Source organism: Vitis vinifera, chromosome 16 (assembly GCF_030704535.1).
Source record: "Vitis vinifera cultivar Pinot Noir 40024 chromosome 16, ASM3070453v1".
Lineage (NCBI taxonomy): Eukaryota > Viridiplantae > Streptophyta > Magnoliopsida > Vitales > Vitaceae > Vitis > Vitis vinifera.
The window spans coordinates 19,305,046-19,439,162 of record NC_081820.1 but is presented as its reverse complement, the minus strand read 5'-3'; the positions used below and the strand labels follow the sequence as shown (position 1 = coordinate 19,439,162).

The 134,117-nt window shown below is 32.0% G+C and overlaps 12 protein-coding genes across 19 annotated transcripts; 2 read left to right on the top strand and 10 right to left on the bottom strand.

The window, feature by feature from the left end:
- The first annotated feature begins 9,980 nt into the window (after positions 1-9,980).
- Positions 9,981-13,492, top strand: LOC100266889 (alpha-L-fucosidase 1-like). Its single transcript, XM_010664050.3, has 3 exons — positions 9,981-10,650; positions 10,786-11,025; positions 12,445-13,492. The coding sequence occupies exons 1-3, from the start codon at positions 10,103-10,105 to the stop codon at positions 13,142-13,144; spliced, it is 1,488 nt and encodes a 495-aa protein (XP_010662352.1). The 5' UTR covers positions 9,981-10,102; the 3' UTR covers positions 13,145-13,492.
- Positions 13,493-20,310: 6,818 nt separating this feature from the next.
- LOC100244570 (alpha-L-fucosidase 1) lies at positions 20,311-22,923 on the top strand. The gene is made up of 3 exons (XM_002270594.5): positions 20,311-21,057; positions 21,155-21,394; positions 21,684-22,923. The coding sequence occupies exons 1-3, from the start codon at positions 20,516-20,518 to the stop codon at positions 22,381-22,383; spliced, it is 1,482 nt and encodes a 493-aa protein (XP_002270630.2). The 5' UTR covers positions 20,311-20,515; the 3' UTR covers positions 22,384-22,923.
- Positions 22,924-33,413: 10,490 nt separating this feature from the next.
- LOC109124181 (uncharacterized) lies at positions 33,414-33,725 on the bottom strand. The gene has a single exon (XM_019225964.1). The coding sequence runs from the start codon at positions 33,723-33,725 to the stop codon at positions 33,414-33,416; it is 312 nt and encodes a 103-aa protein (XP_019081509.1).
- Positions 33,726-47,777: 14,052 nt separating this feature from the next.
- LOC100265146 (cytochrome P450 704C1) lies at positions 47,778-50,062 on the bottom strand. 4 transcript variants are annotated; one of them, XM_059733788.1, is made up of 7 exons: positions 49,978-50,043; positions 49,682-49,896; positions 49,375-49,587; positions 48,996-49,289; positions 48,596-48,934; positions 48,262-48,465; positions 47,778-48,122 (listed from the first exon to the last, which is right to left on the bottom strand). In XM_059733788.1, exons 1-7 carry the CDS (start codon positions 50,012-50,014, stop codon positions 47,916-47,918), a joined length of 1,509 nt encoding a protein of 502 aa, XP_059589771.1. In that variant the 5' UTR covers positions 50,015-50,043; the 3' UTR covers positions 47,778-47,915. The 4 variants fall into 4 exon arrangements, with proteins under 4 accessions (XP_059589771.1, XP_059589772.1, XP_019081437.1 ...); XM_059733789.1 differs by having other exon boundaries at positions 48,596-48,916; XM_019225892.2 differs by having other exon boundaries at positions 48,596-48,916; positions 49,682-50,062.
- Positions 50,063-62,488: 12,426 nt separating this feature from the next.
- LOC100247993 (cytochrome P450 704C1) lies at positions 62,489-69,187 on the bottom strand. Of its 5 annotated transcripts, XM_010664053.3 has the most exons (9): positions 69,073-69,187; positions 68,896-68,965; positions 68,638-68,687; positions 65,259-65,494; positions 64,960-65,175; positions 64,289-64,573; positions 63,882-64,217; positions 62,977-63,177; positions 62,489-62,859 (listed from the first exon to the last, which is right to left on the bottom strand). In XM_010664053.3, the coding sequence occupies exons 2-9, from the start codon at positions 68,928-68,930 to the stop codon at positions 62,677-62,679; spliced, it is 1,542 nt and encodes a 513-aa protein (XP_010662355.1). In that variant the 5' UTR covers positions 68,931-68,965; positions 69,073-69,187; the 3' UTR covers positions 62,489-62,676. The 5 variants fall into 5 exon arrangements, with proteins under 5 accessions (XP_010662355.1, XP_010662357.1, XP_010662354.1 ...); XM_010664055.3 differs by lacking the exon at positions 69,073-69,187 and having other exon boundaries at positions 68,638-68,691; positions 68,896-69,002; XM_010664052.3 differs by lacking the exon at positions 69,073-69,187 and having other exon boundaries at positions 68,896-68,999.
- LOC104882101 (pentatricopeptide repeat-containing protein At5g66520-like) lies at positions 69,099-71,461 on the bottom strand. Its single transcript, XM_010664051.3, has 2 exons — positions 71,360-71,461; positions 69,099-70,730 (listed from the first exon to the last, which is right to left on the bottom strand). The coding sequence occupies exon 2, from the start codon at positions 70,710-70,712 to the stop codon at positions 69,099-69,101; it is 1,614 nt and encodes a 537-aa protein (XP_010662353.1). The 5' UTR covers positions 70,713-70,730; positions 71,360-71,461.
- On the bottom strand, positions 71,146-75,672 carry LOC100253134 (mitochondrial metalloendopeptidase OMA1). The gene is made up of 3 exons (XM_002269916.5): positions 74,355-75,672; positions 74,072-74,220; positions 71,146-71,665 (listed from the first exon to the last, which is right to left on the bottom strand). Exons 1-3 carry the CDS (start codon positions 75,258-75,260, stop codon positions 71,416-71,418), a joined length of 1,305 nt encoding a protein of 434 aa, XP_002269952.1. The 5' UTR covers positions 75,261-75,672; the 3' UTR covers positions 71,146-71,415.
- Positions 75,673-78,473: 2,801 nt separating this feature from the next.
- Positions 78,474-86,196, bottom strand: LOC100258263 (DEAD-box ATP-dependent RNA helicase 7). Its single transcript, XM_002269837.5, has 14 exons — positions 85,566-86,196; positions 84,393-84,527; positions 84,160-84,300; positions 83,920-84,031; positions 82,516-82,586; positions 82,187-82,341; positions 81,978-82,089; positions 81,404-81,505; positions 80,863-80,923; positions 80,611-80,779; positions 80,435-80,531; positions 80,244-80,338; positions 79,250-79,383; positions 78,474-79,047 (listed from the first exon to the last, which is right to left on the bottom strand). Exons 1-14 carry the CDS (start codon positions 86,064-86,066, stop codon positions 78,797-78,799), a joined length of 2,136 nt encoding a protein of 711 aa, XP_002269873.2. The 5' UTR covers positions 86,067-86,196; the 3' UTR covers positions 78,474-78,796.
- Positions 86,197-92,279: 6,083 nt separating this feature from the next.
- Positions 92,280-93,684, bottom strand: LOC100258419 (embryo-specific protein ATS3B). The gene is made up of 3 exons (XM_002269763.5): positions 93,347-93,684; positions 93,142-93,249; positions 92,280-92,763 (listed from the first exon to the last, which is right to left on the bottom strand). Exons 1-3 carry the CDS (start codon positions 93,482-93,484, stop codon positions 92,434-92,436), a joined length of 576 nt encoding a protein of 191 aa, XP_002269799.1. The 5' UTR covers positions 93,485-93,684; the 3' UTR covers positions 92,280-92,433.
- Positions 93,685-97,040: 3,356 nt separating this feature from the next.
- LOC100854618 (embryo-specific protein ATS3B) lies at positions 97,041-98,021 on the bottom strand. Its single transcript, XM_003634010.4, has 3 exons — positions 97,865-98,021; positions 97,663-97,773; positions 97,041-97,531 (listed from the first exon to the last, which is right to left on the bottom strand). Exons 1-3 carry the CDS (start codon positions 97,976-97,978, stop codon positions 97,259-97,261), a joined length of 498 nt encoding a protein of 165 aa, XP_003634058.1. The 5' UTR covers positions 97,979-98,021; the 3' UTR covers positions 97,041-97,258.
- Positions 98,022-110,400: 12,379 nt separating this feature from the next.
- On the bottom strand, positions 110,401-112,330 carry LOC100263561 (xyloglucan galactosyltransferase XLT2). The gene has a single exon (XM_002270273.5). It carries the CDS (start codon positions 112,143-112,145, stop codon positions 110,676-110,678), a length of 1,470 nt encoding a protein of 489 aa, XP_002270309.1. The 5' UTR covers positions 112,146-112,330; the 3' UTR covers positions 110,401-110,675.
- An 8,078-nt stretch (positions 112,331-120,408) lies between these two features.
- Positions 120,409-121,328, bottom strand: LOC100263402 (CDGSH iron-sulfur domain-containing protein NEET). The gene is made up of 2 exons (XM_002269588.4): positions 120,852-121,328; positions 120,409-120,596 (listed from the first exon to the last, which is right to left on the bottom strand). The coding sequence occupies exons 1-2, from the start codon at positions 121,103-121,105 to the stop codon at positions 120,497-120,499; spliced, it is 354 nt and encodes a 117-aa protein (XP_002269624.1). The 5' UTR covers positions 121,106-121,328; the 3' UTR covers positions 120,409-120,496.
- Positions 121,329-134,117: the final 12,789 nt, after the last annotated feature.

Genomic DNA, 134,117 nt, shown 5'->3' with positions numbered 1-134,117 from the left:
ACTTGATTGCACATAATATCTAATCAACCGCATTTATCTCCTACACAAAGAAGGAGAGAGAGAGAGAGAGAGAGAGAGAGCAAAACAACATGGTGTAAAGTAAACAAAAGATGGAGGAAAGTGTCATAGAAACTTAGGGACAAGAAAGAGAAAGAGAGAGAGAGAGAGAGAGAGAGAGAGAGAGAGAGAGAGAGAGAGAGAGAGAGAGAGAGAGAGAGAGAGAGAGAAGAGGGAGAGCAAAACAACATGGTGTAAAGTAAAGAAAATATGGAGGAAAGTGTCATAGAAACTTAGGGGCATGACAAGGCACGAGCAGTAGAAGATGATTTGCAATATGGCTATGGCGTTACCAAATACTTTTCAGTAGGAAAGAGAGTCTAGTGAGATAGTTGAGTAACACAAGACCCCAGTATAAATTATAGAAGAGCAGAGGAGGTTGAATTATTCCAAAACTATACAAAGCAGATGGCTTCACATTTAAAGCCATTGTATATTAGGTGCATGGGGAGGAGGTGAATAATTAATCGGATTATAACAGAGAATGGGAAGAGAGTCTAGTGAGATAGTTGAGTAACACAAGACCCTAGTATAAATTATAGAAGAGCAGAGGAGGTTGAATTATTCCAAAACTATACAAAGTAGATGGCTTCACATTTAAAGTCATTGTATATTAGGTGCATGGGGAGGAGGTGAATAATTAATCGGGTTATAACAGAGAATGGGAAGAGAGTCTAGTGAGATAGTTGAGTAACACAAGACCCTAGTATAAATTATAGAAGAGCAGAGGAGGTTGAATTATTCCAAAACTATACAAAGCAGATGGCTTCACATTTAAAGCCATTGTATATTAGGTGCATGGGGAGGAGGTGAATAATTAATCGAGTTATAACAGAGAATAGGAAGAGAGTCTAGTGAGATAGTTGAGTAACACAAGACCCCAGTATAAATTATAGAAGAGCAGAGGAGGTTGAATTATTCCAAAACTATACAAAGCAGATGGCTTCACATTTAAAGCCATTGTATATTAGGTGCATGGGGAGGAGGTGAATAATTAATTGGGTTATAACAGAGAATGGGGAGAGAGTCTAGTGAGATAGTTGAGTAACACAAGACCCCAATATAAATTATAGAAGAGCAGAGGAGGTTGAATTATTCCAAAACTATACAAAGCAGATGGCTTCACATTTAAAGCCATTGTATATTAGGTGCATAGGGAGGAGGTGAATAATTAATCGGGTTATAACAGAGAATGGGGAGATTGTGAATATCATACCTATGGCTACATTAAAGAAATTGTGGAAGATAGAAACCAATACATACCCTTAGGCCTAGTGATCAATAGTTTCAAAGATGATAAAACTAAAACAAAAAGGATGATTTTATGCATATAATGGTATGGAATAAGACGACCATGACTACTTTTTTTGTGGTTGATGCCTAACCAAATCTTTAATCAAGGAGGAATATATATATATATATATATATAAAGGAGAGATCGTGGTTTAAAAACTGAACCAGACGGTTGAACTGCCGACCGATGAACTTTCCGGTTCGATCCATCTCAATGAACCATTTTGTGATCAAATCGGCATTAAACCGTTCAAATCGACGGTTGAACCGTTGAACCAAACAAACCGTTTGGTTTTTTTACTTTTAAAACTGAAACTAATTATAAAGCCATCTTTGGTTCAAGCCACTAGGCCCAATCCAATGACAAGAAAGCTTATAACACTTTAATTTGGGTCATGCCTCCAAGCCTAATATGCTGGCATGTTTGGCTTAAATATAACACTTTTATTTGGGTCATGCCTCTAGGCCCAATTTGCTGGCTTGTTTGGCTTAAAGGCATGTTGCAAGGTATTTATACAATACATGGAGCACATAAAATTCATGTGCTTCCAATGTGGGATTGGGAATGAGATTGTTAAGAAGTAAAACATTGCCTCTTGAACCATTGAGCATTGCACCATAATGTTGTTAAAATATATATATATATATATATAATAAGAATCTAAGATTAATGTTTTTATTTCAAATTTTTATCATATAAAATCTTTAAAAAATGTAAATATTTAAATTCATGTTTATTTTTATAATAATAATTATAAAAAATAATATAAATTAATTAATAGAATAATTTTAAAACAATAAAATACAAAGACAAAAAGATAAAATTAAATATTATAAATTTTTTCATCCTAAATATATCTTCATTCTTAAATATTACATATTTCTATTTAATAAAATTTAAAATATTAAACTTTATCATTTAATTTAATATATCAAATATAAAAATCAAACATTATTAAAATTTGTAATTTTATGTATTTTTAATTTTTATAATTATTTTTCTAATTTTATATAATATATAAATTATATATTTAATTATTTATTACATTACCAGTTCGACCGCTAATCCGACTAATGAACCGTGAACAGGTAATTTTTCCAGTTCAATGACCGGTCCAGTTCTGAAAACATAGGGAGAGATGATGCATGACTATAAAGGTCTTTAATGTAGATGCACAAGGAACTGTTAAAGTCGAATTGGGACATATCAAAGTCGAGGCCATGAAAAATGTTCAAAGCTAACATCAATTAGTGAATCCAACAAGAGTACTCTAGCATACTTATACAACACATATCATGTCTATAAAAGTCTTTAAAATAAACATTACTTGTTTATTACACCAACAACACAACACAGTTCACCCATTTATCAATAAATTAAGTTGAATTAATATGAATTCATAGTGATAAACTATCAAGATGATTCTAACTTATTAAACTCATTATATAATTGACACAATTATAATATAAATATGATTATATTTAACTATAACTCGTTAAAATTCATGTCATTTTCAAGTTGTGTTGTTGTGCCGTGTTAAAATTGTCAATCCTAGTTAAAAGTGGGTTTATTGGACCATGTTAGAATGTTTATTGATTACAAATATTCTCTCTCTCTCTCTCTCTCTCTATATATATATAAAAAAATTGTTCACATGCCCTTGGGACTAATTTTACTTGGTTGCAATATTTTGGTATGCGAATTGGATATAATTTTGTTTTTAAAAATCATAAAAAGTAATAAAATTCTTGTACTAAAAGTAACAATTTTAAAACAATTTAAAAAAATTAAAGTATACTTCAAATTTTAAATTTTCTAAAAGTGATTAATAAAGACATATGATAAATCTATATTTTTATAAACAACATTGTACTTTTATATAAGAGTTTTAATTTTGAAAACAAAAAACAGAAAATATATCCAAAGGTACTTATATTCATGGAAACAAAAATAATTACTTGTCCCCACAACATTGGCTAAGAATTGTTAAGGGACAATTGTGTTTTCAACCCATATATAGTTCATAATTAAGATAAGGTCCTCCAACTATCTATAATTGATGATAAGAATATGAGATAGTAATTAACAAAAGTACCCATTTGACTCATTTTTATCTTTATTCTATTACTTGTCATTATTCTTTCTTATTTAACCATTTTTGGATTTTTCATTATTTTTTTAAACTCTTTTATAAATAATTAAAAAATTAACATTATTTTTTATTTTTAAATTATAAATAAATAAAAATTATATTAATGATTCAAATACTATTTTGGAAAATACTTTCTAAAAAATATTAATTTAAATAAATAAAAATTATCTTTTACATTTTAAAAGTAAATAATTTAATAATTAAAATACCATTTAAAATAAATATATTCACTATTTTAGTTTTTTTTATACTAAAAAGTGTTTTAAAGTTTTTTTGTTACTATTATAAAATAAAAAGTTTAATTTTTTTTAAATCTTCTTCCTTTCTTATTTTAATAATAAGTTATATGAAATGTTACAAATTTGTTTATTAAGGATTTTTTTTAATGATTTGAATTAATTGAAAATTTATTAAAATAAGAAAAATAAAAAGAAATAAAGAAGATGGATGGAGAATTTTTATTTTAAGTACTCAATTAAAATGTTTTCATATGACCTAATTTTCGAAGTGGATTATATCAATACATAGTGGTGACTGAATTTTTCTTATATAAAATGGTTGAAAGGTATATTTACTTATTTTAGATGAAAACAAGTAACTAAAAATTATATAGATTATATTTGAGTTTGATTTTAAAATATTTTCTAGTTTTTATTTTTTAAAATAATTTTTATTTTCTATATTGCTCTTTTTGAAAATACATTTAATTAAAAAATGAAAACTATTTTTAAAAATGAAAATTGAAAACCTTGTTTAGTACTATTTTTCTTATATGAAAAAAAAATTATTTATTCATTTATTGTGCCACTGTACAATTGCATAAATGTACTAAGAATACAAAGGCATACAAGGCTACCATTTGCGAAAAATTATAATAAATTATGAATCATTCCTTTATTTTTCTTATCACTCACGAATTGTGCATATATGTCATGCACTTTATTTAATTCTCACATGGAAATTCCAATACTTTATCCAATAATTATATTTGGGGAAAAAATTTTGATACTAAGTCATCCACCATTTTCTCAACTAAACCATTGGAAATATGGTTAAACACTTCTACGTAAACATGGACACATAACTTAGGAGGAATATGAAATTTGGGACATTATACAAGGGTATTACACTAACTGTACAAGGGAAATGTACTAATTGTACAAAAGTGTACAAAATTACCCTTTGTGAATTATTTTAATCAATTCCAAACCACTTTTTTATTTTCCTTGTCACTCAAGGATTGTACGCCTATGTCATGCATTTTATTTAACTCTCACGTAAAAATTTTAATATTTTCCCCAATAATGATATTTGGGGAAAAAAAATTGATCATAAGTCACCCACCATTTTCTTAACCAAACCATTGAAAATATGATTAATACACCTACATGAACATATAACTTATGAGAAATATGAAATTTGTGTCATTGTACAGGGGTATTACACTAACTGTACAAGGGAAATGTGCTAAGTGTACAAGGGTGTACAAAACTCCTAATAGGTTTTGTACAATTTTTAAACAACTTAAATTTGACATTAAGACGATTATTGATAATTTTTTTTTTTTTTACCAAACTATGTCATTAAGACATTCCCTACAAAAATTAACACATAGGAAATAAAATTAAAATTAATCATGTTTGAATTGTTCATTATAAGTAAACTAAATGAAATATATATTTTTACTATTTTGTCTTTATAAACATAATTTCATTGTTATCAATAGAGATTAAAAAAATCATATTTAAATGGAATTAAAAATAAACAAAAATTATTTTTATAACATTTTTATTTTTTTAAATCATTAATTTAAATTATGAAATTAGTTTTAAAATTAAAAATATTTGTTGTAATTATAGTTTTGAAAATTTCATGATTTTTATCTTATTACTTTGAAAAAATTGCTTTAATAAGAAAATATTTATTTTAATGATTTTAAATATTTAAATCTTTATTAAAAAAATATTTAGGATTAGTGTGGAAAGCAATTAGATAACTTTGGAATGGAGAAATTTTGAATATTTTGAAGACTTTAATTCGGCCAATTACCCTATTTACACTTTCAAAATTATTGGAAGGTTGGTAAATTAGTATTAAAAATATTGTCTTCTTGATTAATATTATATATATATATATGCATGTGAGTATTTACATTATTTTCGAAATAATAAACACCATGTGTCTAATTTGCAAGTTAGAAAAAAAAATTAATAATATTTTATGAGGTATTTAAAAAGTATTTATTATATGTTCTATAAACTTGAAAAAATATAATATTTGATGATACCTAATTTACAAGTTAGAACAAACAAATAATACTAATATTTTATGAGGTGTTTAAAAATTATTTAATATATATGAGAAATAATATAAGTTTGAAATAAAGAATCATATTTAAAATTATAATCATATTTATCAAATTTTTTACTAAGATCATCTTGAATTCTTTTAATATATTTATACTCATTTATTTAAAAAATGAAAAACTAATTATTATTATTTTTTTGTAAACATGTTCTATTACCTTTCAAGTAAAAAATTAGATAAGTTTGAAAGTCAATAAAAAAAATTAAATATCACTTTCAATAATTTTTAGATAAAATTTTATATAATATATTTTATTTGAAATTTAATTTCTAAAATTTAACTAAAAAATTGTATTGACAATTTTCTTGTTGTGAGTCAAAATACTTTGCATTAGTCATCTAGATAAGAAAATTTATTAATATAATATTAGAACTTCATATCTTAGTTATTTTTTTCAATAAATTTATCTTTTTAAAAATTTTAAAATAAAAACATTAAAAATTAAAAAGCTAAAAGGATATATATATATATATATATATATAATAAAGTGAAGTAATAGTCAATTTTTAAATTTTTTAAAATATGGTTAATGTAGAAAATATAAAAAATAATTAAAAATAAGAGAAAAATATAAATGAAAGGGTAATATAAATTTAAAATAAAAAATGCAAATTAAACTAAAAGATAAATACAAAAAGATAAAAAAATATTTGGATAAAAAATTCCAAAATTTTTATCATTGCTTATAATAAGAGCAAAAAGATTCAATTTCTTTAAAAATGAAAAACAAAAAAAAACATAATTGCTTTTTATTTGACATAAAATAGAAATATAGATCGAAAAAAAAAAATAAGTTAAAAATGAGTAATACTTAATAGGGAATAGAAAAGAAAAAAAAATTTAAAAAAAATTGAAATTCACACTCACTTGTGCCTATATAGGGGTTAAGGGTATTTTATGGATTAATGAAAGACAAATATTATTCATCTTAATTTTCATACTTTGTTTGGGTCTTAAGCTTAAATATGTATGATATATGGACCAAATGTTAATTTTTAGGCCCAATTGGGCCCAAACACAATTCTCCTAATTGTTAATGGCTAGAAATTAATGTCGTAATATTAATTTTAGTAGATTTTGAAACGAACTAAAATAATTAAAATGGAATTAGGGAGAATTGTGTTTTGGGCCCAGCTGGGCCCAAAAATTAACATTTGATCCTCCAACCACTCATATTTAAGCTCAAGACCCAAACAAAGTATGAAAATTAAGATGAAGGATATTGTCTTTCATTAATTCCTAAAATACCCTTATCCCTTATATGCCTACAAGTGAGTGTGAATTTTAATTTTTTTTGTGTTTTTTTTCCTTTTCTATTCCCTATTAAATATTACTCATTTCTAACTTTTTTTTCCTTTTTATTCCAATATATATTTCTATTTTATGTCAAATAAAAAACAATAATATTTTTTTATTTTTCATTTTTAAAGATATTGAATCTTTTTGCTCTTATTAAAAGCAATGATAAAAATTTTGGGATTTTTCATCCAAATATTTTTTATCTTTATTTATTTATCTTTTACTTTAGTTTTCATTTTTTATTTTAAATTTATATTACCCTTTCATCTATATTTTTCTCTTATTTTTTATATTTTCTACATCAACCATATTTTAAAAAATTTTAAAATTAACTATCACTTCACTTTATTATATATATATATATATATCTTTTTAGCTTTTTAATTTTTAATGTTTTTATTTTAAAATTTTTAAAAAGATAAATTTGTTGAAAAAAATTAACTAAGATATGAAGTTCTAATATTATATTAATATTTTTTCTTATCTAGATAGACTAATACAAAGTATTTTGACCCACAACAAGAAAATTATCAATACAATTTTTTAGTTAAACTTTAAAAATTAAGTTTCAAATAAAATATATTATATAAAATTTTATCTAAAAATTATTGAAAGTGGTATTTAATTTTTTTATTTATTGACTTTGAAACTTATCTAGTTTTTTACTTGAAAAGTAATAGAACATGTTTACAAAAAAAAAATAGTTTTTCATTTTTTAAATAAATGAGTATAAATATATTAAAGATAATCTTAGTAAAAAATTTTTATAATTTTAAATATAGATTCATGTGGATAAAATTTCACAAAAAAAAAATAGTGGAAAGAAAGAACATTGTTAAAACTACAAAAACAAAATATGCAATTACAAAAATTTGATGATGAAATTTAAAAATAAAATTCGAAACAATTCTTGAGTGAGAGAATTTGAGTGGGGAAAAAATGTTTGAGTGGAAAAAAATGGGAAAGTTTTTCGAAATCACTTTAAATCCTTAACAAAAAGTAGTCTTGTACACCCTTGTACAATTAGTAAATTTGTATTGTACAGTTAGTGTAATACCCTTGTACAATAACTCAAATTTCATACATCATTTTATGAATATCTAACAATAGGTCGGTTAACCATGTTTGCATCGGTTTGGTTTTAAAAAGGAAAAAAAATTGTTGTATAATTTTGTTTTACAATCATCATAAATGAGGTACCTATTAAAATGACCATATACAAGTTAGATAAAATACATGAGATGAATGTATGCTTAACCAATGTGTATAAGGAATGTCATTTATCCTTGGTTAAGGAAAATAAACAAACAAGTTTTTTAGAATCACTTAAAATCCTTCACAAATAATAGTCTTGTACACCCTTGTACAGTTGGTATATTTGTCATGTACACTTAGTGTAAATACCTTGTACAATGACTAAAAAAAACGTTATTTTATTTTATTTTCAATGCAAAATGTAATTAAAAATAAGACAAAGAAATTACTTAAAAACTATTATTTAAGCCAAATTTATTTATTTATTTCCTTTTATTTTTGGAAATAAAGAAAAAAGAATAAAAAATTTATTTAACCATAAGAAATATGAATATAAGATCAGTTGGAAAATTCTAAATTTATTTATTTATTTCATTTTATTTTTGGAATTAAAGAAATAAAAAATAAAAAATTTATTTAATTATAAAAAATATTAATATAAGATATATTAAAAAATAGAAATAACCCCAAATTTATTTACTTATTTCATTTTATTTATTAAATTAGAAATTAATTTATTTTAATAGATTAAAATGTGCACAATTGATTTATTACTTTGTTAATTATGGATATATTAAAATTTTCGATAAAAAATAAATAAAGAAAATAAAATTAATAAGAGTAATAAATATATATAATTTAGTTATTTAATTATTTTTCATGTAAAAGATAGTCTCACAAAAAACACATAATTGATCAATTTCTTTGTTTAATCGTAAACATACTATATTTTTTTTATTATTAAAATAACTAATGAAAAAAAAATAAAAATGGATAATCAATGAATGAAATTTAATTCTTTTTATTATTTTCATATAAAAAATAGTACTAAACAAGGTTTTCAATTTTTATTTTTTAAAATAGTTTTCATTTTTTAAATAAATGTTTTTTCAAAAAGAAAATATAAAAAATATAAATCATATTACTATTTTTTAGAAAGTATTTTTTAAAATAGCTTTCGAACATAATTTTTCTTTATTTATAATTTAAAATAGAAAATAATGTTGATTTTCAATTATTTATAAAATAATGAAAAATCCAAATTGTTAAAATAGAATTATTATGGTTGCATGAATAATGGTGCAATAAAGACAAAAAAAAAAGGTTTATGTGAAAGGTCATTGGGTATTTTAGTCCATCACTATTTTATGTCCTTAAAAGGTAATGTATAAAAATTTGAAGGATATATTGGTCTTTTAACATCTCATATCCTTTCCATCAATTATGGAAGTTATATAGACCAAATGTTAATTTTTGGGCCCAGCTGGGCCCAGAACACAATTCTCCCATGGAATTATGTGTGGTGTATTAATTATGAACATGGGATGAACAAAACTTGTCCAATTTGTGTGTTTAGAGAAATTTTCGGAAAAGGAGTAGATGTTTAAAAATAAAAAATATAACTATTAATAATCGAATATTTTATTCATTGAATTTTACAAATAAAAGTACCATGAATCTTTTATGGCAATTGAATATAATTTTGGAAACTAAATGGGAAATAAATTTCAATAAACCAAAAAAATCCCAACTAAAAAGATTGCTCATATCCTCTCTTTCCTTTCTTTCTCTCTCAAACTCTCCTTTGACCTCACTTCACCCTTAAAATCTCCACCACTTTTTCTTGGCTTCCAATCACATTTTTTTTTTCTTTTCATCTCCTCTCAGAAATCAAAATCATGGCTAAGTCACTGTATTTTTTATGCATAATTGCACTGGTACAACTCTTAGAATTCATCCCTTCTTGCATGACCCAATTTGCGACTACCCCACCTTTGCCGGTTCTTCCAATTCCCACAGCATCTCAGTTGAAATGGCAACAGAGAGAAATCATAATGTTCTTCCACTTCGGCATGAACACGTTCACAGATTCAGAGTGGGGGACTGGGCAAGAGAACCCCAATCTATTCAACCCCACTGGGCTTGATGCTAGACAGTGGGTCAGCACAGCAGCTGAGGCTGGATTTTCGCTGGTGATTCTCACTGCAAAGCATCATGATGGCTTCTGCTTGTGGCCTTCTAAGTACACTGATCATTCAGTCGTGAGTAGTCCATGGAAAAACGGCCATGGAGATGTGGTTAGAGATCTTACCAATGCAGCCAAGGCTCAAGGCAACATCGATGTTGGCCTGTATCTCTCGCCATGGGACCGACATGATCAAAGATATGGGAAAAACCAGGAGTACAATGAGTATTACTTAGCTCAACTGCAAGAGCTTCTTAAGCAGTAAGCCATTAATGTTTCTTCATAATTTTCAAAATAAGTGTTATTCTTAAAAATAGGATAGAATATGAACTACCTTAAAAAAGTAGGGAATCGAAAAAAAAAAATTCTATTGAGATTTGATCTATATTATGGCAGATATGGGGTCATACAAGAGATTTGGTTCGATGGAGCAAAGGGTGAGGATGCAGCAAATATGTCATACTACTTTGAAGAATGGTTTGAAATGGTGAAGGAGTTGCAGAGTTCCATTAATATATTTTCCGATGCTGGCCCTGATGTCCGCTGGGTTGGGAATGAGAATGGATTTTCAGGGAACACTTCATGGTCTACCATCAATCGGACATTGCTCTCAATCGGGAATGGAGATAATGTTGGGTAAGTGTCTTTCCATCCAAGCAAACCTAATATTATTTTTTTTCTATATATATATTTAAAATGGTGATAGAATACCTTGAAGACCCTGTAAAGGAAAGAAATCTGAATACAGGTAGGTTAAGAAAATGTTATATATCTACATCATGAAAACTATGTAAAGGGTCTAAATGGACAGGCATCCTCTTATTAAGGATCTAGCCTTTGCCTTCAATGTTTAGGAAGAGAAGGAATACAAGTCAAGGAAACTAAACAAAAATATTGTCGATATTATATTATTAAGAGTGTATTTGTAGGTAAAGTGTTTTTATTAAAAGTGTCTTTTTATTAAAAAAATATTTTTATGAGAACATGGAAAAATGATTTTAATAGTGTTTTTGATAATATGTCACATAAATATACAAATGTGATTAATATTAATAAAAATATTAATGATAATGGTAATAGTAATTATATTGATGTTTAATAGTTTTATTTAAAAATATTTGTATAAGGATAATTTGATATTTTTACAATTTATGATAATAATTGTAGTAGTAATAATATTGATATTTTATAATTTTTTTTAACTAAATAAAGTCTTTTTCCATCTTCCAAAAAGTTTGAATTTTTCTACTTTTCCAATCATGGATAAACCCCACAAGTGTAGCACCTATATATTTTTCTAAAAACCTTTAAATGTTGCTTTTAATATAGAGGATATGATTATGATTTTCCTATTACCCCAAATTTTGACCCATAAGCAAATTATTACATGAATGAGTATTAGTTTGATAGACAAGGGGATTAAAATCAGCTTGATAGACCAGTTTTTAAAACCTGCTTAGAATAGTGTTTTTACTTTTACCTTTATAAAAGTAAAAGTAAAAGCAAATCCCTATTATAATGTGATTGGATTTTATATTTAAGAGATGTATTTTCTTTAATGATTTTTTAAAAAAAATAATTATGATATTGTAAGATTTTTTCAATAAAATAAAATCTGTTTTTGTGCATTGTTATTGATTCTATAATATCCTTATTATTGGAGTGAATGGTGAAGAGTCATATATAAAGGGTTTTCACAACATACTATTCAACCCTCTTTTTTTAGGGTGTAAGTCCAATAGAGAAGCAAAACCGGTGTCTGGGCTTGTAAGCTATATGTGCGTCACTACAACCCTGAACCCATCAATATGGAGTGAATAGTGGGTCATGATAGTTTCACCAATGAATCTCTTCACATCTTCAAAAAGTAAATAAATTGTATTATTTGTTATGTATTCAAGTAACGTAGATGGTTTGGGATGAAAAACTACAAACATAAATAACATTTAAAATAATTTTTTTAAAATAAAATATTATGATATCTTCTAACTTTTTAATTTCTGTACTGTACGCTAAGACCTAAATGCATATGACTATGTGATGATAATGATACAGCTACCTCAACACTGGAGATCCTCAAGGGACGGATTGGGTGCCACCAGAATGTGATGTTTCAATCCGGCCGGGATGGTTCTGGCATGCATCCGAACAACCAAAGGAGCTTAGCCAACTCCTTGAAATATACTATAACTCGGTTGGCAGAAACTGTGTGCTGCTATTCAATGTGCCACCCAATTCAACTGGACTTATATCCGAAATTGATGTTCAAAGATTGATGGAATTCAAGAAGGCCATCGATACAACATTTTCAACCAATTTAGCTGAGAAAAGCTCGGTAGATGCTAGTAGCCAAAGAGGAGGTCAGAATGGTGGCTTTGGCCCTGAAAATGTGCTAGACGACGACAATTTATGGACATACTGGGCTCCAGACGAGGGAGCAGCAGGCCAGCATTGGATTGAAATCAAGGCGGCGAGTGGAGGGCTGAGGTTTAATGTGATAAGGATTCAAGAACCGATCGGGCTAGGTCAGAGGATCATAGGGCATGAGGTTTATGCAGATGGGAAGCTGATTGTGGAAGGGACGACAGTGGGACACAAGAGGCTTCACAGGCTTGGAGATGTGGTTGAGGCTACTGTTGTGAAGGTCCAGATCTTGGAGTCTAAGGGAGTGCCTTTGGTATCCTCCTTTGGCCTGCATTTTGATCCTTTTGGGCAGCCAAATGGGACTTCAGTTTACAAAGAGTTGTCTTATTGACGGTTTTTGCTTTTTGCCTTACTGCATACAATTGTTCATTGCTCATGGTATATTGTTTGAGCTCTCAGATTGTTTTATATATACAAAGAGAATAAGCAGTGGTACTGGTATAAGGCATAAAGGTTGTTGGGGTTCCTGCTCTGGCAGATGTGAGAATTCTGAAGCTAACATTTATGCATAGGAAATAGACTCTTGAAAGCAGGCCATATCCCACTGAAAAATATACAAGGGGGCCATCCTATAAAATGGCTCATCTCATGCTAAATTTTGGGAGGACTTGGTGCTAGTTTGGTTTTACTTTAAGCAACTCACACTTAACTTTCTTCGTCACCACGATTTTGCTATTGTTGCCACTATTGTTATTTCCAGATTTCACTTCCAACACAAACGAGTGATTTCTTCTTTAGTTTCTCTTCTTATCTAGGGCTTGTCAGGGAAAATTTCTTAATCACTCTTTCCTCCTTCAAATTTGTGAGTGTGTTTCTATAGATATTTTTTTGCTTTATGGTTTTGTTGGTTTCTTTGATTGTTGGGGTATTTATGGTTTGTTTGGATGCATGTTGGATTTTTATGGTATGTTTGATTGTTGGAAAGTGAAATAAAGAGGCGCTGAAGTCATAAGGAATGCTTTCACACCCATACGCATGAGAAAATATTTGAAAAAAAAAAATAGAAATAAAAATCATAAGTTTGCACTATTGGGCTAGCCCACATATGGGTTCCAACCCATGAGAATGGTTTTTTAAAAAGGCCCACATTTTGGGCTGCTCTTGTTGCTAATTTTTTGGCAGCACCTACAGCTATGTTTGGAGGTAGAGAAGACTAGATTTGAGAGCAGATCATGAAGGAGAAAAGAGGAGGAAAAAGAGGAAAATAGGGGTTGACTCTTGGAGTAACATTTTAGGGCTCAAGAGTGCTGAAGGTGAAGTTCATTGTGGGTAATTTCCCTCAGTTTTGCTTATGAAGGTTACTCCTTCAACCATTGTGGTAATCTTTGTGGTATACTCTCTTTCTCTTCTTTGTATTTCTGAGAAGAAGATTTTCCATCTCCATGCTAGTGAGAACTTTGTATGCCTATTTTTAGTTAAAATGGAAGAAGGATTCTCTATGGTTTTTTATCTCCTCTTGGAGAAATTTTTTTCATATTACATATGGGGTCACATAACAATGTGAAATAGACAATTTTATGAAATTAATGGCCAAAATATTTGCATCTCTTTTTGTGTCACCTTGACTTATAAGTGATATATCGTTGAAAAATCATGATATTTTAAACCTTGATCATGAATTATTATGTTATTGCATTAGGTTGTTTAGTTTAAGTTGATATTTTGTTCCATTTATCCTTACTTAGGACTTTTCTAATGTAACACATCTATTTTTCTGATGTATCAAATCAAAATATAACTCTTTAAAAAATATTTCAAGAAGAACAATAATTTGAACACTTGATGAATTTAATTTCATCTATATATAATTTCAACCATATATCTTGACCTCTAAGTACTTTCAACATCTTGATTTTCATTAAATTAGTACGTAATCCAACAAAGGATTCAAAAAACTTAAGTTGTGAGTAAGGATGAAAATATCAATAATTACAGATATATCAGTACTTACATTTTACTGATATATCGGAGATATATCGATGGATATTCTGACACAAAATATCGATGAATCTAAAATTAATCAGAAATTATAAAAATTGAAGAAAAAACTCTTAAAAATAAAAGTATAAGTATAATAGAATTGTAATTGATATATATAATATAATTTATTATATTTGATAATAATATTGTATATGTTAATAAAAAAAATATGAATTTCATAAGTATACATTTATTATTAAATTATATCAAATATCATTCGATAATAATATTGTAATATTTGATTATAATATGTCCAATTTAAAAATATATTTAATATTAAAATTATAATTCATTTAATTCAATTGTATTAAATGATATAAAATAAATGATAATATATGTATAATTTTTAATACTTAATTAATATATTAATGATATTAAAAACTCTATGAAGAAAGTTATCAAGATAATTTTTATATTTTTTATATTCAAATAGATGAAATTTTTTCATTTAATTATAAAATAATTATAATTAATTTGTTCTTTAAAACATTTTTTAAAAATTATGTTTATATGTTGAATTTGAGTATATATATATATATATATTTGGTGCAGTTGATATATTAAGGGACAATCTTGCCCCGATGGCTGGCACAACACATTGCAAATCTTTTGGTGGGGATTCGAGCCCTATATAATCCCTGGTTGTTAGGAACCAAATTAATAGTTAGAGGGAAAAAAAATAGTACAAGTTGGGTGATACATTATGAAGCCACCTAATTTTTTTGACCCATAAGGGTGTTAAATATTTCCTAATATATCAAATTTGAATTTGGAAGGTAGTTTTGCAATACGATTGCATGATGTAATAGTATTGAAAATGCAGTGAGGAGTGCAAATCAATGAGTTGTGGACAACCCCATATCTAACACTACAAAATAAAGTGGAAAACGTCAGAGTAACAGCTCTTTGATTAATCGAACATGTGACAACCCTCTATGTAAAATATTAAAACTCAATAGAGTGGAAGTTACAAATGCATTTTTATAGTTTTCTACGTGACCTTTCATCACATGGGCGGCCACCTCATAAATGAATCTTATTTTTCTTCTCCTGAATCAATGCTCAAATACATCATAATCAATGTCAGAGTTGTGAGATACTTTTTACGTATTTTTATAGATGTTAATAAAAATGTGAAATTATCCTAATTATCTTGAATATATGTAAAAATATGAAAAAAAAATTATATTTGACATTTATATATGTGTATAAATAAATTAGATTTAATATACTGTTTTGAATATGTGTGAAAATATGAGAAAAAAAATTATATTTCATTTTTGTATATGTGTATAAGTAATTTCTTTTTTTTTTTTTTAACTTTGGAAAACAAACAAAGAAAATAAAAAAAAATGTATATAAATTCATGATTTATAAATTTGCATTATTTAATTAAAGTTCAAAAATAAAATATTTTGAAATTTCAAAACAAAATATAATAATAATAATAATAATAATAATAATAATAATAATCAAAATTTAAATTAACAAAATAAAAACTATAAGTATTAAATAGATTTTTAAGAAAGATTTTATTTATTACTTTTTAAATTTTTTCTTAAAATCTTAATATATTAATTATCATAAGTAATTAAGAATAAATTTTAAAATAATAAATAGTTGTAATACTCAAATGTCACCATTCATCATCCAATTGTATTAATTTTTAAGCTCAAATATGCATTTTATATGGACGTTAGGCCAAAACCATTTGCTCGAAAAAGATATGTCCCTTTTTAAAAACCATATTAAGGGTATGTCAAGTATTTTTGGGTAACAAATTGTTCATATATCCTCCAGACTAATTTTAAAACTTATTCTATCCTTCTATTCCAATTGGACAAAGTATATACCATTTACCGATATTTTAACCTAACCATTTATTGTAATTACCCCAATTAAATATTAAATTTTAAGAAAACTATTTTTATATTGTTGAAAGAAAAATCATTCACCTTCTGACGAGCAATTGGTTATTGGGTTGTGTTGTGTTTGGCCTACAGTGCATGGCTATGTCCAAAATCGGGCTATCTTTTACAAAAAAGAAAAGAGGGGAAAAGTGGGCATTGAACCATCAATTCTTATGTAACCGTCTGATTCACTGATTTAACCATTAGTTCAGACGATTCATAACGGGTTCAATAGTTAAACAGTCCAAAAGGACGAATCGAACTAGAAAGGCCACCAGTTGATGGTTTGACAAGTCGAATCGTGCAATTTTCAAAACAATGTAAATACTTGAAATGATAAAAGATATTTATATAAAAAAATAAGTTATTTTTCAAATATGAGAAGGGTCAAATTTACAAATATAAGATTATTTCATCTCTTTTAACTAATTAATTCAATATATTATAACATTTTTTATTTTGAAATTTATGATAAATGATATCAAATATAAATTCTAACAAATATTACACATCCATAACTAGGGGTCTCCAACGGGCGGGCCGGGCCGGCGGTCTTTTTGAAATAAGCTAAAATGGCTTTCAAAAAAGCCAAAGGGAAAGAAGGGAGAGGGGGGGATTCGAACCCTCCCCTCATGTTTAAACTTCAAGGTTCTAACCAACTAAACGACATTCTTTTTATGTTTATTAATTGAGTTAGTTATATATATATAAAAATAAAATATATTATTTTTGTAGTTTTTTTTTAAAAGGGGCGGGCCTACGGGCGGGGCCGGCCCTCCGGGCCTAAATTTAGGCCCGCGGCCCAGCCCGCCCATAAACGGGCTCGGGCCGGGCCAGGCCTAAAGCAGGCCGTGGGCCGTGGGCTTTATGGAGACCCTTATCCATAACAATAAGAGAAATTGAACTAGCATTTAATTAATACATGCGCACACTATATTTCCTAATTGTAGTCTAATTTAATGGTCAAATACCATATATGCATATAATTTCATCTTTTTAACATATACTTTATTTGATATTCAATATTTATATTGAATTGGATGCGCATTGGATAATTGAAAATTGGAAAATGTTAATTGGGTCACTAATTTTACATGGTAATATTGATGAGAAGTCAAAATCTTTTGCATTTAATTTATTTAAATTCTTATCATATCATATCAACACTTGTCATTTAGGCATGCCTAGAGTATGTCATTGAAACAAATGATACATGTAGAGAACTCTTTTAAAATGTCATTAAATTAAAGTAAGGATGGTGCTACATCCCTCTCATCACCTTCACCATCTCTTTACGTATAAATTGATGATTGGGGATATTAGTAATACAAAGTGGTCGGTCCCTCCATTCACAATTGATAAAAATATTAATTGTCTCACACTTTAATAAATCATTTTTATCATGTATGGTAGATAATTGAATACCAAAACCAACTTTTGTACTTAATAAAAACATATCACCTTTGTATCTTGCATCCCATTATCACTTATCATATAAGAAAGATGATAAAAATTATTATGATGATAAAGTGGGTAGTGCATATAGTCCTAACTAAAGTTAAAATTCATTTGTGTGTAATATTTTTTATTAAAATGCTTTTAGCCTATAGTATTTTTATTAGTAGTGCTCTCATTAATGAATTTTCTAAAATTCATTTGGGTGTAATATTTTATTGAAATGTTTTTAACTTGTAGTATTTTTATAGTAGTGCTTTCATTAATGATTTTTTTTTAAGAAAATTCATTCACTAATTGAAAGTTACTTTTGGAAGTGATTCTGAAAAAGTGTTTTTAATTTAGAAAATGTTTTTTTAAATAAAAAAATTAGATGTTAAGCAAAATTTAGGAAATATTTTTAAAACATATGATAAAATCACTTATAGTGGTAGAAAATTACTTATAATGTTTTCTAAAAAAACATGTGATAGGTTATTCTTCTAAAAACACTTCTAAAGAAAACACTTCTATTAAAAATACTTTGAATAAAAGCACTATCAAACTCACTTTAAATATTTAAGAATATTTTTAGTAATATTTTATATAATAAATAAATAAATAAATATGATATTTAGAAGGATCATTTATCAAATGATTCTCCAAAAATCATTTCTAGTGATTTTTTTTTAGATTTTTGAAAGTCATTTTCAAAAATTTTTAAATCTAATAATTATTTTTTTTAAAATCATATATTAGAAAACATTTCTAATATCTCTCAAAATCCTTTTAAAAAAGCTCTTAAGTGGTATTTGTTTTTTGGTTAAATAGAAAAAATCAAAATATTTAATTTTTTTTATTCAACTAAAAATAACATATTAATATTGATCAATATAATTAAACTGAATTTATTAAAAACAAGTTCACTATAATTATATTAATTAATATTACCATATTACTTTTAGCTGAAAAAAAATCAAATATTTTAACTTTTTTTATTCAACCAAAAAACAAACACTACCAATCTCCCTTTTTTTTTTTAATAATTTTTATGATAGATTTTGTAAATAACAAGTTATTAGAAAGTGACTCTAAGCTTAATAAATTGGAATATGGCTAGAGTGATCAGCACATAAGTTAGCAACGGTCGATATAAAATATTAATCTTTAGAATATTACAACTCAAAAGTTCTATGGGCTTTTGTAATATTCTCTATCTTTTTCTGTGTGTATATCTTTCATGACGTGGACCACCACCTCACAAATGAATCTCATTTCTATTCTCCGGAATCAATATTCGGATACATCACAATCCACTTAAGTTAGCAACCAAATAATTAAGCCAAAAGGCAATGCATATAGTAAGGTAATTAAAGCATATACATAGATAGGAAGCGTGACGGTGGATGAGCTTTCATGCAAATGATTAGGCATAGCCAACTCCATTTCATTTTGTGAAAGCACCCCTCGAGCTAATGCAATAATGGAGACGTTAGAAGGCACGACCGGCCCCTCATCAGCATCCGATCAAAAGTGGGGTTGGCTCAGTTATAGCAATGAAAAATCCAATCAATCCTGCTTACAAAGATGATGATAAAAAAGCTAAGTCACATTCTTTTAAAAGAAACGTTAAAAGTAAGAATAAAGTTTAGGAGATTATCATAAATAATTGTATACCATGCTAACAAAAAGTGCACATATTCCAAGTATTGTATAGCCATCGACAAGATGCACATTTACCAATTCCATGCTCTATTTTAACAAAATTTGTATGTTGTGCTTACCATGTGAAGAGATCTTGAGAAGACACGAAGATACCCAAATAATTTATTGTCCTAAGAGACTCCACCATGAGGGGAACATGGTGTTTTTATTTGTTGGTTTGACTTTCTCGATTGGTGATACTCATGGGAAGTAAACGTATGTGGCAAGAAAAAATATGGATACCGATAAATAAGACTAAACCCAGTAAAATTATTGTGTAAAAGAGAGTACATGCTACAAAAGGCCTTCTTGTGACTTTTGTCTTGTGCTTGAGAGTGATTGGCACCCCTTACGACCACTGACCCCAATGGCTGTGCACGGGTCTCTCGTGCCCAATGAATATTATTTTGTAGTCTTTTAGAAACAGAACCTCAGAGCCATCCAATTTTTTACTCTCGGATAAATAAAGTAGATCAACCCGTGAATGATTGAAACAAGCAATCAACGAGTCCATAGCTAGAACCAAACAAACTCCAACCAGAGAAGATTGCTCATATCATCTATCTTTGCTGTTCTTCTTTCTTTATTGGCTTGGCTTCTTACAGAGAATCTTCCAGCCACTTTTTATACTTCTGGGCTCTCCCTCTCTTCTTCACTACTCCTAGCCATTAATTATGGATAAGTTTTGGTATTTTTGGTGTATGATTATACTGTTAGAGTCTTTCAAATTGGTTGATTCTAACAGAGAATTAGTCATAACCCCACCATTGCCTATTCTACCTCTTCCCAAGTCATCCCAGTTGAAATGGCAGGAGAGGGAACTCATAATGTTCCTCCACTTCGGTGTCAACACTTTCACTGATTCTGAGTGGGGCACTGGCCATGAAAGCCCTGCTATTTTCAACCCAACTGGGCTCAATGCTAGTCAGTGGGTCGAAGTTGCAGTAGAGGCAGGAATTTCCCTCATGATTCTCACTGCAAAGCACCATGATGGCTTCTGCTTGTGGCCTTCTAAGTACACTGATCACTCAGTTGTAAGCAGTCCCTGGAGGAACGGCCATGGGGATGTGGTCAGAGATCTTGTCACTGCAGCTGAGGCTCGTGGCGTTGATGTCGGCCTGTATCTGTCCCCGTGGGATCGACATGACCGACGATATGGAAAGGAGAAGCAGTACAATGAATACTACTTGGCACAATTACAAGAGCTTCTCCATGAGTAAGTTACTGATACTCAATCGGTTTGCTTTCTAAGAAAAGTACTCAAAATTATTGTACATTTGTAATCTTTTTGGATTGGTTGGTTTTTTTTTTAGATATGGGAATGTGAGAGAGATTTGGTTCGATGGAGCAAAGGGCGCAAATGCGCCAAATATGTCGTATGACTTTGGAGACTGGTTTGCCATGGTGAGGGAATTGCAGACTTCAATTAACATATTTTCCGACGCCGGCCCTGACGTCCGGTGGGTTGGAAACGAGAAGGGATTCGCCGGGAGCACATGCTGGTCAACCATCAACCGGACATCACTGTCCATTGGAAATGCAAGCATTGTTGAGTGAGTCCCTTAGAAACAAAGCAAATCCCTCACTCTTCCCATTAATTTTTTATGTGATTTCGTGTAGAACTCTTTAATTATTTGATATATGCTTACTTAATCAAGTCTGTTCAATATAAAATAGACTGGAATGGACTAATCTGAAAGGGAATATTTTCCCATTTCCCAAACAGCAATAGTTAATTGCATAAGCTCATTTTATATTCAGAATGTGAAACACATGAACCATTACTTAATTCTAATGTGCCACCTGAAGACCCTAACTAAGAACTTGTTAATTTTGATGCAGTTATATCAACACCGGGGATCCGAAAGGGACGGACTGGCTGCCGCCGGAATGCGATGTTTCGATCCGGCCGGGATGGTTCTGGCATAAATCCCAAAAGCCGAAGAAACTAAGCAAACTACTTGAGATATACTACAATTCAGTTGGGCGAAACTGTGTGCTACTATTCAATGTGCCACCCAATACAACCGGACTTATATCGGAAACCGATGTGCAGCGATTGAGAGAATTTAGAAACGCAGTTGATACAATATTTTCGACGAATTTGGTGGAGAACGGCGCCATAAAAGCTAGCAGCCGGAGGGGAGGGAAGGATAGTGATTTTGGCCCCGAGAATGTGCTAGACAGTGACCATTTATGGACTTTCTGGGCTCCAAGGGAGGAAGATGACGAGCATTGGCTTGAAATCAAGGCAGCAAATGAGGGGCTGAGGTTTAACGTGGTGAGGATTCAAGAAGCGATCGGGTTGGGGCAGAGGATCAAACGGCATGAGATTTACGCCGACGGTAAACTGGTCGGAAAAGGGACGACGGTGGGGCACAAGAGGCTTCACAGGCTGGGAGGGGTGGTTCATGCCAGGAGTCTGAAAGTAAGGATACTGGAGTCAAGGGGAGTGCCTTTGGTGTCCTCTTTTGGCCTGCATTTTGATCCCTTTTGGCATCCACCACATGGCCACTCACTTTCTAATGGAAGTAGATTTTGAAAAATAAAAACATTAATTTTATAAAACATTTTTTAGAATATGGAACTTTTAAAACTATTTTTAAATTTACAATCGCCTTAAAAAAAAATCCCATTAAAAATTGCTTTTTGAAAAGACGACTCCATTTGAATATTGAAGTTATCTTTTTTAAAAAATAATTTTTATATTCAAAATTGAACGTAAATTTAAAAATAATTTTAAAAGTATCATATTTTAATAAATATTTTTAAAATTATTGTATTTTTTTTTCTCATAAATCCCTCAGCCGACATGTTTCGCTTCAAACCATAATGCGATTGGTGTAGACCCATGCCATAGTGTCTCTTGTTTGATGTACTAGAAAAGAATAAAGCAGTAGTAAAGGTCGATCAAATTCTCAATAAGGGAGCCATCAACCATATGGGATGTTGTGACGTTTCTGGTTCCTTTTTGTGAGGTGGGGTTGAGCTTTCAAACCAACCACCCTCCCAACTACTTTCACTGAGACTGTAGAATGAGGAATAAAGCTTTTCGCCTTGACAAAAGGAAAGTTAGAAATCAGTCCTTTTCTTCCCAACAATGGAGTACAACTTCACATGTGCCCGACATATGGTTCACGATGCGCCGTTCCTTTTTTATTTGAATTACTCATTAAAGATAAAATATAAATTAAAATTTTATTTCTATGAAAATCAGAATCTACTCTTTGATATGGTATTAAGATTAATTACCTTAGACAAGGCTAGTTGGGATAGAAATAAATCATGGGAAAACCCTATACCCTTTAAATGGGCCAACAGAGGCTTAAGATTTTGGCCCTGGTAAGACGTGTCTCAATTGAGAGATAGGTGTCATCATTAGATAGTAACCTACTACCTTGAAATGTGTAACGGTGCGTGCACTCCATTAGGGCTTTTTTAACTTTTGCGGCAATTTTAAAAAATTATAATTAAAAAATGGTAGTTTTGAAAATATTGATAGATTTACGACAGTTTTGACCACGTGGAATGAAGAGACATCTTCCACAATTTTCAAAATCATGAAAGAATTGAATTTAAGCTAAAGGTGTCTCTTGAAAAGACACCTTTTACAATTTCAGAAAATTTGATTTATATTAAAGGTGTCTCTTGAAAAAACATTTTCCACATGGCAAAAAATCCAATATTCATTAAAGGTGTCTCTTGAAAAGACACTTTCCTCAAAAATTTGAATGTCTTTTAAATTTGATTTTAAAGCTAAAGATATCTCTTGAAGAGACACCTTCTAGAATTCCAAAAAATTAGATTTATACTAAATGTGTCTCTTGGAAAGACACTTTACACAATTCCACAAAATCCAATATGTATTTTATTTGTGGAAATGATTTTAAAGCTAAAGATGTCTCTCTTTAATGTATGAAAATTGTGGAAAGTGTCTTTTCAAGAGACACTTTCAATATAAACCAATTTTTTTAAAATAATAGAAGGTGTCTCTTCAAGAGACACCTTCAATATAATTCCATTTTTTGGGAATTGTGAAATGTGTCTCTTGATACCTTCCACAATTTTAAAAATATTGGGTTTATACTGAAAGTGCTTGTTCAAAAGACACTTTCCACAATTTCCATTCAAACAGTGGAAATTTTTGAATTTATGCTGAAGGTGTCTCTTGAAGAGACACCTTCCATAATTACAAAAAAATGGAATTATATTCGGACACCTTTCATAATTTTTAAAAAATTGGGTTTATACTGAAAGTGTCTCATTGAATTTAAATTTCAATTTCAATTTCAATTATTGTAGGTACTAATCTAATCAGGTTATTATTTTTTTATTTTGTTGAAACCCCCGTTTGATTCCCAAGTTTGTGCAATCCCTGTTTGATTCCCAAGAAAATCCATCCCCCATTTGCTTTTCGGGAAAATCCATGGAAAACCCCCTAAAAAAACAAATTTTCAATTTCAATTATTGTAGGTACTAATCTAATCAGGTTATTATTTTTTTATTTTGTTGCAACCCTCGTTTGATTCCCAAGTCTGTGCAATCCCCGTTTGATTCCCAAGAAAATCCATCCCCCATTTGCTTTCCGGGAAAGTCCATGCAAAACCCCCTAAAAAAACAAACAAAAAAATGTTTTTTTTTTCTCCGTGCTTTCTGGATCTGTCCAGGGGTCTCTTTGCTTTTGTGCCATTGGATTTAAATTTCACAAACCCTAAATCCACGATTTTTGAGCCACGCTGAAAAACACAACCTTTCCCCTCAAATCATGATCACCTTTCTTCTCAAATCATGATCAGATTACCAAATAGCTTATGTTTTTTAATAAAAAAAAATTGGACAAATACCCTGTGCGTGGGCTGGACTGGTAGGAAATATTGGGAAAAAATTTTTTTTTCAACTTTCCCACACTTTCTTGGCAACCAAACAGAATCACAACAAGCCAAACCACAAAAAAATTAAAACTTTCTCCATTATTTTTAGTCTACTCAGTTTCATTGTAAAACAAAACAAAAACTTTATTTTTTTTACAACTTTCCCACACTTTCTCGGTGACCAAACACAACCACACCACCAAATATAACCACAAAACTTACAGAAAACACCGGGGGCAATGGTTTCTCAGATCTGCACTTCACTTCCTTCCTATTGGTGTTGAAGCAAGGATCTCCACCTCATGATCAGCGTGCGGGATAGTGGGTTTTCGGGCAGAGAGTTTTGATGCAAAGAAGAAAAACGGGAAGGGAAGAGAAGAAAAACGGGAAGGGAAATGGAAAGGGGGGAATGGGTTTTCATATCTATCCTACGTGTTCAAAAGTGCCGTAGAATTGGAATTATTTTCCAAACTATGGTATTTTAAATATTATTTTTTTTAATTGCAGTATATTTATCAAGAATCCCACTCCATTATTCCGAGTGGTCACCGAAGATCTTTTGGATTTCTGTGGGTTTTAAAAACAGTTCGCATATGAGAGGATTAGGGTACAAAAATATGTTCTAATGTGTTGAGAAAATGTCGCCTTCTGATCCGATCCCAAGCTCCAGGAATTGCAGTGTGCCACCTAGCCTGTCCAAGGTTGGCATGTACTAATAATAATCAGCATGAGAATAATGATAATGATAAATATGATTTTTTTTTTTTTGGTCCGATTTGATATGATATTTTGTATGGCATTGGATGCAAATGATTTGGGTGTCTAAGTCCATTGACCTCGCCTCTCCCGGTCTAATATGAATTTTTGGTCCGATATGATATGATAGTTTTTATGGCATTGAATGCAAATGGTTTTGGGTGTTTAAGTGCATAGACCTCGCCTGGTACAATATGATATTTTGGTCCAATATGATATGATATGATATGATAGGATAGGATATTTTTTATGGCAATGGATGCAAATGTTTTGGGTGTTTAAGTGCATTGCCCTTGCCTAGTCCAATATGATTTTTGGTCCGATATGATAAGAAATTTTGTTTCTTTTATATATATATAATAAAAGAGAGTTTTCTTCTTAAAGTTCATCCTTTAACCTTTGTTTGATTCTCAAAAAGTTCGAGGAAAATATAAGAGAAATGAAATAAAAATAAAAAATAGGAGAAAATAAAAATAAAAATAAAAATTAATAGATTATTTTTATATGTTATTTTAAAAAATTTTTACTTATTTATCTCTTCTATATATATATATAGATTAAATAGTTTAAAAATAAACAAATTTTTTAATAACTTTAATTATATTTAATTTCTTTTTTACATTTTTCATAGTAAAACCAATGAGAAAATAATTTACCCTTTTTTTTCTTTTTCTAATACTTTTCAAGAACCCAACATGGCCTTAAAATTTTTTGGTTTTCTTCATAAAAATAAATATTAAGGCTTTTACACTATGAAATTTTTTAGTGGTTTTCATATTTATAATTTTATTCACGACTTTAGACAAAAAATTTATCAGTGAAACAATCAAATTATAATTCTTGGGTATCTTCAAAAGTAATCCAAATTTTTACAATGATATCAAAGCCTTATTTAGATTGTTTTTTAGCATGAATAATATATATCTATTTTCCCTTTTCAATTTATGTAAGTGGAAAATCTACACCCCTTTTTCCTTTATTCTCTTTTTGATATATTTCTAGGAAAATTACCGTTGGTGAAATTAATATATATTTTTTCTAAAGTCATGGTTCGAGAGAACTTTAAAAAAAAAATTCTAATTATGTTTCTGAAAAAAAAAATTACATTTAGCGAAATTAATATATATTTTCTCGAAATTATGGTTCTAGAGAACTATTTTATTACTATTGTTGGCTGCTTTTCATGCAAAGATAATAACAAATGTGGTGTTTTATTTGATATACCAGTGGCACGAATAAATGTGACTTGAAGGAGGTTCTTTACAGCCATAATGGGTTGGCCCAAACTACCCATATGTTATGGCCAATTTTTTTCTCCCTAAATGGTCTGAGGTTATACAAACAACAATGGGAGTTGAGCCATATATTTGTGGAAGGCATTTCTTGTGGATGACCATTTATTTGAGTTGAGCCTTATAATTTTTTGGGTCCTATGTAAGAGGTTTTTTTATTTAGCTTTTTCCTTAAGATTTTTTATTGGAAAATTAATTTCATTTTTAATTAGACAATAGCTAAGAGTTAATATCTAAACCTTTTTTTTTTTTGTGACTTGGTCAAATTATGTTTAACGATTTGTTAAAAACATAATTAGGTAAAGATAGAAAAATGTCTAAATTATTGAAAAAAAATCCAATCAAAAGTTTAATTGGTGCATTGGGCATAGATACCATAAAATTCAAATTATACGGACCTTCACCTTGAATTCAAAGGAATTTGTATTATAAAGATTCAAATCCAAGGTAAAGTTGGGTATATTAGTGAATTCATACCATAAAATCTATTATTATTGTTATTATATATATATATATATATATATATATATCCAAGGATCAAGATCCAACACCCTATGGGTTGTTGTGCTTTGTCCAAAGGATTCAAAGAGAGACCGAATGGTTTGAAGGACCCTAACAAAGGGCCCAACTTGAGAAACTTTGAAGTTGAAGACCTAATATAGAGTGGAACTCCTAAGAAAGACTTAAGGTCGAAGATCGAGGCAGAAGTGAAATGTAGTGGAACAAAGCATCTAGTATTATAAGTAAATTAACCCTATATCAAATATAGTATATATATTTATATGGTTATATATCTACAAAGAAATTAGATTAAAATATAAATAAATCAAATTAAAATATATAAAATAATAATAATCAAATCTAAGTACAAGAAAGTAATATGATTGTTAAGGTACAAAAGAACTACAAACCATTCTATTCATATGATCATCTTTGATTGGGTACATAAAAATGACTAATGTTATATTAATAATTTATAACAATATGAAATATTTATCTATATGTTGTAAAAAATAAAGTAGAAAGAGAAGAAATCGGGGAATGAGAAAACAGAATACTAAGAAGAAAACTAAATGAATATTTCATTAGAGGTCTCCTCATTTTATAGGAAATTATAAAAAGATTTATATCAATATGAATGATCATCTACAAGTTTTTGTATTTTATAACATTTCCTTTTAGATGATCATAAGAATATTGTCTTATTAAAATCTTACCAAGAAAAACCAATGAGAGAAACTCTAGTAAAGGAAAGAGTACAATATTATTCAAATAATAAGACCATTATGATTGCCTAATTAAAAACTTTGTTAATAAAATCAAATAGGACAAAACCTAGATAAAGAAAAAAAAAAGTGCAATATATCTAGGTTAATATTTCCCCCCCTATGTAGACATGATTATGTTTTCTTCAATTAGGAGATCTCTCAATCTTCACATTTTGATGTTGTATCTTTTTTTTATATATATATAATCGAAGGTAACATTTTTATGAATATATCTGTTAGATTATCACATGAATAAATTTATTGAACATCAATTTCACCTTTCTCTTAGAGCTTGTAAGTATAGAAGATTTGTCAAGTTCTCTATTAGATTGTGTCATTGCCCCCATTGTGATCACAAATTAGGTTCATGGGCAATACAACCAAGAGAACTACCCTAAGTCCCATAAGAACTTTTAAGTCAAACGACTTCCTTTAGCTTCAAAAGCTACAACATATTCAACTTTCATAATTGAGTCAACAATATAAGATTGTTTTACATATCTCCAACTAATAGTCACACCACCTAAAGTAAACACAAAGCCCGAAGTAGATCATAGGAGTTCTTATCAGACTAAAATCTAAATTTGTACACCTAATGGGTACCAACCCATTGTATTAGTATACAAGCATATAATCTCCCTTATCGTACCATACTTTAGTATATGTTTAACTATTATTCAATGCTCTCTCTTGTATTAGACTAATATCTACTCGTCATTCTTATAGGAAAGCAAATATCTAGTCTAGTATATAGCATCATATGATGGACATTCATTCTCCATTATCACCAAAACGCATACAGGATATATGTATATATATCTATCAATTCATTTAAAACATGCCTTAATTTTATGGAACATACCCGAATCCATTTTATGCGTTTGATGAAGATGTATGGATCTTCTAAGGTTGTGGAGGGCACCACCTTTATTTTAATTCTCTCTGACGATGGGAAGTGGGAGAGAACAGGTTCAGGTTTTGTTTTCAAAAATTGTGATCATCCAGAATAGATAGTTTCTTTTGGTTTTATACCCTCCTGCCTTAGGGACCATACCCTTTGACTATTGGGTCTCACGAGTCTTAGGCCCATCATCTAAGGCCCGTGATGGCATTGGGCTCTACACATAAGGTGACCCATACTGTAGAAAACCAATACAAAACAGATACGGAAGAGGCGAATAGCATAATCATGAATTATGTTACATATATGTGCGTCCATATTTTAACAATCTCCCACTTGGACCACATATTTTAACAATGATTCATGATAGTACTTTATTGAGCTCATCTTGCTATTCTATCTTAATATCCTTAAACAATTTGATCTACTAGTTATGCTAACATAGGATCAAAGCGGCCTTCGTTAATCATAATTATAACTAGACCCATCAATGATCACAACATTAACAAAATTAGCAACATGGATCAAGTATGGATGTGTAGCATGGAAATTACATAGAATGTGACCTTTAATATGTCTATTTCCAATTGGTCCTACTTTATGACTAAAAATAGTCAAATTCCACTTTCAACACTTGATGCTAAACTGCTTTTGAAAGTCATCATTTCAATTCAGAGAATTCAAATACAATAGTCTTTAAAATCAAGGTCTGTACAGATAACATAACATAATATCACATCAAGAAAACAAACACAAAATCTAAATACAAACTCCCACTATACTGGCACATCATCAATGTGTACAACACCCATATGTGTGACATGCTCATGATATACTTTGGGTGGCAAACCCTTAGTGAGCGAATCTGCAATTATGGAGTTTGTGCTTATGTGTTCAATCAATACTTGAAGACTCTGAACTCTTTCTTTCACAACCAAGAACTTGATGTCAATGTGTTTGGACTTTGACGAACTTCGGTTGTTCTTAGAATACAATTCTACAGCTTAATTATCACAATTGATTCTTAATGGTTTCTCAATCCCATCAACAATTCGCAACTGAGTGATAAAATTCCGCAACCATATCCCATGGTTTGATGTCTCTTAGCAAGCTATGAATTATGCCTCCATGGTGGAAGAAGCAATAAGTGTTTGTTTAACACTTTTCCATGAAACTGCTTCTCCAGCCAACATGAAGATGTAGCCTGAAGTGGATCTCTTGCTATCAAGACATCCAGCGAAATCGGAGTCCGAATATTCCACGACCTCTAAATGACTGGATCTAAGATATGTGAGCATATAATCTTTAGTTCTTTGTAAATACCGCATAACCCATTTTGCCTTTTTCCAATGATCCATACCTGGGTTACTCAAATATCCGCCTAACATTCCAACACTGTACGCAATATCCAGACGTGTGCATACATAAGACTTCCTACTACCGAGGCATATGGAAACCTCTCCATATCCTTATTCTCAAGTTCATTTTTCAGACATTGGTGCAAACTAAATTTATCACCTTTTGCCACAAGCGTGTTTCTTCATGCACAATTGCTCATGCCAAATCTACTCAACACCTTATCGATGTAGGCCTTTTGTAATAACCCAAGTATACCTCTTGAATGATCCCTATAGATCTGTATACCCAGTACAAAAGATGCATTACCAAGATCCTTCATGTCAAATTTACTAGATAGAAATCGCTTGGTTTCATGTAAAAGTCCCACATCACTACTTGAAAGTAGAATATCATCAACATATAACACCAAGATAATGAATTTGCTCCCACTGAACTTGAGGTATATACATTGATCAACGGTGTTTTCCTTAAAACCAAATGAAGTAATCACCTGATCAAACTTCTGGTACCATTGTCAGGATGCTTACTTTAAACCATATATAAACATTTTTAATCTGCATACAAGTTGCTTTGAATCATTAGACTCAAAGTTCTCCGATTGCACCATGTATATTATCTCATCAATGTTGCCATTAAGAAACGCAATTTTAACATCCATTTGATGCAGCTCTAAATCATAATGAGCTACAAGTGTCATGATGATTCTAAAGGAGTCATTTGATGAAACCGGTGAAAAAGTCTCCTTATAATCAATGTCTCCTTATAATCAATGTCTTCCTTTTGAGTGAAACCTTTTGAGACTAGGTGTGCCTTATACCTAACAATGTTGACTTTTGAATCTCACTTGGTCTTAAAAATCCATTTACAACCAATCGGTTTTACACCTTCAGGCACCTCTACTAGGTCTCAAACACTGTTTTCTTTCATTGATTTTATCTCATCCTTCATGGCTTCTATCCACTTTTCAGAGTCAGAACTTTGTTTGACTTAACTAACTGAAATTGGATCATCTTCCAAACCCATGTCAAACTCATGTTCTTGGAGATATACAACATAATCATCTGAAATTGTACTTCTCCTTTCTCTAGTGGATCTCCTTAGTGGCACTTGTACTTGAGGTTCTTGAGGTTGTTGAGTTACCTCTTGATAAACTTGAATCGGTTCCATAACTTGAGCAGGAGGAATCTCAGGTGTGAATCTCTGTTATCAATTGTACATTCTGAATAATGTCATCAAACATAATATGACCATGTCTAGTCGTAATAATATGAATATTAGCATATTCCTCTTCAAAGACCACCTTTCTTAATGTCTCTCTCCCACTTAACTCAACATCCTCATTGAACTTAGCATTGCCCGTTTCAAATAAGGATCTAGTTGAGAGATCATAAAATTTGAAACCTCTCGACCTTTCAGAATATCCTACAAAGTAGCAGCTCACTATTCTGGAGTCCAATTTCTTTTCATTTGGCTTGTAAGGCCTAGCTTTAGCTGGACAACCCCAGACATGCAAGTGCTTAATACTAGGTTTCTTACTAGTCCATAACTCATATAGGGTTTTGGCTACTGCTTTGCTTGGGACTCTATTCAAAATATAAACTACAGTTTTGACAGCTTCGCCCCAAAGTGATTTTGGTAAGGTGGAATGATTGATCATACTTCTTACCATATCCTTAAGAGTATGGTTTCGCCTCTCTGCTATACCATTTTGGCTTGGAGTCCCTGGCATGGTGTATTAAAGAATGATACCACACTCCATCAAATATTTAGCGAATGGCCCTAGACGTTGTTCACCGGATCCGTCATATCTACCAATATTCACCTCCATGGTCAGATCTGACAACCTTTATTTTCTTGCTTAGTTGGTTCTCAACTTCAGCTTTGAAATTTTTTAACACATCCAATGACTGAGACTTCTCATGAATCAAATAAAGATAGTCATAGCGCAAGTAATCATCAATGAAAGTGATAAAATATTGTTGTCCATTCCAAGAAAGGATAGGAAATGGACCACAAATGTCCATATGTATCAATTCCAAGACGTCACTGCACCTATTGGCATCATTTTTCCTCATATTTGTTTGTTTACCCTTAATGCACTCTATACAGACTTGAAAGTTAAAGAAATCAAGTGGATCAAGAATTCCTTCTGACACAAGTCTTTGAATTCGTTGATTTGAAATATGACCCAAACGTCTATGCCATAACATTGATGAATTCTTATTTGTTAATTTTTGCTTAATGCCATAATTACTTGAATGCAAGGTTTTGTTTCCATTAGTGGCTTTTATGTTCAATTTGTATAATTTGTCTGTTAGACTACCTATACCAATAACATTTGAATTTAGAAAAAGACTAACCATTCCATTCCTAAATGAACAATAATATCCATATTTGTCCAGACATGAAACAAAAATTATATTCTGTCTAAACGGCGATACTACAAAAGTCTCATCCAAATCCAAAGTACATCCAGAGTTTAACTGTAATCTAAAAAGACCCTGCATAGTGACTCTTATGTGAGTAGTTGCACCCGTATCTATCCACCAAGTGTCAGTAGACACTACAGCTAAATTAATTTCCGAACAAACAAAGTTGAGAAGTATACCTTTCTTTTCATGCCAAGCAGCGTATTTGTTATATGTCTTCTTCATATGACCAGCCTTCTTGCAAAAGAAACAAGTGATCTCCTTATCTTGTTTCTTCTGCACCTTTTGCTTTAATGTCATAGGAACTACAGTTTGTTTTCCTTTATTGTCCATTTTTCTTTTCTTGTTGGTACCAAATCCTTGAGATGTGGAAGCCAAGTGAGCACTTTCTATCTTCTCTTGTTTCAACCTCTCTTCCTCTTGTACACACTAAGCAATAAGCTCATTCAAAGTCCATTTTTCCTTTTGTGTGTTGTAACTAATTTTGAATGGACTGAATTGTGTAAGCAGAGAGATCAAGACCAAGACCAAGACCACAAGTATGTCTTTCGACAACTCTAACTTTAGTGTCTTTAGTCTAGTCACAAGATTAGACATTTCCATAATGTACTCCTTTATATTCTCTTTCCATTTGTACCGCATGGAGACAAGCTTACTAAGAATAGTGTTTGTCTCAACCTTTTCGTTTGCAGCGAATCAGTTTGCTATCTGGTCCAAGAATGCCTTGGCTCGGGTTTCCTCATGTATTGCACCCCTTATATCTTCTGGAATTGAGTGTTTCATTATCATTAGACTCATGCGATTGGATCGCTCCCATTTTTCCATAGTAGACCTTTGTTCAGCAATGTTGGCACTAGTAAGATCTGGAGGGCAATCCTCTCTTAATGCATGGTCTAAATCCATGTACCCAAGCACGATTATAACATGCTCTTTCCATTTCTTAAAGTTTGTGTCGTGAAGCATAGGAATGTTATTGACATTTGCAGATATAGAAGATGTTGAATTCATAATAATAAAGCTCACAATTAGTCATATAATCACCACACATACATGAATAAATAAAAATTTAACATATATATGCATGTGGACATATAATAAGATACCTAGCACAAACATCAATATTCAATCTTTGGACAAAAATATCAACTTGTAATTGGCATCCTTATACAAAATTAATTTATAAATATTAATAATAAAATTGAAAACAATATGTCTGTCTTTGGACTAACATATCGAATGCAAGATAAACTTTATATGTCACATATTTATGATTACTTTATTTATTATTATATTAAAATAATCTTTTTTTGGGCCAATTATTTTAAATAATAATAATAACATGTTTAGATATTATAAAATAAACAAATTATATAATATAAGTTGCTTTGGCAATCGATATATATAATTTATTTATTTTAAAATATTAAACACAAATATAGCAAAAAATAATAAAAATTATTTATTTACACATAAACTCATGTATATATACAAGCCTTGATAACAATTGATGGGAGAAAAATGGGTAAATGTTAAAGCGAAGTGGAGTGGAGTGACAGCATTTGTCATTCAAGTTTGTATTTTTTACGGGTAAATGATAAGTTGGGGGGGTGCGGGGGCGTTGCCCCCCACAGTACGATTCAGGGGTATATTTAGCCCAAAATTATTTTTATTTTTTTTTTATATCTTTTGGGCTATTGGACCACGCACCTAAAGGCTCACCCACAATTTTATTTAGTAATGTTCCTGAAAGAATATATATATATATATATATATATATATATATATATATATATATATATATATATATATATATATATATGTTTTAAGATTGCCTTTTGTGGGCACAATTAATGGAATAAAAATTGTTTATCCCTCGTGCTGCACTTCCAAAGCATTATGAGGGCGTCCTCAATTTGCAGGAATGAAGCTCCAAACAGTGCCGACATCGGAGCCTAAAAGCCAAGAACTTCAACAGCGGCGCCATCATCGACATGATGGCACCGTCATCGGAACGACGTCGTAACGGCATCGTTGGGAATTAGTGTCTGATAAGCCAAGAACAGAGGAGAACAGAGGAGTTGGTTACTGATGTCACGAGATGAAGCCCACTTGTTGTTAGCTTTATTGTTATTGAGTTGTTATTTTTTTACCAGTTGTTATTACAGCCTATCTCCATCTAATTTGAACACTATATATATATATATTAAATCTTTCTCTCTTGTTACTTTAACAAAGAGAGCAGAGTTTTCAGCTTCAGCTTTTCTATCTTGGTATCAGAGCTCTCATTCAAGGTTTGAATTTTTTCTTCTCTTTCTCACTTTCTCTCTGTTTCTCTCGATCCAAACATGGCCTCTACTCCGACACAGTCTTCTTCTTCCTCTGGTTCGATTGGATCTAGACAAAGCTCAACAATGGCGTCCATTCCTTCCTATCAGATGCTTAATCACACTTTGCCTGTGAAACTTGATCGGACGAATTACATCCTATGGAGATCTCAGATTGATAATGTCGTTTTTGCTAATGGCTTTGAGGATTTCATTGACGGAACCTCTATCTGTCCGGAGAAAGATCTGAGTCCAGGAGTGATGAATCCAACTTTTGTTGCTTGGAGGAGACAAGATCGAACAATCCTCAGTTGGATCTACTCGTCGCTCACACCAGGTATCATGGCACATATCATAGGTCATAATACTTCTCACTCTGCTTGGAATGCCTTGGAAAGTATTTTTTCATCTTCTTCAAGAGCTAGGATAATGCAACTCAGACTCGAATTACAATCCACAAAGAAATGATCAATGTCGATGATAGACTACATAATGAAAATCAAAGGAGCTACTGATAATCTAGCTGCTATTGGAGAACCTGTCTCAGAACAAGATCAGGTTATGAATATTCTTGGAGGTCTTGGATCCGATTATAATGTTGTTGTTACTACTATCAACATTAGAGATGATAAGATCTCTCTTGAAGCTATACATAGTATGTTATTAGCCTTTGAGCATCGTCTTGAGCAAAAAAGCTCGATTGAACAAATGTCTGCCAATTATGCCTCTTCCTCTAATAACAGAGGTGGTGGAAGGAAGTTTAATGGAGGTCGTGGACAAGGCTACTCTCCAAATAACAATAATTACACCTATAGAGGTCGTGGACGTGGAGTTAGAAATGGACAAGGTGGAAGGCAAAATTCCAATCCAAATGAGAAACCTCAATGTCAGTTATGTGGTAAGTTTGGCCACACTGCTCAGATCTGTTATCACAGGTTTGATATCTCTTTTCAAGGTGGTCAGACTACTATTTCTCATTCTTTGAATAATGGGAATCAAAACAATATACCTGTTATGGTTGCTTCTGCTTTTAATAATCCTGCAGATGAGAGTTGGTATTTGGATTCTAGAGCAAGTCACCATCTGACTCAGAATTTGGGGAATCTTACCAGTACTTCACCATACACGGGAACAGATAGAGTCACTATTGGTAATGGTAAGCATCTCTCCATCTCCAATATTGGCTCTAAACAACTTCATTCTCATACACATTCTTTTTTACTCAAGAAGGTGTCTCATGTTCCCTTTATCTCAGCTAATTTGATTAGTGTGGCTAAGTTCTGCTTAGATAATAATGCCTTGATTGAGTTTCATTCTAATGCTTTCTTTGTGAAGGATCTACACACGAAGATGGTTCTTGCTCAAGGCAAGCTTGAAAATGGGCTTTACAAGTTTCCTGTGTTCAGCAATCTGAAACCTTATAGTAGAATTAATAATGCTTCTACTTTTCATTCCCAATTTTCTAGTACTGTTGAAAATAAAGCAAAGTTATGGCACAATAGACTAGGTCATGTTGGTTTTGACATTGTTTCAAAAGTCATGAATACTTGTAATGTTGCTTCTGGGAAATATAAATCTATTGTTTGTTCTGATTGTCAGTTAGCTAAAAGTCATAGACTACCCACTCAGCTCTCAAATTTTCGTGCATCTAAACCTTTAGAACTTGTTTATACTGATATTTGGGGACCTGCCTCAATTAAATCTACATCTGGAGTGAAATATTTCATTCTTTTTGTAGATGATTATTCCAGGTATACTTGGTTTTATTCATTACAAACAAAGGATCAGGTCCTTCCCATCTTTAAGCGATTCAAGCTTCAAATGGAGAATCAGTTTGACACCAAAATTAAGTGCTTACAGTCTGATAATGGTGGAGAATTTCGATCTTCTATGTCTTTTCTTCAAGCAGTTGGTATTGCCCATCGATTTTCCTGTCCATACAACTCAGCTCAAAATGGTAGAGTTGAGCGGAAGCACAGACACGTAGTTGAAACTGGGTTGGCTTTGTTATCTCATGCTTCCTTGCCAATGAAGTACTGGCACTACGCTTTTCAGACAGCAACTTTTCTTATCAATCGAATGCCAAGCAAAGTTCTCGAGTATGACTCTCCTTACTTCACTCTTTTTAGAAGGCATCCTGATTATAAATCTCTTCGTGTATTTGGCTGCCTTTGTTATCCTTTCATTCGGCCATACAACACTCATAAATTGCAGTACAGATCTGTCCAATGTCTTTTTCTTGGCTATAGTTTGAATCACAAGGGGTTTTTATGTCTTGATTATGCAACTGGAAGAGTCTATATTACTCCCCACGTGGTCTTTGATGAATCAACTTTCCCACTTGCTCAGTCCAAGTCTTCCAGTTCGTCTAATGACACTTCAGCAGAAGGCTCTACCCCTGCCCTTATAACTCCTCCTTCTTTTCCATGTCTTCTCCCAGATTCAAAAATCAATCATGCTTCCATAGATTCTCATTCTCTATCCACAAGTGAAAGTCCTATTCCTACAACCTCTTCTTCACTTCTGGACACATCTAGTTCTTCTCCTGCTATAGATTTGTCACCTAAATCTGTTCCAGAACCTCAAGTCACTGCTCTTGCTCCACGAATGACAACAAGGTCCATGCATGGTATAACCAAGAAAAAGACCATTCTTGATCTCTCTGCCATAAAGGTTTCAGAACCATCTACTCTCAAACAAGCCTTCAAATATCCAAATTGGACTAAAGCTATGGAAATGGAGATTGCTGCTCTTCATAGAAACCATACTTGGGATCTTGTTGAACAACCACCCAATGTCAATGTGATTGGTTGTAAGTGGCTGTATAAACTAAAACATAAGCCAGATGGGAATATAGAGAGGTATAAAGCTAGGCTTGTGGCAAAAGGATATAATCAGACTCATGGTCTGGACTATTTTGAGACTTTTAGTCCAGTAGTTAAGGCTGCCACTATTCGCATCATACATACAGTTGCTCTTAGTTTTAAGTGGGAAATTCGACAGCTTGATGTTCACAATGCCTTCCTCAATGGTGAGCTAGAAGAACAAGTCTATATGTCTCAACCTCCTGGATACTTTGACACTCAATTCCCGAATAGAGTGTGTAGATTGAATAAGGCTTTATATGGCTTAAAACAAGCTCCACGTGCTTGGTTTCAAAGACTCAACTCTGCTCTTCTTCAGTGGGGATTCAGCATGTCTCGGACTGATAGTTCTATGTTTCTGCACTTTGGAAAGGCCACTACTTTGATAGTTCTTGTCTATGTTGATGATATACTCGTAACGGGCAGCTCCTCCACACAGATTTCGTCTCTCATAACTAAACTTGATTCAGTTTTTGCCTTATGAGATTTGGGTCAACTCTCATTCTTTCTCGGTATAGAGGTTTCTTACAATGAAGGCTCTATGACTTTGAGCCAAACCAAATACATTTCAGATCTGCTTCATAGAACTGAAATGTTTGATACCAAATCGACAAAAACACCTGGTGTTGTTGGGAAGAACTTGTCTAAATTTGATGGAGATCCTATGGCAGATGTTACTCATTATCGAAGTGTAGTAGGGGCACTTTAGTATGTTACCTTGACAAGACCTGATATAGCCTTTGCTGTCAATAAGGCATGCCAATTTATGTAACAACCAACCACAGCTCACTGGCTCTCAGTCAAACGAATACTTCGGTATCTAAAAGGAACAATGCAAAATGGGCTCTTGTTAAGTCCTTCAAGTAACTTGACAATAGAGGGATTCACAGATGCAGATTGGGGTGCTCACCTTGATGATAGGCGCAGCTCAAGTGGATATCTAGTTTATTTAGGAGGTAACTTAGTCTCTTGGTCCTCTACCAAACAAAAAGTAGTGTCTCGCAGTAGTGCAGAGTCTGAGTATCGTGGCCTTGTTTTCGCTACTACTGAGATTGCTTGGATGCAAGCCTTACTACAAGAGCTATGTGTGCCAAGACCTGCTATACCTCTACTTTGGTATGATAATATCAGTGCTTACCATATGGCAAAGAACCCTGTGTTTCATGCTAGAACTAAACACATAGAAATAGACCTTCATTTTATACGAGATCAAGTCATGAGAGGAAAGATACAGCTGCACTTTGTTCCCACTGAAGAGCAGCCAGCAGATTTATTGACTAAGCATCTCACAAGTTCAAGGTTCTTGTCCCTCAAATCTCAGCTTTGTATAGCTCCAAGACCCTTTCACTTAAGGGGGGATGATAAGCCAAGAACAAAGGAGAACAGAGGAGTTGGTTACTGATGTCACAAGATGAAGCCCACTTGTTGTTAACTTTATTGTTATTGAGTTGTTATTTTTTTACCAGCTGTTATTACAGCCTGTCTCCATCTATTTTGAACACTACATATATATTAAATCTCTCTCTCTTGTTACTTTAACAAAGAGAGCAGAGTTTTCAGCTTCAGCTTTTCTATCTGTGTCACCCACAACGCCAAAACGGCGATGGAACGGTGGGAGAACGACACCCAGACGGCGTCGTAGTGCTTTTCCATCTCCTGAATGGAGTTCCCAACCGGAGAATGACACCAAACGGCGTCTGATCACCTGAAACGGCACTGCGAACGACGCCTGAACGGCGTTGCAAATGGTTTCTTCAATGGCGCTTGAACGGCGCTGCAAATGGTGCCTCCTATGGTTCCAGAACTACACTGGAATGGTGGTTGAGGTGCACCTTAAATGGCCCCTGAACGGCGCCAGGTATGGCACCTGAAGCGCATTTGAAACGGTGCCCCTCACCGGCGTCGAATGGCCCTTGAACGGCGTCTGAAACGCCTATAAGGAGGCCTACAACAGCGCCTTCAATACCCATTTTTTATTTTTTATTTTATTGGCCTAGATTCTCTGTTGTTTCCCCTAGATTTTTCGTTTTTGTTTTTAAATATTGTTTTTGGTGAAAATGGAACCAGAACCTCACTCTAATACCAATTGATGGTTGTTCATTCTCCATTATCACCAAAACGCATACAATATATATCTATCAATTCATTCAAAACATGCCTTAATTTTATGGAACATACCCGAATCCATTTTATGCGTTTGATGAAGATGTATGGATCTTCTAAGGCTGTGGAGGGCACCACCTTTCTTTTGATTCTCTCTGACGATGGGAAGCGAGAGAGAACAAGTTCAGGTTTTGTTTTCAAAAGTTGTGATCATCTAGAAGATATACTTTTCTTTTGGTTTTATACCCTCTTGCCTTAGGGACCATACCCTTTGACTATTGGGTCTCACGAGTCTTAGGCCCATCATCTAAGGCCCGTGATGGCATTAGGCTTTACACATAAGGTGGCCCATACTATAGAAAACCGATACAAAACAAATACGGAAGAGGTAAATAGCATAATCATGAATTATGTTACATATATGTGCGTCCATATTTTAACATCATATACATGGTACATGACATTAATTTTTTAAAACGATTGTCAAAACCAATTCTTTGATGTTTTGTAAAATAAAAGTTTGTTTGAAAACTTAAAATATTTTTAACCTATTTTCTATATTATGAAATATTTTTAAAAATAACCTTTATTTTATTTTCAATCATTTTCTATATTTGTATAATTTTTTTAAAAGAGTTGTCAAACAATAAATAAAAACAATTTAAAACAATTAAAATATATTTTTAGAAAATACTTTGAGCTTGTTTAGCAATTTTCTTTTATACTTCTTTTTAAAAACTATTTTTAAGTTATAGAACAAAAATATAGATTTTAGAATTTTATAAAAATAAGTGTATTTGGCAAGTTTTTTAAAATCGGTTTTTAAAAATTAAAAACAAAATACTTGTTTGGATAAGTTGTTTTTAAAAATAACTTTTCTATTTTGATTTTGTAAAGACATTATAAATTTAATTTATATAATTGTGGACCCGTGTTTTTCACGTGCGTTCTCACTTGATGGAAAGACTCGCTTTTTATTTATTTTGTGAAAATTTGATTTTTAGAAAAAGACTTAGAGTCGCCACTTATTTTTGTTTTATTTTTTAAGGGAAAAACAAAATAAGAAATAAAAACTCTATGTGTGACTCCTGAAGGAAAAACATGTCTGTGAAAAATCGAGTCTGGGTTCGAGGGTCAGGTTACTTATTGGGAAGGTACGGTGGTGAGTCATAGCATTCTTCTAAGCCCGTATACATACAGTCTCTACAAAACGAATTAAAAAAATTATAACAATTAATTAATTAATCATAAATACCAAGATTACAGGAACGAAATAATATATACAAAGATGATGACAAAATAAAATTACAAGAATATACAAAATAAATGACAATAGAATTATGCAAATTGATTTATTGAACTAATTAAAAAATATATTTGAAAAAAAATAGTTTTCCGAAAATTTTAAAGGATTTTATTAAAAACAATTTTGAATGAGTGATTTCAATTTACTTATTTACAAAATATTTTCTTCAAGTGATTTGATTCAATTTCATTTGTATTTATTTTTCAAAAAAAAATTATTTACACTTAGGGGGTGTTTGGTACAGCGGAATAGGGAATGGAAATGAATATTTTGTTTTCATTCCTATTTTTTAGTGGATAGAAATGAATTTGATTATTCCATTTCTAGTATTTGGATGAACTTAGGAATGCAAGATTGGAATGATTATTTGTTTCCATTCCAATGTTTGATAATAATAGGAATGGAAATGAAAAAGAAATAAATTTACAATAATATCCTTCCATATAATTTAAAATAATTTTTTTTTAATAAATTTTGAAAGTTTTTTTGTTATTAAATAATAAGACTAAATAAATAAATAAAAAATTAACCATAAAAAATCATATAACTCTAATGTACAAATATTCAATTATCATTTTTATTAAAAAAAATTGAATAATTTATCATGCTTAAGTAGTTATAAAATTATATTTTACTAATATATATATATATATATATATATATATATATATTATAATATTTAAATTCTCAAAGTTAGCAAATGTTTTTCCTATTTCCAAAAAAGGAAATAAAAGAATTCAAATTTCATTCAAAACCCTAAAAATTAGAAATTGAAATTTTTTTTTCTAAATGTCATGGAAGGTTTGATTGATTCAGTTTGGGGGAATCACTTGTTGCATAAAAGTGGATGATGAATGGGTCTTTAGCTTTGCAAAGAAGATAAGCATCGGGCTTGAAGAATGAGATAAGAGGGTAAAATAGTAAATTTATGTTATTTTATATTATCAAATGGGTTTAATAAATCAAAATATCACTTACTTTTGATGAAATCAAATCTGACCTAGAAGTTGGATTTGATTTCTGACTGAATAATTTTTTATTCCATTTCTGTCTTCTTAACATTTATCCAAACATAAGCATAAGGGAGAAAATGAATGAGATATATATTCCCACTTCCTATTCCCATGTACCAAACACTCCCTTATTGTATCAAAAGAATTTATTACAAAATTTCAATTTGGCAAAAAAAAAAAATTACTTTTACTTGTTTTTACACAAAATAAATGAATTTTTACAATTTTATTTACGAAAGTATTTCAATTTGTTTTCATTTAAGAAAAGTGACTTATACAAATTATTAAAAAAAATAACTTTATTTGCAAAAGAATTTTTAATTAAAAATTATTTTTTTTTGGACAACTTTATTTACTAAACAATTTTTGGACAATTTTTATTAAAAAAATAAATTTTTGGACAATTATTATTAAATACAATTTTTCAAATTCTATTAAAAACAATTTTTTTGGATTTTTCTGAATTTTTATTAATAAAACAACTTTCTTTTATTAAGAAGAATATTTTAAAATTATTATTTTATTAAAATATATTAATTGAATTATTCCTCTTATGTAAATCAAATTTCTGATTTGTTCGATATTCAATTATATATACACTCAATAAATATATACAAATAAATAAAATAAACAGAAATAAATAAAATAAATGCAGGTGTGCAGAATGTCTCTGGAAGTGACAGTGTGTGGATAGGAAAAAAGATAAATAGAGTAAGAAAATAAATAAAATAAATAAATAAAATGGGGTCGTGAGGGTGGTAATCGTGAGTGGCAGTGTGTGGGTAGGAAGAAGAGAGAAGAAAAAATATGGAAGAGAAAATGGGGATCGGTTGTGTGTGAGTGTTGGGAGTGGAGTATATGGGAAGGGAAAGCCAACAGAGAAGAAGCAAAAAAAAAAAAAAAAATGGAGAAAAATGGGGCATGGGTATGGGTATGGCTTGGATGTGGGGGTATAGGTAGAGGTATGGGATAGGTGGGGAGAAGAAATAAATAAATAAAAATAAAAGAAAGAGGGGATAATTGTGTTTTGGACCCAACTAGGTCCAAAAATTAAGTTTTGGTCCATATAAGTTGCATAATTGATGAGGAGCATATAAAATATGAAGAGATTAATATACCCTTCAAAATTATTTTTTACCACAATGTTTGACAAACTTTTTTATCTTAAATCTTTTTTTAATAATTATTCTGAAAATTTATTATTTTTAGAAAACTAATTTTTTTTTTTAAATATATCATTTTCAAAAAAAAAAAAATTGACATATTTTTAGTTATTTTTTATATACACAATTTCAAAAATATATACTTTCTAAGATGTTTGATTTTTAAATAATAATAATAATAATAATTTATTTTTATTTTTTTGGAAAATTGTGTATTTTTTTTTTCCAAATCACTAAATTATATTAAATTTTATTGAGGTTTATAAAATGAATAAAATTTAAATTAATGCTTTCTATTTTTTTTTTGGGAGAATTATCTTTTGGGGGTAGATGGGCCCTCAAATTAATAAAAGGTCAATATAAGTCTTCAAATTGAGTTGAAGGATATGAAATAGTAACGGACAAATATACCCTTTAAGAACACATATAAAATATTTTATAAAATTAAGTTAAATAATTTTTTTTCAATAATTTTTTTTTCAAAAATACTAAATTAAATAAAAGTAGTTTTCAAAAATATTAAATTAAATATTTTTTTTTCAAAAATATTAAATTAAATATTTTTTTTTTCAAAAATATTAAATTAAATTAAAGTATTTAAAAAAATATTAAATGAAAGTTTTTTTAAATATTAAATTAAATAAATTTATTTTTAAAAAATATTAAATTAAATAAAAGTATTTTAAAAAATATTAAATTACATAAAAGTATTTTTTAAAAATATTAAATTAAATCAAAAATATTAAATTAAATAAAAGTATTTTTCAAAAATATTAATTTTTTTCTCAAAATCAACAAAGGGCATTTTTGGAAATACTGAAGGATGATATCCTTCAACTCAATTTCCATACTTTTATTGGGTCTTGGGCTCAATTTGAAGAGTTACATAGTCCTTTTGTTAATTTAGGGGTCCATCTACCCCCAAAACATAATTCTCCCTTTTTTTTTTCATGGTCAATAAAGAAGGGGGTAGGTGGGATAGGTGGAGGAGAGAGAAAATAAAAATAAAAATAAAACAATTTACAAAATAATAAAAACCAAGAATTAAAGGTTGAGTAGGTCAAAAATATCACGTGTAATTGGGATTTAAAATTTAAGAATAAAATTGGGCTCAAAATTAATATAAAAATAAAATTTAGACAAATTTTGAGGTTTACAAAAACATTCATTAAATTTAATTCAAGTCTTATTAAAAGTGAAGTTAATTTTGTAATTACAAAAAAATCAAAAAGATAAATATTTTTTAGTAAAACATGAATATTAATGTTAGAATAAAATCATAAACTATATTTTTATATAAAAATTATTATTTAAATATATGTTAAAAAATATATTAAAAGTATAATTCATTTTTTTGGTTATAATTCATTTTTTTTTTTGTTGAAAATGGATAATAATAATAATAATAATAATTTAAAATTAGTCATTGTTAATAATATTTTATTTAAAATGAATAACTAATAAAATATAACTTTTTTAATATATATATGAACCAAAATTTTCATTACAAGTATACATTTAATATTCAATTACGAATGCAAGATTTTGAAATGTTTTAATTTAATATGTAATTAATTGGCTCAATGTTTTGAATTTCAAATTATTCTTAAAAATTTTTAAATTCATTAAAAAATTTAAATTATTAATTATGTCTCAATTAATTTAGAATATATTTACCTAGAGGGAAAATTAATATATATATAATTGTGTATATAAGACAAACAGTAAAATTATAACTTACAATATATTAGTTTTCATCTATTATTTTTATTAATTAAATCTTGGGTTCTAACTTATTTAAAAAAAAAATTAACCCATTAATAAATTTAATATAAAGTATTACTTGAAATTCATTTTTCTATTGAGAAAAGTTATAAAAATATAATTATATGCAAAAAAAAAAAAAATATATATATATATATATATATAGAGTTATTATGAACCAATTTTTATTCATAAATTTTTTTGTATTAATGGGGCTTACTATTTGAGCTTCAAATTATTTTTAAAAATTATTAGACTCATTAATGAATCCAATCCATTAAGTTTTGTTTAATTTGGATATTTTTTATTTATTAAAAAAATAGGAAAAATATAATTCTATGTAGAAAAGAAACAATAGAGTGGTTTTAAACCAACTTTTATTCATAAATTTATTATATTAATTAGTTCACTATTTGAGTTTCAAGTTATTTTTAAAATTTATTAGACTCATTAATAAATTCAAAAGTATTAAGTCTTGTTTAAATTTGAGCTTATTTGTCTAGTGAAAAAAAATGGAGATATATATTTTTATGGATAAGAGAAAGAATATAGTCATTTTAAACCAATTTTTGTCCATAAATTTTTTGTATTAATTGGATCACTATTTAAATTTCAAGTTATAATTAAAAATACTAGACTCTCATCCAATGTATTAAGTCTTGTTCAATTTGAAATTTATTTGTTTAGAGAAAAAATTGGAAAAATATAATTCTATGTATAAGCCAAAAATAGAGTTATTTTATACCAATTTTTGTCTATAAATTTTTTGTATTAATTGATTCACTATTTAAGTTTCAAATTATTTTTAAAAAATTATTATGCTCATTAGTGAATCTGACATATTAAGTTTTACTTTATTTAAAGTTTATATACTTAATAAAAATGGAAAATAAAAAATAAAAAATAAAAAAATATGATTATATGTAAAGAAGACATTTAAAATGAATTTTGGTCTATGACTTTCCAATGTTATTGAGTTTGATGACTTTTTAAGCTCGATGACTTTTTATCACTAATTAAATCAATTTATTTTTAGTTTTAAAATATTTTTAAAAATTAATAATTTTTATGTATAAAGTATAATTTGATTTGAAATATATTTGAATAATAAAAAGTTGTATTGAGTTAAATGAAATTCATAAAAATAATTGTAATTTAAATAAATATCATATTTGAAGATTTTTTATGTCAATATTGGATAATGTAGAAAGGAGAAGAATGATATCATATTCAATATTATTTGCTATTTATTTTTTTATTTTTAATTCCTCTATGTTTTCCTTTTGTTTTTAAAATATGATAAAAATAACTTCTACTTGTTCTCAAAAAATTATTCTCTATTTCACTTTGTTTTCAAAAACTTAAATTAAGAACAAGGTCCTATTTGGTAACTGTTTTTTAAAATAGTTATGAAAAGTAATTTTTAAGAATCATTTTTGTAAACTGTTTTATGATATTTTGTATAATAAAAGTTTGTTTGAGAACTTAAAATATTTTTAAATATGTTTTAAAAATAATTTTTATATCAACCGCTTTATTTTTAATCATTATATATGTTTGTATAATTATTTTTTAAAACAACTCTAAAAAACTAAATGATGTTCTCTGAAAATACCATATTTTCTATTCTTGATAACAAAAAACAATTTATGATTGTCAAACTTATTTTCTAATTTTATTTGCTCTAAAAAATAGAAAATTATTCTCGAAAACAGTTATCAATCAGACTTTAATAGTCAACTAGTTTTATGAAATTTTTAAAACTATTTTACATTTTTAAAAACAAAAATGTTTTTTAATCACATGACTAATCTGGGTCTTTGTTTTCATAATAAGTTCTCAAAAAACTATTTTTTGTCAAAAAGAGTACCAAACATGTTTTCAAATCTCGAAAACAATTTTTTGTTATGATTTTAAAAATAATTCCCAAACAGGCACAGGCTACCATAGTGGACTTTTGGCAGTACCCAACCTTGCTGTATTGCTGTAAAGTAGCGAAACTAATTCAACTCAAACTATGTTGATATTTCTATAGAATAAACTGATCACAATGTTACTATCACAGTGCTATCCAGCCTTACCCAGCATGGAAGTAGTCCCTTTCCTGATTACATTTTCCAATTAAACAAACAGAGCCAGACCATTAAACTTACTAGTGAAAAGTTTTAAGTTGTTTTCCCTCTTCTACCTTTTTATAGCATATCTGAAAGTACTTTACCAAATTTAGATGGTGGGCTACAGTTCAATGATAACCTTTGAGTAGACTTTTGATATTAGTTGAAACTTCAAGAACCCTATTTGATCATTACTCATAATCTGCCAAGAAATTGCTTAATCATTGAAGAGGAATTTGAATACAAACAAGAAATTGAACTTCACCTTATTCTTGCAACCACATTCTGACTGGCCTAAATTACTCTCTGCCCAAATGATCATTTCTTATTCTTTATTTTCATTTTCCCTCCTGGGATGTCATTTTTTGGACATAGAGCAGCCAGCCTTGTTCATCACATCTTATGCCAATTATCAAAGTACTGTATATTCTATTAAACCATCATCTCACCCTGTCAACATCAAATGCATGAGATATAATCAATTCAAATGATTTTAAATTTAATTAAATCAAACATATATCTATTTCTTCAACTTCCATAGAGATTTTTACGCAACTAGAAGCTTTCCATGCCCCAATCTGTGGGAGGCATGAACATCGAGGCCCCCATCAATATGCAGATTAATCATGGTCTTGTAATTGACAGCCTTGTTTTCATCACTCAGCTTGAATATAAAGCTGCTTAAAAGGATAGCTGCAAAGATCTTCATCTGCCTATAAGCAAAGTCCTTTCCTAGACAAACTCTTGGACCAGCCTGTGCCAGCAAGAACAAACGAGTTTTATCTAGTTTTCATGTTTAGGCTTAAAAATGTGCTTAATTCTCTAGAATTCTTGCTGGTTTTTGTGGGAATTTTGCTGAATGTGAGTGATCATGAAGATGATAATCTGCTTACCTGAAAGGCTGTGAACTTAAATGGGCTTTCAGGGCAAAAAATGCCATTCTCATCTAACCATCTTTCCGGTCGAAAATCCTCTGCATCAGTGCCCCACAAGAATGCCATCCTGCCCATGGCATAAGGTTGGTATGCCACAATATCCCCTTTCCTCACACTGAATGCATCTGGCCAGGTATCATCAGAGAGGCAGAGCTTTCCATCCTGTGACACCGCCATACAATATTACCAAAACAATATCAACAAGCCGAAAAGGGCTATATCAAATAGTCCATGCCTGCAATATTTCAACTAAGAACATGTTTTCATTCATATATATATAGGTGTGCATTACCACTGGAACCGGGGGATAGAGTCTTAGAGTCTCGGTTAGGGCTGCATGGAGATACTGCATCTTGTCAAGGGATTCTTCAGTTATGCTGGCTGCAAGCTCATCCAAGGTGGAAGCATCTCTGGCTTTTGTTGCTTCCTTCACTTCCTGGGCAATCTTTTCCTGTATGGGAGGATGCTTGCAGAGCATGTAAAGGAACCAGGAAAGAGTAAGAGCTGTGGTGTCTTTGCCAGCAATTATGAAACTGAGGATTATGTCTTTTAGGTACTTGGGATCTGTCTTCCTCAATTCCAGAAACCTCGATAAAACATCTCCTTTTTTCATCTGCCATTCATCATTAATCTGTGTACATCATCTTATTATTCTCAAGTAAGAGTAGGTGATCAAGCAGTTAATTACTCACAGGTACTGATACTTCTTGCAACTTGTGAATTTCTTCAATCTTGCTTTGAATCACTTTATTCACATATTGGTCAACAACTTTGATGCTATTCCTCAGTTTTGCCTCCGAGCCAACATTCAAGAACCGCTTGGCCTTCCAAAAGAGATCCACGTAGCGATAAAAGGTCAATTCATTTGCTTCATCAAAAGAGTTTGAAAACTGGGTACCTTCTTGATTTGTTCCACATATGCTGTCCAGTTCCACACCCAGAACAACCTTGAAGACCGAGTCCATCATCGACTTCATGAATAGGCCCTGTTGGATGTCCATGATCACAAGATGATCAGTTTATTACAGAATAAAATGAAATGGCCATATGATTGAATCATTAGAATCTTGCCTGGATCTCCATGGATTGATTTGAGGCTGCAGCTTCAGATATGACCCCAGCAAGCTTTGCTGCATTACTTCCAAAGATTCCACAGCTGAAGTCCTTCAGCATTTTGGTGAACTCATAGCTTGACAGCTTCCTCTGCTGCCTCCACAAATCTCCATCCACAGTGAAGATCCCATCTCCTAAAAGATCTTCCAAAACTGTATGATGGTACCACCCCTGCAACAAGTTTTTCATCAATCTTGGAGCCACTATCATGCGATTTTCCAACGAAATTTTCAAGTGAAAATTCAAGGGGTTTGTATGGTATTACCCTGCCATAGTTTGGAAAGTTTGTTTTGAGGATGTATTCAACATTTATGGGATCTGCAGTGTAAACCTCGCTCCTGAGAAAGCTGAGTAATCTGTAAGTTCTATGTTTGCCAGCAAGGTCTGTCATGTAGTGGTGCAGACTCGGGTAGTTAGCAAGCTGATGAAGGACAGTGCCTGCAATCGGATGATACCTCCTTTTCTTCTCTGCCAATCTTCCTGCAAAGATTTTAATTATGCTAATTGATAGAATTACCGCTAAAGCAATACCAGCAAGATTGATGGGATGAAAGAAAAAACCCATGAAATTCATTGTGGATGAAGAAGAAGGATGCATTTGGTAAATGGACTTGTGATGAAATGGGGAAGGACTGAGAGTACTATATAGAGGAAACGTTCAATCGTGGAATTTTGAATAAAATAAATGTTGGGATTGAGCCTTATGGGCCCACCATGGTTGGCACTTAGCACTTCGGAAGGGAAGGCCAGAGGCCCAGGACCGTGGCCCCTCAATCACACCAATTGTTTATTTGAATAAAATAAATGTTGGGATTGAGCCTTATGGGCCCACCATGGTTGGCACTTAGCACTTCGGAAGGGAAGGCCAGAGGCCCAGGACCGTGGCCCCTCAATCACACCAATTGTTTATTTATCCCTTTAAAAGAGGCGTCCCTAAGAATTGAACCTAAGACCAAACCCTTAAGATCCACCCAAATGTCAATCTTAGTACCATCTGAGCTAGTAGGTGTGATCTTAAGTTCAATTTATGGGAATGTCTCCTTTAAAATAGACAAATAAACAAATGGTGTGATTGAGGGGTCACGGTCCTAGGCCTCTAGCCTTCCTCCGGAAGTGCTAAGCGCCAACCATGGTGGGCCCATAAGGCTCAATCCCAACAAAAATCTCAGATGATACCAAGATTGATATTTAAGTAAACCTTAAGGGTTTGGTCCTAAGTTCAATTCTTGGGGACGTCTCCTTTAAAAGGGACAAATAAACAAATGGTGTAATTGAGGGGTCACGGTCCTAAGCCTCTGGTCTTCCCTCCGGAAGTGCTAAGCGCTAACCATGGTGGGCCCATAAAGCTCAATCCCAACAATGCAATCATTTTAATATGATGATTCAAACAAATATTTTCAATTTTCTGTAAAATTAGGGAGGAATCCAATTAAAAGTTATTTTTTGAAAAAACAAATTTAATTGAATTTTAAAGTTGTCTCGATATTTAAAGTAAAATTATCTCTTCAAAAACAATAATACATCTGAAATAGTTTTAAAATTATCATATTTTAAAAAATAGTATATATATCTTTTTCATCATGCCCTCAAAATCTCAGCATGTGTTTGGACCAATTTCTCAACTCTTCTTCCATGGCACTCCAACCTATCATTTTTCATGTGAAAAGATCGACTTGTATATAAATTACAGTAGATATTTTTTCTTATTATGATCAAGATATTGACAGATTGATACCAATTCTTGATTCACACTTTCTCTTCCGTTCCCTGTATTTCTAATCTTCCTCTCCTTGATGTGGTCACCAACTCTTCCGATGTGCATCCATGCTCATATAGCCTCATCCTGATTCATCACCTCTACGTGCGACCAAGTATAGTATAGAAACCAAGAAAGACCTAAAATTATTTAATTAAAGGCATTACTCATTCAAACCAATATAGGATATTGAACTTTCGTCTTGGTAGTGACTTTCAATTGGATAACGCTTCCCATATTAGAAACAAAACCTTGTTCTTTTACATTTGGCTAAAAGTAGGAGGTTTTGATGACGAATATGGGAGCACCTGCTTGGCCTTTTGCCATAAGAAGTCCTGCTTCAGATAAGCCTTTGGTTGGAAATGAAGTTGCCGTTCAACTTGCAGATAAGTAAAGGTTATTTGCCACAACCAGCATCGCAAATCACATTCACATCTCATTGTAATTCATTACGTGCTGCAATAAAATAAGCTTACGGACAGGAATTGGTCTCTCATATATACTTGAGAGGATATGGGGTACTTTTGGCTTCAAGTTTTGTTTTCACATGCAACATGATGTGGCTAGCTAATACTTTGAATTTGGAAACATTCTTTTCTATGTACCTAATCTTCCATTGAATCAATGGTCTTCTCTTTTCACTTAAGCGCCCATTCGTCTATATTTTGTTAAACTTCGTTTTATAAATTATTTTTAAAATATTTATCACAAAAAAATAAAAATAAATTAATAAGATTGGTGATATGATCATTTTATTTTGATGAATTGTTAACGATATTGATGATGAATTACTTCTCAAAACAATAGTCAGAATAGTAATCAATCAAGCGAAGATAATTAAAAATATTTGGAGCATTTGTGCCGCATTTTGACCTTGTTAGAATCATTTGGCTACAAAAATTGCTACTAATCAACACTCTCAATAAATCTTTTATCTGCAACTTGATTTAGATATTTCAATCTCATTAAATCTTCATCTCAATCAATTTTTGTTGAAGGAAATTTTTATGGGGTTGGTTAAGACTCCAAATATCTTTTTAACACATGTATTTGCAATGGTTTAAAAATCAAATTGCAACGAATGGTCCAATTGATTCAACCACCTATCAGTGTCTTTTTGTTCTACTCCCTACAATTCAAACTGATGGTTAAACCAATTATTAGTGTCAATTATGCAATTTTAGATGAAACGTTTGATCTGAGCAATATGAATGAACCACATGTTTTGATCTCATCTTTCCTTCTTTAAAAACAAGAGAAAGAGAGGTTACATTTTCCCTTTTTGAAAATTTTGAGTGAGAATACTACAAAAACAGAGATAGGTAAGACAAGAAAGACAAAATTCTTTTTTTTTTTTTTTAATAATTTGAAAAAAGAAAGCTAAAAATGGAGGAGGTGAGAAGAGAAATATCAAAGAACATAGAAGCAAAGAAGAGTTAGGGGTTATCTTTTCCCTTTTTGAAAATTTTGAGTGAGAATACTTCAAAAATATAGATAGGTAAGATAAGAAATATAGAATTTTTTTTTTTAATAGTTTTAAAAAAGAAAGCTAAAAACGGAGGAGGTGAGATGAGAAATATCAAAAAACATGGAAGCAAAGAAGAGACAAGGGTTATCTTTTCTCCTTTTGAAAATTTTGAGTGAGAATGCTACAAAAATAAAGATAGGTAAGATAAGAAAGACGGAATTCTTTTTTAAAAAGTAATTCGAAGAAAAAAACTAAAAATGAAGAAGGTGGGATGAGAAATATTAAAGAACATGGAAGCAAGAGAAAAGACAAAGAGGGAAAAATGGCAGCATGGAAAAGAAGGTAGGGAATTGAAATAGGTAAAAATGAATGTAGAATGCGGAAAAGATGGAAGCAAAAAGGAAACAAAGACAAGATTCTTGATCAACTATTGTTCCATCAAATCCTACTATAAGCTACTCTAGTAAGTTGTTGGAACGGTTGTTAATCTATTTCGACTAACTTTAAGCTCACATGGACGCTTGTGTCAATTAGCTTCGAGTTCACATGGACACTTGTTTTGACAATCTATACAATCGATTTTAACATATGGATGGTAAACTTATTGTTGTCAAGCATTAGGTGTCAGCTTAGCTTCCTCTCAACTTCAAAATACTCTCCCACCAAACGATTTGAGCTCTAATAGCATAAGATTTCTTGTTTCTACATTTTGATGTCTTTTCTATTGGCACAACTCAGCACCTTGGCATGAATTGTGGGACTCAAAGGAGTGATAAGGTTGGAAGTGACAAGGTTGAAAACTCCCACAATTCATGCTACAATAGTGGAAAGACGTCGAAAGATGAAGGAGTATCAATGGCAACAACTTCAACTCAAAATGGTAGTCTGACTAGTTAAGGAAATCTCAACAAATTGACTTAGCAAATCCTGGATTCAAAACAGAGCTTATCTTGGAGAGTTTTGTTATTTTTTGTTATCCCAAGAGTTTTTTTATTTTTGTTATCCCAGTTTTTTTTGTGTTTAAATAGAGGACGTGGTCCTCTATATGCTGTATTCTGGAAATAAAATAAAGGTGTTACATCTCCAACCTGTTCACATATAAACTTACTCTTTTCTTTTTCTTCTGTTTTTCAAATTCTCTTTTTGGTATCAAAGCCACTGTGACAACAGCACAACCCAACATCTTGCCTTCAAATAACCATGACTTTCCTCTCACTCAATGTTGGAAATTTTATTACTCTCAAACTCAGCCCCACAAATTATCCATTGTGGCGTGAACAAGCCTTGGCCCTTGTAGAAAGCCAAGAATTGCTCGGTCACCTTACTAATGAAGATCCTGCTCCACCTCAATACACCATACCAAACTCCAATAATACCCCAACTGCAGAAACGTATGCACCAAGAATAACTGAAGCATACATCGCATGGCGAAAAGCTGATCGTCTTCTTCAAGGGTGGATAATTGGAACACTCTCTAAAGAAATACCTGGCCTCGCCGTGGGCTTAGATACAACAAATGTCGTATGGGAAGCCTTGAAAAATGCCTACGCTGAAGATTCACAAGAACGAGAATTCACACTCAAGCAACAAGTAACATATCTTCGGAAAGAATATGACAAAACAATTGGAGAACATATTCGAACCTTCAAAAGCCTATGCGATAGTCTTGCGGCAATTGGGAAACCAATCCCAGACAAAGAAAAGGTATTTTGTCTTCTCACTAGTCTTGGTCTTCAATATGAAACTTTTACTACTACCATGCTCAAACCACCAAGGCCATCATACTCTGAGCTTGTCTCACAACTTCAAAGCCTTGATCAAAGACGAAATTGGTTCTCAAACCATGCAAATGCCACCCATGCACTCACCCATCAAATGGCCTTCTACGGACAGCAACAACAAAGATATTCACAATCCTCCACGGGATATCAAGGCAACAAACAAACATTCACTTCAACAGGAAGAGGATTCCAGGCACAACAATCAAAGAACCAAAACCGTGGCTACTCCCCTAGCCCAACGTCCAATAGTCAACAAAGACGACTCCCCTCCCCCCCGCCCGGAGAGCGACGTATGACACCTGCTGAAAAAGACCTCTATCGTGAAGAAAAATGTCAATACTGTGGCATGGTAAGACATATTGCAAAAATATGTTGGTGGGTACCCAAAAGACCAACACAACAAGATGACATACCACAAGCACTAGCAACACTTACCTTGGATAACACAATTGTTGAAACGGAATGGACCTCAGACACAGGAGCCTCAAATCACATGACAGGTAAGCAAGGTATGTTAACTAATATTCGAAATTATTCTGGTTCAGATTCAGTTCTTATTGATGATGGATCTTCTCTACCAATTCTTGGTATTGGAGATTCTAGCATTAAGCAAAAGAATAAAGTCTTATCGCTTCATGATGTCTTGTTAGTCCCTCATTTGAAAAAAAATCTTCGCTTCGTAAGTCAACTAACAACTCAGTTTCCTGTTAATTGTGAATTCACTAATATTGGTTTTTGTGTAAATGAATGACAAATAGGACAACCAATGATCATAGGGAGACACAAGGGTGATCTCTATGTGCTTCCCAACTTGTCGGAGCTCTATTTTTCTCATCATTTCAAATCCGGTTCCGAATACATTTGGCATCAACGTTTAGGACATCCCCAGTTTTCTGCTTTACAATTTTTAAAAAATAAAGGGTTGATTGATGTTATTGGCAATGTCAAATCCGAACATATTTGTGACAATTGCCAATTAAGGAAGCTTAGTAGATTACCTTTTTCTTGTTCTAAAAATCTAAGTTCTAACATTTTTGAAAAAATCCATTGTGACTTGTGGGGACTTGCTCCTATTTTATCTATTGGAAAATTCAGATATTATGCATGTTTAGTTGATGATTTTTCTAAGTATACTTGGATAATTCCCTTACAACATAAATCTGATTTTGTAAATGCTTACTTAGCTTTTGAACAAAATGTCAACAGACAATTTAACAAAAAGATCAAGGTCTTTCACTCGGATGGAGGGGGAAAATTCATAAACTTCAAGTTATCATCTCACTTCCTCTCCACCGAAATTATACATCAGGTATCATGTCCATACACTCCAGAGTAAACAGGTATGGTTGAAAGGCGACATAGGATAATATGAGAACTTGGAATGACCATGTTATTTCATAGTGGAGCTCCTTTGTTTCTATGGGTAGAAGCTTTTTCCACTGTTGTCTATCTAATAAATCGCTTACCTTCATCTGCTCTTAACTCTGACACTCCATACTTTGCGCTTCATGGCACTCATCCCAATTACACTTCACTTCGTGTCTTTGGTTCCAAATGCTTTCCTTATACATGGGATACAAGGCAACACAAGTTCGATCCAAAAACCGTTCTTTGCGTATTTGTGGGATATAGTGATAAACATAAAGGATACAAGTGCTTTCATCCCTCAAGTAGAAAATTTTTTATATATCGCCATCTAGTTTTTAATGAACTTTTTTTTCCTTATAAAAACACTCAGAACCAAAGCATTGCACCACCTACATCTCATGTCAAAAGCATTTTTGACTCATGGTTGCCTCATACTAACTCCACTCACAATGTTGAAATTGAATCCCAAACATTAACCCCACCATGTACAAGTCCTCTACCTCCGATACCATTACTCACTTCAGTTTCTAACACTGTCACAAGTTCTTCTTCAAACATGCATGGAAGTCAGCAGCTCGGGACTCAACCTGTGATCAATGTGTTACCTTCCTTGCAGGTTGAATTGTCTGAACAATCATTTAACACTCCACATAATGACATCGAACCAACTCAACTCGGCTTGCAATCCCAAAATCATCAAAAGCAACCACCACAAACACAACCCTCACATTCTATGACCACTCGATCTTAAAGAAGAATCATTAAACCCAATCCAAAATATGCCTTGACTTCCACCATACACTCAACCAGTATCCCTCGTGAACCTCACAACATATGAGCTGCTCTAGCTCATCCAGAATGGAAAGCAGCAATGGATGAAGAACTCAAAGCCTTGCATAAAAATAAAACTTGGGTGCTTATTCCACGCACCTCATACATTCATGTTATTGGTTTAAAATGGGTATTCAAACCAAAACTCAAACCTGATGGTTCATTAGATCGCCTTAAAGCTCGTGTTGTGGTCAAAGGGTATCATCAAGTGGATGGTTTGGACTACACCGAAACCTTCTCTCCAGTCATCAAACCTGGAACTATTCGAATGGTCATCACTATAGCTCTTGTTAAAAAATGGCTCATATGTCAACTTGACGTAAAAAAAAATGCATTCCTTCATGGTTTAATTTCAAAAGACATACACATGGAACAATCTCCAGGAATGGTTGATCTCAAACATCCAACACATGTGTGCAAGCTTCAAAAAGCCCTCTATGGCCTTAAACAAGCACCTCGTGCTTAGTTTGATCGATTTAGTGTTTTTCTTCTTAAATATGGATTTTTTTGTAGCCTAGCCGACCCATCTTCGTTTATTTTTCACTCTAACCTCGGCACACTAATTCTCCTACTTTATGTAGATGATATACTCCTCACAGGTTCTTCCACAGCTCTAGTTTCAACCTTCATTCAACTCTTGAGCTCTGAATTTGCGATGAAGGACTTGGGCCAAATTCATTACTTCCTTGGCATCGAGATCTCTCAAACATCTGATGGTCTTCACTTGTCCCAATCTCACTATGCTCTTACCATCCTTGAGAGAGCCAGCATAGTCGATTGCAAGCCTATGAGCACACCTCTTAAAGCCAAAACCAGAACATCATCAAATGATGTCTTGCTAGAAGATCCGAGTTATTTTAGAGGACTTGTTGGTGTTTTACAATACTTAACCCTCACCAAACCAGATCTTTCATACAGTGTGAATTCTACATCACAATTCATGCATGTTCCCACTGTCGTGCATTTAAAAATGGTTCGGAGGATCTTAAGATATGTCAAAGGCACAATTGACATCAGTTTACATTTTACTTCTAATACAACACTTGATCTTTGTGCTTTCTCTAATGCAGATTAGGCGGGGTGTCCAATGACACAGCGATCCATGACTGGATACTGTACGTTTCTTAAAGGAAATCTCATCTCCTGGTGTGCAAAAAAACAACATACAATTTCTCGGTCGAGTATCGAAGCAGAATATCAAACCATGGAAAATACAGTAGCTGAACTCACATGGATGTCATTTATTCTTAAAGATCTTCACATTTCATTGGCCTCTACACCAACTCTTTACTATGATAACACAAGTGCTCTTCACATGATAATAAATCTAGTGTTTCATGCTCGTAGCAAACACATTGAGTTGGATTACCATTTTGTGCACGAACGAGTTGCACTTGGACTTCTCGTCACTTAACATATCTCCACTAAAAAGCAAGTAGCAGACCTCTTCACCAAACCAATGTCAAAGGTTGCACTCAGTAACTTTCGAACCAAACAATGTCTCCAATCCCGACACAATTTGAGGGAGGGTATTGGCACAACTCAGCACCTTGGCGTGAATCATGGGACTCAAAGGAGTGATAAGGTTGGAAGTGATAAAGTTGAAAACTCCCACAATTCATGCTACAATAGTGGAGAGACATTGAAAGATGAAGGAGTATCAATGGCAACAACTTCAACTCGAAATGGTAGTCTGACTAGTTAAGGAAATCTCAACAAATTGACTAAGCAAATCCCGGATTCAAAACAGAGCTTATCTTGGAGAATTTTGTTATTTTTTGTTATCTCAAGAGTTTTGTTATTTTTGTTATCCCTGTTTTTTTTTTTTTTTGTTTTTTGTTTAAATAGAGGATGTGGTCCTCTATATGCTGTATTCTAGAAATAAAATAAAGGTGTTACATCTCCAACCGTGTTCACGTATAAACTTATTCTTTTCTTCTTCTTCTGTTTTTCAAATTCTCTTTTTTTTTCTAACTCATTTGTATCTTGGTTTACGATACTATGTCTTGTGATGTATTTTTTGAGATGGTTGTATGTTGTGGACATTATTTTCAATATTTCTATGACATTACTCTTTCTAGTAAATCTTGGATTACTTTATTTTATTGCACTTTATCATTTTTGTGACTAAAAAGGGATAATGATTGCTTGAACTTTTGCTATGATCCGTTATTTTGGATTTTTCTGTGATTGGTTATTGGTTGTTGATTATTGATCTACTTTCCCAATTTGATACTAAGATTTTTTGCTTGTAACATTCATTATTTCATTATTTATACATGATTATATTTTTCCCACGTACACTACTTTTTACTATTATTGTTGTTTGAATGTGTGCAAGTCACATGTTTTCAAGACTTTCCAAGATTTGCAATTTGTTGATTAAAGAACATTGATTTAGAATGCTTGGTTTAAACATCAAAGATGGTATGATATGTAAACTCCATTTAAGAGTATTTGATGGATCATTTTATCACAAAAATTGTCAAATGAGAAGATTGTTATTTGTTAGTAAGTTAGCATAGCCAATTTAAGTAGGCAATTTTGTTGCAAACATTAGTGGCCTTTGAAGACAAGATATTGTAAACCCCAAAATTTGTTCCAATTTTTATTTTTACATTAATTTTTAGCTCAATTTTATTCTTAAAATTAAATTCTGATTACATATGATTTTTTTGGCTCACTTACCATTTAATTATTACTTTTTATTATTTTGTATATTATTTTATTTTATTTTATTTTATTTTTATTATTATTATTATTATTATTATTATTATTATATTTTCTTTTCTTTTTTTCTTTCTTTTCTCTCTCATCTCTCTTCCTACTTTCCCAACCATCCCATCCACTCTTTCTCTTTCATGCCCATACCCCCCACGTGACACCCATACCCCCCTTCTCTTCTTTCTTCCCAATTCTCTCACCTCTCATGTTTGTTTTTTCTTTTCATTGTTTGTTCTCATTTTTCTAGGTGGCCGGTCCCCATCTCCACTTTTCATTTTTTTTTTTTTTCTTCTCCTGCTTTCCCAACTCCCACACACGGCAGTGATCGACCCCTATTTTTTTTCCCTCCCCATTCCACTTGCTCTTCTTCTTCCAGACACTACACTACCACACGCCCCTCTCATTTCCTTCCTTCCTTCCATTCCTTTTTCTCCTTTTTTCATTTTTTTATTTTTTTATTTTTTTTTTATTTTCCAAAAAAAACCCATCAATCTCTCCTGCCGCCGATAGGACCACCGGTCAATCGCCGCCAACGAGCCACTACCGGTCAGCAACTCCCTCCTTCCCTCTCTCACTCTTCCATTTCCTCAACTTTCTCTCACTTTCTCATCCTTCCTTCCAAAATTTGAAATTGTGTAAGTTTTTTTTCCTTTGATTTTAATAGTGATTGTTATTGAAATTGGGCTTGTGTTTGTTTGTGGGTCTCACGTTTGGGCTTTGAAATTTGGGTATGGGCTTACCCATTTATGTTTATTTATGGGTCATATGTTTGGGCTTTGAGATTTGGGTATGCATATTGGATATCTAGTTGGGCTTAATTTTTTTTTTTTTTTATTACATGTGGGCTCTATATATTAAATTTGATTTGGTTTTAGTTGTGGATTTATGTTGGTGTATTAAATTAGGTTTGAAGTATGAAATATTAAATTTAGGCCCAATTAAATTTATTTTAATTTATCATATTCTAAACTTTGGTGAATTAATATTAAATTTGGACTATTTTTGTTTTTACATAAGCCCATTCTGCAATCTTGTTGGTTGAGTACGAATTAATGACACGTGAAGTATGAAATTTCATGGAAGAAAGTGAGATTTTGAAAAATTGTAGGAAGACATTAAACTTGTTGTAAACTTGTTTGAATACACATTTTATTTTTCACTTTTTTATTTGGTTTTATTTTTATTAGTTTCTGTAAATATTTATTTATATATACTTACTTATTGTGTACAGAATTAGATATCAAACAAATCAGAAATTTGTTTAAATAAAAGGAATAATTCAATAAATATGTTTTAATAAAATAATAATTTTAAAATATTCTTCTTAATAAAAGAAAGTTTTTTATTAAAAATAATTCAAAAAAAATGCTTTTAGAAAAATCCAAAAAGAATGTTTTTAATAGAATTTGAAAATTTTTTTTAATAATAATTGTCCAAAAATTTCTTTGTTTAATAAAAATTGTCCAAAAATTATTTTATAAATAAACTTGTTCCAAAAATTAATTTTTAATAAAATTGTCCAAAAAATATATTTTTTTTAATGAATTCTTTTTCCTTAATTAAAATGGGATTAAAAGTTTTTTTAGAAATAGAGGATTTAAATTTTTTTCTTTTTAATTAAAAATTCTTTGCAAATAAAGTGATGTATTTTTCAATAATTTGTATAAATCACTTTTCTTAAATGAAAACAAATTGACATACTTTTGTAAATAAAATTGTAAAAATTCATTCTTTTTTGTAAAAACAAGTAAAAATAATTTTTGTGCTCAAATTAAAATTTTGTAATAAATTCTTTTGATACAATAAATATAAATAACTTTTCTGAAAATTAAATACAAATAAAATTGAATCAAATCACTTGAAGAAAATACTTTGTAAATAAATAAATTGAAATCACTCATTCAAAATTGTTTTTAATAAAATTCTTCGAAATTTATTGAAAACTAATTTTTTTTTAATATTTTTTTATTTAGTTCAATAAATCATTTTGCATAATTCTCTTATTATTTATTTTGTGTATTCTTGTGATTAGATTTCATCATTATTTTTATGTATATTGATTTTCATCATGATTTGTATATACTCATTTACATGATTATTTTTCTTAGTATCCATAATTAATTAATTAATTGTCACAATTTCCTTAATTCATTTAGTAGAGATCGTATGTATATAAGCTTAGAGGGATGATAGGACTTACCACCGTACCTTCCCAATAGGCAACCTGACCCCTGGATTCACATTCTGTTTTTGCAAACATGTCTTTTCCAAATAAATAGTCACACAAGATTTTCTTTCTTATTTTGTTTTCCCTTTAAAAAAAATTAAAATAAATAGTGACTCCAAGGTGGTGTTTGTTTTTTAGTTGAATAGAAAAAGTCAAAATATTTGACTTTTTCTATTAAGCTAAAAGTATCTTATTGGTATTAACCAACATAATTAAAGTAAATTTCTTATTAATAAGTTTAGTTTAATTATGTTCGTTGATGTCAATGGGTTACTTTTAACTGAATAGAAAAAACCAAATATTTTGATTTTTTTTATTCAGCCATAAAACAAACACCACCCAAGTCTTTTTCTAAAAATCAACTTTTCACAAATAAACAAAAAGCGAGTCTCGTCATTCAAGTGAGGACGCACGTGAAAAACGCGGGTCCACAGATATCATCATAAATCCTAACCTCGGACTAATCAGCTAAGTGTGATTGAGCATGTATGGGTGGATAATAACATTAAAGGGTGTATATCGATTGTCATTTTTGATTGTGTAAAAATAATGTGTAGAGGAGTGCCCTAGAACAATAATATCATTATTCTTCAATACATTCTCATCACTTTCAAAAGCCTTATTTTTTATTAAGGTTTGTTCATGGTAATTGATTGCACCTTCAAATTATTGAGGAGTTCAATGAGGAGTACAAGATGTATCACAAACAGGAACACAAGTGTAGATATTGGTTAGTATAAAACTCTTGAGAGAAGGTAATGTCTGTTCCAGGTAATATTATGTACTTACTCTTTCATATTTGATGGACTTATTCTAGGATTGGTGTAGATAGTTTTTCAAGTACATCACATGTCCATTGTGTGGTTGCATTTTATTTTGATATTTGACTATCACATATTAATTAAAGAAATTCATAATTGAGATAATAAAATAAAATTTGAGTTTCAAAATGAAGATGTTCACACTTCTCAATTTCCAGATGTTCGACCCACCCTTAACTTTTCAACCACTTCAACTATGATTTTTCAAAGTAGACATTCTCCCAAGAAAATGACACTCCATGGTATATGACTATACCATGGAAGAAGATTTGCATTTTTGTGATTTACAGTCTAGGAAATGCATATAGATGGAGACCTTGATCCATGTGAAGGGTGAACATGGTTCGATACCTGGCCTCCTTCCTCTCATCCACAAGTTTGAATTTAAAAAAGTAGACAAGAACAGCAGCCAAGATCTTCAGTTGCCTATAAGCAAATTCCTTTCCCAAGCAAATCCGAGGACCAGCCTGACATTGAAAAATAATGAGAAAATACTTCTTCCTTGTCACGATATATGTGTATATATATAAGATCGATGAATCAAGAAGTGTGTGGTATATGTAGTTGGAAAAATGGCTGCATACCTGAAAAGCAGTGAATTTAAAAGGACTTTCAGGTTGGAAAACACCATTCTCAAGCCATCTTTCAGGTCGAAACTCCCCCGCATCCTCACCCCAAATGCATCTCATTCTCCCCATGGCATAAGCCATGTAGCACATACCATCTCCTTTCTTTACTTTGAAGCCATCAGGAAGAATATCATCTTCTTCTGAATGCTTTCCATCCTGTATTTAGAGTACAATAGATTAGAAAATTCTAGTTTTAAGTTGCAATTTTGTCTCCTTTAACTTCTAAATAATTAAAAAAAAGTACTGGAATTTAACCAATTCATTAAGGTCCTAGCTGCTTCAAAGAATCTGAACCTGGGTAGTGACCAACTAGGAAAATAAATATTTGCATTTCACTGATCACATCACCAAAATTAATTATATTGTGGAGGTTTGAATGGTAACTTAAGTGCAACTACTCACCCATTTGCAACAATTTTCTTATATACACTCTAAAACTCAGTACCATAGTAGAAAAGAAAACCAGGTTTTGAAAGGATATAACAAAACAAATAGGCCCTGTTTGGATAAAGGAGCACCATTCCAACTCTTCTCCCACTTCGTTTTAGTGGTAAGAACAACTTCTTGTTACAATATGTGTCTGACCCCACAAAACCAGAGACCTATAGGTACATAGCATAGAAATTGAGCTGCAATTGAGAAGTATTTCAAATCTGATCCCTAATCTCAAATATGAAAAAAGAAAAAGTGCAGGTGGAAGGAGGAATCCCACCACATAGAATTCCCACATAAACATAGGAAAATATATGATGATTATATGGCACTGCCAAGGTTGTGAAGCCCTTTGCACCTCCATATTGTAACCAACGAGGATAAATGGAAAACGGGCATGGGCTTGGATCAAAGTGTGCACACATTACCATAGGAACTGCTGGGTAGAGTCTGAGAGTCTCAGTTAACGCTGCATGAAGATACTGCATCTTGTCGAGGGATTTTTCTGTTATCTTCTTGGCAAACTCATCAGCAGGTATGTTAATCTGAGCTTTAGTTGCTTCTCTCACCTCCAGCACAACCTTTTCTTGAACCAGAGGATGCTTGCAGAGCAAGTAAAAGAACCAAGTAAGCGTGTCAGCAGATGTGTCCTTACCAGCAATGACGAAACTGAGAATTATATCTCTCAAATATCGATCATTCATTTTCTTTGGATCCTTCTTACTCTCCAGCAGAAACCTTGATAATATATCCTCTTTTCCTCTCTGGTTGCCAAAAAACTTCATTAGTCCATAACACACACAAGGAATACCTTTTTAAGGTAAAATTTACTTACATCAAGCTCTTTATTCTTCATCTGCTCCCTCTTGCATCTAATTAATTCAAAAATAAAACTGTCAATGACTTTGATGTTATGCTTAAGAGCAGCTTCCAAGCCTAAATTAAGGAACCTCTTAATCCTCCATAATAGATCAACATATCTCCAATACACAATGACATTAGAATCATCAAAGGCTTTGATGAATTGATTTCCGAAAACATCTGAGCCAGATAGAGAATTCAGGTCAACCCCAAATCCCACCTTAAAAATCGAGTCCAAAGTTGATTTCATCAACATATCCTAAAAAAAAAAAAAAAGAAATGAGAGAAACACAAGCTCCTCAGTTATTCAATACTGAATGCAAAAGTTGTGCCTGCAATCAAGGAAGAGGAAGAATGAGACTATTGAATGTTAACAAGATTTATAATAGCATATTTACAAACCTTTTTTCTCTAGAAGAAAAGGAGTGTACCAAACTTTGAAACTTAGTCATGTAGTTAACTGAACATGTAAGAATTTAAACCCTAAGATCAAACTTTTTACCTACTCCATAGAATCAGGTGGTACCTAAAAACCTGAAGCGAAAATTAGTAATCGAAGTCATTTAATTTAGAAGTCCTTAGAAGTTGTTTTAGAATCGAGGATAATGGCCCATTAAATTCTACAGCTTCTAGCCTACTACAAACCTGCAAATCCATCATTTGCTTAGCTGCAGCCACCATAGAAACCTTCAAAACCAATTTTGCAGCATTATCTTGAAAAACAGAAGTACTGAAATCTCGCAAAACTTTCGTTGAGAATTCATAACTTGCAAGCTTCCGCTGGTGGCGCCATTTTTCTCCATCCACTGCAAAAATTCCATCCCCAAACAGATCTTTCATTATGTCACAATGATACTCCCCCTGCGGAAACATCACAACCAAATTTCAGTTTTAGTGAATCCAAATACTGATGAAACCTAATCAGCCAAACGAAATTTTATTACCTTGCCATAATTGATGAAGTTTGTTTTGAGTATATATTCAACATTAACTGGATCAGCAGTGTAAATTTCACTATGTGATGGCAGGATCATACGGTAAGTAATGTACTTCTGGGCAAGAGATGCTTGATAATCAAAGAGTTTACTGAAGTGTATAAGTTGACTGAACACCGGACCAGCTACTGGAGGCCGTTGATCCTTTGACATTACCTCTCTTATGTAAACAAATAGAAATTTAGCTACAAATATCATCAAAAAGAAACTCAGTATTCCCAATAGTGCTAACATAAAAGAGCATGCAACATAGAAACCCAGAAGAATCAAGATCATGACAGAAGCAAAGAGGAGAGCACCCATTCTGGACAATGTTGGAAGAAGAATACCAAAGAAAACTATAAATGAGAATTTTTTTTATGATTAATGAATTCAGAACGTTAATATGCTTGGTAATAACTTGTTGAATTTTATTTGAGAGAAAAGGAAAGTCTCATAATTTAAGCTTTCATTGGGATCATTCGTAATTGAGATCTCAATCCTTGGGATTGTCTAATTATGAAATTTAATACTGATCATAGATGTGAACCCTTCACTAATTCTACCTAAAAATATACTGTGTTGATGATGATTGACAGATTCATCAATAATATTTTTCACAGCTCCTTGTCTTATTTATTTGGACCATGAATATATTGCCTCTAGTATCCTTGTAGTGAAACTAATGGAAATGATTCGTCATATATTAGAAGAGCTCATGCATGAAATATTAAACCCATCTCCAATCAGGATGGTACACATCTAGGGGGAATACACAGACAGGATAACATGTCTTGCCTCATGCTTTTTCATATACTTCCACTTTAATGAATAAAGCATATTGAGGACAAGATAAGATCCACAATGGCAAAGGGTACCACAGCATTAAAATATACTGGATGCACCGACCTTTAGTAGCATGAGATGCTTTGTTTCTTGACATACATGGGCAGACAGATTCACAGAGAACAAATGAAGCATCATGAAGAAAACTTCCACTACCAATGAACTCATGAACTATAGTTCAGGATCCAGCAATGACATATTTTGCTACAGATTACCTGACAGCAACAAGTTTCCAGTAAATAAACGAAAAGTCAAATGGAACATGGTTCTGTGAACAACGATAATAGAACTCCCATGACAATGAGCTCCAGCCATGACACATGCAGTCATGGAACCCTGTGGTTTAAAGTGAAGTCTAAGTTTCAAATATTTAAGTTACAACTAGTACAGCAGGCCTGTTTCTTCTGTTACAGGTGTTGCAACTTGACCTTAGTCTCATTGAGATGAAGAGTCACCATAACCAAGGTTTATGTTGTTGAAGTATATATCTTCCCCTAAGGCAAACCATGATGTGGTAATGGATGGGTTCACAGAAAATATATTATGAGAGGTATTGTAACGACCCGCACCCAACCATGTAGATATTGTCCGCTTTGGGCCCAAGGGGGCCCTCACGGCTTTAAAACGCGTCTACTTGGTTAAGAGGAGCCTCTACATATATAGCGCCAGGAACATTCTCCCCTATCCGATGTGGGACATCACAAACACCCCCCCATGCAGACACAACGTCCTCGTTGTGTCCCATGGGATTGCGGGGCCAAACAGACAAAGCCAAACAAACCCCCACACCGGGGTCGGGGATCGGCTCTGATACCATTTGTAACGACCCGCTCCCAACCATGTAGATATTGTCCGCTTTGGGCCCAAAGGGGGCCCTCACGGTTTTAAAACGCGTCTACTTGGTTAAGAGGAGCCTCTACATATATAGCGCCAGGAACATTCTCCCCTATCCGATGTGGGACATCACAAACACCCCCCCATGCAGACACAACGTCCTCGTTGTGTCCCATGGGATTGCGGGGCCAAACAGACAAAGCCAAACAAACCCCCACACCGGGGTCGGGGATCGGCTCTGATACCATTTGTAACGACCCGCTCCCAACCATGTAGATATTGTCCGCTTTGGGCCCAAAGGGGGCCCTCACGGTTTTAAAACGCGTCTACTTGGTTAAGAGGAGCCTCTACATATATAGCGCCAGGAACATTCTCCCCTATCCGATGTGGGACATCACAAACACCCCTCCATGCAGACACAACGTCCTCGTTGTGTCCCATGGGATTGCGGGGCCAAACAGACAAACACCCCTTATGGAGCCAAACAAACCCCCACACCGGGGTCAGGGATCGGCTCTGATACCATTTGTAACGACCCGCACCCAACCATGTAGATATTGTCCGCTTTGGACCCAAGAGGGCCCTCACGGCTTTAAAACGCGTCTACTTAATTAAGAGGAGTCTCTACATATATTTTGTGATGTCCCACATCGGATAGGGGAGAATGTTCCTGGCGCTATATATGTAGAGGCTCCTCTTAACCAAGTAGACGCGTTTTAAAACCGTGAGGGCCCCCTTGGGCCCAAAGCGGACAATATCTACATGGTTGGGTGCGGGTCGTTACAAATGGTATCAGAGCCGATCCCCGACCCCGGTGTGGGGGTTTGTTTGGCTTTGTCTGTTTGGCCCCGCAATCCCATGGGACACAACGAGGACGTTGTGTCTGCATGGGGGGGTGTTTGTGATGTCCCACATCGGATAGGGGAGAATGTTCCTGGCGCTATATATGTAGAGGCTCCTCTTAACCAAGTAGACGCGTTTTAAAGCCGTGAGGGCCCCCTTGGGCCCAAAGCGGACAATATCTACATGGTTGGGTGCGGGTCGTTACAAATGGTATCAGAGCCGATCCCCGACCCCGGTGTGGGGGTTTGTTTGGCTTTGTCTGTTTGGCCCCGCAATCCCATGGGACACAACGAGGACGTTGTGTCTGCATGGGGGGGTGTTTGTGATGTCCCACATCGGATAGGGGAGAATGTTCCTGGCGCTATATATGTAGAGGCTCCTCTTAACCAAGTAGACGCGTTTTAAAACCGTGAGGGCCCCCTTGGGCCCAAAGCGGACAATATCTACATGGTTGGGTGCGGGTCGTTACAGGTATCCTCAACTTTTATCCTGTCTAATTTTGTATTTTTGACAGTGGAAACATAAGTTGCAGTGTCCTGGTTCGTTTGCTACATGGTAAGCTAACCAAGGTCTCATGGAAAATACATAAAAACATTGGTTACAGAAGTGCTTTGATAAGAAGAAAATAGTATAGTGTACCATGCTTCTGTTCAACACTAAAGTTCTAAATCTGTTAAACATCCAGATCCCAAAAACAAGAACTTGTCTGAGAAAAGGAATTTTGCTTAAAGGAAGAAAAAGATTATTTCAGCTGTGCTCTTGAGTGGGGCTTCATTTTCAGGCCAAGTGATGAATAGAAAGTTGTCGATTACAAGACTATGCTTACTCGTCTTATTGAATGCGCCTCCCTCTCCAACTCTCATGTTTTCCTGTGCACTGACTTGGAACAAGAAATTCAATAATAAGATTTTGAATAATCCAACACAATGATAATTTTGGCATAAAAAGAAAGATGGAATCAAACTTCTTGCACATTTTTGGGTCCTTTTTGTAATGCAAGGCAGAAAAAGAATGAAAGTTGAAGGTCTTATCAGGAAGCAACAGAATTATTTGTAATAGTTTGAAGCAATACTGACTGATTTACCTCAATATATGAGTATCTTTGATCTTCACATGCATCTCAGGTCCTTGAAGGTAATGGAGGGTACACAGATCTGCCATACATAAATTTTCATTATTCTGAAACTTTCTGACAAAGTATATATATGTATAAACATGAGAAATAATTTGCCCAAAAGCCAAAGCGAGAACTTAATATCACCTTCACATCTCTATCCCCACTGGTTTCTAAATAACACCATGCATCCCGCCTTCCATCTTCATCACATTATTTAACCCATTCAGGACCCATTCAACTTCCCCCATTACAACTTCAGGTGATCCTGTCACTGAGAACTCATAAACAACTCCACAAATTTCAATCATGCTACAGCCTGGAACTGCCTTTTTTATCCCTCTTTCTTTCATTAAGGCTCTAACTCTCTTCAAGTCATCAAATTTTCTAGCCTTTGCATATAGATCACACAATATCACATAGAAAGCATGGTTTGAAGGATCCAAATCAATTAAATATTGGGCCACTTTTTTTCCTAATTCCACATTCCCATGCATTTGACAGCCTCCAAGTAATGCACCCCAAACAAACACATCTGGTTGCATTGGCATGCATCTGATAAGCCCCTCTGCCTCTTCAAAGAGTCCAGCTCGGCTAAGTAGATCAACCATGCAGGCATAGTGATGGACCTGTGGCTCAATCAAGTAAACACACCTCATCAAGTCAAAACACAGACGACCTTTCTCTACTAAGCCAGAATGAGCACAAGCCAACAACAGCCCAACAAAAGTCACATGGTTGGGCCTCACCCCTAGTGTTTCCATCTCTTCTAAAAGATCAAAAGCCTCTTTACCAAGCCCATGAAGAGCAAAAGCTGAAATCATGGCAGTCCATGCCAAAATATCCTTCTTAGGCATCTTTCTGAAGACTTCAATTGCACTTTCAACACATCCACATTTACCATACATGTCTACCAATGCTGTTCCGATTACCATATCACACTCTAGGCCACTTCTCTTCAAGTAACTATGCACCCATTTCCCATGATCAATGGCACCCAGAGAAGCACAAGCTGAAAGCACACTAGCAATAGTAATCTTGTCTGGTCGAACAGTATCATTGCTCATTACCTGCATCTCAAAGAAATATTCTACAGCCTCCTTTGGCCGCCCACCCTGAACCAACCCAGTTATAGTTGAATTCCAAGTAATAACATTTCTCTCCTCCATCTTCCTGAACAGACCCAGTGCTGAGTCAATTTCACCACTTCTTAAATACCCAGTAATCAATGCGTTCCAAGAAACAACATCCCTGTTTGACATTTCATCAAACAAGATCCGTGCAGTACTCAAAAACCCACACGCTGAGTAAAAACTAATCAGAGAATTCTGAACAAAAAGATCACCATGGAATCCAAACTTGATTATTTGGCCATGAACACTAAGACCCAAGCCACCACCATCCCTCTTCGTGCATTCCTTCACAAGGAATGGAAAAGTCAGGTAATTGGGGGCAATGCCAGAACAGAGCATTTGCTTATACAGAATTATTGGCTGCCACAAACCAATTTCATCCACGCCATTGTCTTTACAGGCATAGGCTCTGATCATAATATTGTACACAGAAAGACTCGGGTTTTGTATGAGTCGAAAAACATCAGTAGCATAGCTGAGGGAGCCCCAATCTGAAATTGCACAAACGAAGAGGAGACGAGTAATGAGGAAATGGTTGTGGGCTTTGGGTAGGTGGGGTGATGTTATGATCTGGGAATGAATTTGTTTGAGCTTTCTCATGCTCTTACATTCCTCAATCAAGCCGGGGAGTCTGTCCTTCAGATGTTCCAGCATTCTTCCCTCAACTGGTACCTGCAAATAAGGGCGGGGACTTCAATAACTAATTTTTCAAAATTTAATGAAGTTACACTTGTCACTGCATACACTCTTCTTCTTTAAACTAATAAGATAATTAAATAAATAAATAAATATATGTAATAATTAAAAATAAAATATTATAAATGAAAATTATTTCCAAAAACTAATTGTAAAAACTATTTTCAAAAGATGTTTTTTGAAAACTACTTTCAAAAACGTTCAAAACAAGCCAAAAATGAAATTATTTCAAATCTGTCTAAGAACTGTTTGTTAAAAACAGTAGTGGGCTCAAAACTGTTTTTAGAAACAGTTTTCACAGACTTAAAAACAAGTGTAAGAAGCACCAACCATTTACGAATCTTTATACAACAAGGCAAGGCAAGGCAAAAGAATTGGCACAATCAAAACATAACCGTAAACTGAAACGTTTTGCTTTTTTTTTTTTTATTTGAGGATGAAGAACCAAAATTCTCAAGCAGAAAGGAGATTACAGATGGAAACAGAAGAAGAAGCACAACTGAAAGGCATCCCAAGAAATGCAAATTTTATTATTACAGAGGTGATGGGAAAAAAATTGCAGGAGATGATTTGAACAATTATTGAAAATTTTCGAACTCCACGACCTGCGATCACCATCTTGTGTACAGAGAGTAGTTTACATGATGGTGTCTCTGACGTCCTAAAGAAAACCTTCGATTCCTCGGCCTGCTCTTGCTTCCCGGTATAAAGTGAGGGCTTCCTCCATGACTTTGGCTTGAGCCAGCAATTGAGCTCTCTTCTTACCAGATGGATGGGTAGAAAGATAATCTTTTAGTGTCGAATCCCCTGCCACCTTCCCCAACTTCTCATACACTCTGGGTGCTATTCGAGGGTCGTATCCTGCTGAGGCCATCAACAGCAAGCCAATGTAATCTGCCTCCATTTCCATCCTAGTACAGACAAGTGAGAAAAAACTATCAGCTGAGCTCTTAATAAGTTCTCATTCACCATCTTGTTCCACTAAATGGGTGTAAGCCCATTTTGTTTCAGAAGCCGATGGGATTTGGATAGAAGCAGTGGGAGTGAAGAGTAACATCAAATACAATAATAAAACAAAGCTTACTTGTTCAGCATTCACGAAAACACAACAAACAACTAAATTGTAATGATAAGTAGAGCTCAGATGCGAAATAAAGTAAAAAAAGACCCACCCCCTTGCTCAGACCCCCTCCCCAACCCCAACTTGAAACAAATGGATGAAATGGAAAAATGAGGGGCAAAGCCTGTCAAAATTATAGTAGTTATAAATATGGCAACAACACATGACATGTTGGCCAAGAATGGTTCCCTGAACACTGAAGGTAAACTGGTATGAAAGTGGTTTGGTCGTTCTATCAATGATGTGAGGGAAACAGAGCGATTCAAGCATTCTATATGTTATTTGGGGTTTAGCAAAATTTTCCCAGAGTTCTAGTGGATAAATTTAATATCAATTATTCACTGAAATTCAGCCAAATCTTCCTAGTCACTAAGATAAAGACTTTTATCAGAAACAAAGAAAAAAAAACGGGATTCTCCCATAAATTTATGAATCCACAATCATATTTGGCAATGTCAACTATGCTGGAACTCTGGAAAAGACAACTCAAAATCATTTTCTCCACCTTAAAAGCAAGTTTTATTTTGGCATGAGAACACACTGAGAAACAACATAGAAAAGATAATAAGGGTACATGTTATAAAAGGTGAATTTTTTATCACATTAACATAGAAACTTCATCCTCAACAAGAATATAGCAATCCTTCTCAGCCAACTTTACAGAAAAGTTAAAATTTTCATTTGGTGCTCCAAGGAAGAATGATAACTGAGTCAGTTAACCATCTTCAAACTTAATTTGTCCATAATGTAGGACTGATACTGCTGACTTATGCCATAGCCAAAGGATTCTCATGAGATGCAACAATAAACACCATGGCGCCAGTTCCCTCTTGCAATCATCCTCCAAGATTATTTCAAGAGGAAGCATCATCGACCATTGCAGGGAGTGATCCACATGATTCTATCAGGTTATGAGGAGTTGGATTGAAAAGAAATGTTATCTTGCTCACAGATTGAAGGGACAACAAGCAAGATCACCCTCACAATACATAGGTAAATCCATCAAAAAGAATAGATAAATCTATCACAATCTGCTTATCAGATGGAATATTACAAGACTCGCAATGTCAAACATTTGCCTACTATAATTGGTCAAACTTTTAACATTCAATGAATAAAATTGAGATATTGGGACTTGTTCCTACAGCAAGGCACAGAATCAACCTCTAACCCTGGTATGACAGATAACAACTTAACCTTACCAAAAAATTACCACCAAACCTGACCCAGGGGCCATCTGAAGGCTGCCATATAATCCTATTTTTCCCTGATGATAATTCAGATTTAAGATTTCTCCATAAGAAGACTTTCACACATTTTATATTATACTATGAGATATTCATAAACTACTTTAGGTAAATCAATGGAATCTCAAAAACTAAAAAAGGAGAACAGTGATTTATGTACAACCGACTTAAACTTCAGCAAAGGTTGGTAACAAGGAATTGGCACCTGTAAGGCTCATCGATCATAGAGGAAATAATGAGGATGAGAGACATTTTTATCATTGTACAAATGGGTGGAAAATAGCATCAACAAGAAGCACAACAGGACTTCTTGGAACTGTTTCAGCGGTCAGAAAAATCTTTCAGTTTTTCTTTTCTTTTTTTTTCTATTTTTCTTTTTTTGATGGATAAAGCAAGAGAGTATTATAAAAAAGGAAATGCCAACAGAGTGCCCTGAAGTGCACAAGAATTGTTTTTAGGTAAATAAGTAAAAAAATTAGAAGTGCTTGAACAAGGTGCACCAAAGTACACAAGGAGTATACAAAATGCACCAAAAGGCAAGCAAAGGCACCAAAAGGCAAGGAAAAGGAAAAGAGCAACAACAAACCACTTTCAGAAAGAAAACCAATGCTCTAACAACCTAGAAAAGAATAATGCCCCCAATCAATCTTCTTGTAGGCATACCAAAGCCTAGGTAATACATTACAGGAGATGAAAATTTTCAAACAAGACATTTTTATGGTGGCATCATTTATTATATATACCTGAAAACTCTTTGTTCAAAAAAGTCTTAAGCAAATTGAGGTCTTCATAGCAAGATTCTAATTGTTTAAATATCTTACATCACAAATCAATTTAGATAGAATAATTCATATTGTTGAAGTTATTGATCAATCAATGTTCTCAGAAATAAATTTGAACAAGAAGAAGAACTCAAATATGAAGCAAAAGAATGAAGAGGCAAAACATACCTCCTTGAAAAAGGAAGCCTTAGAAGGAGAGTGGACATTGCATGGACAACATCAGGCATAATGAACTGATAAAGTATCAATTGCAGAATGGCAAACCACAGGTTTTTTGTTATCCCTTCTGCTGCATGCCGAGCCACAGCATGCCCAATCTGATCACCAAGGAAAACAAAAGATAAAAAAACTCAATCCCCATTTGAATTCTTTAAATCACACATGAAAATCGGCCACATTCCTTTTCCACATCCAACAGAATGACAGTACCTAAATACTAAAGAACATATACCTCATGCCCAATGATGGTTGCAATCTCGGCATCCGTCCTAAAATGCTCTAACAATCCCGTAAAAACCACAATTTTCCCACCGGGCAAACAGAAGGCGTTCACAACAGGCTCATTCACCACCAGAACCTCCCAGTTCAATCCTTCCAAATGCTGGGTCGTTGGCCGTGACCCACGTTCTTGAGCCTCCTTCCTACTCTGATGAACCCACTTATCATCAAGAATCTCATCATCTTTATGCCACTTCCCCGGAGGGGTGTCCATCAATGCTGCCAATGTTTCACGCGTCCTCGCTTCATCAACCATAAAATCCCCTTCCGCCGCATACCCTGGATCGCTCCACACTCGTTCATGACTCAACCCTCTCTGCAACGCCTTGATTATATCGTTTGATATCAACCTCACACGCACACTATCTGGGTGAATCGCCGGCAGTATCTTGCCCTTAAAGGTGCCTTTGAGCTGCTCAAACTGCGCCTCCCCTATTCTTCTTTCCATGCTTCTCGACAAAAGCACGAAATGGGTCCTGTTTGTGTACGGAATCGCCTCCAAATTCCCAAAATACACAGTGATCAGAACCCCAGACCCCACCACTACAACAATGAACACAGTCCTTGGATTCTGAAACCACCTTCGCGGTCCTCGCGGCCTGAAATGCTGAACGCGGTACCGATCGACATAGTAGTACCGCCTTGCGCCACCAAGAAATGGATTGGGGTAGCACCGCTTTAGTCCAATTTGGCAAGAAATCAAAGAGAACGGAGAAAACCCAGAAACCCTAGAATTATTTGAGCTGTAAATCGAAGAAGGATTGTGGGTGATTCTGGAGGTGGGTTCCTGAATTGGGGTTCTGGGTATTGCGCTCCGAAGCGCATTGAATGCAGACTTGGCTCTTCTATAGAAAGACATGGTTGTTGAAAACCCAATTCAAGAATGATTCTGAATGAATTTGAGCAAGACGAATATGATCATCTTCAATGAAAAAAGAGAGAATTAGAAGAAGAAACAAATGGAGGAGACGTAGGAGGAGGATGCATTAAGCAGAAGAAAAGTGGGTATTTGTTATTTAGACAGAAAGTAGAGGTTTCTGGAAGAGGACTAGACACCTTTGGAAGCACTATGTACCTGCCAACTATACAACCGCTTCATCCCCTTCCATGTTTTTTTCTCGTTTATAAATCCATTTTTTATTGTAGTATTGCTGTCAGCCGGGAAACTCACAGTAAATTCTCCTTCAAATGGGGGATGATTGCAAAATCATAGATTGTTTCCACAGAAAGACACTGCGGGTGAAATCATAATCCCTCTACCAATAGCAACCTCTAGAATTGCGCCTTTTTAAATTTTAAGTCATCCCTCTTTTCCTCAAATGGCCATTAATAACTAAATATGCTTTTTTCGATAATATACAAAAACGTTTCAGATGTATTTTTAATCCTCGTTATTTTTACTTTAATCTTAATCTTAATCTTATTTTTCTGGATCTTTTTACCTTGGTCTTGTTTATTTTGACTAATCCCACCATGTACATTCAATCATGAGTGTGGGTCCCATCCCTCTAGGCGCCAAGCTTCTCTTCCGTCCAAATCTTACACAGATCAAATGTCATGACATTCATATTCATTGTACAAGTAACAAATGATATGAAACGTTATATCATGAGCATAAATATTTATTTATAAGACTAATTATTAGCATTTAAAATAATAAAAATGCACTTGAAAACATTACAGCTCTATTAAAATAAAAATCCATCAAACATCAAATTCAGACAAAAGCTCCTTAAAAAAGTTATAGTTCATTTCTTCCAAAAACTAACTTAATCTATGAAGAAGTATGTCGAAAAAAACCATTCGAACACATTTTATTGTAAAAACGTTTATTATTCACTTAAAATAAGTTAAGAGAGAAAACATTGTTGGTCATGTATCAACAATGAGGATTAGGAGTTTGGTAAATACCGATCCTAACTTAACAACTTCTCATATTTCATCTCATTTGAAATCGTCACTCAAATCAACCATTTGTTTTCTCAAACACCCATTTAGCACCTATTGTATTTCAACTAATTTGGAATGCTTACACAAGCCAACCCTCTTTTTTCTCAAATGCCTTGGGTCAAAAAATATTGGGTTTTCACTTTTAATTAAAATTATATTCGAAAAATATTTTTGTTATTATTAACTAAGGTACAGCTTCTTTTTAATTTATTTGAAGATGTTTTTTTTCTTTAAATCTATTTAACTCTTAATGAGAAAATATAAATAATTTTGGAATATTTATAAATTTATTAAATATTTGGAAATTAATTTTAACTAACACTTTTTTTTATTATTTTCTCATCATGTTATTAATTAAAAATTGAAAAAAAAAAGTGAAAATGAAAATTACAAATTAAAAATAAAATAAAATAGGAGTCTTATTACTATAGTGAATAAGTCTGTTTAACTATTTCAAACTCCAAAAAATAAATCATAAATTAAATATATATATATATATATATATATATATATATATATATATATATATATATATATATCCCTTCCCATCATTTTTCCACTATTAGCCATATATACTAATTTTATACAAAAATTGATATCATCATTATAAATATTAATAAAATTTTAAATTTTGGGTTTTTTTAGCATATTTAATTTATAATTTTTATGAACAAAAAATATATAAACATCCTTCAATGAAAAGATAATTTAAATATATTTTTTCTAATTGAAAAACTTCTTTTGCTATTTTTTTATGAATAAAAAATAATATTTTATTTTCCTCTGCCTTTTCTTGATGATAATCCAAAAATTATTTTAAATTATACACATTTTAACATGTGTTATAATCTCATATTATAATGATAATTAAAATACATGTTAGAAATGGATTATGCTAATCAATTAATATCAATCATGTTCATAAAATATACTTCTTTTCTTGTAGAGTACATGAGATTTTTTTTTATTTTTTTTGAGGATACACCAATTTTAGTTAAGAATGCACCAAAATTGAAGATTGTACCTAATTTTTAGTTAAAAAATAAGAAACCTAAATTTTTAAATTTTACTAATATGATAATATCAAGTTTTGTATAGAAGTTATATAAAAGTAGGATATATGGCTAATAGTGGAAAAGCAATGGGAAGAGATAATGTTTTTTCCCCTTTTTAAATTTATGATTTATTTTCTATGGAAACTTATTCACTGTAATAATAATATTTTTATAGTTTGATAAATAAATAAATAAAATTTCTATTCCAAAATTATATAGTCATCTAAATAATAAAAATAATTTTAGAATATTATTTTAAGGGAGAATTATGTTTTGGGGGTAGATGGACCCCCAAATTAACAAAAAGTCCATGCAACTCTTCAAATTGAGCCCAAGACCCAATGAAAGTATGGAAATTGAGTTGAAGGATATCATCCTTCAATATTTCCAACAATACCCTTTGTTGATTTTGAGAAAAAAAAATTAATATTTTTGAAAAATACTTTTATTTAATTTAATATTTTAAAAAAATACTTTTATGTAATTTAATATTTTTTAAAATACTTTTATTTAATTTAATATTTTTTAAAAATAAATTTATTTAATTTAATATTTAAAAAATATTTAATTTAATATTTTTTTAAATACTTTAATTTAATTTAATATTTTTGAAAAAAAATTTTAATTTAATATTTTTGAAAAAAAATTATTTAATTAAATATTTTTGAAAACTACTTTTATTTAATTTAGTATTTTTTAAAAAAAAAATTATTGAAAAAAAATTATTTAACTTAAATTTATAAAATATTTTATATGTGTTCTTAAAGAGTATATTTGTCCGTTACTATTTCATATCCTTCAACTCAATTTGAAAAGTTATATGGACCTTTTATTAATTTGGGGACCCATCTACCCCCAAAAGATAATTCTCCCTTATTTTTAAAATTAGTACTTCAAATCAACACTTTCCATGGTACATAGAATTTCATGTCAACATAAGACTAATAAACATATGTCAACATCCCATTAGATAATATGTGGTGGCATTCGACCCCCCAGTACACAATCATGAAAGTAGTGCCAAGTACCAACAGATACTCCAGAAAGCAATTTCCAAACATAGAAGCTGACATCAAAAAGTAGTCTCAAGTCGATAAATATTCTGATGATCTCGACAAATAACAAAGTAACATACTGTCTTCAGTCTTTGATCACATTACAACCAAAAATTTTGAATTCCAAGAGGGGTAAGAAGGAAAAACTTTCCCCAGAAAATGACTAACATGACAACCAAAAAGAATATATGTGAGAAAAAGACCCTACATTCTGTAATCCAGGCTTCAAATTTTGGAAATTAATATTAGATCATCAAATAAATAAATCACAAAACTAATTAGCCTCTGCAGTTCGATCGAGTCCTCAACCGTTCTGTCTCAGATTTACGAGGCCTTCACCATTTGTTGCTGCGGCCCCTCCCACGGTTGGAGCCACCAGAAAATCTATCATTTCTTCTATTTGAAAAACCTCCACCACCCCGACCACCTCTTCCCCCTGAGAACCTATTACTACCACCACCTCTTCCCCCAAAGCCACCACCACGGCCACCACCTCCAAATCGTCCCCCTCTTGACTGGTCTCTTTCTTGCAAGCGTGGCAGTGCCTTCAACACCTCTAAGCTCACATTAGCTGCATTCTCCTGACCTGCAAACATCAAAAACCAGGGAAATTCTTTTAAGGAGATGATACTAGCAAAGCAAAAAAACTGCAGAACTAAAATAACAGCAAAATCCATTATGTGTTGGAGGTAGCATAAAACAATGCAAGGATTTAAGACTGCCTCGTAGTTTCCAGCAAAAAGGAATTTGCCACAGTCAAATTCCACAAAGTTAAGAACAGAAGGTACCAGCGAGAAATGCGTCCAGGTCTTCAGTTGCTACATCAAACACTGCACCATTTCCATCAGCTGTGAGAGCAAGGCCCTTAATTGAATCAACCTTATCCTCAGGCAAGAATCTTCTCAACACCCCATATGCAAAACTGAAAAATGGCAACACGGAAACCATGAATCAGACAAGGCTTGATGCATTAAAATATTTAAAATGCCAAAGGCAACCAATAATTAAATAAAATTCAAGCAAGCAATGAGCATACACTCTTTTTCAATAATTATATAGCAGTTATCTTCAATACTACCTGCTATACAATTGAACTAAAGGAAGAACAACTTGAGCTTCAAACCAAGTAGAGAATCTTTAACCACCTTCCTCAAGGAGACTACTTGTGGAACCATTCTCACCCATAGCAATCAATGCCAAAAATAATTATGATAAATGTTTGAACCACCCAACCACCACCCCACAAAAACCACATCCAACACAAAACAAACAAAAAAAAAAAATCCAACGTTAAGACAATTGTAACACCTCACACGCATTGGTTGAAAACAAGCATACACCTCAAATGCAATCGTCAGATGCTGGTTGACCTACAAGCCACATACACAAGAAATAAAATGCTTCACGGGATGTGAAGCAACCAATGTAAACAGTGTGCAACAAGAGCGTTCACATCTGAGGAGCATGTCTCAGAAAATATCCAAGAGACTATCTGTCACATGACAGATACACCAAGTAAAATTTGGATATTACTTAGAAGTGAAAATCTGTGTTGCAGCAATATTTTTCCATCACCACCAGGGCAGGAACCTTGGATATGTTTGGACACTCTTTTAACTTGTGCCAATCTCCATGTCATGTAACCAAATTTTCTTCCTCAAAAATAATCAGATGCACAGGTTCTAATTACTAAAACCTAGTTGTTTAAGAATGTACAAACCATTGATTGCTTTGGGCAGATATTAAAGTAAAAAAAAATTAAAAAGTGTTCCAAGTGCTCACGATGGTGTGTAGATTGGTTTCCCAGCCTCAAGAAGTACAGTCACATGATTATCCAGGGAGGCGAGAAGTGATCTACTCTTTATCTCAGTATAACCCTGCACAAGAAGCAACCCAGTGTTTTCAGAATTTCAATCAACAGTAGGATATCAAAGCTCAAATGGAAAACAGGATGAAGATTCCTAAGAACTTACAGAAGCCTTTGCAAGTGCTTTTGCAAGCAACTCAACTGCTGATAGACCAGAGGTATTCAAGAGCTCCTCAGCAGCAGATTTGAATGCAGGAATCACACTGCATTTCAGAAGCATGTCAATATCCAAATCTGGCAAAACAGTAAGTTTTCATCATTCAACACAAATAGCTAGTGTACCTATCAGAGACTTGGGTGATTGTTCCTGCAGCTTCTACACCAGCAGATTTGGCAATATCAGCAGGTTGAGGAGCAGATACATGTTCGAATTTTACTCCAGACTCTCGTTCTATCTTAGAAATATTTGACCTTCTTGGATCAAAAAGCATTACAGCAACCCCACTATTGCCTGAAAAAAATAATATATATCTCTATGCATCACATAATCTATTCAAAACCATAAGAGACATATGAAAATGGATTGGCATTTACCTGCTCTTCCTGTGCGTCCAGATCGATGGATGTAAGCTTCAACATCTCGAGGAGGCTCACACTAAAGCAAGAAAAACACTATCAGTGTATTTGAGAAGCATAACTTGAAAGGTCCACACCATTTTTGTGTTAGTCATGCATGCATATATTACATCTAATGAGAAATCAGTGCAACTTCTGCACCACTCTGATACAGGGTCCATATTTTGCCATGCTTAATATCAAATTGCATGCCAAATATCAACTTGATCAGATCAGAGATTGTGAACTGCTCATTATAAAAATAAAAAATAAAATAAAAATTAAAGAATAAAATAAAAAAGCTCCAAACTGGACCTCTACTTTTACAAGCAAGCACCCGTGATGAATCAATAGCAATTTTAGCATGCATGACATGACAAGCATGGGAGTGGTATCTAATCCAACAATCTCCAGGGCAAATACTGGGATTAATGAAGACGGTATATATGGTGTAAAAGTAGCATTCTTTTGCCACAGGAGTGACCAACAGCAGCTTGTCAATATTAATTGGATGCCAAACCTGGATGATTAACTGCACATCATTAATGTCCAATCCTCTTGCCGCTACATTTGTGGCCACTAATGTCATGAATTTGCCAGACCTAAATCCAGAAAGCGTGACCTACAATAAAAAGAAGAATCCATCAAGAGACTCATACAACAAATATTAAGCTCGAGTTCATTAGAAGGAAATATGACAAATTTCCTGGGGCTCATACAAAGTGACACCAACAAGGTGCATTCTAAGAACAACTATGGTACTGGTAACCATATAATTATTTATATTCATGAAGAAACTTTAGACTTCCATAGACTTTTAAGAAAATTGATCAGAAACTATCAAATTTTACACCTAGATGAAAATTAGGCATAACATAAAATTGTAGGCAAACAGCAAAGAGAATATGTTAACAGAACACAAATGGAGAAGCAAACCAAACAAACAGATACACAAGTAACATTCACAAGCATCCTCATAAAATGAACTGCTGTCTCACGAAGCTATTTGTGGATAATGCAGTTATATGACATGTAGTTGCTTGCCCAAACCCCACTTGCTTAATCTTGACAGGTGCCCCCAAATAAAAATTTACCTCACGCTGAGACTGCTGAATGTCCCCATGCAAAGCTCGTGCTCCAGGCAATAACCCAGCAAGTTCAGAAGCAGAATCCTTGGTCTCAGTAAAAATAATTGTTCGACCTCCACTGAATTAAGAGAAAAGACAGGAAAAAAAATGCAATGAATTTATAAAGAATATCACAAAAGCATGGCTCAGAGGCAGTCAATAGTAGAAAAACTTACCTGCTATAACAGCGAATAACATCAGGAATGACCTGGGATCTGGCTGAACTAGAACAGGGAAGAACAATATGCCTAACATTAGTACTGGCCTTCATTTTTTCATTACCTACAAGGTCTGCTGTTTTCAGGGTTGGTTTAAGAAACCTAGAAGAAATCTGGCAATACAAAACACAGGACAACATCACATAAGAAGCAGACGAAAATATAGAAGTAATTGTTACAAACACATGAAATAAATGAAATATAAAATTAAGAAATTGTTATTTATTTGTACTCTTAACTCAAAATAGAAATTATTCTAATAGGACAATCATGGAAAGAAAATGTACTTCTTTCACCCAGCCAGGTAATGTTGCACTGAAAAGTAGTGTCTGAACTTTGCTTACATCCTCCACCTTGCCTGAAAAATCAAACAAAAGGTTGGAAAAAGATACAATATCCTACCAGCTATTAACTTCCACCATCCGTTTATGTATGCACACAACTAATAATAATACGTGGAATGCATTTAGTGGCCAAGACTTATCACATAAAAAAATCCAATACATCTAAGAAAATCTAAGAACTTGAGAGAATTTGAGATGCCTCCCAAGAACACATGAGAGAGAGAGAGAGAGAGAGAGAGAGAGAGAGAGATTTGAAGAAGATGTATACTTCACTTCTTCTCAGACTCTCCTAGGAACCTTTCCATGGCCAAGCCCTTAGGACTCTCCATGGGGACCCAAACCTCGGGGTGTTGACCGCCCCACAACAACCGGCACCAGGTAAATTCAAGGTATCATTAATGGCAAGATTTGATCCAAGACCATGTGCCACCTACTAGAACCACACTTCCTACTATTCACCTTGACCAACTAGGCTACCCTGGCGAGTAACATTAGAAAAGACGTATACATCAACATTGCTCAGACTCTCCTACATCAACATTTCTCAGACTCTCCTGTATCAACATTTGTGAATGTACTAGAGAATGTGCAAAGGGGCTAAATAACTCTTATCCCTAGAATTTCCAGCATTCACAGGTCATTTCCAAATAAAACCAAAAATGGATTTAGGCATCAACTCAATCTATACACAGAAAATAATATATTGTAGTATATCCTACCAGATATTAACTTCCACCATCCTTTTATGTATGCACACAACTAATAATAATACGTGGAATGCATCTAGTGGCCAAAACTTATCACATAAAAAATCCAATGCATCTAAGAAAATATAAGAACTTGAGAGAATCTGAGATGCCTCCCAGGAACACACAAGAGACAGACAGACAGAGATTTGGTGAAGACATATACTTCACTTCTTCTCAGACTCTCCTATGTCAACATTTCATAGACTATCCTATATCAACATTTGTGTATGTACAAGAGAAGAATGCGAGAAGAGGATAAATAACTCTTATCCCTAAAATTTCCAGCATTCACAGATCATTTCCAGATAAAACCAAAAATGGATTTAGGCATCAACTCAATCTATACACAGAAACTAATATCATTGTAACATATGTATGGATCTGAGGTATATTTTGATAATACTATGAAAATCACTATAATTTATTAATGTGCCAATGTGTCAATAGATTTGTTCAATATTCACACTGGCTTATATACTGCTACTCCTACATGCTGATACATAAATGGAGAATTTATTTAATTCTGCTTTTCATAATTTAATTCAGAAAATCAAGAAATATCATAAAACAATGCACCCCTAAATGATGATTAACATACCTAGAATAAGTTCAACATCTTCAACAAAACCCATCCTCAACATTTCATCAGCCTCATCAAGGACACGGAACTTTAAAGAGCTGAAGTCAATATTTCCCCTCTCTATGTGATCCTACAACATGATTTGCTTGGACATCAGTATTAGCATGAATGGGATACAGAACACTAAAAATTTTACATGCAAATAAATCTGCAAAATTAGAACAGGGGCTAGAATGAAATTGAAAAAGAAGAAAGTACCTTAATACGGCCAGGTGTTCCCACAACAATATCAACTCCTCTTTTTAGCTTAATCTCTTGAGCTTGGTAAGGAGCACCACCATATAAACAGCATGAAGTTAATCCTATTGCCCCACCATAAACATCAAAATCTGCATACACCTAAAAATAACTCCAAAAAAATTAAAATAATTAGATAAATGGTTACTACAGAGGCAAGGGCAGATTCCTCAAACTAAGTCCTTGCATAATACCTGAGTTGCCAATTCCCTGGTAGGTAAAAGCACCAAAACGCATGGTGGTCTCCCATATCCAGTCTTTCGTGATCCTCTGTTGGGCCCATTTATTAAAGACTCCAAAATAGGCAACACAAAGGCCAGTGTTTTTCCCTGTAAGAGTGTAAAGGATAGTTACAGGAACTAGTATTCGACACAGGGATAGAAGTCCAGTAGGACCACCCATGCAATGAACAATAAACTATTAATTAAGGTAAATGAACAACAAGAAACTTGACACTGCAGGAAGGACAGGAATTCATTCTATTGCGAAACTAGCCACACACAAAACATGGACAATATGCAACATTAAATCAAGTTTGATTTTTTAAAGACACAAACAGGGTTTTACCATCATTTTTTTTATCAGAACAGGGTTTGACTATCATTAGTTTATTCAAAACAAGCATAGATGTTTCAGACAAGCTCAATTTCTTCTACGTTAATGGGCTTGGATATATTTTAAACTTGCAACAAGAAACCCTACCATTCAAGAAAATGGCATTAAGCACACAAAAAATGGATCAGAAATCCTCAAAACCATACCTGCTCCAATAAGAGCTTTGGCATAATTTAATTTAAGGAAATTTCACATCCTTCAAGACCACACCTCTCACTTTTCAAGCAACCAGTTTTCCTACAGACAGATATTTACTAACAACTATGCCCAGGTCTTGAATCCAATCCAGAGCTGAGAACCTTAAACCTTTGGGAACCTCATCCAAACAGCTCTTCCCAGCAAAATAATTTATTGACTCACCTCTGTCCAGTATTCCAAATTAGGTCAAACTCAACCAGATAGCCCAAATTGATTGCAAACAACTCAGCAAGTTTTTGGTTTCATTCCTTTTCACTAAAATTTATTCAAATTCACCATCAGCCAATTAGCTTAATATAACTAGATAGGAGATTCTTTCATGGCTAATAGATTAAAACATTTCGAGACTAATTCGTACTGAACCTAACCAATTTCTGAAGAAATTAGATACTATTTAAGAAAAATTTGCAAAAATATAAAACAAATAACACATTATAAATGACCCATTACGTCTTGATCTTATATTGTTTGTAAAGAAAATTGAAAACCCAAAACTCAACTCCTTTTTACCCATATTTTCTCAGCAACAAAACAGACACCAAAATCATACGTACCTGACCAGTACGCGCCCGGCCAACCAAATCAGACCCATCAAGAATGGTATCGAACGTCATAGCCTGAATGGGAAACAACGCTTCGATCCCCTTCGACTTCAGCTTCTCCCTAAGTGGCTCCGAAATCCGAAAATTGGACAACGCGTTAGGGTTTTCCTCTGCCTTCCCTTCTTCCTCTTCCATCTCCGGCACCTTTAATTTCTTCTTCTTCGCCTTCAAACTCGAATTCACCGGCTCACCCAATTCAGAGCTCGTCTCGCTCATCTGGTCCTCATTATCGTCATCAATCTCCGAAGCTTTCCGCTTCTCCTTCTTCTTGGTCTTTTTCTTCTTCAAATCCTCAGAATCAGAGCCCGAGATCTCTGGGTCGCTCTTGACCCTCTTCGATTTCGACTCTTTCTTAATCATTGAGGCTTCAGTTTCTAAGGTCTTAACCTTCAACTTCTTCTCCTTCTTGTCTTTGGATACTGAAACAGGATCAGCAAGGGAAAGAGAAGGCATGATTTTCTAGATAGACAAAGTAAATAGAGAGAGATGGGGGTTTCTCCTGCTACAGAGTGTATGGCAGTGAAACGCGGTAGCAGGAGCAAGAGAGGAAGAGAAGGGTTTTAGGGTTCTGAATTTATGGTGTTGGCCGTGGAACCATTCTAGGCCGTCAGATTTTGAACCCTATTTTCGTTTAGATTATCACCGTTGGATCACTAAATTTCCTAAAAGATTGGACTAAACCGGTTTTTCATACACTGAGAAAAGTATCCGGGTTTGACTTCTCCTCTAATAGAAATTCTTTTCTTTTTTTATTCGGCTCATAATATTGCTTGCAAATTACAATTACAGAAAATTAGCAATAAAATTGAATGTATAAAATTATAAATCCTCTACACCTACTAAATTAAAAATTATTATTTATAATTCTATTTTGTGCATTGAAAGAAATAATAACAATAATAATAAAATTTATGAATGATAAGATTAAGAAAATCACATCCGAATTTTTGTTTCATAATTTTTTCATAAACATTTTATCCTCAACAATATTGATTATAAGCTATATAAATTTTTTTTAAAGATTTTCTTTAAAAATTGAGAAGCCTATGTGTGAGAAGTACATGGACAAATTGTATATATCTTAATATATCATATAAAAATTTATTTCAATATTTATGCTTCTACTCCTCATATATAGGGAACGAACTTATAAGATAGGTTCTTTCGGATATCAGTCTCGCATCTTTCTTAATAAGATGAATTTGAGATAAAGATAAACATATTATAGGTGATTGTTTTTTAATTGAGCTGAGTTCAATTATTTATAAAACTCTCTATCTTCAAACAATAAAAATATATATTCCACTTCATGTAGAGAGATTTAGTATGAAAGCTTTATGTGTACCATATGTTATACTATTTACCCAAGTGAAAATTGGTTGGTTTTCTTTGTCCATGTTCTTGTAATCAAAACAAAAAGTTAGTCATTAATAATCATTTACCTATTTAGTTAATCTAATAATATATTGTCTTTTTCTTTAATATGTTCAAATTTTGGTTTAAAACCAATTAAAGATTTCAGAATTTTATCCATCTTTTTTATGGATGGTTTAGAAGAATTTTTGTTTTTAAAGAATTTCTTAATATTTTATTCTTAAGGAAAATATTTCTTGATTTAAAACCAGTTGTAACTTTTGTAAGATTATTGTTTCTAAATCTAGGTCTATAAAATTAAGGTATTTTGGTAGTCATTAAAGATTTTACTACAATATTTTCAAAGTTTTCCTTTTTCGTTGTGCGAAAATAGAGGTTAATCTTAATAAAGAAAACAATCAAGAATTGGGTGAATTGGGTTTTAAAAAAAAAAATTCAAATACAACAAATTCAAGCAATGAAAACATAAATATAAAGAGATAAGGTTAGAAAAAACAAACTCAGATTTTATAATGGTTCGACACTTCGTTGTCTACGTTCACTTTCCTCGAGCTCCTAACCGAGTGAGGGTTCCACTATACTTAAAGCTTTAACCAAGCTTCTAATTACCTTTACAATTGAATTCCGACTCTAATGAGCTCTTACACAATCTCTTCAAGTTTCTACTCACTTGAAGCTTTTAACACTCAAATAACAAGTTCAATTTTCTCAACCTAACTCAACAAAGGCTCAAATACAACTTAAATAGTAGGACGAATCACAAAGGTGTACTAACGAATATGCAAGTGGAGGTTTAATGCACTAAGGAAAAAATGGGAGCTTTTGAGGCAAGAACAAGTAAGTAAACAAATAAATGCAGATGTTCTCTTCCTCATAAATGAAGTGAAGCTCTCAATTTATAGATTTTTAGTATTAGAAAACAAAAATGCCAAAAAGCAACCTTGATTGATCGAGTTGGGGGTCGACTGATTGACTAGCTGTTGCACAATAAATGCATGGTAGGTGACTGTTAGGTCTCGACTCGTCCTTGACCAGACCTCAATTAGACCTTGATCGGGACGACATATCCCTCGACCAAGATTGCAAAGCTACTGGAAGAGAGAGAAGATTTTTTGCATCTCTTGATCGAACCTCGATCGAGAAAGTGTAATCGGTCGATCGATACCTTAGCCGGTTGAGCCAATTGGCCAGTGCCTCGACGAGTTCACCATTTTTGGCCTAAAAACCTATTTTTTCTGTTTTTTTTTTTCTCTTCTAACACTTAGGCAAGCTCTTTAGGTAAATTAATATGTCAATTTTGAAACGATTTGCCTAAAACTCATTTGATAAAACTCGAGTTTTGATGGAAATGTAATTTTAATGTTTAAACCAAGTTTTTAAATATGCATGAAAAGATACGAAAATCCCAAGTGCACCCATGCATTCTATAGACATAAAAAAATTAGTAGATTAAATTACCACCAATTTGATATTCAAAATGAATATATATATCTTCTTATGGATAAGTTTCCCTAATCTCTAACTATAAAAAGGATAATAATAATAATAAGAAAATCATTATTATTATTATTATTATCATTATGATTATTATTATTATTATTATCTTGTTGGTAAAACTTCCCGGATAAGAAAATTTGCTAAAATCAAGGAACTAAATCTCTTGAATTAAGCAATTAAAATTCGGGAATTTGAAATTCAAATTCTCTATCTTCACTTATAAATGGAGGTGTCTTCCATCAAGAAGGGGGGAAGGAAATTCAGAAATCAGAAAAATTCAGAAAGGAAAATCCTAAGGTAACTTCGTATGGGAAAAGAGGTTTCACAACAAAAGAAAGAGTTTCATCAAATCTCCCTACAAGTTCGGTAAACGGCAAAAGAACTGTTACACACGTTCTTCACCATTCAACAAGGTTATTCTCGATTGATCTTCGAAATCAAGAAAACATCATCGTCATCCCAAAGCGTGATCAAGGCAAAAGAATTAGAAGGAAAATATTATTTTGAAAAGAATATTATTTTTGAGATTGTGCCCACAATATTTTTAATTTCAATAAATATTTTGTTCGCATTATTTTCCTATTTTGTTTTGCTAATTTTGCAAGACCAAAATTTACAAAATTTGTGCATACAAATTTTTGGCATGCCCGATGGGAAAATAATGCGAACAAAATATTTATTGAAATTAAAAATATTGTGGGTAAAATCTCAAAAATAATATTCTTTCCAAAAGAATATTTTATCTTTGATTCTTTTGCCTTGATCACACTTTGGAAGACGACGACGACGTTTTCTTGATTTCGAAGATCAATCGAGGGTCACAAGTGACTTATTCCCGAATGAACTCGTTGAATGGCGAATAACACGTGTAACAATTCTTTTGTCGTCGCTTTTGGATTTTCTCCTTAAGATTTTCCTTTCTGGATTTTTCTGATTTCTAAATTTCTCTTTCTCCCTCAATACACCTCTATTTATAAGTGAAAATATTAATCCCTTAATTCAAGGGATTTAGTTCCTTGATTTTAGCAAAATTTTCTTCTCCGAAGAGGTTTTACCAACAAGATAATAATAATAATAATTTTATTATTATTATTATTATCCTTTTTATAGTTGGAGATTAGGGAACTTATCCATAAGAGAATATCTTTTTTTTTATTATTATTCATTTTGAAGACCAAATTAGTGGTAACATTAATTTTTTTATGTCTACACATTCATCTTACATATGATTAAAGGGTCTTCCATTGTCTTGATCTTGCATCCATTGAGTCATTTGATGAATTTCCAAACTAATACATGAAATTCTTTATAATTCAAACCAATTAGCAACTTAATCATGATTTGTTATCATCAAAATGCGATTAAGAGAACCCTTGGGTTAACACATTGTTAGTTAATGCTAAAAGTTTCTCATCTTATTTGGTTTACATTAGTTTTGACTATCTTGTATTCACTTTTTAAGGATAATGTAAGGTTAGAAGATACTTTATAAGTTTCTTTATATATGTAGTCTAGTGGTATCAAGTAACTTTTTATATATTCATATGAAAGGGTTCAAATCCCTCTATATTAAATTTTAAAAAAAAAATAATTCAGGGAGGCATATAGGCATGCATTAGATCCACCCCTAAGCTTTCCCATATCACAAAAAACCTTCCATTCTAGTCTACTTTTGCTTATTTTGTATCCATGTAACTAGCTTTGTATATAAAAAGGAAAAATCAAAACAAAAAGAGATATCTGGAAAAAAAATCAAGAAAAATGAGAGAAAAAACAATTATATTTTCCAAATCCTTCTCTAGCCCTTTGTGTTTTTGTAAATTCCACAACTTCTCTAATCTTCTTTTCACTTTTATTACTTAATTTAAGTTATATTATACATTGATCCTATTGAGGTGCAACAACACCACTCTTAAGCCTAATAATAGGTCGCCTAAATGATGACTTTTAGAATAGGTCGATATGGTGTGATAGTAAATATCATAAAAAGTTTGATTCACCCTCAATGAACACTAATTGGTTTTCAGATGAGATGGTTAAAGTCTAATCCAACAAGTGGTATCAGAATCAAGGGTTACAAGTTTGAGTCATAAGAGCATTACGTTAGGAGAGGAATTATAGGTATACAATGATGTCACTCTTAAGCTTAATGATGGGTTATCTAAATAATGGCTCTTAGAACAAGTCTGAAAAATGTAAAGTCGAATATTATAAAAGGTTTGTACTATCCTCATAGAATATCGATTGGTTTTCAAATAAGATAGTCGAAGTCTCATTCAATAGTCCCAATATAAAAAAAAAACCAATTATAGGAGATTTTATGATGTTAAAATCTTTTTTAAAATTATAATTTTTAGTCTTAAGTCTTGACTTGTAACCCATTTTTGCCTAGAAGTGGCGTGTTTAGGAAGACCCATCCCGAACTTGACCCATTATCATCCCTAATTAAGTAGTCAATCAAACATTTGGCCATAATTTATGATTTGCATTGCTTAAAAAGAAAAATTATGGGCTAAATTAAGACAAAAGTGCAAATAAGAAGATGATTTTATAATCAACCCCTTTTTAAACTTCGGAAAATCGACGTATAGCCTTTATTTTGAATCTCATTCCCTTAAAGTTAAATTAAGTTATGCAAAACATAAATCTGGATCGGTCTTAATCCATCACAAACCTTTTTCTTTACTCAGCATAGCTCTTCTTCTTAATTAATATAATTCTATCATCACGGGCTAGCTAGCATGTCAATGAGTTTAAGGCTCGTCACCCAATTTCGATTTTGCTCTAATTATTTAAACTCATTCTAATTTAATTAGAGGTGAGGGTGGGTATGTTGTCACATCCCATTTAATTTTTTTAAATTTTATTATTTAAAAATAAATATTATTTTTATTATGCATTTTAAAAAATTATTTTTTCATTTTATAGGTGTTAGAAAAGGAAAAAATTCAAAAAAAATAAATTAATTTTTAATTTGTACATAATAAGGCAAAGTAGGATAAGATAATATTTGATCTCGTCCTAAAATTGACTCACATTTGAAAAAGATGAAAAAAAAAAAAAAAAAAAAAAAAAACAATCTCAAACTTGTCACTAGCCCATGCACACTTCTCCCAAATAAAAATGACAATCCCTTTTCAGTAAAAAAAAACAAACATTACATAGAACTCATTTACTTTTTCTCATGCCTTTAGCTATATTTTCTCTATAAATAAAAAATGTAATAATAATTTCATTTTTTTTTTCTTAACATCGGTAATAAAGCTCTTTTCTTTTAATTTTAAAAACAAAAAACAAAAAATATATTGAAAACCAACTTCCTAATACACTTTTTGTTACACTTTTAACACTACATCCACCATCATCCCCTACTACACAAATAATAACTGGATATTTGAAAAAATATCCACATTTATTTCAATTTTTTAGATTATGTTTTGTTCTAAAAAATATTTAAAAAAAATACATTTTTTCATATTTAGTTCTCCTTTTAAAAAAATATATATAAAAAATTAAATATAATTAAAACTAGTTAAAAATTTATATATTTTTAAATTACTTAATTTTTATATCGATAAATTAAAATAAGTAAAATAAATTTAAAATAACGAATAAAAATAATTTATCAATTTTTAATCTAATTTTTTATCTTCTTTCATATTTTCTTTTCTCCTACTTTTCTTTTTTACTCTCTTTCCTTGCACTTTCCCTCAAATATTCCCGGAACCAAACATAGCTTTAATATTTTTTAGCATCTAATGACGGTAGATAATGATAAAAGGAAGGAACAATCAATTATCTATCAATGTGAAATTGTAATTACCAGTGAAATTTTACACCATACTTGAATGTCTCGGACAAAAGGAGAAAGAAATTTACTAAAAAACATATGTGGGATAAGATAATCTTACATAGTATTGACTGATAAACACCCAACAAAAGAAAGGCACTAGACCATAGCATTGAGGAGAAATCCAGGAATGGCACCTAGAAACCATTTTCCAGAGGAACGAAGTAGTGGAGGAGATTGTCCAGCCCTCCCACAGTAATCAAATCCAAACCATACTCCACTTGGAACAAAAGCATTGTAGTAGAACGTCACCGGACTCGAATTGTAGCCGTAGATCTTCACGCTCTCTGGTTTCCAACCGTCCATTCCACTTCTGTAGAGAGCTACATGACATACCTGGTATGTACATGGTCCATTTATCTGGAACGTGTCTGTTGAACACCTTTCAAACGTCCTTGTTGATGGGTCATCTATTCTTGGGGCATAAACCTTTTTTTTTTTTTTTTCAAATTAAAAATAAAATAAAAAATGAAAATTAATCAGTACACTCTTCCTAGAAATAAGTTTTTTTTTTTTTCCTTTTAAAAAAAAATTAAATTACAAAAGTCATTTCTATATATATTTAAAAATATATTTTAATCATTTTTGTTTGAACTCCTTTTAATTGTACAAATATTTTAATTATTCAAATACATATATATAATTTTTTTTTAAATATTTAAAAATATAGAAAGTAGAGTTCAGAACTTAATTTTTCTTCAATGGGTTTGTCCCAAATCCTTATGGGTTCATCTTTAAATTCAGAAATAAATCGATTTATCCCAGAAAATACAAAAAGAAAGTGTATGTAAATATTAAAAAATGAACCTGATTGCCATAGGCATCACCAAAGGCCAGACTGATTTGATCTCTTGTGAATGAGACCGACGAGCAGCTTGTCTTTATGACCACTGTGAAAGAACAGCTCCCAACATTCTGAGCAACCAAACAGTAAACAAATCAGGGAAAAGAAATCAAGTCTAATACTTGGGTCTGTCTGGATCATTTTCTCGAGAAAAAGCACAGTTCATACCTGGATGTTAGTGAAATCTTTGGATTTGAGAACCTGAGGCTGTGAAACAATCGACTGGGCTTGTGAGAAGATGAAGATGGAGGCCGAGTGAAGAAGAAGAAGAAGAAGAGGAAGAAGAAAGGAAACAGCTTTCACCATTTTCTCCAGAGCAGAAAGATATCTGATCTTTTGGGCTTCCCTACTTTGGAATATATGATAACTACGAAGGCTCCTGAGGGTGTAAAAGTCTTTACGTAATTGATTTTTTATTAGGAAAATATCATATTAAAGTTTGGATTAATGTTTTTAATAATGCTGAATTCTCTTTGTTTGATTTTAGAAATGATTATGAGCTGGTCGACCTATGTTTGAAATAAGTCCAAGGTTCTAAAAACAACCATTACTTCATCGTTAAGCTTTTCTGGGTACGGAAATTCAGTGTTTGAAAATAAATCCTGAAATATATTATTATTATTATTATTATTATTATTATTATTATTATGATAAGGAAATGAACCCAATTTTCCTTAAAAAAAATATACCTAATTTTGTTCATATCTACTTTTGTTTCTTTGTTTTCTTATATGTTCTTATTTAGCGTGGATTCCAGTCTACTTTTCATGTCTTTTTGTGACTTTTTCAACACTTTTTTTTTTTCATGTATTAAAATATTAAATTTTGTCATATATATAGCTTTTTAATAATTTAAGTACTTTTCATCTTATATTGAATTTTTATGCTAATTATTTTCATTATTGAGTTTTTTTTTTTATCATTTAGATACCATCTTTTAATAATATAAATACTATATTTTATTTTGATTGATGTATAAGACTTAAATTATTTTTAAAGGGTTTTAATTTTATAATTATTTTTATATGAGTGTATAAAATCACACTTTTCTTTGATTCTTTTCATGTTTTCAAAATATTGAAAAAAATGTGTTTTCATACAGAAAAAAATGTGTTTTCATACAAAAAAAAAAAAATCATAAAATAAGAATTAAAATTTATAAAATAAATTTTTTATATAATTATATAAAAATAATTAACATTTTATATACTTTTTAATCAAATATACTACCTTTAACCATTCAGGTATTACCTTTTTATGACATAAATATTACATTTGATCATATTACGTATTACACTTTAATCGGTGAGAACATGAAACTTGGATTATTTTAAAAAATTCATATATTATTATTATTTTTATATGAATGCTTGGAACACAGTCAAATTGGTATTCTGGTTTTATTTCACATATTATAAGCTTAAATGATTTTTAAAATGAGACCTTTTTCTTTTTTATTTTATTTAATTACAACCTACAATTCTTAAATTACAATTACGTGTCGGGATTTGGAAGCAAATAAGATTAAATGTTCCGATGATAAGTTATTATAAATGTCTTCAAAATCATGAAGGCCTTTTTTTTTCACCTTATATAAGAATAAACTTTGTTTTTTTTTTTCCCCTAATGTAAGTATGCTATTTTAGTATTACATTTGTGATGGGTGATCAATGAATTCAACTTTTTAGTATAGACAAAGAGATTTACATTTCTTTGTTTGCCTAGCATCCAATATATCATCAAAGAAAGAATCTCCCAATACATATCCTATATTGGTGGAGAGTTCTATTTAATATCACCAAAAAATATCAATGGTTATTAGTTAAGCATGGAAATCAATTTAAAACTTCGAAACTTTATTAATCATTAACGACTTTATTGAAATCAAAGTTAAAATAATCGTAACAACCCACCCTAGTAGGGGCCACTAGGAGAAAGTGAGCCCATTCCATATCAGAATTTAAAGTGGAATCGCTAAAAAAAATATTATATATAGAGCATGAAAAGAATGAAACATAACTAGATAATGCTAATAAAACAACAATTAGATACAACGATAAAGGAAGTAAGGTTCATTAGATGAACCACATGTTTGAAAGTGATAAAATTAAACTAAAATACATAATGAAAATAGATTAAATGTCTCAGGTTTAACAAGGAAAGCATTAGAGGTGGATGTCCTCTTAAAATGATTCTATCTCCTTGATAGGAATACAAAAGTCTTCACCTAAAAAACATTAAATCTATGAGATAACACAAGGTCCAATGAATAGTTATGATACACAAGTGTTATAATGATGAGTTCACATAAAAGACAGTTCTAAAACATATGTATAATAAATTAGAAATTAGAAATGTACATAAAATAATCATAATAGCATTTAAAGAATGTAAAATATGCAATCATAAGTCTGAACATATCTAAGATAAATCTTGACTATGCTCAAGTCTTACTACTCATGAACCCATACATTTACATAGTCTCTAAAGGTTGAGCAGTACCTCGAATTGCAATACCAAAAAGCTCATCTCTTGATGATCTCATTAGGAACATAACAAAGCGTATTTTGCCACTTTAAGCTCTACCCCTAACCCGATATTAGAATCGACAATCCCACCTTGAGGCCTTTCCCTGTAGCATAAGTGGTGTGGAGTCCCAAAACAAAATTGGATGAAGTACCTCATGGTTGTACGTGTTATCATGACCATTAAATATCAATATCCAAAAAGTTTAACAATTTATCGTATCATAACAAGATATGTGATGTCATTGGTTGTAAACATATGAATGATAATAAATAATTTCTTGAAGACATGTAATATTTCTTTTTACAAACTCAAGCATTTGACTGAATGACAATTCAACATATATTTAATGTCATTAATAAAATTAAACAAGTAATATATATATGAAAAAATTTAGTAAATCATGTATATAGTAATTTCTCACAAAAATTCTCACAATCACAATTAAAATAGAACTTGCAATATGATTGCTCCACAGAGTTTAAATATTCCCCTAACAAAAGAAATCTAAGTGATCCTTAGATATGGTTAAAAAATAAAAATAAAATAAAATAAAAGAAGAAAAAAGAAAAAAGGAACTTGTTGGTAAAGGTAAAATTTGTATTTTTATTTTCTTCGTGAAATTTAAAGCATTTTTTCTGTGCAAAAAATTAATAAATTCTTAATGTACATTTCTTTTCCTCTCTCACTTTCTTTGGTTTATATCTCATATTTATACATTTATAATACAAGTAAAGATGGTAAAATAAATAAATCAAGCTCTAGAGTGTAAAATTTAATATATAAGGAAAATTACAACTTTCAACACTGTCCTTGTCACACACTTGATTAGGGGTAACAATTTATGTTAGCACATCATATTTATGTCATATCAAAATTTAAATACTCAATCAAATAGGCCAATTCAAACACGACTTGAATAATAATCGAGTTTAAAACTTGAAACCAAATACAACCTAATTATTAAATATGTAACATGTCTAATCAGATTGAATTAATCTTATTTAAGTTAATATGATTAATTTTTTAATTTGACATGTTTATAAATTAATTGACTTATTTATTCAAAGTCAAAATTTAAATAAATCAAGTATAAATTAAATAAGTTATGGTTATAATTAGGTTAACCAGTATGATTATTAAATAGATTAATTAATACTGAATTTGCATTATATAAATTAACTTAAAAATAACCTATTTATTAAACGTTATCATACAAGTCAATACAGATTTGATTCAAACATGATTATACTCATTGGAATCATATTGATTAATATAATCAAACTTTCCACCATTACCTTTCAATGCTCACTCTACATCTATCGATGGATGGTAATTCAATATAAAAATATGTACGTTTATTAATGGTAATTCTATACATGGATCTCCCAAGCATAGGAGAAAGCTGAAACTTAAGCACAATCCCACATCATAATATCGTTACATATAAAGCTAGGTTTGATAAATACAAACTTATAGTGAGCAATAAGAAGAAACCTTGGAATTTCAGACCCAAAAACCATAGAGAATTTAATTAATTAGAAGTGGAGGTGATTATGAAGCCTGAAGCCTGAAGCCTGAAGCCTTAGAACAATGATTAAATCCAAACCAAATTCCTTTGGGAATAAACCTTTTGTAGTAGAATGTAACAGGTCTGGAATTGAAACCGTAGATGGTCACACTCTCTGGCTTCCAGCCGTCCGATCCACTTCTATAGAAAGCCACATGACAAATCTGGTACGTGCATTCTCCTGATAGTTGAAATGTATCTGATACACACCTTTCAAATCTCCTTGATGTTGGGTCATCTATTCTTGGGGCATATATCTGATTTTTCTCAAAAAAAATAGAAGAAGAAAAATGAGCATAATATTTAATAAATACCTTTTAAAAAATAAATAAATAATTGTACATACTTATCTTAGAAAGAAGTGCATGTAAATATTGAAAAAATGAACCTTATTGCCATAGGCATCACCAAAGGCCAGACTGATTTGATCTCTTGTAAATTGGATTGATGAGCAGCTTGTCTTTATGATCACTACGAAAGAACAGGTCCTCCCAACTTTCTGAGAAACAAAACATTAAATTTTAAAAACAAAAAGTTTAAAAAAAAAATTAAAAATAAAAGAAAAAAGAAAAAAATGAATAAGTTCATACCTGGATGGAATTGAAATTTTGGGATTTGAGAGCATGAGGGTGTGAAACTATTGATTGAGCTTGTGAGAAGATGAATATGGAAGCTAAGTGAAGGAGAAAATAAACACTTTTCATCCTTTCTCCAAAGCATAAGCATAATTTGATCTTTGCTCTCCAACTTTGGGACATGGTTATATATACATTTTCTTTATTTCCATTACATGAGGAAAATAATTATTCATAGTAAAGTTCACTTGTACATTATAGTGGTAATGTTAAATTCTTTTTTGTTTGATTTGTCAAATGATTATGAGAAAGCTGACCTATGTTTGAGGAATAGAAATCCAAGAAAAAGTTTGGAAAATATCCATTCCATTATTTTTGTTTTTAGAGTAAAAAACATAAACTCCATTTGGAAATTATTTTTTATAATAATTTTCTAAACAAAAAATATAGAAAACACGTTTGATAGTAATTTTTTTTGTTTTCTATTCTTAAGATATTTTCAAATAATATATTTTAATTGTATTTTGTTATTTTCATTTGTTTTAAGAAATAATTATACAAATGTATAGAATAATTAAAAACAAAACACTAAATATAAAATCATTTTTAAAATATATTTCAAAATATTAAAAATATGTTAAAAATATTTTAGGTTTTCAAATATAATTTTGTTCAACAAAAATCAAATAATAGTTTTCAAAAACTATTTTTTAGAATTATTTTTTAAAATAATTTTCAAACAGACCCATAGTTACCATTTTCTTCATTCAAAACTATTATTTATTTTAAGAGAGATAATTTAAAATATATATATATTTTTGAGTTTAAAAGAGGGTTTTCAATTTCTAGGAAGACAATCCAAATGAGCTTAATTTAGAAAAGGAATTATATAAATTGGATCTCATGAATAGTGGGTTTCAAAGATTAAAGATGTAATAAGTAGGAGCAACTTACCCCAATTTGAGAAGAAACTTCTTCATTGTTATTTTGTTGAGTGCTTTAATATAATTTGACAAATCAACATATGATGAATTTGGTATATAGCCCTTCACTTCCTTAGCTTTTCATATTTATTATTATTATTATAATAGTCACATATAAAAAATAATAATAAAATCTAAATTAAAATTTTCTATAAAAATAATATATTTTCGTTTATAGCTATTTTATTTCACATTATTCCCGTCCTTTGAATGTCTTTATACATATCTTTGTCAACCCTTTATTTATTTGCTTAAAATTTATTATAAATTTTTCTAATCAATTTAAGTATTTTTTTCATCTTATATGGAATTTTAAGGATACATTTTTTGTAATAATGTCACTTTAATTTTTTTTTGTTAACATATTTAACTTCACAAAGTTCTAAAATTTTCTCCTTGTTGATTTTTAATATCACAAATTGAACTTTAATTATCACCTCACAAACTATAATTATAAATGATTGAAAAAAAAAGACTTGAGAAGATAAGAACCTAACAATAAAGTCATTTTCTTGGGGAAAGAAGACATATTTGGAAAAAGATAAGAATATGACCAAGATGATTAATAAATCTTTGTTAAGATGTTGAAAGTCGAAGTTTTGAATTGAAAATAATAATATTAAATAAAAATGTATATAAATAAATAAATAAATAAAACCATTAATGAGTGTGTTTGGAGAGATGGAAAGTGAGAAAGTTCAAGGAAGCAACACATGGCAAAAGCTACAAGAGTGCATGTCTCCATCAACCCATCACTTGATTCCCACGCTCTTTATCACTTTCACCCACCCATTAATTTGTTTTGTCCCAATTCAATTGATTGAATGTCATCACGCGCATCGTTAATGGGAAGAGATGAAAATGATGTTTTTATGAGTATTTTTTTATATAATTTTTTTTAAAGAAAACTTAAAATAGGTGTTGTTAAGCATTTGTACTAATTTCTATGTTAGAATAAGGAGTTTATGTTTCAATACTAACAACCATTTTTATGGCATTTTTTTTGTCAATTATACTTTAATGTGTTAACATCGTATAGATCGGCTTAGAGTGCCAAAAAGTAAGGGTTGATTTATTTATTTAGTTTGTGTTTTAGTATAAGGAAAATAAATTTGATACTATTTAAATTTGTATTTGAAGTAAAGTGTTTTGTGATGAGAAATTTTTAAGTAAATAAATATCCTGAATATGAACTAAATTCTATTTAAATAATATCATCTGTAAACTTATGCTCCTTTTGTTCTTAATTACTATTATTTTGATTGACTAAATCGTTTATAGAAAATTCAATTTAAACTAACCCATGACTAAATTAATTATTACAGATCGTTTGAAATCATAATATTACTCAATTCTTAAACAGAACTTAGCTCTAATACCATTTCGACCTAGGATATATAACAATTTATAAATCAAAAGATAAATTTTGAAAATATAATTTAAAGCATAAAATAAATCACAATAATTGAATCTGAAATAAATTTTGTATTGAAATAATACCTTGATTATAAATAGATTGAATCTTGATACAAGCTTATTGACAATAGAGGATTTTGATTACAAAAGAAAGATTTTTAAAATAAGAGGAATTACAAAAAGGGTAAAAAGATTTTTGGTAACACTCTACTAACTTTTATCTACTCTTGGTTGTCTCTGCCTTACAATGAACTTGATTACTCCATTTATAGAGAATTTTGACGAATTTGAAACTTGTTAAAATCCACAGGTTTGAAACTTATTAAAACTCACCGACTTGAAACTTGTTGAAATATTTTTGATAACTTAAAACTTAACAGAAATATTAAATAGTTTTTGAATAATTTTGATATTTTATCTTTCACTATTCACAAAACATCTTTTACTATTCACAACTTTAAACCTTTTTTAAAAAAATATATACAAAGGTTACATATGTCAAAAAGAGAATTATCGAGATTGACACATAAGTCCACCATATAAGATGAACTCTAACTCTATATATGAATCATCTAAAAGGGTTATATCTTCATTGTCTTCATTTTCTACATTGTTTTGATTATCACTGAACTGCTTAAGAGATTGAATAAGTCATTGTCGATATTATTCTTGATTTATAACAACTGCTAATGAAGCTTGACAGTTACTTTTCAATGTTAGAAATTCTGCTTGAGTTGACACTTGAGTATAGATACTTGCTGAGTCTTATGAAGTTGATGAACATGGTCTTGAAATTATTTGTAAAATCTTTTATTGGCACACAAACTCTTGATTAAATTTGTCTTGCCATTTGATATTGAATTTTCTAGAAAGAGAAAGGAGAAAATGAGAAGGTTGCTCTAGATTGAAATGGGAGATGGAACGACATGTTTTCATAACCTATTAAAAATATTAATGGAAATGGAAAATTATTATCATATAAATTAAAATCTAATAAGATAGCATTTGGATTAAAAACAATCTCATACACAACAAAATCCAATAATATGATAAGGTACATGAGATTTGTTAATTAGAATTATATATATAAATTATTTTATTGAACAAGATATGTTATTGTAAAAGGAATAAAAAAATAGAACAAAAAACATATTACATTTTAAATTATGATATTTATATAAAATAAAAATTATATTGCATTCATTAAATTATTTTACAATTTATAATTTAGTAAGTAATTTTTATAAAGTAATTTTTTATATGATCAAAGATTTAAATTTTACAATATATATATATATATTATATTATGTTTGTTAAAGGGTTATTTGGTTAAATGGGTCAAAATAACTTCCATATTTGCAAGAATAGTCCATTCCTTAAAAGGTACAAAAAAATGACCAAATTGAGACAAAAATACCCTTCATTTTTCTTTCCAAGACACCTTTACTTTTCCCTCTATTTTATAGCATATTAAGTTTTTATTTTTTTTATTTAGTCATCTAGTTGCTCATTCTCTTAGTTGTCCTGTAGAGAAAAAGTCTAAGTTCTTGTCATTGTTTTATCTATTCTTTATTTTTTATCATGAAAAGATGTTATTTAACATAAGCAACCAACAATTTCCTTTTTATATTATTACATTATTTCTTTAAGTTTCCATAAAATTTAAAACCTCACTTCACCATTATAGGTGAAAAACAGAGACTCCACTATCACTTATATCTTTACACTCAAAGTCTATATATCTTAATGAAAATAACAAAGATTGAATAATTTTGAAAGACATCCATTGTAGAGTTGTACTACCACAAAAAAATCGACGACCAACAAGAACACCAAAAAATGAGAGAATTCGTTCAGGTAGAGAGGTTAAGCGCACACGATGTTGTGGTAGATGTGGTGATTATGTGTACAATAGAAAAACATGCAAACAACCAATCCCATTATATCTTAGAGATGAACCTAGTTGTGTCAATATTGTTGAGAGCAATATCAACATCCAAGAATTCTCCTTACAACCAGTTCATCGGTCACTTTAATAATGTTACTATATAATTTCTTTCTTGGGGATGATTTAGTCATGTATCTACACTTTTTTTTTTTTAGGGGCATGATGGATTGAATTTTTTTTGTATATGCTTAAAGCATTTTTTTTAATAATGAATTGAAATTTTAAGTTAATGTTTTAGTTTTATCATATTAATTAATTAGTTAAATTTAACTATGGTTAAATTGACAATCATTATTAACCTGAACTTAACTATGATTGGGTTGCATTAACAAAGAACTTAACTTTGGTTAAGTTCACAGTCAGAATTTTCATCTGAATTTAACAATAGTTGAGTTGCATTAACAAAGAACTTAACTGCAATTAAGTTTACAGTCAAAATTTTCACCTGAACTTAACAATGGTTGAGTTGTATTAATAAAGAACTTAACTATAGTTAAGTTCATAGTCAAAATTTTCACTTGAACTTAACGGTGGTTGAATTGCATTAATAAATAACTTAACTATGGTTAAGTTGACAATTATAGTTACATTACAAAAATTGTAACTTTAAGCATCAAGTCAAATTCATCTGAAATAGCAATCAACCCTCAACAATATATAAACCTATTACATAGTCAAATTCAAACCCACTACGTGGGCAAAATTTTGAAGTAGAATAATTCAGTTGTCATTTTCTCTCGAAACTAATCAATACGGGCACCGATCAGTGAGTTGAATGGATGATCATGAATAGCTTATAATCGATCCATCAATTTGTCAAGTTGTCCTATAAGAATGGCTTGATCATGTTCAAAGTACTCAACTCTATTACCTCCATATAAGGAACTACTACCATCCCTCGATGGCTCTCCATAACCATAATTTGATGGTTCCTCGTCTGAGTAGATAGATTGCAAATATCTCATACCTCCTCCAATATCCATTCTTGGGTTTCTTTGAAACCCCTCCTCGTCTCTCTCCCCAAATCGCCAATCAGAACTCTGCTCTAATCTCCAATATGTGCTTGCATTTTGGACATGGGACTTCAATTCCTTGGTTTCCTTTTCCATCTTTATACCACCCAATTCATCTCTATTTATGTTCATATCAAGAGCAGTCTTGACAACTTATTTATCAACTTTATTCTTACAATGGTCTCGACTTTTCTCAACATCTAAACCCTTTTTGCCAAAATTCAAAGAACTAGCATTTGACTTGACATCTACATCAGAAATATCACTCGAGCTATTGAAAATTCTTTGTTTCATTTTCCAATAAATTCTCAAATTTCAAGGAAACTCTTTCAACCTTTTCTTCATTTGATGTCTCTGATGAAGTGTCCACACTAGATTTTCTATTCTTTTTCCATGTAAATTAAAAGAAAAAACAATCAAACCCTCAAATTATTGAAAAAACCTCTCAGCACTCCATTTGTTTCTCCAAAAAATGGTCAAAAGCAAAAGAAACTAAACTTTAGGGCTTCATGTTTTACACTATTCTGATTTCAAAAGAATAAAAAACAAATGAGAAAAAAATATATATCCCTACCAAATAGTTGAATTAGCAAATGGCACAAAAAGAATTCAAGGATTTGATTCCTTTTCTTCTCTAGTAAATTTTCTCAACAACCAAATAATGGTAAAAGAAAAACATAGAGTGAAAGAAATTGAACACACCTCTAAAACTCTGTTTATTTGAAGAGAAAATATTGAAATTAAATAAATTGAACCATCTTGTCTCAACCGAGCCAAATAGTTGCGTCGGTAAATGGCAAGCAGATGATCCAATAATTTGACTACTGCTCTTTCCCATTATTTTTTCTGCAACCAAATAGAGGTTAAAGAGAAAATCAGCAATAGAATTGAAGAAACCATAAAATTCAACCCACGCCAATAATTACTTGGGCAAACAACACCCAAATAATTCAAGATCTCTATTTCTTTTCATTTCTCATTCATTTTTCTCATAAACCAAACATACGGTAAAAGAAAAAAAAACAATAATAAAATAAAAGTTATTCAGTTAAAATGAGTTTTATGTTCTGTGGACCAAAGAAAGAGAATGAAGTAGAAGAAGAAGATAATAAATTTTTTTTTTTTGGTTTCTGAAGGAAAAGATGAGGAATCGTTCTTGAAATGAAGAAAAAGAGAAGTTGTAAGTGTTGGAGGGAAATAAAAGAAGGGGTATTTTTGCCTCAACTAGGTCATTTTTTTTGCTTTTTGACTGGTGGGTTATTTTTACAAATATGAGGGTTATTTTAACCAAATAACCTTTTGTTAAATATATAAATAAAATTGTATATATTAAATAATTTTTATTATTTTAGTATATATGTATATACATAACTTAAAATTATCATATCTCAAAGAAATATAAAAAAAAATATAAGATAATTTATCTCATTGCTTATCATACCTTATATTTAGTTCAATATATAATATAAATGTGATAACTTATTTTATTATATTATTCTATTAAATAGAATATGATTGTATCCATACGAGTTGATAGCATTACCATCTATAGAAATATATCAAGTTGTGAATGTATAAGTTGATTTATTTTATCTATCTGTATATGTAGACAGCTAGATAGATGCATGATCCACCATGCCAAGTAAAAAAAATTCCCTCCATTTGCATATGCATAAAGTGGTAATAAGTCAAATATAATTAAAATCAATGATTCATAGTCAAATTCCTTCGTCTATACTCAATCAATTGTACATAACATAAGTAATTAATATAATTTTTTTAAAAAAAAAATTAGAACATTTACACCAAGATTTTTTTTTTTTAATAATAAACTTCCCCTTTTAGCATTAATTCCAAGAAAATATACCCCAAAGAGACATGAAATGAAACTATATATACCCTTTGTTTTGGCAAGAAAAATGTGTTTGTTCATAGGAATAAATATCTTAAATTATAAATGTAAAAAATTATTAACATTCTCTTTACTAAAATTAGTAAAGTTGCAAAAAATATTCTCAACTCCCATCCCAATCCATGGCAATGGATCTAGGTTTTTGGATTTAAATTTTTAAGAAAAATTGGTAATCCAATATGACATCAGAACTTAGTTTTATAAAAGGTCATGAGTTCGAGTTACCTCTCAGCAATTTTCATATTTGTTCTCCTCTTCCCCTAATTTGTACTTTGGCTAATTGTCTAGCTTCACCTCCATTGATCAATGCAATGGAAGGAGATTTATAATCATTAATTAATAACTTGAATCCAAAAATAAATCGTTATTAAAGAAAAAAATTAAACATCCATTTGGTTATATTTCTTATTTTATATTTTAAAATAAAAATAATAATATTTTCTATATAAATTAAAAGAAGTTTTAGAAACTTATATTGAAAAAATAACGATTTTAAAAATTATTTAAAAAAGTTTAGGATCAAAATATTTTTACTATTTTAAATTTAAAATTTCTTAAAAGTGATTTATAAAGATATAATATAATTTATACTTTTTTGTACAGAATGTTTTATATTTATGTAAAAAAATTTATTTTAAAAGTAAAAATAAGGATTCCAAACGAACATAAATTTAATATTTTTCGACTTTCGTAAGCATGAAAACAGAAAAACATTCTTCTTATTATGTCGAACATGGATTCAAATTTTTAAGACGGGCCATGGGCAGTCTAGTTGAGTTGGGATTTGGACCCAAGCCCCCTCAACCTATTCCGTCTCGAGCTAGGCCATCTGTGTTCGAACTCTCAAATAAATGATAGGAAACTGTTTTTAAAAACAATTTTCAGTTATTCATAACAAAAAAAATCAAAATCAAAATAAAAAAAATATATTTGACAGTCAAAAAATAAAAAATAGCTTTTTGTTTTTAAAATAGAAAATATGGTATTTTCATCATTTTAGTTATTTTCACTTATTTCTTTATGACCATTTAAAACTTAATTATATAAAATATAAAGTATTATTAAAAATAAAACACCATAAATAAATAAAAAAATTAAATATTTAAAATATAGTAAACAAATTACAAACATTTCAAATTTGCAGAGGGTGCTAAAAAACTATTTTTTAGGATTGTTTTTTGATTAATTTTTTAGCAAATGTTATTTGTAACTTAATTTTTTTTTGAAAATTTGAGAAATTATTGTATAATGTAGGTAAATAATTTCATCAAATATTATTATTATTATTAAAATTGTTTTTCAATGTTTTGTTGAAGAAAAGTCTATTTGAGAATTTGATTTTGACTTTTTTTTAAAGATTTTTAAAGATAATTTTTATATTGAAAGATTTCTTTTTAAACATTCTCAATATTTGTATAATATTTTTTTAAATAATTAAAAAAACATTTTCTAAAAACACCATATTTTCTATAAAAGTTAAATATGGTTTTTTTTTTTTTTTTAAGAATAGAAAATTGTTTTTAAAAACAGCTACTAAACAAAACCATAATGTTTTTCTAAGAACATATTTTAGTTTTTTTCACTTTTAAGAGTTGATTTAAAGAAATTTAAAAAAAAATCATTTTTAAAAATTATTTTTTGAGGATGGTTTTCACAAAAAACTAAAAGTCTTTTTTGAAATAGAATGAGTTGTCAATATTGGCTGTCCCTTTTCCCCTCTCCAGAAATACGAGTGGCATTTGGTGTGGTCCCCATCCACCACCATTGATGCTTGTGCTAGAAAGACATCAAATAAATAAAATTTGGTCTAACAATTTACCCTGAAACTAACCTTCTTACCCCAAGAGAAGTAAACTAAAATGTAGTGCTCACTGCTCATCCACTGGGATGAGAATGCATCTTTCCTTCAAAGTTTGAAGCCAAACATGAGGAGACAAACTAACATGCAGGTGTTTCAGCCAGAATTCAAACCCTAAAACTCCAGTAGTGGGCCATGGAAGATACACAAGACAAGGTGATCAGATGATGTGGTTGTGTGATGGTGAAGGATGAGGTGGTAATAATAATGGTGTTGGAAATGGGATAGGCACGTACACAGTTCATCAGTTGCCCTTTTCCCTCTATTCCATCTATTAATAAAATTAAATACTAATAATAAACTTAGAGCTGTCGGTTCATCTAGGACGTATTTTTAACCAAAAAAAAAAAAATGTTTAAAAAAAAAATAAAAATCAAGTGTTAGGAAACACTTTTAAAAATCACTTTAATACTAATAATAAGCTTAGAATTGTCGGTTAATCTAGGAAGTATTTTTAACGGAAAAAAAAAAGTTTTTTTTAAAAATAAAAATTAGGTGTTTGAAAAATTTTAGGAAACACATTTACTAAAAACAGTTTCAATAAAAATATTGTTTAACACATTTTAAAAGTATTTTAAAAACAACTCTAATACTACGGTTCTAAGAATAGTTTTAAAAGTTGTTTTATAAAATAACCATGAGACTCAAGGATACACAAGTGACATTACTTGCTAATAGTACTGTGAACCGGTGTTTTTCACGATATGTTTCCACTTGATGACGTGAATCATTTTTTTATTTATTTGGTGAAAATTTGATTTTTTTTTAAAAGACTTGAAGTAATCACTTATTTTTGTTTTTTTAAAGGGAAAACAAAATAAAAAGAAAACCCTAAGTGTGACTCTTTATTTGGAAAAATACAATCTGTGAAAAAAAACTAAAGTCGGGTCCGGGGGTCAAGTTACCTATTGGGAAGACACGGTAGTGAGTCGTAACATCCCTCTAAGTCCTATAATAAGACAATTGATAAGGAAATTAATGGATACCAATGAAATGATCAAATAATAAAAAAAAATCGAGCATGAGAACGAATAAATAAATAAAGTATGAGTGAAAGCGTACCTTAACAGCAAATAAGAATGTGCTATCATGGAAATAAGGTTAGTTCATAATGATAAATGTAAAATATCTCACATAAAATTGGTCAAAATCAAACAATATCAATCATGCACTTCACTTGAATTATTTTCAAAGAAAATGTTATGGATGTTGGGCTTCCACCAAAACCCAATTTATCTTGCATGAATTAGTCTCACAAATTTCATTATTTCGGAATTATGAAAAATTCATCAATGCTTATAAAAAATCGAGAAAAACGAAAAATTATTTTAAAATTAAAGAAAATTTGTGAAAGTGCTTACTTAAAAGGAAATGTAACAAGTTTATTAAAAATATGATTTTTAATTATTCTAAACCTAATGAAGGAAAAAGAAAAAGAAAGACTTAAAATTATTTGAAAATCAGGGTGCAATTAAAAATATTTGAAAAACTGAAATTTGAAAATTATTTGAAAATTGGAATTTTGAAAATTATTTGACAATTAAAGTTATGAAAATTAAATCTAGAAATTGAAGTTTTGAAAATTGGAATTTACTTGTAAGCACTTTACAATTAATTATTTTACGTTACTTGCAAATAGTATTTTTTCAATACCTATAAAAAAAAAAGTATATAATAGACCTATTAATAAATATATTATAATCTACACTTAATTTACTTGTTGGAAAACAAGAGACACCTTTTGAAACATGCTTAATTTATGATAATAAATTGAAAATTATAACTTTAATGGAATACTTTAGTGCAATAACTTTCTTTGGTGCCCTCCCTAAGATTAAGGATATTTATAAATGAATGGCAAACCTAGCAATACTCCTATGATGGGTATTTGTGATGTTGATGCCTTCATAATTTAATAGTTTTAGCATTAGGTTATATTTAAGTAATTTGAGATTGATATTTTCATCAATAGCATTGACATATTCAAGGTAGGGTATCCTTTTGACTTGTCCATCTCTATAATTTTTAAAACCTTCATTGTCAATATGTTTCACTTTCACTTTGTGTGTTAGGAGGATGACAAAACATAAGCCGCCATCAAGTTGAATTGTAATATGATTTAATTGAAGATAGATAAATGGGTTTTTATATTTGCAACATTTTTGTAGTACTATTTATACCAAAATAAAATATTTCAAAAATCATTTAAGTTATTTTAAATAAATTTAAATTTTGTCATGAAAAATATTTTTAAATATTAATAATGCATTTAACAGTGGTTTTATTTAAAATATTTTTAATAAAAATATTTTATTTAAAGATTTAAAAAAAAAAAAATATTTCATAAATTTTGTTGAACATTTAATTTTTCTTCAAAACCACTTTTAAAACTAAAAATATTTTTTAAAATCATTATCAAAACAGATTCTGAAATATAATTCTAAACCTATCAAGACTTTCAAACCTACAAAATCTTAGGTCATGTTTTGTCCCATAATTGAAGGATATATATATATATATATATATGTAGGGCCAATTTCATCTGCATTGATGTGTTACTAAGTGGGAAAAGTTAAAAAAGGGTTGAGATTCCATCCATATTTTATTTGCTTTTAACCCTCCTTTTTCCATGTAAAAGACATTACCCACCAACCCCTCTAGTCTTCATTACCAACAAAACAAGATTAAAAAAACTAAGCAAATGCTTATTCGCCATAATTTAAATTAATTAATTCACATAATATTATACATGTTAAATTCAAAGTCTATACTCTATAGTATTTTATGATATGTGTTTTGGACCAGTGGTCCAAAAAGCCTCTTGAATTGCAATTTTTTGAACCATTCACCTAAAAGTGCAGTCCTTTGGTTTTGTTATCAACACTGTTGTTGGCCACATAAAAATAAAATAAAATAAAGAAAGAAAGAAGGAAGAGAAGCCATAAATCAAGCACATGTGTATTAATAAAATGAATTGGGACCATGCCCCCACATATCCCCCATTGCAGTCTTTCATGGAAGAGGTTGCAGTTTTAACTTTTATATAAATATATATATATATATATAGCATTTTGTATATTACCCTTTTTAAAATCGAAAAAAATACAATGCTTTATAATTACATGTAATTTATAATTTTTTAAATTTCGAGTTTATATCATCTATGTTTTATAATTACATGTAATACATAATATTTTAAATAACGATAACACTGATGGCAACCTCGTATGTCTTCACGAGTAATGTAGAAAAAGATAAAGTGTAATAAACATATATATATATATATATATATAAAAGCTTTTAACTTAATCTGGCTTTTTCTAATTTATGCCATCCAAAATAATACTGTTTTTGCATATCATTAATAATTTTCAATAATCCAAATGACAACATGACCCCACTCACACTACTGTCTCATACATTCCCTCAAATCACATTTATTTCATTTTAAGAAAATAAGCATTCCAATACAAAAAAACAAAAAATACAGATTTAAAGAATACAAGTGTGGTGACATTCAACTTTACAAATGTATACCTGCATCATTAGAGTGATATAAAAATTGTACTAACTAATAACTACCACTTCCCCTCTGAAAATTCCGAATCCTATCCAATATTTGTTATTTATTTACCTTAATATTGGCAGGCTGACTCAACTCGAATATCCCCAATTTACCCTCTTGATTACTTTTTACTACCACTTATACCCTCCCTCTTGCTCCTTCATTCTCCTCAATACCCCATCAATGGCAACGTCAAAAGCATCCTTGAAACTCTCCAGACCCGCATCGGGTCTTGCATACACTAATTTCGGTATATAATCAATCACTTTTTCTCTCATTTTTCTTACTTCTTCTCTACTGTAACTCTCTAAAACTCCTCTTATAGATGTTCCGTTTTTCACTTCGTTTCGGTGTATAAACACTGAGTAACTCCCCGGTTCACTCGGTAAAAACCACTCGTATTGGAAATACGCGGTTCGCCTCCAGAAAAAGACCGGGATCGAGCCGGCGATCATGCAGTCGAAAATTGACCTGCGCGTGAAGCTATCGCCTCTCGGCTGCAGACAAAAGTCGGAGTCCAGGAACGACTCCAGAATCGCTGATGTGCCGTTGGAGCAACGAGTTCCTGCGCAGTCCACGACTCGGCACGAGTCCGACTCGTTGAGGCAGTGTCTCAGCAGGAGGCCTCTGAAGTCGTTGCGAATTGCGCCGCGTGTCGCGCCGGCGAAGGAGAAGAGGGTGGTGCGGTTACGTGTGCGGACGTGGTGTTGCCACTGGAGGACGTCGGCGTCGGACCTTGGGTGGAATCCAGTGGGGTAGGGTACACCTACGTCGAAGTAGTCCCAAGGGTTTCGTTCGATGAGGAGGCGTGTGATGTTTCGCATCAGTGGCATGTAGATGAGGCTCGACCCCCAGTCCTCGTCTTTGGACCGTCGGAAGTCCCACGTGATTCGACCGAGTGTGATGAAGTGATCCCAGCCGTTGGATCTGTTCCAGTACGGCTGGTCCCTGACCCACGTCAGCAACATCTCGCCGTGCCGATCGCGATCCTGACGGCTGCAATTCGACCAAAGATACTTGCCAACTGCGAGTCCAGCGTAAAACGGTATGAAGTACGCCGTAGCAGATTCTGGCTCAAACGTTCTACACGGGTGCTTCAAAATCCGGTTGTGGAAGATAATCTCCGTCACGAACTGGTCCGTCCAGTACCACGCCGGCATCAGATCCTCCGGCACTACACCGGCGAGTCCAGTGGCTCTCTGGCCGAACCCGTCGTTCGTCAGCGTGTCACACCGCGAGCTCCACGGGTTCAATTTGTCGCAGTTCTTCACCAGTTCCCGGTTGAAGAACGAAGGGAGATCGTAGACATAGACCTTGCCGAAGGCACATTCTGGGTTGCCGGAGACTTGGACGGCGGGAGCGGTGAAAGGTGTCGGGAAGTGTTGGCGGTTGCGAGGAATGGAGATGGATATGGGGAGAGAACGAGCCATGAATAAAAGGAGAACTTGGAGAAGAAGAATGGTGAAGATGAGCCATGTGCGAGGGTGGTAAACCGAGAAATAAGCTTGGAGCGAGCTGAAAGAGCTCTTTCGATCAAACAAGAGAGGGGTTTTGGGTTTTTTGTGGAGTTCCGTCGAGGGGTTATCGGAAACGGGAAGCATCAGAGAGTAGGTTTAGGGATTCTCCGGCGAAATCGTGGCCGGAAACCTAGGGTTCGTGGCGTGTGGGAGAAAAAACAGCGTGCAAAGCGGTGATATTGGTTCCTAGGCTTCGAACTTGTTCTGATTTTTCATTCATCCGGAGGAGAACCGAGTGGCGACATGTGTCCGGTAAACTTACCGGTTACAAGTGGAACCGACAGGTAACGAAGCCCATTTTAAATGGCCACGTGGAGGTTGTGGTTGCAATGTACCGGTAAAAAGTTGGCGTCGGTTCCTCTGCGGTGGATTCTCCTTGTCTTACGTACGATATCGCGAGGTCAAAAACTCCATTACTGTTCCTTAGCGAGGCAACCGAGGCTCAGGTGCTTTTGAAAAACAAACAAAATAAAAACTATACTGTTTCTGCTTTCCACTAATTGAAAGTTTGAAACCAGTAACAAAAAAAATTAATTCATTTAAATAAGAAATAAATCAAAAATAAATTTACAAAAATCATAAATATTTTAATAATTAACCTCGCTAACAATTAAAAAAAGGTGGAAAACACGTCACCTGATTAGTTTTGGAGGAGAGAGAAACCGCTCTTATGGGAGATAAAATTCACTAAAATAGACGTTTCTAGAAGACTACAGATAATATAACATAGTCAATGTTTTTATTTTTATTTTTATTTTAGGTAGAATATCATTTTCCATACTGCTTGAAAACATTTTCAATAAGGTTTTTGAAAGGGACTTTTGAGAATAATTCTTAAACATAATTTTTAACTGTTTTCAGAAATAAATTCTGTTTAAAAATTTAACAATGAAAAATATTTTTTTATTTAATACATTAAGTAATATTTTAAAATTATTTTAAAAAATAATTTTGGATAACAAATTTTAAAAATAATTTCTTAATGTTTTCTAAAATAAAAGTAAGAATTTGAATGTTTTTTAACTTGTTTTCCATATTTTCAAATATATTTTTTTAAAATAAATTTGATATGTAACACTTTATTTCAATTATTATTTATATAAATCCTATTATTTTTTTAAACAATTCTTAGAAAATAAATGAAATATCTTTTCAAAAAATTAATTGTATTCAAATTTACGGAAATTTTTTTTCTTCTAATTATAAAGGATGTTTTATTTTTTTTTTATTTTTAAAAAATAATATTATGTTATTTTAGGACAATTATAAAACATATTTTAAGGGTTTATTTGGAAACTGTTTTTTAGAGCAGTTTTCTTTTCTTTATAACAAAAAAATATTGAAAACATATTTGACAATCAATAACTGTTTTATGTTCTTAAAAACAAAAAATAAAGTGTTTTTAGATTATATCTTTTAACTTTTTTTTTGTTTCATTTTTTTAGGGTTTTTTTTAAAAATAATTATATAAAACATGTATAATTTAAAAATAAAAATTAGATATAAAAATTATTTTTAAAATATATTTAAAAATATTAAAAACATTTTAAGTTTTCAAATAAACTTTTATTCTATAAAAATCAAATAATAATTTTAAAACGTTCTTAAAATTTATTTTTCAAAATTACTTTTGAAAACAATAAGCAAAGATGTCTTAAGTTTTCAAAGTATTTCCATATTTTCAATTATAATTCAAAATACTATTAAAAATCATAAAAAAAATTTATTTTTATTTTAATAAATAATATATATTTTTCAAAATAAATTCTAAAAAATTGTTATTTATTATAAGTTTACCAAGATAAAACATTATTATTTTTTTGTTTAGAAAAAACATAAAACTGTTTTGAACAACAATGGAAAAGAGGAGTAGGAGAACATGCCATGTGGACGTGCACATCATAGAGGGGCCACAAGTGGCGACTGTGACACCTCTCCTAGTGCTGTCATCGAAGACGGAGAAGCTAATTGGTTCGAGCTTCAAATGGCAACGGACGTGAAGCGTGTTATAAAATACACTTAAATGGGGGTGCAGGTGGCGTCCGCCATAGCTGTATCAGTGGAGGAAAGTTTAGCTAGCGTCCGAACCTATGGGCCTTTTCATGGGCCCAATCGAGTAAGCTAGGATTTTGGTGGATTGCCGACAAAAGGGAGGGGAAAGTCTTGGGTGTGTTTAACGGACCATGAGGCTTCGGTCTACCGTCTACATTTACACTCTGGCTGATCCCGATCATGACTCATGATAAATTGAATGTAAATGGGAGTTTGGAAAATCATTCCCTTGAAGCCACTTTTGAGTTGTCAGGAACTCTTCGGTAGACTTTTGGTTAAAAAGTTTCTTTTTGATGAAAAATAATTATTTTTAAAATATTAATTAAAAGAAATATTTTTGGAAAAAAATTTATGCTCAAAAATGATTCTTTAACAAGCTTTTTGCCTTTAGATTTTAGAATTGTTTGGTTTTTAATATTTTTAAATAATAATTTTTATGCTTAATATTTAATATTTAATCATTTTACCTATTGTATAATTATTTTTTAAAACAGTTTTTAAAAAACAAATAAAAATAATATTAAAATTTTAAAATATATTATCAAAAAATATAAATAAAAAACAAGTTTTAATTGTCAAACATGTTTTCTTAATTTTTTATTTTGAAGAACAAAAAATCATTCTCTTGTTACATATTGTTACATATAGACCTTAAATATTTGATAAAATTTAAAATTTATATTTAAAAAAATTAAAAAATCATTTATAATGATTTTTAGATAAACTAAATTACCTTTTAAAAAAACTTTTAGAAAATACACTTTTATTAAAAATAATTCAAATAAAAATATTATGAAACAAAGTTTTTGAGATTAATAATAAAAGTTGGTTCGGTAAGGATTATCGAGAGTATTTTTAGCTTAAAAAATATATTTTTTTAAAAAATATTTAAAAAAATTAGATATTTAAAAAATTTAGAAAATATTTTAAAAATGATAGTTATTAATGATGCATTGATTTCAAATCTATGATTGTGATGCTTATCAAAATAACAGGTGGGTGGTTGAAGACCCTTTCAATTCATGTCTACCAAAACATTACATATTTCTCTCTCTTTATTTATTTATTTATTATTTTATTTTATCCCATTAACTCATTTCTCTTTTGGTCCAATCATGTACTCTTAACTCATAAGTTGTTTATTGTGAGGGACACCATGGTAAAAAAAAAAAAAAAAAAAATTATATGTTCTCAGTGGATTGTAATTTTTATGAGTTGAATATGTTTAATTCTTCATTTTTCAATTATTTTTCTGATTAAATATCTAAAATAATTAATTTCGTATCAAACCCATTTGGAAAGAATGTGAATGAGAGTGAATTTCTAAATTATCATTTTTAATACTTTGTAAAATAAAGTTTATCAAATGGCCCAGATCTGGGAATGGAGTAAAAAAGATTTGAATATAGAGGTGGGTGATGTCAAGAGTGAAGGTGGTGATCATGAATCATGTGATCGAAGTATATTAAACCCTCACCGACCCATTGAAACACCCCAGCTTCATTGTATGGGGATGGTGCAGCTGGACAAGACCACAAAGCACCATGGTCCTATAACAGGTGTCCCTGCCCATGTGTCCTCCCACTCTCCCCGGGGGCGGCGGCCTAGCCTTGTTGCCGACCACGAAAACTAACCATGTGTCCTTCAAACGCAGACTTTTTTATAAGGTTTGTAGGTGGAATAATATATTAACACACGAAATAATTAATTATGAGTTAATCACCACAACCATCGTTATATTGATGAGACATTTTTGTTACAATGTATGTGTATATTATGCAAAGGTCATTCTCACAAAGGGTCAACTCATCATCAAATATAAACACTAATTTTAAAATTTTAAATATAGAGGTTAATTGTATTATGACAAACACAAGACAAAGTTTAGTTTTTTTTGGTGCCCGTAGTGAAAAAATTGACATTTGAATCACCCTTACTCTCAATTTCCAAAACCATATATATGAGATTTTTATCTCATATGACTAATTCAATTCTTTTGAAGTTACTGGATTATTTTCTTCTTTCGAGAATCTCCTCCCTTTTTCCACTATGTTCTAAAAAGTAAATAGCATCAATTCAATTATGTTTTTTTTGTTTTTTTTTCCTAAAAAAAATTACTAATCTTTAACTTTTTGAGGAATTCTTTATCAGTGGTTGTAAATGACTAATTTTTCAATATTTTCAACCTTGATTTCATAGGAGTAAGTAAAAAAAAAAATTGAGAAATAGAACCATCTGATTTGATTGTTTTCGATAGTCATAAAATAATCATCTTAAAGTTTAACGAACCATCTTTTGCTAGTAACGAAATTGAATACATAAATTAATATTTTACTTATGACATTCATCATTCCTATTGCCCTTGCCATGGATGCCCCTAAAATGATAAATATTCTTTTCAAAAACTTATAAAAAGAAAGCAATCCCAAAACAAAATAGGTAAATTATCATCGTGTTTTGTTTTGTCCTTTAAATTCAAAATCATGATTAACTTGATTGTTAAAAGAGGGATAATCTAAAACATTTACTCTCTCCTTTCTTGTAGATCAATGGAAGAGATCAATTGAAGAACCATAAAGAAAGAAAAAAGATTAAACAAGGTTATAATAAATTATATTTGAAAAAAATCACCTAAATAGACAATCAATATCAATCTTTGAACAAAGAAAATTTAAAATTCAACTCTTGAAATGTTGCCAACTCCTAAACAACTAAGAGTCTAAGATGGCGTTGTGAAATTTGACCTTATATTTGAACTTTCAAGAGAAGTTAGTCCAATCTCCAATGCCATGGCCAACTCCACAAAAATTCCAAGTCTACCAACTTGGTTTTGGAATAGTGGGTGGTGGGGTTAAGGAACATTATCATTTAAATTTCTCTTAATTTTAGCCTTTTGGAATAATGGGTTGTTGGGTTGAAGGAAGACTGGTAATTAAATTTTTTTATTAATTAATATAAATATGTTGGAACATATGTTCCAAATTTCCAATGCCTTTTTCACACTTTAGGGTGCAATATTCACATGTCATTAGCTTTTTATTATTTTTTTAAACATTAGTTATTGGCTTTAATCATTGCGTGTTACGGTCCGTTTGGGTATCCAATGAAATTCAAAGTCCTCCACAATACTTTTTCCTCTTCCTAGGTATGGAATTGTATGATAGATTACTTTCGTTTAATACAACTTATAAAAAAAGCCAGTCACTATGACAGCTGCATTTTGGTTACTCATATTGCATTCTACATCATCCAGACCCAACTCCTTGGCCCTTACCATATTCAGCTTCGTAAATTGCGGCACAAGCCAGCAAGTCGATCCAAACTCAGAAAAAGAAAAGGTTAAAAAAAAGAAAAAAAAAAAAGAACACTTGATGAATATGTGGACAAATATGATGCTGTCACAAAGTCACAACCATTAAGAAAAAAATCCCCAACATGAATCCTTCTTTTAAAGCATGCGGCCTCTGCTTCATCAAAAGTAAAGAATTTGTTTACTTTTAATCATGTAGACTATAATACTAGGGTTATAATTCGTGTTAGTGTTGTGTCAAGACTTGAACATTGAATAATCAACTAAATTTATCAAATATGTTTAATATTTAAATCTTCTTATTTAATAATCAATTTTATTGAATTCAAATCGTGTTGATGAACTAGTATTCCCCTGATTATTAGTGTAACGACCCACTCCCAAGCTTTGGATCCAAAGGGACCCTCACAGCTTTAAAACACATCATTGGGTTACAAGGAGTCTATACTTATATAACATCAGAAACTTTTCCCACTATCCAATGTGGGATGTCACAATTAGATCAATTTGTGGCTGGCCAGGATGCATGCCAAGGAGATCAGTTTTGCTACCATGGAGATCTTACAAGCTAGGAGAGATCAGAAAGAAAATGAAAAAGAAAAAGAATGGCTCATATGTTTTTTCTTCTGTTTTTTTTTTTTCCTGAGGTTTTCGTGGAAAATTTTCTGACAAAAATTTGAGTAGGCATGAATTCCCAATTTTGGCAGATTGATTCATCTCCATTTTTCCCCACTAAGTTTGTATGGAAATCTCAAGTCCCTTTCAAAGTTAAGGTCTTTGTCTGGCTTGTGGCACACAAGAAAGTAAATACCAATGACTTGCTACAATTGAGGAGCCCACAAAGCTCTTAGCCATGACATTTGTAAGTTGTGTATGAAGTAAGGGGAATCATAAGATCATCTCTTCCTTCACCGTTATGTGACGTTGGGATTGTGACACAGACTATTTCAACTAGCCAAGATGGATTGGGTTCCTCTCAAAAGCATTTTAGATCTGATGTTTATCAATTTTAAAGGTTTTGGCAAGTCCAAGAGAGGGTTAGTTTTGTGGCAAAACGCGTGCATAGCTTTAATTTGGGTTGTGTGGTGGGAAAGAAATGCTAGGATATTTGAGGACAAAGCTAGGAATTCAGAGAATTTTTGAAACTCCATTCATTTCCTTGCTTCTTTTTGGGCTTTTTGTTCAGCGGGTTTTAAGGGCATTCCCCTTAATATATTACAACTAGATTGGCTAGCAGTGTGTAGTTCCAATAGGACAGTGTAATGTCTTGTTATTTTTTTGTGTTGTTTAGTTTTACCTTTGGCGGGAGGATTCCTCATCCTCCTATTGTTCTTCTTTTTCTATCAATATATTCATGCGTGGTTTCCTATAAAAAAAAAAAAAAATTTGGCAAATTGAATTTTGGATTTTCATTCATATAATAAGATTCACATAGTTATCTGGCATAAAGGTGAAGAGGAAGAACAAATTCTAATAAAGAAATTTATGTGGATCACCTACACTTGCAACTCTTCAAAGGCAAACAGGATTCGAGAGCTAATTTCCACAAAAAATTACAAGCACATAGGTCCCCAGAAAACTGTTACTAAAAGCCAAAATGATAGGGGCCTGCCATCTCAAATCCCATAAGCCCCTTTTATTACCAATAGATACCTCATCCCAACTTCAATGTAACCCAAAATTTGTGAACTTCCCCACAATATTATGAATTCCTACTACTGAAAACATCACCATTAAATTCTGTGTCATAGTTTCTTTTTGCTTTCATTCACAAGAGAAATATAATTACCTTCACCACCCCATTATATTTCACAAACATATGTTCGATCGTACTTTGACCATCTCATTTGAAAACCAATTGGTGTTTAACAAAGATTAACTAAACTTTTTATGGCATTTGACATCACATCTTAAAAGAACCTATTCTAAGAGCCATCATTTAGGTGACTCATCCTTGGGGTTATGGGCGATATCGTTGCACCCCAAAAATGTACTATAGTTTTTCTTGATGCAAATTCTATGACACTCAAAGATGAAAGCAAAAAAGGGGCTTCTTTCATTATGGGAGCCTGCTTTCAAGGAAACAGGTGTTGTCCTCATCTCACTCATTTCATGATTTGCAGAGTGTGTAGACTTGAATAACAATCACAGCCAACATGATCCATCAAACAACAGTGACACCTTTTGTTCGACAAACAAAACCCCAGTTGCTTTAGCCCATAAACAAAAGCAAAAAAATAGGGCACAACTTTGACGATTGAGGAAGTTCATAAACTTCTTGTTCCAATCTTCCACTAACCCTGTCTAAATAATTTTGCCCTAGAATTGGTAGTAATAAAAACCCAAAAAAATCAATATACAGTTCCATTGAGATGATTCAACTCAAAAGGTTTTCTAAAAACCCGTTTAGTAATGATTTTAGGAAACATTTTTAACATTTGGAAATTTTTATCATTCAAATATTAAAAATGCTAAAAACATTTCCTAAAATCACTGTAAAACACACTCTTAGAACTTATTTTATAGTGATCCTAGAAAACGTTTTTAATATTTTTAATGCTTGAAAATTTTCATCATTCAAGTGTTAGAAATGCTAGAAACGTTTTGTAAAATCACTCCCAAACGCACTTTAAATTTGAAAACTGCACCCAACCTACCTACTCTTCCATCAAAGCAATGTCTTATTTGCCTGACATAAATTTTGAATACAATGTTCATCCTTATATTGCTTTATTAACACTAACTGGGCTCTTGCTGTTGAATAATGATTGAGAAGTTTTTGGGCCGTCACATATCATAATTCAGCAATAATGTTGTATGATTCAGAGATCCCAACAAACCATGTTGTCATGTAGGACCTCTGCCTCATGACTCTGTTGCTGCTGCAGACAAGAACGAAGAACAAGAAAAAATGAACGGTACTTTGACCTCTACGATTGTGAGATGAAACTAAGTTTGTTTCAGTAAAAGTATGGTAGAAACACATTGCATCGAAACATCATTCATTAGATAAACTCCGAAGTTTCAGTTTTCAAGTCTAGCATGCCGAGAAATGAATGAGATGAAAAGATTACTACTTTTTCAAAAGCAAAGGCCCAACGTTATCTCCAGTAGCTTTGTTGTGCTTCACATGGCTTCCATCACAGAGTGGGAAAGTCCCCGACCTCCAACACCTGCACCCACATAGCCATTAACTGAAGGTATTGAACCTATACCATTCTTTTATCACTAACAAAGAAGGTAAAGAATTGGTCAACAAAACAAGCAAGCAAGCAGACATACAAAACACGACATGGGGATACTTTGGGAAGGAAATATGTACCAATAAACAATTTGAAAATCAAGAGACCGAATACCACTTTCCCTTTTTTTCTTTTGTTTTCCTGGTATTTCTCAACAACCAAACAGAGCATAAAATCAGAAAGTACCTGCAGTAAGCAGTGACGGGTTTGGCAAGCTCAGCGACAAGAACAGAGTCAACGACTTTCTCTTCAATTTTCCTAATCTCTGGGTTTATAGTCTCTGCCCTCACCACCACAGCTCTCCTCGCTGCACCAGAGGAAGAGATGGGGAATTGGGTGCCGAAGCTTCTTCCTCCTCTGCCACTCTTCAGTGCCTCCATTGACGGCGATGGTCTTGCGCTGTATGAGAACCCAGCTCCCACCATGCTCACCGATGCCATTGTGAAAATCCCTGTCTCTCACTTCCGTTTCTGGTGGAGAGGGTGAGTTGGTGGGGATCTATATCAAGGTGAAACTTGTGGAGGGCACACTCCTTCTGATGCGTCGAAATCGATTGGGTGATGTAGTGCCACGTTTGTTGAAGAGGAAACTACGCTACTCAACGTTCTCTTTGGGGCTTTGGACCAGGACTGAATCGACTGTTCTTTTTGGGGCCTTTGGGCCGGGACTGAATTGGCGGTTCACGTGCTTAATAAATTTTCAGCATTTGGGTTTTTAAAATTTTATGGGCTTTTAAAAAGGCACAATGATCCAACTCCTACCCCAACCTAACCCATGGCCTAGTGAATATCTGACATAAAGTGCTGAATGAGGATTTTAAAAGGGAAAATTGTGTTTTGGTCAAAGTGGGCAAAATTAACAACTGGTCCATAGATGTTACAAAATTAAGCCCCCACCACCCAAGCAAAGTCTCAAAATTGATAAGAAAGATATGCCATCTATAATCTGCCGAAAATGCCCTTTGCTGGGTATTTTTTTAAAAAAAAACTAAAATCCACGTTGGATTTCTCCCTTTGTTTTCCCCAAATTGGAGTCTGCATTAGGCGTTTTCACATTCCCGACTTCGTTCCTCACTTTTGCCCAAAGAATGCCCTAATCCTCAGTGCCAATCTCATTATCTCTCGATCTCGTATTTCCTGGCCTTCTGATTTTAGGTGTAGGTAGTGGAGTTTTTCATCCCTATCGATCCATTGGCGTCGACGATCACCACTGGATTTGGGCTCTGTGGCGAAGTAGTTGATAGTTGAGGTTAGTAGGTTGATCAATTTCATTTTATGCTTCATTTCGGCTATCCGGAGCATTTGATTTCACCCCAAATACATTGCCCTAATTTATCTTGCGATTTCAGTTTGCCATATATTGTACCCTAATCCATCCCCACCGGCGGTGCCCTCTATGGTGAGCATTGTTGGATATTTGATGTTAGGTGGGACCTTGTGGAGGTTGGTTGCTGTCTGAATTGAGGAGCGAGGTTCTCTTAGCATCAGGTAAAAAGTTTTGATATATATATATATTTAGCGTTATTTCAAACCAGATTAGGATCAAAACCTATAAGTCATATTGGATTGCCTATAAAAGAAAGATAAAAATAAAGAGTCCTATTGGACTAGAAGCGCTAGTGAGAAATCATAAGTATGATTGCTTTTCTCACCATCGCCTCCTTGTCTCTGCCCAATAACAGCTCAAAAGGCAACATATACTTACTGGTTATATTTTTTCTATTTTTTTCCCCTTGCATTAGTGCAGACATATTTTTCCTCCTTTGGTTCAAATAAAATCTTTTAGCATTATATTGACTTCCTCGTGTGGCAGTTTAGTTAAGTTCGATAGTTCGTTTGTTAACTTTCTTCGATAAAACCCAAGTTATGGTGAGCGTATAGTATGAGATATTGTGGGCTACTTAGTATGTGTAGATAGATTATCATTTCCAACTTCATGAAATCTATAGCTAACATGAAGATAAATGGAAAATAAAGAAACAATTTAGTTCAATGACCCTTAATTCTATTAAATCAGACCAACAACTAGGGATTCAATACATAACAAATGAATCAAGGGATTTCTCATTGAAATCCAAAACGCTTTCCAACAATCCATGTTTACTATTCACCGCTGTTGAATAGCAAACGCATGCAAGTCAATATTATTTTCGACATACAATTCAACCATAATGAAATTCAGAGAAATTTGGAGTTGACTATTAAGCATGAGTCAAAACACTAACCACATAGCCATCATCTGTCCATTTATGAGTGTCAAAAGTAATTGTGATGTTCCCGTTAGGATCCAGAGGGTGATAGCAATATGCAAAAACAGAGAAAGAGTCAACCAATTTGTGAAAAAATAGAATAAGTGAAGTAACAAAAGGAAAAATATATGTATAAATGATGGCTGATAAACTTGACATGGCGATTAATAATAATGTCAACTTCAAAGCCAAAAGCCATATAGGAGAGAAGATCAACCCCATTTTCTATAATATGCATAATTGTTTGTTCTATAATATGAAATTTGTGCTATGTTTGTATAGGTTGATGGATGCAACTAATAGGATATATTGTTACATTTTTGTGGGAGGCAAACTTGTCCAAAAAAATGATGGGCAATGGGAATATGTGGGTGGAAGAAGCAAAGGTATTCACATATATAAAGGAATGCCATTTGAAGAATTCACCAAAAAAATCTTAGAGAAATTCGACATCTTCTTTGATGTGATGAAGATGCACTACACCCTCAAGTTCAACCCCAAAGTCATCCAAGATTTAGAAGATGAGGATGACTTGGATAACGTGGTTTCCCACAGTGATGACTTTGCAAATGTATACCTAGTATACTTACCCTGTGTGGAAGCCATTGAAGCAAATATACCGAATATAGAATTGACAATTGGGTAATGGACTTTAACATGAATGTCTATTTAAAATATTGTGAATATCACTTTTACGTGTCACGTAGTCTAATTATGTTAATGTATGTAAATGCAGAGGTCCACTTGCGCTGTTTCCTTCCTCTAATGCATCATGCGATGCAATTCCTAATACTATGATGCTATCAAGAGGTTTTGCGTTGCGTTGTGCAGATAGTGAGTATACCCCTTTGGAATTGATTCGTTTTCGTGAGGCAATATTAGGGTCGGGACATACATTTAAAAATGCTGAGGAGTTCCGTAACGTAATTTACTAGATGTCATTAAGTGGAAGGTTTGAATACAAGTATAAGAAAAATTCCCTTACGCATATGTTTGTAAAGTGTTTGGTTGAGGGTTGTCCTTGGAAAATAACAGCTCACGCTGTAGAGGGAAATGTCATCTTGCGAGTTCATACTTACCAAGTGAATTATAATCATATAGCTCAAGATGAGTGTTCATCTAAGGTTAAGGTTTCTTCAAAGAGAGGTGCGGTTGTTGTTGAAGATGTGTTTAGAACCACTCCAGACTATCTTCCCCGTCAAATTTGTAAGGATTTTGAACGTGATCATGGAGTTCAATTGACATATAACCAAGCATGGCACCTTAAAGAGAAGGCAAAAGAGCCCATATATGGAGCTCCACGTGAGTCCTACATGTTTGTCCCTTGGTTATGCCATAGGCTAAGGGAAATCAACCCCGGCACAATTGCGGAGTACATTTCCCATGAAGGTCACTTCATGCAATTGTTCATTGCCCATGCATTTTCAATTCAAGGGTTCATCAAGGGGTGTCAACCAGTATTGGCTATTGATTCTTGCCATCTAAGCGAACCATATAAGGGAGCTCTTTTGTCTGCCATTGCATATGATGCAGATGATGGAATGTTCCCTCTAGCCCTTGGTGTGGTTAGTTCAGAAAATTATGAGGACTGATATTGGTTTTTGGAGAAATTAAAGGGGATCTTAGATGGTAAAAAAATTGTTATTATATGTGATAGATATCAGGGAATCTTGCATAGTATTTCTGAGTTGTTCGAGACAGGAAATCATGCATATTGTTATCAACATGTGAAAGAAAACTTTTCTAGCTTCTTGAATAAGCAAAACATTAGAGGAAAGAAAGGGAAAGAATATGCTTTGTTACTTTTAGACAGCATTGCATATGCTAGGTTGGAGATAGACTACAACGAGGCCATTGAAAAACTTGTACGCTTCAATGACAACCTCGAAAAATGGGTTGAGGAAAACAATCCAAAACATTGGGCAATATCAAAGTTTCTTTAAAAACGATGGGATAAAATGACAACTAACATTGTAGAGTCCTTCAATGCGTGGTTAAGAGATAAGCGTCACCAAACAATTTATACTTTATTGTTAATGCACATGGATAAGCTTGTAGCCATGTTGGACACCCATATGCATAGTACACAAAAGTGGAAGAGCGTGGTTGGACCGAAAACTGAAGAGAAGCTAATGTTAAATATCATGAGGTCTGGTCCGATTAGTGTGTTGCCCTATTTGGGGGAGACGTTTAAGGTCTTTACTGGGGAGGTTTATTTGGTTGTTGATATCAATCAACGTACGTGTACTTGCATGACATGGAAAATGTCCAGCTTGCCATGTTCACACATATGTGCTGTCATCCACACATTGAGACACGACGTGTATGACTATATTGACCCATGTTTTAATGTTTCCATGCAACATTTGATTTACTTGGGTCAGTTTCAACCATTACCAACACACAATATTTCGAAAGTTTGTGAGGATGGGAGTTTACAAGATTGCGCCGACAAATTCTTTCCTACTCTCCAACCCCCTCATGTGAGAGGTCCTTTAGGAAGACCCCGCCAAAGACGCATTGAGTCACAGTTTAGTTAGAAGAGAGCAATTCATTGCTCTCGATGCAATGACATAGGTCACAACCGCTCTAAATGTAATAATCCGTTGCCGTGACATGTGCCTTTTTTGTGCTTGTACGATTCTCATATTTTGTATCATCCCACACATTCTATTGTAGGGTATATGGTATGGGTTGTTGATTTTCGTTCTTATGTATTGGCTTGGTTATAGGCACGATGCACTATTTTGTTATTTTCATGATTTATAGTTGCTTTGATTAACCTACTTAATTGAAAGTGCAATTTGAATGTGGTTTCTTTTTAGTTATTATTTAATTCCATCAGTGTATCTACATTATCAAGCATTTCTGGTTCCACCTATTTGAATGTGGCATGAATTCCTAACACCTACTAAAAATTGTTTTTTAATTTGTCTTCAATGGGATATACTTGTTGCGCACGTTGTAACCATTCCAGTTATTATTTAGTAATTTATATGATCTGTTGGCAGTAGCATAGTAGTTCATACATGTGTTTGCACCCAAACTGTTAGCGCTTTCCTCAATTGGCATTTTTTATTTATTTTATTTATTTTTACCTTATAAATCTGAATATGGTATATCATTACCAAATTTATCCAACTGATTAATCGTACGAATAGTCAAATGACATTTCCCTTTATTATTAGTCTCTCCAGGTCAACGCTAACTACTATAGCACCCATTTGAAGTTACCGGTTCTTCTAACGTTCAAACATCCAACAATAAATTCATTTTTCAATGGCCATTGCGGAGGTATTGCATTATTTCTTGGTTTTTATTTTTCATAACTTATTTCGGATACTTGATATTTTAACCTACTTAACACAATTACTTGTTATGGGTCTTACATATTCATTATTACATAAACATCCAGTAGTAAATTATTCATCCACATTATTTTGTTTGTTAGTTCATTCAATTGTCTTTCTTTTTTGACCACGTTTATGTAATCATATTGACTTTCTTATTTTTTCGTTGATTACTAAAATTCATGTGTAAGATACTAATTATGTCCTACATTTTTAATACAGGCCACAAGATTGTTCACACGTTGTTCATCTTCAAGATTCCTAAAACTATGCAACAGGCTGCCAGTTGAGAAATTGAAAGTGGTTCGAGACCTTCAGTTTGGAGGTCTTCTAAACTTAAATTGCAAGGAGATACGACATAATATATGTCTATGGCTGATCAACCATTTTAACGTTGGCTTCAGACGCATAGACATATCATCTGATAAAAGCTATGATCTGACAACTGCAGATGCGGGCCTTGTATTTGGCCTCCTAACAACCGAACAGATTCTACAAATTGCATTAACCTCATCTGATCATTCGTTCGGTACACTCAACACTTGTGAGGAGAGACTCCTCAACTTACTTGTTGGGAAGGAGTTCCGTAAATGCTTCCTTCACTACGCATGTGCGACGATATTGGCGCCTACCTCAAGGATAGATGGATGCCGAAACTTGTGGCATACCATCCATGAAGATGGTTTTCGAAACGATCTCAATTGGGGCCAATTTGTTGTTGACCGGTTTGTTAAGGGTATTAGACGATTTAAGCAACGGAACAGTGTGTGGGTACATGGTTGCATCCTCTTCCTCCAGGTATTGCCCTTCTTTTACATTGTAATACTTGGTCACTTTTTAATTGTTCACATCACTACCAGCAAGTAACGAATGCACATATGTTTATTTCTATGGTGTAGCTCCAGTACGTAATTAAATTCAAGATTCCTTCTGTTCATGTTCCCATGACAGTGCCCTTCCTCTCCGCATGGTCAGATGAGTTGATAAATGAGCGCTTAGCTGCTGAGATCAGTCAGTTTGGTAGTTTCAGACATGGCAAGGTAGTCATTTACTCTACATTCATTTTGTTATGTAATTTGATGACATGGAAATTGAATACCTTCAAGGTTTATACGTTCTTAATATGCGTCATGTTCTCAATTGTAGGGGTTTGATCATTTGTCACCGCCTCGTACACATGTGGAGTTTGAGAGTGGCCCGACAAGTAGTCATGTACGCATACTGTTTGTTACTTTACGAATTAACTCCATCTGAATGCCATTACAATTAGGTTCACTTACTGGAATGTTGTAAATCATTGGCTATAAATATTTTCTTCAATATTTTTATAGTAATTTATCTTCAAGCAATTCGTTAACATGTCATAGGAAATATTGGAGAAGTACTATGCATCAAAACGCACAATAAATGCATATAAAAAAGGCATTCAGTAGTAGCTTGACATTATGCGTGGTCTGATGCATACATTGGATCACCGAAAAGAAAGAAGTCGACCTTTGCTTGCTGTTGGTCACTCAGGCTATGCAGCCTATGACTTTCCCGAGGCCGAACTGCATTCAGACTATGACCGAGATGACATGGCATCCCATGGCACTGAAGACGTACCAGACACTCCAATTTGACATCTAACAGTTATTGGTAACAGTATGGGGGACATTCATTACTGCATCAATGTGTACATAATAACTCATATTATATTCCCCTTCATTTAACTAAACTGTTGTTACTCCAAACTAATAGTTGATGAAGAAGTAGCCATCTATGACTAGTTGCCTTTGCGTTCTATGGTTGTGACCCCATCTGATAGGAGTGGGAGGCGACGAAGAGTGCGTTGGTTGGCTTCCAATCTATTGTCACCATTCATAGCATAGCCACAAACCCGACAGTCTGCCATCAAGATGGACCTCAAACAAGCAGTTGCAATTGTATTTGATGGGGACTTGGACCCGAGGTTTGTTATAGCATGTAATACTCCACTTTCAAATGTATTCACCTGCAAATATTTGGTATTACCCAAACATTTATGGTTTTGTTGACAGCGAGGAACTTGTTTCAATGCATGACACAAGTTTAAGCAGAGACAACCTCGCCTCTTTCCAAGGAGACAACTGGATTGGCAATCATGTTAATATATCAATTTCTCCATTACTTTGCATTATCTTTAATTTAATATTCATGTAACATCTTGTCATTAGTCACTCTGAATATTGCTTACATATTAATCACTTCTTGTCTTAGGTCGTGGATGCGTATTGTAGAATGTTGCAATTCGACGATGTATTAAGAACCAAACTCTTTCTTTCACCATACATAGTTGTAATGGAGGCTTTTATCAACACTACAATTGAATGATTTATTGTTATAACATGTCGAGAAGTTTGCTTATCTTTTAAAGCTTAAACTTTTTTCATATGATATGCAGGAAATGGTCATGCGTTCCAACGCCAAACATTTGACGCACGACGCAGCAATTGCCCATTTTGAGCCATATTTGTATCCCTTAGATGTTTCGTATCAGAATGTTAATGAGGTCAGCTTAAATGCATTGTTTTATGTTTCTACACTTGTCATCTCCTTCACCCAATATATGTTGTAATCCATTCTAAGTGGCATCATGCAGGTCTATTTATCGGTCCTGTTCAAAAACCATTGGACGCTTTATGTGTATAACTTGCATAACAAACGAATCCAACTCTTGGATTCTCGACCTGGAAGGAGAAGGAGCTGTATGAGTGGAATACAACAAAATTTGGTAAAGTAGCTTCTAGTTTCGTAATATTTGTTGCTTCCATTGTACATAAGATGGGAAGTTTGAATGTACCTTGTTTCATTCTTTAAGCGAAGGTTGTTCTATGGCTTGTTGGCTACAAGAAAGAAATGGTGGATGTAGACTTGAAGATGTTCCTTTTTGTCATGCCAGATGTACCATGTTAGCCAAATGAGTGAGTGTTTACTTTGCAGTCCGTAACAAGGTTTAAATTTATTGCAAGGCAATTTATGTATATTATACTTGCCATGTCACACGTAATAAATAATTACCCGTTACTTTGTGTGTTAGCAATGACTGCAGAGTATTTGTTATGAAATTCATGGACAACTAGTCAAAGGGAGGACTCTCGAAATCGATCGATGTGGTATGTCCATACACGATTTTAATATCCCATCATTATATAAAAGTTGCATACCATGACCAAAATATTTAACATTTCCTTATATGTCTTTTAAACATGAATTAATGCAGGGAAAAACTAAGAAGTATAGATTGAAGATATTGGGGAGATTGTTGCTTTCATCACATAATGCACATCTACATCGATTTATGGCGGATTGAGAGAGACTATAAAATTGGATGTGCCAAGGATATTTTTGTTTGATTGTACATTATTTGGTCAAACATAACTCTTTTCAATGTATTGCAAATATTATGACTTATATATAGAAGTTAGTGATGAATTCACAGCTAAGGTTAACAACAATATGATTCATGTTTAAACCAAACAACTTGAGCTTGGAAAAGCCATTGGCTTCAAAATTATTCACAAATGAAATAGGGTTGATACTTCAAATGTATACAATATACAAAGTTGAGTAGGAAGAGGACTCATACTTTGATGGGTCATCGCATGGATCAAACATTGCTACTTCATTTTACATTTTTACTTAAATCACAACTTATTTCGAACACATCCTCCATATTCCTACACCAGTCTTGATGGTACATCGACCAGGCAGAGAGGACACAGTATGATATTTTAATTTCCTTCGACCGAGACTCGACCGGTATTCGATCGGGATAGCTGAACAGGTCGACCGGTTGCTAAAACATCGACCGGTCGTTTTAACCTACTGGATGAGAGAGAGTGTTTAAAACACTCTCTCGACCGGTCCGCGACCGGAACACGACCGGTAAGAGGCTACCTCAACTAGGAACACACAACCACTGTATGAGAGAGAATATGTTTATCACCTCTCGACCGGGATACAACCGATCGAAGGTTTCCGGTCAACCAGATGGACAACCGATCGAGATGACCTTCGATCGGTTGAGCTAATTTGTCTAAAACACATATTATTGATTTCACTATTTTAATGTCAAGTTAAAAAAATATATATATATAGAAAGTGCCATTGGTTTGTAAGTAATTTTAATTATTATTATTTTTATAGTTTCACTATTAAATCAAATAATGTACTTGTTTTTATTATTTAAAGAAATAATTATATAAGTATACAATTTAAAGAAATTGTATAGGTAAAATCATTTTCACATGTTTAGTTTTATAATATAAAATTGCGCTAAAATAACATATAATTAAAATTAATTTAAATTTTATATATATTTAATTATTTAAAGTATCATCAAAATAATTTATTGAATTTATTTTTTTTATTTTTTATTTTTTTTCTATTTTTCATCTCTAAATATATATATATATATATATTTAAATTTAATAAATTCTTTTTTTAAATTATTTTAATTTTCAATGTAAAGATTAAATAATGTGAAAATATATAAATTTTCAAAGTTAATAGTTTAGTTGAATATTTTTTTATATTTTATTTTTCATTCTTTATTTTTAAAAATAGAAAATAATAGTAATTCTTATATTCTTATATTTTATATTTTTTAATATAAAAAATAATAATAGTTTTCACATAAAATGCAAAAATTCTTTAAAAGGATCATGAGACTTAAAAATTGTTAAATAAATTGAGTATTAAATTTATTTTATTAAGCGAAGCTTTTTAGGTTTTGAAATTAATTTTTAAGGAAGTATATAGACAAAATATATATATATATATATATATATATATATATATATATATATATATATATATATATATATATATATATTGAAAGTGCTTTTACTAAAATTCCATATAAGTTTGTGGAAAATAATTTGTCAAGTAATTATTTAGGAATCATGGTAAGTGATTTTCCAAATTTTCAAATTTTTAAAAGGGCAAAATGAGTTTTAATTCATTAATATGGAAACATATGGAAAAATGAATCTCAATTTTTTTAAATTAATATTATTTTAATTTATTACTTTTTATCAGTTTATGTAGCAATGGAACTAAACGTTATTTATTTATTACTTTGTATTTGTATGGTATTTATAAAATTTTTAAATTAATATTATTATTTTAATTTATTGACTTATTATTTGAATGATGTTGAAAGTAGGTAAATGAATGGTGTATAAATCCCCAACTATGAAAACTCATAGAAGCATGGTCAACAAAATGGATAAAATTGCAATATCTCAATGTTAAGACCACGAAATGCCCAAAAATTTTGTAATCCAAAATCGAAACCGATAATAGCGGGAAATGATCTTTAAGGAATATATGATGAGGTGGAGGGGATAAGAAGGACGCGTTTTGACTGTCATTGGACTCTCAACGCCAGGTTCCACCCTTTCACTTGCCCCGTCTTCATGCTTGGCTTATGTTTATGTTTATCTCTTTGACCAATAAATACAACTAAGAATAGTAGCGATTTTAAAAAACATTTTTCACATTTTAAATATAAAAATTTTTAAATATTAAAAATATTTTTTAAAATCAGTATCAAATGGATTATAAATTAAATTTATTTAAAGTCAAATGGTCTACAGATACAAGTTACCTTAGAACTTTAAACCTAATTTATTCCTAAAAATAATTTAATTTAAAAATTTAAAATACAATTTAATTTTTTAATCCAAAATTTAAATCAAATATTAAATATTTATACTTCATAAAAGAAATATGAATCTTAATTTAATTGTATCCTCTATGAGATAGAGACATTAAAAACCAAAACTATAAAATCAGGTTTTCAAATTTCTTAAATCAAACCTACCTTTATAATTATTTATTGAAAACCAAATCGGTTTGATTGAGTTTGATGAATTTTACCATAAAGATTTATAAAAACGTCATTGTATATAATAATGAATTACTAAAAATGTGTTTATCGTATTTTTATTTGAATTGATTTATATTAGAATGTTTCTCCAAAAAGTATTATAATTTTTTTAATATATAGCTATATATATATATATAGTAAAAGTAATTTTTAAAAATATTACCAAATACACTATGTCACATTAAAGAACTATAATTCATTAGAAATGAAAGTTAAATTCATTTTCATTTTATTTTTATAGATTATAGGATAAGAATTCGAATAGACAAATCAACTCTCAAAATTTTAAAACCAAATCGACTGTTCGGGTTTTGACTTACACAGGCGGTCAACCGGTTGTAGACCGGTCGAGTTATTGGTGGGGTTGTCTTTTGAAATACCCCTCCCGTGCGTCATTTTGACAGTGGATTCCTCTTAGGCTTCAAGGGTTTTGGCTATTCAGCTTGGAAACACCTACTTTCAACGCCATTGCAGCTATTTCATGGCTTCAGAGTGAGTTTTGAAGGGTGTGGACTATATTTGGGACATCGGTCGTGGGTATTGGAAGGACTCCTCTTTAAGCGCGCGTCATAGGCGGTTTCTCACCTGTTCCCGTGCGCCAGGGCTCTTAGATTGGGTTTGTTATCACTTTGGTTTGCTCATTTATTTCTCTACCACCCTCGTCCCCTTTAGTTTGACTATCTGATGGCGCGTAGGAGAGATACGGCTACCTCTAGGGCATAGGGTAAGTGCCCTGTTAAGCCATATCAGCTCGGTGAAGTGGAGGCTCGCCGAAAGGTGAGGTTTGACATCGGCCTTTTCACTTCCATGGAGGAATATCAAAGGTACAAGCAGAAGTTTTCCCAAAGGAAGGTTCCATGGAGAAATATTAATTTCGCCCAACTATAGCATTTTGGGTTTAAAGGACTATTTGCACGGATGGAGTGGCTACCCTTAGTGACTATTTTAGAGCTGATATTTTCGACATTAGTGAGGACATTCTATTCACGAGTGACATATGGACATGGAGGACTGATCTTTTGCACCGTTGGAGGTGTGCAGATCAAGCTTGACCCGGAAAGCATGTGCCGCATTTTAGACATCGCTCTAGTAGGACTTGGGGTTTATGAGTCCAAGGCTTGGCTGACTCTGGCGGGTTTCGAGCCTATAGAGGCTATTCAAATGATGTGCGGTCTTGCAGATGCGCACAAGATGGGCAAACCATCTGCAAATAGCCTGACAGTGAGATGCCGAGTCCTTCACCACATGATCTTGTACATCCTTTTGCCACGAGGCGGCCACCGAGATGAGGTCTCCTAGCTGGAGGCATTCCTCATTGATTCGATTATGACGGGGAGACGAATTGACGTTGGATATGTCATGATGATGCACATGATGACATGTTGCGAGAGTTCCACCCACGTTCTCCCCTATGACCTCTTTCTGACACGAGTATTGAAGGATGCGGGGGTTGATTTGAGCAGGGAGCAGGACTTCGAGGCCCCGAATAGTTATGATACTTATGATGAGCAGTCGTTGGGTCGGATGAAGTTTGAGAAGGGCCTCAATGGCTCATAGATTAGGAGAATGGAGCGACCAATAACACAGCCTGGGGGATAGGGAGAAGTGCATCCTGCAGTTGAGAAGGAGGCCAAGATTCGAGAGATGGAGGGTGGGGTTGCCCCTCAGAGAGATTATGAGCATAGAGAGACTGGGTTTGATATTCCTCTACAACAGTCCGAGGGTTGCCAATTGGGGGCGACTTTACCAAAGGGGATGATGTCTGAGCCAGTTTACACAGCGGGACCATCTTCGCAGCCATCATTCACTGAGTCTCCTCACACGCAGACATCACCTCATCAGGCTCCTTACGGTCTTGGTCAGTAGAGATTTCAGACTATTAAGGATCGCATGAATCAACAACAGGCTACGTTTGAGCATATCCTCCAGAGGCTTGATCG

What these genes read in the sequence shown, in the direction of transcription:
- LOC100266889 (XM_010664050.3), top strand. Translation starts at nt 10,103, where the DNA reads ATGGCTAAGTCACTGTATTTTTTATGCATAATTGCACTGGTACAACTC. An exon ending in CTGCAAGAGCTTCTTAAGCA is followed by an intron (nt 10,651 to 10,785) that starts GTAAGCCATTAA and finishes ATATTATGGCAG; the next exon opens with ATATGGGGTCATACAAGAGA. An exon ending in GGGAATGGAGATAATGTTGG is followed by an intron (nt 11,026 to 12,444) that starts GTAAGTGTCTTT and finishes ATAATGATACAG; the next exon opens with CTACCTCAACACTGGAGATC.
- LOC100244570 (XM_002270594.5), top strand. Translation starts at nt 20,516, where the DNA reads ATGGATAAGTTTTGGTATTTTTGGTGTATGATTATACTGTTAGAGTCT. An exon ending in TTACAAGAGCTTCTCCATGA is followed by an intron (nt 21,058 to 21,154) that starts GTAAGTTACTGA and finishes TTTTTTTTTTAG; the next exon opens with ATATGGGAATGTGAGAGAGA. An exon ending in GGAAATGCAAGCATTGTTGA is followed by an intron (nt 21,395 to 21,683) that starts GTGAGTCCCTTA and finishes ATTTTGATGCAG; the next exon opens with TTATATCAACACCGGGGATC.
- LOC109124181 (XM_019225964.1), bottom strand. Translation starts at nt 33,725, where the DNA reads ATGAATTCAACATCTTCTATATCTGCAAATGTCAATAACATTCCTATG.
- LOC100265146 (XM_059733787.1), bottom strand. Translation starts at nt 50,014, where the DNA reads ATGCATCCTTCTTCTTCATCCACAATGAATTTCATGGGTTTTTTCTTT. An exon ending in ATCAATCCATGGAGATCCAG is followed by an intron (nt 49,290 to 49,374) that starts GCAAGATTCTAA and finishes GACATCCAACAG; the next exon opens with GGCCTATTCATGAAGTCGAT. An exon ending in TGCAAGAAGTATCAGTACCT is followed by an intron (nt 48,935 to 48,995) that starts GTGAGTAATTAA and finishes TGATGTACACAG; the next exon opens with ATTAATGATGAATGGCAGAT.
- LOC100247993 (XM_010664052.3), bottom strand. Translation starts at nt 68,972, where the DNA reads ATGGCAGATCTGTGTACCCTCCATTACCTTCAAGGACCTGAGATGCAT. An exon ending in ACTTCATCAATTATGGCAAG is followed by an intron (nt 65,176 to 65,258) that starts GTAATAAAATTT and finishes ATGTTTCCGCAG; the next exon opens with GGGGAGTATCATTGTGACAT. An exon ending in AGCAAATGATGGATTTGCAG is followed by an intron (nt 64,574 to 64,959) that starts GTTTGTAGTAGG and finishes TTTTTTTTTTAG; the next exon opens with GATATGTTGATGAAATCAAC.
- LOC104882101 (XM_010664051.3), bottom strand. Translation starts at nt 70,712, where the DNA reads ATGCTGGAACATCTGAAGGACAGACTCCCCGGCTTGATTGAGGAATGT.
- LOC100253134 (XM_002269916.5), bottom strand. Translation starts at nt 75,260, where the DNA reads ATGTCTTTCTATAGAAGAGCCAAGTCTGCATTCAATGCGCTTCGGAGC. An exon ending in CAACCATCATTGGGCATGAG is followed by an intron (nt 74,221 to 74,354) that starts GTATATGTTCTT and finishes CTTGGTGATCAG; the next exon opens with ATTGGGCATGCTGTGGCTCG. An exon ending in AGGCTTCCTTTTTCAAGGAG is followed by an intron (nt 71,666 to 74,071) that starts GTATGTTTTGCC and finishes TGTCTGTACTAG; the next exon opens with GATGGAAATGGAGGCAGATT.
- LOC100258263 (XM_002269837.5), bottom strand. Translation starts at nt 86,066, where the DNA reads ATGCCTTCTCTTTCCCTTGCTGATCCTGTTTCAGTATCCAAAGACAAG. An exon ending in GAACACCTGGCCGTATTAAG is followed by an intron (nt 84,032 to 84,159) that starts GTACTTTCTTCT and finishes ATCATGTTGTAG; the next exon opens with GATCACATAGAGAGGGGAAA. An exon ending in TTCAGCAGTCTCAGCGTGAG is followed by an intron (nt 81,506 to 81,977) that starts GTAAATTTTTAT and finishes TTTTTATTGTAG; the next exon opens with GTCACGCTTTCTGGATTTAG.
- LOC100258419 (XM_002269763.5), bottom strand. Translation starts at nt 93,484, where the DNA reads ATGGTGAAAGCTGTTTCCTTTCTTCTTCCTCTTCTTCTTCTTCTTCTT. An exon ending in AAGATTTCACTAACATCCAG is followed by an intron (nt 93,250 to 93,346) that starts GTATGAACTGTG and finishes TTGGTTGCTCAG; the next exon opens with AATGTTGGGAGCTGTTCTTT. An exon ending in GTGATGCCTATGGCAATCAG is followed by an intron (nt 92,764 to 93,141) that starts GTTCATTTTTTA and finishes AAAAAAAAAAAG; the next exon opens with GTTTATGCCCCAAGAATAGA.
- LOC100854618 (XM_003634010.4), bottom strand. Translation starts at nt 97,978, where the DNA reads ATGAAAAGTGTTTATTTTCTCCTTCACTTAGCTTCCATATTCATCTTC. An exon ending in AAAATTTCAATTCCATCCAG is followed by an intron (nt 97,774 to 97,864) that starts GTATGAACTTAT and finishes TTTGTTTCTCAG; the next exon opens with AAAGTTGGGAGGACCTGTTC. An exon ending in GTGATGCCTATGGCAATAAG is followed by an intron (nt 97,532 to 97,662) that starts GTTCATTTTTTC and finishes GAGAAAAATCAG; the next exon opens with ATATATGCCCCAAGAATAGA.
- LOC100263561 (XM_002270273.5), bottom strand. Translation starts at nt 112,145, where the DNA reads ATGCTTCCCGTTTCCGATAACCCCTCGACGGAACTCCACAAAAAACCC.
- LOC100263402 (XM_002269588.4), bottom strand. Translation starts at nt 121,105, where the DNA reads ATGGCATCGGTGAGCATGGTGGGAGCTGGGTTCTCATACAGCGCAAGA. An exon ending in CCCGTCACTGCTTACTGCAG is followed by an intron (nt 120,597 to 120,851) that starts GTACTTTCTGAT and finishes ATGTGGGTGCAG; the next exon opens with GTGTTGGAGGTCGGGGACTT.